The sequence below is a fragment of the Alnus glutinosa genome, chromosome 2, assembly GCF_958979055.1.
Source record: "Alnus glutinosa chromosome 2, dhAlnGlut1.1, whole genome shotgun sequence".
Taxonomy (NCBI): Eukaryota; Viridiplantae; Streptophyta; class Magnoliopsida; order Fagales; family Betulaceae; genus Alnus; species Alnus glutinosa.
This window is the reverse complement of record NC_084887.1, coordinates 34,493,717-34,617,416: the sequence shown is the minus strand read 5'-3', so window position 1 is coordinate 34,617,416 and position 123,700 is coordinate 34,493,717. Positions and strand designations below refer to the sequence as shown.

At 36.2% G+C, this 123,700-nt stretch overlaps 10 protein-coding genes and 1 long non-coding RNA gene across 13 annotated transcripts; 7 read left to right on the top strand and 4 right to left on the bottom strand.

Annotated features, from left to right (window-relative positions):
- Positions 1 to 2,254: 2,254 nt before the first annotated feature.
- LOC133859706 (DExH-box ATP-dependent RNA helicase DExH18, mitochondrial) lies at positions 2,255 to 9,348 on the bottom strand. 2 transcript variants are annotated; one of them, XM_062295219.1, is made up of 5 exons: positions 6,675 to 9,348; positions 5,234 to 5,299; positions 4,916 to 4,965; positions 4,546 to 4,585; positions 2,255 to 2,618 (listed from the first exon to the last, which is right to left on the bottom strand). In XM_062295219.1, exons 1-2 carry the CDS (start codon positions 9,068 to 9,070, stop codon positions 5,245 to 5,247), a joined length of 2,451 nt encoding a protein of 816 aa, XP_062151203.1. In that variant the 5' UTR covers positions 9,071 to 9,348; the 3' UTR covers positions 2,255 to 2,618; positions 4,546 to 4,585; positions 4,916 to 4,965; positions 5,234 to 5,244. The 2 variants fall into 2 exon arrangements, with proteins under 2 accessions (XP_062151203.1, XP_062151202.1); XM_062295218.1 differs by lacking the exon at positions 4,546 to 4,585.
- An 843-nt stretch (positions 9,349 to 10,191) lies between these two features.
- On the top strand, positions 10,192 to 17,553 carry LOC133860938 (protease Do-like 8, chloroplastic). The gene is made up of 13 exons (XM_062296613.1): positions 10,192 to 10,522; positions 10,955 to 11,085; positions 11,993 to 12,075; positions 12,234 to 12,332; positions 12,567 to 12,633; positions 13,224 to 13,299; positions 13,389 to 13,455; positions 15,229 to 15,446; positions 15,673 to 15,740; positions 16,085 to 16,164; positions 16,457 to 16,543; positions 16,684 to 16,791; positions 17,246 to 17,553. Exons 1-13 carry the CDS (start codon positions 10,338 to 10,340, stop codon positions 17,372 to 17,374), a joined length of 1,398 nt encoding a protein of 465 aa, XP_062152597.1. The 5' UTR covers positions 10,192 to 10,337; the 3' UTR covers positions 17,375 to 17,553.
- A 9,655-nt stretch (positions 17,554 to 27,208) lies between these two features.
- LOC133859705 (protein FEZ-like) lies at positions 27,209 to 29,536 on the top strand. The gene is made up of 3 exons (XM_062295217.1): positions 27,209 to 27,774; positions 28,262 to 28,563; positions 28,673 to 29,536. The coding sequence occupies exons 1-3, from the start codon at positions 27,594 to 27,596 to the stop codon at positions 29,384 to 29,386; spliced, it is 1,197 nt and encodes a 398-aa protein (XP_062151201.1). The 5' UTR covers positions 27,209 to 27,593; the 3' UTR covers positions 29,387 to 29,536.
- Positions 29,537 to 31,716: 2,180 nt separating this feature from the next.
- On the bottom strand, positions 31,717 to 33,952 carry LOC133859704 (large ribosomal subunit protein eL34). Its single transcript, XM_062295216.1, has 4 exons — positions 33,800 to 33,952; positions 33,611 to 33,690; positions 32,088 to 32,197; positions 31,717 to 32,005 (listed from the first exon to the last, which is right to left on the bottom strand). The coding sequence occupies exons 1-4, from the start codon at positions 33,876 to 33,878 to the stop codon at positions 31,912 to 31,914; spliced, it is 363 nt and encodes a 120-aa protein (XP_062151200.1). The 5' UTR covers positions 33,879 to 33,952; the 3' UTR covers positions 31,717 to 31,911.
- A 6,872-nt stretch (positions 33,953 to 40,824) lies between these two features.
- On the top strand, positions 40,825 to 41,625 carry LOC133860561 (uncharacterized mitochondrial protein AtMg00810-like). Its single transcript, XM_062296143.1, has one exon. It carries the CDS (start codon positions 40,825 to 40,827, stop codon positions 41,623 to 41,625), a length of 801 nt encoding a protein of 266 aa, XP_062152127.1.
- A 2,532-nt stretch (positions 41,626 to 44,157) lies between these two features.
- On the bottom strand, positions 44,158 to 48,591 carry LOC133859703 (uncharacterized). 2 transcript variants are annotated; one of them, XM_062295214.1, is made up of 5 exons: positions 47,849 to 48,584; positions 46,297 to 47,741; positions 45,091 to 45,504; positions 44,735 to 44,955; positions 44,158 to 44,642 (listed from the first exon to the last, which is right to left on the bottom strand). In XM_062295214.1, the coding sequence occupies exons 1-5, from the start codon at positions 47,965 to 47,967 to the stop codon at positions 44,391 to 44,393; spliced, it is 2,451 nt and encodes an 816-aa protein (XP_062151198.1). In that variant the 5' UTR covers positions 47,968 to 48,584; the 3' UTR covers positions 44,158 to 44,390. The 2 variants fall into 2 exon arrangements, with proteins under 2 accessions (XP_062151198.1, XP_062151199.1); XM_062295215.1 differs by lacking the exon at positions 44,158 to 44,642 and having other exon boundaries at positions 44,837 to 44,968; positions 47,849 to 48,591.
- Positions 48,592 to 77,396: 28,805 nt separating this feature from the next.
- Positions 77,397 to 78,686, top strand: LOC133860560 (uncharacterized mitochondrial protein AtMg00810-like). The gene is made up of 2 exons (XM_062296142.1): positions 77,397 to 78,249; positions 78,337 to 78,686. Exons 1-2 carry the CDS (start codon positions 77,397 to 77,399, stop codon positions 78,684 to 78,686), a joined length of 1,203 nt encoding a protein of 400 aa, XP_062152126.1.
- A 3,831-nt stretch (positions 78,687 to 82,517) lies between these two features.
- LOC133860865 (myb-related protein 306) lies at positions 82,518 to 84,218 on the top strand. The gene is made up of 3 exons (XM_062296498.1): positions 82,518 to 82,924; positions 83,114 to 83,243; positions 83,337 to 84,218. The coding sequence occupies exons 1-3, from the start codon at positions 82,792 to 82,794 to the stop codon at positions 84,001 to 84,003; spliced, it is 930 nt and encodes a 309-aa protein (XP_062152482.1). The 5' UTR covers positions 82,518 to 82,791; the 3' UTR covers positions 84,004 to 84,218.
- Positions 84,219 to 109,336: 25,118 nt separating this feature from the next.
- LOC133860559 (VAMP-like protein YKT61) lies at positions 109,337 to 110,573 on the bottom strand. The gene is made up of 3 exons (XM_062296141.1): positions 110,380 to 110,573; positions 109,574 to 109,673; positions 109,337 to 109,471 (listed from the first exon to the last, which is right to left on the bottom strand). The coding sequence occupies exons 1-3, from the start codon at positions 110,571 to 110,573 to the stop codon at positions 109,337 to 109,339; spliced, it is 429 nt and encodes a 142-aa protein (XP_062152125.1).
- Positions 110,574 to 118,840: 8,267 nt separating this feature from the next.
- On the top strand, positions 118,841 to 119,624 carry LOC133861399 (mini zinc finger protein 2-like). Its single transcript, XM_062297186.1, has one exon. It carries the CDS (start codon positions 118,981 to 118,983, stop codon positions 119,254 to 119,256), a length of 276 nt encoding a protein of 91 aa, XP_062153170.1. The 5' UTR covers positions 118,841 to 118,980; the 3' UTR covers positions 119,257 to 119,624.
- Positions 119,625 to 120,032: 408 nt separating this feature from the next.
- Positions 120,033 to 121,910, top strand: LOC133860645 (uncharacterized). Its single transcript, XR_009898897.1, has 3 exons — positions 120,033 to 120,132; positions 121,605 to 121,748; positions 121,892 to 121,910. It is a non-coding gene; the product is annotated as an uncharacterized LOC133860645 (long non-coding RNA).
- The last annotated feature ends 1,790 nt before the right edge of the window (positions 121,911 to 123,700 follow it).

Below are 123,700 nucleotides of genomic sequence, written 5' to 3'. Positions count from 1 at the left end.
CCCTAATATTTTCCAAAGGACCAAATAGAACCAGAGACTACATAAACCTTTTTCAATCAACGTGAACAAGTCTTTCCTGGAGATGAAAAAGTGCATAGTGGGTCTGGAGAAGCTTTTAGAGAGAGAGTTCAGTGTGAGATGAGTTCACCGGAGGGGGAGGCCTCATGCTTCCCCCTCCCCACGCTGGTTTTCCCCTAGCCTCCGTGGGCTAGGGTGGCTTTTTGTCCCCCCAAAGTTAGATCCCTCCGAAGGTGGTTGTTGGTTTTTCTTTGCTTTTGTTGTTGTGTGTTGGTGCAAATAGGAGATTTTCTGGTCTAGGTCCGTGATGAACGGTGGGTGTTGGTGGTTTCTGACAGAGATGTTGTCAAAGCTAGATCTACAAGACTCGGCTGAAATTTTTTCAACAACGACCTTTCTGTTGTGGACACCGCCCTTCTCCGGTCATGGTGGTCATTCAACGAGTCCATGTGGTTCGCTCCTGTACGGCGCGTGACCAGCACGCGCTGGAGGTTTTCTTTCATTGGTCTTGCACATGTGGGTCACCGTTTGCTTCTTCGGTCTCAGACGATGACGATCTGAACTTCAGAAGGTCGTCCGACGCAAGGGGGGTTCCCAAAGAAGGTGTGTGCTCTACATGTGCCGGCTCCGGCAGTGATTCTTACGGTTCTTGTTTCCGAAGGTTTTCTATTTATATTTGGTTGTATATTCTTGTCTTTAATCATAGTCTACCATAATGGTAGCTGCTTTAAGCTAGGTTTTCTAGCTTTGTGAGTAGAGAATATTTTTCTCTAATCACTCCTATGGCCTTTGGGCTTTATTGTTCTTCGTCTTTGGGCGTTTGTAGCTTTGTATTTGGTGCATTGTTTCTCTGTATGAGTTTCCTGATTGTATTACCCCTTTGGAGGTGGTTTCTCAATAATGAAGACGGCACTTTGTTCAAAAAAAAAAAAAAAAAAAAAAATTTCAAGCATCAAAACGCATGTTGAGAAAAATATACGGAGTAAACGAAGACTCATAGCAAAGAAAAAACTAAGAAGTAGAAATATCCAGGAAAAGAAAAACATAACACAGAGCCTATGTACAAAATCTAACTCTTGTATTCAGGTGCTGAGAAAATGTCGAAAATGAAAAGAGAACCAAGCATGTGTTCTACCACGGAATAATAATAATAAAAAAAATGAAATAATATTTAAATGATACAGAGAACATTAAGGAAAATTATTGTGCAATGTCTTTGAATCAGAAAGCACAAAGTAGCTTAATTTTCTAAATCTAGACTGAAACTTAGGAAAGCTGATGTGGTTTTCTAAATTTGGATTTTGGCCTTTATTTTGTTGGGATATCTCATTGTGTTTAATTGCATCAATGGGGTTTCTGCCTTTTGTGTACCAACGGAGTGGAAGAGAAAGGAAGAGGGGAAGAAATAAAAAAAGGCTTAATAAAAAATAGAAAGACAAGGGAGAGAAATAGATTTTGTGAATAATGAAAGGATGAGGAAGTTATAATGTCGAAAACACTAGCTGAAATGCTGAATGGTAGTTTAGAGAATATGTAGAGAAGGAAGTTTTGGAAAACGAAGGAGAATACAGAGAAACTGCTGAAAATGGTCTTTACATATACATTCAGGAGATGCATCTTGTATCCATGCTTCAAACGGCATCTGTTCTAGGGATTGACAGGTAAAAAGTGAACACGCCTACTACATCGTTTACAAGTCCAACACCCTGCTTCTTGTCGACAATTGACAGTGAAAACGCAATAAAATTCATTTTTCCCGTCGGAACACTAGATAAAAGTAGCCAATATCAAACAATTGAGAACTGCGCCTAGCTAGTAAGCCCAAATCAAGCTCAAGTAAACAGAAGCCACGCAAACAGATTAAGCCCCAATTTGACTATTTATTTCTCATTTTTATCTGTAATTAGTAACCTAATTATATGCTACCCATCTCAAACTATTATGAAAATCTTGATCTACCAAAGTTTCCCCCATTTCTTGTCTAGCTTCTAAATGGCAAAAAGAGGCAAAAGTAAAGGTCTTCACGCATTAAGAGTATAGCACAGCCATCTTCTTGTCTATATTTTCAATGATAAAACAAGAATATCTAATTTTCTATCCATGTCTTGTCATGAAACGAGCAATAAATAGAACAATAATACAAAACATGCATCCTACAGAAGGTGTAAGCTGGCTAATCACATGATTCCCAGTACTTTAGCACTCTTGCTTCTCAATGAATAACCGAAACGAAATCTTAAAAGGGTAGCGCAAATTTGAATGCAGAATTCCATTACTAAACTTTTTTTCTTAATGAATATAATTTAGTTGTAAAATGCAGAACTCAATTAAGTATCAGCATGCTTAATTTTCTGTACCTCCCTAAACGCTACAAAATTCTCAATTGACACAACCAGCAGACCAACAGGTGCCAAATGTTTTACTTTGCATGCTCAGGTCTAACTACATGGTTGCATATCATCGACAAACATGGCAATTGTAAAAGTTATATGAGGAAATCGGCAGGCACCAAGCACAAGGAGATGATACCCAGCGAACGCAATAATAGTTCCCTCCATCAAAACCCAGAACTTCACCAGCAGATTTCAACAATTCCCATTCTGCCAGAGCAATGAAAACTTACATGAAAATAGTGAAAGATCATAACCGAGACACTAATCCATACAATTAGCTCAATTTTCAGAAAAATTATTCTCCAACCAGCATCTGTGGCAAAAGTGATTGTGATGAACAAGAAAAATGATTCAATGTATTTTCTTGAATCAAATTAATCTAGCCTAATGCAATTTTAAAGATGGTAACAGAAATGAAGCCATAATCATTACAGGGAATCGTATCTGCGTTGCTTAGGAAAGAATCAATACAAACAATAAGAAACCTGCCACTACACAAAATTCCAAGTCATAAAATTGTGATACGTAATGATGCGAGAATTGGAGTATCAGTCAAGCTTTCACCTAAAAGGGCACATTTAGAGTGGTCATCCCATAGTGTGTTAAATCTACTCCATCACCATCACCATAACCTTACAAATTAGTCTTACAATAGGAACAGAATTGAAAATATCAATATTATTATGATTCAATATATTCTAATTGAAATAATTGGTGCTCTCTAAATTACTGTAAGGTATCATCTTCCACATAATTTTCCTTCATGGGACGTATGGTGTGGGGCTTTAAAAAATTATCAGGAGGGGCCAAGGAAGTCTTTAGTCATACTAGAACTGAGGTGAGTGACGGCTCCAAAATTAGACTCTGGCATGATGTGTGGTGTGGGGATCAAGCCCTCAAGAATCAAGATAGCTTTTCCGAACTTGTTCAGTATTGCACATTTTAAGGAAGCTGCCGTGTCAGACTATTTGGAGCTTTCTAGTGCTTTTCATCAGTGGAATGTTAACTCTCTGAGAGCGGCTTACGATTGGGAGGTGGATCTCTTTACCTCGTTTTTCAATTTGTTGCATTCCTTCATATTGAGACGGGGTGGTAAAGACAAGCTTTATTATATTCCTTCCAAGAGAGAGCTATTCAACGTCAAATCATACTGCAATGTCCTTTTTCCCCAAGATAATACTCCATCCCCTTAAAGGGGTATTTGGCGGAATCAGGTTTCCTTGCAAGTGGCATTTTTGCTTGGTCGGCCGTATTAAGGAAGATCCTTACCATGGATAATCTAAGAAAATGGCATATCATTATAGTTGATTGGTGTTGCATGTTTAAGAAGAGTGGAGAGTCAAAGGATCATCTTCTACTCCAACGTAAGATTGCCAATGATCTTTGAAATACTATCTTAAGCAGTGTAAGGCTAGCTTGGGTCATGCCTAGTCGGGTGGGTACCGTTCTTCGCTTGCTGGAGAGCACAAGGTGGTAAGCCTAAGTTTGCAAGATGACACCGTCCTGCCTTATGTGGTATCTTTGGAGGAAAAGAAATGATCGGAGCTTTGTGGATTGTGAGAGGACATTGGTGGAATTAAATGCTTTATTTTTCAAGACACTTTACCATGGGGTTGCTGCCTTTGACTTTAATACTTCTGGCTTTCATATTTTTCTAGATCTTTTTTTTTTTTTTTTTTTTTTTCTACTTAGGTGTCTCTCTTATATACATCATGTGTGCTTGGGTTGCGTCTCTGCGTTCTTTAATGAATTTGCGATTGCTTATCAAAACAAAAAAATTCCCTCCATTCTTGTTTGAAAGAAAGAAAAGATAGGAGGTATGAAAAAATGGAAGTGCAGGGTACTGGTTTTCCATCCTTACATTTGATAGGAGAGATTTTTTTATCAGTAATTGGCCCAATTTAATAGGAGAGATAAAAAAAAGTGGAAGGAAATCAATTCAAAAAGAATTTGAGGGATCAGAGGGTCACAAACTTGTAAAAAGCCAAGACAATCCTCTTGCCTCTGGACTCTCTCTCTCTCTCTCTCTCCCCCCCCCCCCCCACACACACACACACACAAACAAACAATCTTCAGTGATGAAATGAAATGAAAAAGAGAAAAAAAGGTTTCCCTTGTACGAAAAGAATGATACCTATGCATCCTTCCCCTTCCATGCCCACTTGCTTTCCCTCCTACCAAATGGACCTTAAAGTTATGTTTGTTACAGAAATAACCGGAAGAATGAAAAAGAAGGGAGGGAATTTGTGGGGAGGGTTGGGCGGAGGGAAGATAAGCTCCATTTGTTAATGCTTTTTAGAAGGATCTCTGTTTGAAAAAGTAATCTAATGTGACATAAAATTTATGAAAGTAGTTTTGAGTATTTTGTGTTTTTGGTTGTTTGTTAATGTTTTTGTTTTGAAAAGAGAAAACAAAAGGGAGAAAGAAAGAGTGTTATCAAACAAAGTCTGGCCTCACAATAAACCATCAAAACCAGGGTACAATGGTAAAAAAATGCCTTTTACCTGTGCTTCCTTTATGCTTTGCCCCTTTTTCCCTCTACCAGCTTCCCCTCCTACCAAACATAATGTAACATGTATTAGAATAATAACAAACCTCTCTCTCTCTGCTATTTGTGCGTATATTACCTTCACAGATTCCTGTGAAAACTAAGCAGAAGAACCAGATGTTAGAAATAAGAAAAATTAATGTGCACGTTTTAACAACCAAATAGATGAGGAAAGAATATATGAAGAAAAGGAAAAAAGGCTCCCATGTTGGCAATGTATTAAGCAGATAAGGCAGCCAATATATGGAGTGGGGCAACATAACAGCATCATTACCTGCAATTTAACTATGCAACTACCTTCTCTGAGCGCTTATGTTGTAAAGACTTTTCAAGTCTTTTCCTGCAAGGCAGAAAAGGAAATTGGCACTCAGATAAAAAAATTAGCAAATAACTACATTTTTCTATTAATTCCCTGTGGGGTAAAGAATAAAAATGGGCATCAATATCTATACTTGTACATGGAAGAAGAAAGGTGAATCAGTTCATTATACACATGCATTTTATAGTTAATACAAACATGCATAATACATATGACATGACATGGCAATATATACTACAGACATTCTTTTTTTACCTGGGCATACGTACAGACATTCATGTATACATAAATACATGCACATTCCGGATATTATGAATTTCATATTGTAGTCTTTAAGAGAGCCTTTGTATACATGCCATGTACATTAAGGGGCTACATTCTTTCAATTTCAAATAATGTACATGTGTATGTGCTTCCGAGACTTAAAATAGTTGCATTCACCATTGGCTATCTGCAAACAGGGGCTACATACGTAATTCATCATGCAGCACCCAAAGATGTCTAGAATTAAATCCATTTCCATTGGAATCGATTTATCATCACACAGTTATTCTTTGCAACCCTTCCCCCCCCTTTTTCTCCAACTTCTCTTCTTCTTCACCCCAAATGAGAGTATGCATTTCAAATATTATATCCACTGCCATCCACCACTAACCACCACCTGACAACCATTAAACCACCATATTCGTTGTGCCATTACCACATTCTTTACACACACAACTTCCTCCTTCAGGAAAAACTACACTCAAAAACCTAACTCTCAGAAATACCATCGATAAATATCTAAACATGACCTATAATTAAATATTTCATTAAATTTTGCCCAAAAAAAAAGATGATCAAGACAACCGCCACAATCCAGCGGCAACCAACACTATCATATCCAAGCAGATACCACCCACAACCTGACTAGTATCATCCCTTATGCCACGACCAACTACTATCATCCTTATGCTGCCGCCACCACCAGCGGCACAACATCAGGGCACCTGCATATGTGACAAATGCCACACCATCATTCCCATTTCACCAAAATTATATCAACTCTGCCATCAGGCCACCCACTACCCTATTACAGCTGCCACTAGAGGCATTCTACAGAGATGAATGCATGTGTGCCAACCCACAAGTTGATAAAGAGAAGCAACCTCAAAAAACTTATAAGGTTCTAATTGAAATTTAATAACGTATAGCCATATAAATCAAGTACCAGAGTAATATAAATATAGAACCACAGGCTAGATCAAAACCAAAAAAAAAATAGGACTTATTTAAGAAGAAACATGAAAACTGTCCCCTGTATTTAAAAGAAGAAAAAAAAAACTAAGAATATAAAAACAAAAAAACTCTGCCAGTTCAAGATGAACCCAAACAGATCATTATTTGAGGTACTTACTTCTCATATAATTTGACAAGTGACCTTGGCCTCTCATTTCCATCTTCCTTCTGTCGAGGCTTTGGTTGCCCTGCCTGCCTTGATTCTGGTTTCCAATTGGCTTTGGAGAGAGACTGACCCAACAAGTCAGCAATGTCCGTCGCCATTGCCTCAGCCTTCTTCACATAAGGAAAAGTTTCCTCCTTGAAGTGGTGTGATAACCACAAATACATAGACAACACTTGATGCTTAGTCTCGAGGTCTAAGAGCTCTGCATCATTTCGAGCAGAACCCTTCGGCATGCCCATTGCAATATTGACAGGAACCTTCTGACTGTATGCTGAAGCAAACCTTAGGAGATGGAACATTGCCTTTGGGTCTCTAATATTAACTGGGGCAAAACAAAAGTTAAAACGATCCTCCAGGGATAATCCCTGCACCTTCTCCAACATATTCGCAACCTTCTTTATGTGATCATGTCGACACAAAAAGTAAGAACCATCCAGACGGCAATTTTCACCAAATTTTTCAAGTAGGTGGCAGAATGTAACATTATTGAGTTGCCCAGCAAAAAGCTCAACCTGCTCAAAGAAAGGAAAGAGACCGACTTTCTTTACTTCTTCAAAAGGTTGCTTCAAGCACTCAATCAAGTAATCTAAATCTTCTAACTGCAAGGTTGTTGTGAGCCCATCTGGATAGCGGCTTCCTCTACGACCAGCTCTTCCAGCAATTTGTTTAACCTGTGATGCTGGAACTGGAACAATCTTGTCTCCATTGTATTTTGAAAGGCTATTAAAAACAACCCTTCTAATATTGAGATTCAGACCCATTCCCACAGCATCACTAGCAACAAGCACATCAAATTCATTATCTTGATCATTGAATAGACTAGCTTGCTGTCTACGAGTTTCTGGTGGTAAGGCACCATAAATTACACAACAGCGGTGATTGGTGTGCTTCTCAATTGCCATTTTAACCTCAAATATCTCTCTCCTCGAAAAAGCAACCACACAGTCCCCAGAACGAACATTTTTAAGATCTCCCAACAGGGTCTTGGCTTCAACCACCAATGGCTTAAATCTCTCATAATGATGTTCATGCAACTCGTCCCCAGTGCCCGCACAGATATTTCGAACAATATTTAAAACACTTGGATCCCCACACAAATGTATCTCATCGGCCTTCAATCCAAGCAATGCCCGTGTCCATGCATAACCTCTACATGTATCTGACATCATCTGAATTTCATCAATAACGGCCACATCATACAAATCGTCTGTAGATACCATTTCCACGGTACAAGCAATATGGTTCGAAAAAGGGACATATTTCTTTTCTTGACCTGTAAGTAGACTACAGTAAACCCCATGCGCATTCACCTTGTCAAAGACTTCCATAGCTAACAACCTGAGAGGACTACAATAGATACCCTTCTTCGCTTCCATATACCGTTGCAGAGCATTGTACGTTTTACCACTGTTGGTCGGTCCACAATGATATATTATCTTCCGCTTCATAGCACGTGCAAATGGAAACCAAGTGTGGGGCTTTGTGAGATCCGCCGACTCAATCATACCCTGAAACCGCTTAATCTCATCAGGAAACTCCTCCAAACAATACTCCACAAATATAGGAAACAGGAACTTGATGGCATCATCCGAGGGACCAAGCGACGCCACATACTTAAAAACATCAGCTGGGCACTTCTTGAAGAAAAAGTTCCGGAACTTGTGCACAGCAGTAGGAAAGAATGACAGGCCAATGTAAATGGCAAGAGCCTGATTGGACGCCCAACCGGATTTCCCAAAGTAACAGAATATTTCTTGCATTGTCTCCCAATCATGCCGTGTCTGCTTTGCAGCCTTCACAGCATCTCTTAGCTCACGATACAACTCAACAGGATTCTGCAATGCAACATGCATGTAACCCCCACTTGTCTCCAAACCCACGTCGTTATTTCCATCATCCAATTCAACCACCATAGAATCACTAACACTACCATCTTCTACACCATCCCCTTCATCAGCACTCGCTGAACCACTAACACTAACACAACCCTCAACTACATTATCTAATTCAACACTTTTCCCTACGTCCGCGTCAAAGTCACATTCTGATTCCACAATTGTTGAATTGCATACACCATTATCATTCTTCTCTAAGAACGACGAAAATGGCTTCGCATAAAGGGTGTCAGAGCCCACGAATTTCACGCTTTGTGAGGGTAATTTACAAAAACATAGGTTGATCAAACCCGTCGAAAATGGACGGTTTGGGACATCTAAAACTGGACTAAACTCGTGATTCTGGGAAACTAAACGGTCATATTGTCCAAAAGAAGAGAAATATTGGTTCAATAACAAAACCCTAACCCTAGAAGCATATTTCTTAGGTTTACAACTACGAAGCAGAGACATCGTTTAAGCCCAAATAAGCAATTACCCGAATCGCAGAGCGGCGGTGATGGCGATTGGCATCAATTTCAATGTAGCTATGTGTATTACGAACAAAAAAACAGGAACTGAAAAGGAAGGTTTCGATCGTATCTTACCTCTGTGACAATAATGTTGGGTCTGATTTTTCTGAGAAATTTTTGTCTGGGTATTGCTTTGAGCACTCGACCGATCATCACATGCACCCGAATTCTCCAAAGTCCAAAACCAAAACCGGGCTCGGGTGCGCAAAACCCGAATGGATTGATTTGTGCCCAATAAATTGACCTATTTGGCTCGTGGGCTGTGACAGCAAGCTACAGAGCTAGCAGTGAGAAATGTCGGGTTAGGGTTGCAATTCTTTGATTTGACCCGGATTAAACCGGGCTGGTATCATGGCTTGTTTGAAATTCAGGTTGTTCAAATCTTTAGGTGAATTAGGATTCTCTATAAAGATTATATCATGTATAGAGCAATGTTGTTAGCTATACTATTCCACAATAGTGATAGTTTAAATTAATATTTAATTTTTCTTTTAATATAAAGATTGTTGAAACTGTCACGTCAACATTGTAAGATAGTAATAAGATAAAAATGCATTTTCTAGCATTACTTATCCTATATAATTGAGTGATGTTATATACTATACCTTCATAGATTTTGTTAAAAAAATAAAAGAAAAAGTGATTGGAATTATTTATTTAAAATACAATTAAAAGGCATATATAGAGTTGATTGCAAAAACTAAAATCCTAGGATTGATTTGGTAATACCCAAAATTCAAAGGAAATAATACCCACACCCCATTCTTAGTGGATGGACAAGAATTTTTGTTTATTTTAAGTGAAATGGAAAGAAATTATTTTTTGTTTATAATTATAACTTTATTTTGTTACATTTATATGTGTGCCTATGGTTGATAACTTGATATATCAGTCATGTGATTTTAAAACAAGTTATTTAGAAATGCATTTTACATTGAAACAAACAAGCAAATGGGAGCACCCTTGCCCCAGTGGTAAACTCGAGAATTCGTATTTGCACGGGAGTACTCTTGTAATTTCGACTTAGAACAGTGGCAACCAGAACAGCGAGGATCTCCAAGCCTCCAACCATCTCTTATCTATCTCTGTGATTCTTAAACTTACACACTACACAGCCAAGTAGTACATATTAACACTAATAATCACCAGCAATAAACTTCTGTTTTTTATTGGGTTTTAAGCTTTTGAAAAATTATCGTAATTTAGAGATGCAAGTGTTAGCATTCAATCCTTGGCCTCTCCAATCTCATGCAATCAGTGTTTTAAGCCGCCTCTTGGGTCGGCGCCAGCTCTGCTTCGACGGCATATCCTCCTCCGTTTGCTCCCACTCTCAGCCTCACCACAATGATTCCTCCAACGCCGACGTTCCTTCCCAACCCATTTCCATTCAAAGGTTTGCACTTCCACTAGCTTTTTCTTTAGTCCAAATAACTTATCATGTGGTAAATTTGATTTTTCTTTCTAATTTTGTTACTGGGTTGTGATTGAAATTCTTGTATTCGCATTTAAATGTTTATTTGCAATTGTATATAGCAAACGTGAGGAACTCATAATGCACACATGCCCAAAGGGTTATATGTACTAATCAATGAACCCCATTTTCATTTTTGATTCAAGCTGGTTATAAAAATGTTTTCTTTTTTACTTTTTCAATTTTTTTTTTTGTTTGGTTTTGTTGCCATCTTTCTGCAATATTGTTAACATCGGTGTTATTTGACCAAGGTGGATATTTTGTATGATGTCACTGAAGCTACATTACAATTTTAATGTTGGTTCCGATAATATGTTTTGAGGATTTTGATTTTTGTCCCTTTGATGGTTTTAGGAGTGTTAGGGGTCACTCAAAGAATTTGGACAGAGTAATGTGCAACAGTATTCCAGTCACAACTCGGCGGATTCTGTTTGCAAGTTTATTCATGTACTCCTGTTATCATCCTTCTTCAAGGTACTTATCAGGTCCGCACGGTTCACCTTTGCGATCACTGTTAGACTGGCAATTTGTTCAAGGCCTCGAATTGTATGCTTTAATTGTTTTTGTCATTAATGTTGTTCAACCGGTGTATTCCTATTGGGTGTCATTAGAATTTCAAACAGACGTACACCAAATGTATTGGGTGTCAATAGAAGGATGGCGAGCTCTATGGCTAGAATTGTATCTAGTGCTGAGTCCGAACTCCATCCTCTACATCGTATGTCATCAAATCTGACATTTGTGTATTGAGATTCTGGAAGGAAAAATGAAAATTTTGATCAGTATAGAACATAACTTAGGGTGGTGGTCCTTCTGTTATAACTAATCCGAAGTTTGTGAATGTCAGAGATGGAGGCTCATATTCTGAAGTAGCACTGCTCTCTAGTATAAAGGTCACACGAGCGGAGTAGATCCCATGTGGCCCCTTGTGGCTTAATTTTAGTTTCTTATGCCAGGGTCGAATTATAGGTAAAGGGGTGTGGGGCTTGACCCCGTGGTATGGTAAGGGTATATTGGGAATTTCAATGTATTACATTAGGGCTTTAACTGAAGACTGTATATATATGTTGTAACTCTATTATTTTTCAACATAGTGAAATTAGCCACTCGCTCCTGTGGACATAGAAATATTGCCGAATCACGTAAATTCTATGTGTTTTATTTTCTCTCCCATTTCTCTTTACTTTTCGCAAAGTTGCATAGTCCACGACAATCCTAACAGAGAACATAACACATTTTCTCCCTTTATTAGATAATGGGTCTACTTGAAGACAAGACCTTCCTTCATTAGAATGGTCAATGGGTCAGCGAAGTATTTGGTTTCAATTTTCAGAGGAAAACTTCCTTACTTATTAACTTGCTCTGATAATGCAATTAACTGTGGATATACAGCACAGGCTGCAGGGGATCCATCTGTGACAGTTGAAGAAGTCACTCCTCCAGTATTTCCTTCTGCCCCACTCTTCCCTGTTGAGGTGTTCATCTTTAGCTATTTCTTGTTGTTCTTAGTCTTGTTTTTGAGGATTCATGTATCACCAAGTTAAAAAAAAAAAAGAAATGTGATTTTTTATGAGCTACATTGCACTGATCTTCATGGCAGGTTAATTGATGTATCTTATTTGCAATTTTGCAGGAAAGAATTGTCCAACTCTTTGAGAGGAACACATACTCTGTTGTCAATATTTTTGATGTGACATTGCGTCCTCAACTTAATGTAACTGGTGTGGTTGAGGTATTTTAGAAGTTGAAGAATTGCTTCATTTACTTACAAAGAAAAGAAGAAAGATGGATTGCTTTGTGCCAGTTATCTTGTATCAAGAAGGAAACTTATAAAACTAGACAGCTTGCTCAAGAATTTTTCTGCTAAATTAAGCATAAAGCTCTCCGAGTAATACAACATCTTCGCATTCTTATAAGCATAAAACAAGGTGGTAGTACATGTAATTTGTGTTATCCATATTGGCAGGTTCCTGAAGGAAATGGTTCTGGTGTAGTTTGGGACAGACAAGGGCACATTGTAACAAATTATCATGGTAAAAGCTAGTGAGTGAATTTGCAAGCACTAAACAAATGAATTTACAATGATCCTTTTCATGAATGATGATTGCTATATATTTAGGGCTTTCCATAATAGTAGTGAGCTCAAGCATAAAACAAAAGAGTTTATTTCCAATGATCCTTTTCATTGAATGATGTTAGCTATATACATAGGGCTTTCCATAATAGTAGTGAGCTCATACTTGATTTAACCAGAACATCACACTGCATTAATTTGTAAATTGTTATTAATCTACATTTACTAGAATTCCTGCTAGTAGGATATCTATTTGCTTTTATTCTTCCCATATTGTTAAATCTTATAATTGATCAAGAAACTGCTATCAGGTTCTTCATGAGTAGCATAACGCATTCTTCAGTATGCTTTCCATTTCAAGCTTCTGTTAAAAAATTTGAGTTCATTCTCTGAAGGTCTGATTTTTTGGAATAAAATATGCTCTTAATGTACCATTATGTGGACTTTATGCAAATATTAATCTGAATCTAATCTCTTAGTTAATCATATTAAGTTCATACACTGACTGTGAAATCTCAAGTTAACCATTCTGTTCTTCTATTGCCCCAGTAATTGGTAATGCCCTTTCCAAAAATCCAAGCCCCGGGCAGGTTGTTGCACGAGTTAATATTCTAGCATCGCAAGGGTGAGATTTACAAAATCCTTTAGTATTTACTACTAAGTTGAATTATATTTGTTTGTATCTATTGACTCATTTTCTATAACTTCTCGAAGGGTCCAAAAGAATTTTGAGGGTAAATTAATTGGTGCTGATCGTGCGAAGGATCTTGCTGTCTTGAAGGTAGTTTTTTCTGATGAACCTACTTTTCATAAAGTTCACTTATGTTATATCCTAGTGTCAATTTTTTTTTTTTCCTGCACTTGCAAGACCTAAACCTCAATAAAGGAGGGTTGTGTTCAGTTGACTGCCAGTGTAAACTGCATATAAATTGTATTCAAAAATTGAACCTCTGTGCATTTGGCTTATCTATAGGTATATAAATTGCATGTTTGAAACCATATATATGACATGAAATAGTTAATACCTATCCATTAGAATAGGTGTTCTCAACCAATCACAACAAATATCAGCAATTTAAAAATTAATTATCGCACACAATGCCACCAAAATTAATCAAAGCACAAAATAAATCAAGCACGCAAATTTTGGTGACGAAGTGGAAATTTTTTTAAGAACTCTTCGAAAGTAAAACCACTTCGAAGCAGCCAAACCCAAAAAACTTATCGACTATAGAAGAATCAAATTACAAATAGATTATACTTACAAAACCTCATGTGTAGCCCAACAAAGGACCCGTTAATCTCTATTGCAGTAGCTCTAGAACTATGACCAATTCTTCTATCAAGTCTCCTCTTTCAACCCGGTACTCCGGTGGCTGAAGTTTTTTTTTTTTTTTTTTTTTTTTTTTTTTTTTTTTTTTTTTTTTTATAATTTGTGTGGTTTAAACAAAGTCAAAGAGATATGAAATTGAAGACATAAAGATGCACAAGGTTTCTTGTAGGTCACAAAATAATGGCCTCAAGCACTTATGAAAATCATGCATAATGATGCTTATATAGACCCTAATAAGCAAACCTTGTTTTGGTGCAATTAAAACTCTAAAACGGCAATATTTAAGGCGGCGTTTGGACAGGTAAGTGATCTCATTCTGATGCGGCTAGGGTTTTGCAACTTACAACCCGACGGTGTTCGGGCGTGGTCCGACCTAGCTTCCAATTGAATGTCTTGGCTTAATTGCGATCTTTAACCCATTCAGACGTGGTCCAACCTAGATGTTCAGCCAGCCTTTATTGTTTCTTCATTCCATAACCTGTGTGGATGATGTCCAACCGAGGATGCAACTGAGCAACTCTGTGGCTTCTTATATCTCTATATCAAACATCTTCGTTCGGTCGAGATCCGAACAACCCTTCCAACTGAGTGGATTTGGAATACTTGAAAGAGATCACTTAAGTACTTTGTCCGGGTCCTTTGCGAACGCCAATTCCAACCGAGTGGCTCGGCTACAAAATCTTGATCTCTTGTAACATATCTCGTTTGGATGCCCACCAAATGATCTTCCAACCAAGCATTTCTGTTTCTCAAAATTGTCCAAGTTTCTGATTTCCAGTCTAAGTACCAACTGAAACTGACAAATTTAGACTTGCACCAAACTTAGTTTTGACACCGAATTAGCCGGCATAAAACTTAACATTGTAGGCCATTTTTTTCTTTTCTTTTTTCTTTTTGTAGAACTCCTGGAAATTGCTCTGCACTCCTTCAATGTATAAAATATAAATCCAGTGTAGATATGTTATCACTAGAAAGCTAGATTTATGATGTACCAATGAGTAGCGTTTATCGATTGCGACTTAGGACGTTAGTGTAGTTTGCCAATTAGTTCCTTACTTTTTGTCTGGAAGAGGCTCAGAAATAGCAGTGTCAAGGTTAAGTAATCCACTCATCAGTAAAAATATAAAAGAGCAGAACTGAGAAAGAAAAATAAAATATTACAATTCGATTGCTACTAGCATTGCAATTATTAGTGAAGTATTAATATCTTAAAAATGTTAGATAGAAGCCTCTGAAGATCTGTTGAGGCCAATTAACGTGGGGCAGTCATCTTCTCTAAGAGTTGGGCAGCAGTGTTTAGCAATTGGGAATCCATTTGGTTTTGATCATACCCTTACTGTTGGAGTTATTAGTGGACTGGATCGAGACATTTTTAGTCAAACTGGAGTCACAATTGGCGGAGGAGTTCAAACAGATGCAGCCATTAATCCCGGGAACAGGTCAGTCAGGGAACATTCTCCTCTAAATATCTTCATTAAAAAGATCAATCCTCCTTAGCCTCTGTGCCTCAAGGAGTATCTCATTGGATGCATTTCTCCCCTCATTGGAATTGAAGGTGCTAGAACTTAAAACTAGTGAAAAATAAATATTTCTTTGCATCAGCGAGATATTCGTATTCATTGTAAGTAGTGCACTTCCTGATGCTTCTTATTATGACCATGGCAGTGGGGGTCCTCTACTGGATTCCAGAGGAAATTTGATTGGAATTAATACTGCAATATTCACTCAGACAGGTAAGTTTTTCATTTTTTTTATTAATAATCTGACAGGTAATTTTCCTTATATATGCAGTAATTTCATGTCAAAATATGAAAACAAAGAGTATTAAGCAACAGCCTAAGATATGTTGAGATTTAATATTAAGTAAAGTTTTTGGAATTCTGTATATTGATTTCACCAATATTTGAGGTGCATTCCACTTTGTTAACTTCTAGGTATATGCAAGTTATCTTTTAATGGAGTGACTATGTGACCACTATTTGGTGTCAATGAACTCCATCTATGCACTACATATATCTTTGGAGGAACTGCTTCCTGTAATTTTTAGAGTTTTTCACTTTTGTTCTTGGTATGGCAGGGACATCAGCAGGTGTAGGTTTTGCCATCCCTTCCTCCACTGTACTCAAGATTGTACCTCAGTTGATCCAATTTGGCAAAGTAAGTGTCCTTGCTAATTATGTTTTGCTAGAAAATATGTGAACCTAAGACCAACCAACCCCCACCTGTGTGAAACTTTATTGAAATATTATTTTCTTGTAAATTTATATTATTCTCTTGGTGGTCTACACTTTTACAATTTAGTTTTGTTTATTCAGCATGAACTATTGCCTTTATGAACAAAGGATCACAACAACATGGCAAATAGTGAAGCTTTTGGTTTCTGTTTCATCAGAAATGCTCTAAAATTCCCATACCTTATCATTTCCATCTCATTGTTTCTCCATCTTAGGTTGTCCGAGCTGGTTTGAATGTGGAGATTGCTCCAGACCTAGTTGCAAATCAACTTAACATTCGGAATGGAGCCCTCGTTCTTCTGGTATCCTCTCAGAGTATTGAATTTGCATAATGATAGAATTTCCCTATGTGCTACTCTGTTATCCTATTATTAACAATTATCATCTGATAGTTGATCCCCGATCATTTATAATTTCCGAAGCTAACAATACGCCGCTGTAGGTTCCTGGAAGCAGTCTTGCAGCAAAGGCTGGGCTATTACCAACCACAAGAGGTTTTGCTGGTAATATAGTACTTGGGGATATCATTGTTGCAGTTGACAACAAATCTGTGAGCTCTCTCTTGCTGAAACTGTTCTCTTTTCGATTTATGCATTCTATGCTGCTTTTATTATTAAGATGCAAGATTAACTTTCTGCATATTATTAAAGTTAAGCTATCCTTCAAAAATGTTTTATACATATAGTGCTATTGTAGAAATGTTTGGACCAAAATCAATTTATAGCTTGTTTAAAGTTCGTAGGTTTTTCCTTGGTACTATGCACTAAGATTTTTTTTATTTTTTATTTTTTTTCTCACTTTTCTTGGTTCATATATGGAAGTTTAAAAAGCTTAAGTTCAATCAAACCTAGTTTAAACTCTTGTGAGTTTGCCAGCCTGAAGAGCAGAACTCATTTGAAACATAAGTGGAACTGCTTTCTGCTAAGATGCAATTGGTACTCATGTGAGATATGGCATAAGGTGTAGTGTATTTTTTTAATCACTCTTATGCATACTATAATCAGGTTAAAAGCAAAGCGGAGCTGTACAAAGTGTGGGATGACTATAATGTGGGAGATAAAGTAGTCTTGAAGATTCTGAGAGGCAATGAAAATGTGGAGTTGCCTATAGTATTAGAGGAAAAGAGTTCGTGACAGGGAGATTGATATTGATATTGATATTACAAGATATTATGATTTCATTTTCTTTTCTGTATATTAGGAAAAGAATTGTGCTATATATATATTAAATGAGGAACTGCTGTACACATTGTCATTTTGGTTGTGAAGTTGGTTGATTCGGAATTTCTAAAAAAATTCCAATTATTGAACAAGACCTGAGCATTTTTATTATTATTATTATTATTATGTTAACTTTTGGCTTGGGAGTGTTTGGATCGGGATCCCTTACAATTGGAGTGCTCAAATTGCAGTGTAATTTGGGCAGCCTCCTCTTTGTGAGGTGCCCGAACTGCAGTAATTGTTAGGAATCCTAATTTGGAGTGTTCCAAGGGCATGCTCTTCCAAAGGAAATCAAATTATTCTATTACTTTGGTGTGCTTTGGGCTACAATTCAGACACCCCAATTGTCCAGGTTTCTAATTCAATTCTAATTTGGACTATTTATACTTTAAAGGTATGTTCTTCCAAAGGAAATCAAATAATTCTAATACCCTAATTCTATTCATCTTTTTTTTTTTTTTTTGGCTTTACTAACTGCTGCTTAACTGAGACCTCAGCCGTGATTCATCTTGAAATACTTATGAGTAGGAACCTGCAAGTTAAATTGTTATCTATAAATAGTTGCTGCCTGTTGAAATTGGAATTTTACTAACCCTTGATATTCAATTCATGCTTATAATTTCATTTATCCAAAAAAAAAACATGCTTAACCTTTGCATCTTTCTAAATAAAGCTAGTTACTTTAATGGTACAAGCACAAGTTCAGTTAGGAGCTCAACATAATCTGAACCAGGTTTGGGGAAGGATAGAGAGAAGAGCCTTGGTCTAAGATGAAGGCAAGAGGGTTTTTTCACGTTCATTTTCTTAATTATTTTTAATTTATTTTTATTCTTAGGCCTTAATTGGATGAAGATTATTTCTTTCCGTCCATGCCTTAACAACGTTTTTTTATTGGTCCTTACCAACATAATCCGTTAAGGCAACTACATGAGAAAATTTATTAAACTGATTTGCTTCTATCTCTTCTTACCATTGTTGTTACTTTGATGAAACTTCGATCAAATTATGCTTTATCATATCATAAGCTTCGAAGTTGCCTACTAATCTAAAACTATCCGCCCTTTCCTTCAATTTACAATATTAAGTACGGGTACCAAACATGTATCAGTAAGGCTAAGACATAATTGGACACATTAGGATATGAACATGTGTCTTATAATAAGAGACAAGAGACACGTGTTTCAATCTCAATAGATCAAGTTCCAACTGAAACTAGACTTAAGCCAAATCGTTGCTACATTATCCGTATGGAGTTTTTTATACCAAAAGGAAATTAAGCATTTTTCTCTTGAAAATGGCTTGCTAAGCCATCTAGGGTTTAAGCATTTTCTGATTTGCTAATTAATGTTTGCAACCATTTGGTGTCATTTAATAGTCCAACCCAACTTTGAGTATGAATTGATGCAAACATGGGGTTTTGTTTGATGGTGAAGATGATGTTTATGTTACTGTCTTGGTGCGGTTCTTCTACTTCTATTATATATTTTTTGCTTTGTTCTTACCCAGAGATTATGCATATATTTAACTAAGATGTGATTAGACTACTAATTAGTAGGACAGATGTCCAGGGAAACTTCATCATCAAGTGACACGTGTTGAAAAAAGAAATAAGATTTAGTTTACGTTTTCTAACAATGAGAATCTGTGACTACGTGCATTTTACATTAAAACTAAATGTTTTTCAAAATTAATATAAATATATATCTATAGTTTTATCTTGGGGGTGTTTCTTTATGATAACCATTCATTTTTGAGGAATATGAAAAGCATTAATAAGTATGATAGTCCAACATGGAAAAGTGATAAGAAAAAGAAGGAATTTATTCATGTCATTTCACATCAAGCTAATTGCTCAAGAGCAATGCTAGATCATGTCATTTTATAGTTCAAATTTTATTTTGTTGCATCTAACGGTACATGTAACATATATATAATGTTACGTTATTTAAAATTTTAAGTTACTTGACGACGCATACATAGTTAAATCTATGAAATCCAATCTAAACTATAAAATAGATTTTTTTTAATTTCACTTAAAATAAAGAGGATCCTAGTTAGTCCGGCCGGGAATACTTGGATGTATAATATCCTTGGGTTGAGTGTATGCTTGGCACTTATATGCACGAAGCTTAAAATAAAAATAATTATGCTCTCATTTCAGATTTTGAAGATATTGCACCAACGAACTCATCTCTTAAGGACAAGCAAGAGAAACCAATAAAAGCACATCCTCCCTAAATTGAAACGAAAATTGTTAAATTATCAATTATTCTAAAAGTTTAAGCTGCCGATAAGAAATTATATATGAATTTAATCATTGAATCAATATTCTAATTCTATCTCTCATGTGTGAGCTTAAACGTTCATTCTATAAGCAAGACCAAATGTGTGAAATATTTAACTAAAATAAAGATAAATTTAGAGTAAGAGTTTGAACTCAAGACATCTTTGTTGATCGATATCATGTTAAATCATCAATTATTTTAAAAACTTGATCTAATAAAATAGGATGACAAAAGTTAAACAGGGCTCAAAACACATAATGAAATAAATAGAATTTTAATTTTCAACGTGTAAGTGTGAAAAAAAACATATTTCATGTGTATATAACCATTATTGAAAAATAACATAGCCTACAATGTTCCTAAATCATGTTTTTGCCAGAAATATATATATATATATTAATTACATATCATCTTCAATATTTCATCATCATGATTTATCCTAATATTAAGAATAATTTATTACTAATTAATTACTATATATGTAAATTGATAGCATTTGACTCCAACATGCATCCCGTCTTGTTATTCTTTTTGGCTGGTTAATTAATTCTCCCATCAACTCATTCCAGCACGTAGTTTTTCTAAACGGGGTCTCTAGTAGTGAACCAGATCACAAAAATAATATTTTTTTATTTTTATTTTTGGTGAAGAAGGAATAATTTATTAATATTTCATTGATCATATTATTGTCGAGTCCACTAGTTTTGTTTCCGTGTTGTCTTTTCTTTCGCTTGCTTCCCATCCCTAAACACAATATTAGAATGTTAAACTTCACAATCAAAGCGAAATTATAATAATGTCCCAATAATCTGGCAATTAAATCCAAATTCCCCTATCCTTTTCTATGTATTTGGATTTGGACCCCTTATCTCAACCTCCATCATTTTAAAAAAGAAACTCGCTTTGTAATTTTTCATTGACAGTACTTTTCAAACCAGAAAAAGGAAAAATTATATATTTATTTGTTCAGATAAGCTTTATTATCTGTTAAGCAATTACGTTTAAAATTCGTTTAAGTTTGCAATTTAAAAATATAATTAAGAAAATTACAGTTTGACCTTTAAAATTATAATTTTTTTAAAAACGTAATTCTAAACGATTTATCTTCTGCAATTTATTTTAAAATCACACATTTTATTTATATATATATATATATATATATGATGACATGGAAGGAGGGCTGCTTTCAAGAGATCGCCCTCAGCCTTTCTATCAGATAGTCCCAATATATGATTCAAAACTAAAAGCGTGACTGTAAAAACCTTTTAATTAAGCTATAATGATCCTCTTTAATTATAACAGTTGAATTTCAAATGCTAGTTGATAATTCAGCTAATATATTATCATTGTTGTAATTGTTGACCACTACCTTGAAAAATTTATTCTTTTTTGGGTAATGTATAAAAATGCTTAAAATTCGCAGTTTAATTTTAACAAAATACAAAAATTATTAAAAATTCAAACCTCGAGGTTAGAGTAATTTTTCCTTTAAAAAAACTTCATCAATATGTAAAACGTTGCATTGATAATGGAATTACACAGAATTCAAAGCATAATAATTTAAGTGATAATGGAATTTCGGGATATATAGCCTATAAAACCTATTTTATAATTATATACACCTAATTTTTTATGGTAAGTTATTGAAACCATTCAATTAGTCAATAAACAATAGATTAAAATTGATAATTTTTTATACAATTCGCAAACTCAATATGTTAGAAGGTTAGAATTGATGAGTTTGATCCGTTTAATTAAATAGGTCTAGTTAAGGTTGACATAAATAGTATTACTCTCATGCTACGACACGACCCGAACCCGATACACAATATATTGATTGACAATTTTTGACATGACTCACGAACCCAATAAGAATCCAATACAAAATTAGAAGGTTATAATTAAAGAGAAATTAATCGAATTAAAATTGACTTAAATAATTTTATATTCATAAATCAATACGACATGAGCCCGATTCAGGAATTCGAATGGTCTGCCCTGTATTGGACCATGTGGTTTTGCTTAATTAGGAGGTTAATGCTCACAAAGAAAGTGGTTAGAAGAGTTTGACTTCAAGCTTGTGTTGTATGCAGGGGTTTCAAACCCTAGGTTAATGAACAGACAAGAAAGGCTTCACACGAGGCCTTTGATTCAAAGATCTTCACCCGTTTATTAATTCTAATTGTCTGTCGTCCCTGTAGCAGACATGGTTAGGAAACTGAAGCAATTATCATTTTGTTTATATTGTGCACAGTGATTTGAGCTTTCCCGTTTGTCTTCAGTGGGGAATTCTTCTTAATTAGTTCTTAGCTTAGTCATGCAAATACGAAAATGCCCATGGCTATTGGAAAGCAAAATACTAGTTGGCATGTGCAAATACGTCTTTGTCGACCTTCCATTTACTTCGAGAAATTTTTTGAAATTGAGAAATTTCATTTTCCAATGTCCATAAAATCAAAGGGATTGACTTGTGCCTTCTCTTTTCTTGAGACTATAATGGCACGTACGCTATTAGAAAATTAAGGTGGATTGTCTTCATGGTTCGATGTGAATGAATATATTGAGCCGGGAAGATAGACTTTGGAAGCCTAGGATTACGGTCAGGATAATTAAGGTGGAACTGCAAGTCTTGAACCAAACTACAAAGGTCGAGATACAAACAGACCCTCTCTATTCTAGTTGAAAGGGAGATGATCTGTTTTCAAAACAAAGGAACTAAATAGAATAACAGATACGACTCAACGGAAAAACTTAGATAACTTGACAAATCATGTAAGTTAGCATTAACGGAACTTAAATAAAGACATAATTCCTGTTAAAAGAATGTTAGGATTGTAGCACTGAAGATAACTACGTGTGAGTTCAGTTCGACTTAAATTCAAATAGTTCAAAATTTGGCTAAGGCCAAACTCATAAATAGTCCCACTTATTTTGCTGTATCCGTTGACTAAATTTAACCATGCGATCAACTATATAATTACAGTTCAAATTACTCTAATAAATTCCAAGTTGAGAATCCAACCTCATGGAAATTGGGGCCAGGGTTGTCCATTGTTTCCGTTTTGTCTAATTTATTTTTCTCTTATTTGGATTCAAGCAAAGTGTAGAGATTTAGAGAACAAAATGTTAGTATAGATTGCTTGTTATATTTGACTTCTAAAGATTTTGTTCTAATAAGAATAGTTATATTGTGAATTTGAAGAAATATTTTACACTCAAATCATTTCAAGTCTACCTATTAATAAGGCTTAAATCTATCCATGAATTTCATCAATAAAAGAACGTTTATATGTATATTTTATTTATGTTTTAAAAAAAAAAAAAAAAAAAAATCTCAAATTATTTCAAATCCTTCCCCTCAAATATGTTTGTCCAAGTGAACCGTATGTGAATTACGTCTAACACTCAAAAACTCATAAACAATGGCATATCCAGAAAAGGGTAAAAAAATACCAATAATGATGTCAGAGGCATCATTAGTCAAACCAAAAACCTGAGTGGTTGAACTGCCGTATTCTTACTGTTTGGTAAACTGCCAATTTTACCCCAAACAGTGCAATTTATAAAACATTTAATAATTATTGGTGAATGTAAAAGATTAGAAGGGGGAAGAACAAGAAAAAGACACTTATAACCGATAAACTAGTATTATGCTAGTATATTCTACACAGTAAAAATAATATTATGTTAGTCTATTCTACACAGCAAGATTAAAAAATAAGAAATAAGTATGTCTTTTTCTTGTCCCCATTTTCTGCTCAAAGTTCATGTACGTGTTATATGTTAGTAACGTTAGGAATTATATTTTTATTTTATAATAATTTTATAATGTTGATGAAAAATAAAGATTCATAATTTAACGTATGTGTGATCAATTGGACAACAAAATATTTAAATGCAGAATTTAAAAGAGATAAATATTTTGTTGACGAAGTAGAAACTCTTATCAAGAGAAAAACTACTCCGAGGCAGCCAAATTTAAGAAATTCACTATTCAGAAGACAGAGCTAGTTACAAAGCACTCGTACTCACATTCCTCTGATGAAATAGTCATACATTTAACTCTTACACGTACTTATACTTTAACGCTTCCCAACCAAACCTTCTGTCTAAAGAGGTTTTCAATAGACTCATTTAGCTTAGGGCTCCTCTCTAAACTAGACTTCAATGATCAAATCACACTCAAAGAAACTTTAAGAGAGCTAACAAATCTAACAATCTCTACCTAAACACCCTCTCTTAGTACAATGAAATTCAATATTGAATTCTTAAAAAATATATGCTTAGAGACCTCTATATATAAGTTCTAGAATACCTAATACAAGTCTGATTCGGAGTTCTCTGGGCAGCGTCCGGACCTAGACAATGGGCATCTGGACGACAAGCAGCAACCGACTTCTTTTCACACGGTCTCACAAGTTTCTACATTAATCTTTAGTCATCGAGTCCGGATGGCTTCGCCCTAGTGTTTGGACGGTTGCATGCTGTCTTCACTATTCGCAGCCTTCAATTTGCTATTCGGACACCTGTGCAAACAGGCGTTCTCTGGAGTTGCTGTCCGCTAGGTTGTCTGGACATCTGTGCGAACATGAGTTCCCTGTGGTTGGTGTCTGCTGAGGTGTTCGGACATTTCTTCAAACACTGATGGGTCCGGAAGCTTTCTTTGGGCCATCCGAACGGTAACAAGGGAACCGCCTTAGGTGAGCTATACCACACGCAAAATCTTCTGGCAATTAGAAAATTGTCTTTTTGAAGTTGATGACACTGATATTGCCATTTTAAGATCCTTTCCAAGTTGGAGAATTAATCTTTGAATATTTTGAAAGACACTGAATAATTACGGCATCCCTGTTATAGCAACACTCTAATATGGTAGTAATTTTGTCAACATAATGTAGCCAATAAAATAACAGTTGATATGACAGTTCCAATGAATTTTTAAATAAATTTTTGTTAAAAAAAATTAAAAAATAAAAGATTGATCGAGAGTCGAGACTATCATGGTATATTGTATTACAATGTATGTAAATAATACTTAGGAAGATCTTCATTTATAACTCGTTATATTTTATCACTTTTGAAATACGGTACCCAAATTTTAAAAAGTGTCAATTTAGGGTATCAATCTTTCAATTTTTTTTCAATTTCAACTCTCCATTAGAATTTCCGTTAACTCCTATATAAAAAAAAATATCCCCATTTTTTTTTTAAGAAAAAAATTTACTTGGATTTAGGTTTTGGTCAGAAATTAACAGAACTTGCAAAAATACTCATGTCTGGATCTTTGATAGGATTAACAGAAATTTCTAACGGAGTGTTGAAATTGAAAAAAATTGAAACATGAATATCCTAAATTAACATGTTTTAAAGTTTGAGTACTTTTTTAAAATCTAGATAGAGAAGCTCTCACTTCTCTCTAAGGCAATTTTAGCACGACCGACTTCCCCCTTTTGCTGATGTTTCCTCCATGGGAGGGAAGCTTCACTCCCCTTTGCCCCTTCACCCTTATCTCCCTCTCCCCATCCATCCACCCACCCGCCCTTCTTCCCCATCAACCAATAAATCTGAGAGTTTTCTCTCATAATCCAAAGTTGGCTTTGCACCGGATGTTCCATTCCCGAGCTGGCTTTGCACCAGTTTTATCTTCCCCTTTTTCCAGTTTTTTACTTGCTTTCCTCTAACCAACAACGTCTCTTTGGCCTATCCCCCATCACACACCATGTTTTGAGGATTTTAACATTTGGTATTTGGTTTTGGTTTTTTGGACTTAGATCATCTCACCTTTGTCCTCTCTCTCAAGATATGCTCCTCAGCAACGGGTTCTCTGGAGTCTCAGTAGTCCGCCGGTGGTCTCCTCCATCTCCATCACCGCCTGGATGTCGGCGCGTGCTTCCCACGCGCCCGATTGCTCTTCCTTTCAACCGGCGCGTGGAGCTCATGCCTGCGTCCTCCTCCACCTTCCGTTTCAGCCCCCGGCAGCTCCAAAGGATTCCGTTTCTCCCTATTGCTGAGAGGCCGCCCTTGGGCGGCGCCTATTTCTCATGCGCCTCTAGGAACGGCTCCCACCCAACTTCACACCCAACCAGTTTAGTTGCAACTATTTGTGATTTTTTTTATTGTATTTCTGAGTTTTTTTGTTGTACCCATCTCTCACTATTCACCCATGTTTTTGTAATTGGGTCTTTGTGACTTAATATACTTGTTAAATCACATTTACTGGTGACCTTGACTTTTCATGCCTCGAGTCAAAGGGCTCGCATCTTCCGAAGCATTGTCTCAACGTACTTTTATTTGTAGTTTAATTTTTGGGTTGCTCAAGTCCTACTGTGTTTGTATTTTTTATTTCCTGTTGTAATTGGTTTCTCATGTATCTAAAAAAAAAAAAAGAGTTTGGATACTTTATTTCAAAAATGATGAAAAACCATGGATTATAAGTAAAATTTTTCCCAATATTTATCTACCATGAAGGTACTTATTGAAGAAATGAAATAATTAGAACGAAACAAATTGTTAAGATTTTTTTTTTTTTAAAAAAAAAAAAAAATGGAAATACAAGGCTGCCTTTCCTGAAAAATGGATCAATCACGATACTCGAATTAATTAGTTGTGCAGATAATGAATCAAAACGAAACTATTAAGGGGAAAATAGTCATTCTGAAATTGCAGGTGGCTCCTGTTTAAAATATTATATAGGCAGGTAGATTTTTTTGTTTAGTTATTTTTTTTTTTTGGGAGGTGTTTGTGAGGAGCTAGTGATTTTTATTTTTCTTTTTCTTTTTCTTTTTGCACAGAGAGAGAGAGAGAGGATTTGTGGACTTTGGCTCAGCTTGCCAAGTAGATGAATAAACTAGAGGTAGGTTGAGATTAGCTACCTTAAGAAAGAAGTTTGAGGAATGCCCTTTCAAAGGGTCAAATGGTTTTCTACTCTATTTTCAAACGTCTGAAGTGGCCCCAGTTTGGCCCCACTTTCCCTGATTATCACACTTAATTAATCACTCATTTGAGGAATCCTCAATAATCCAAAATATATATATGCTCTCTGACATGTCACGTACGTGTTCATATATGGCAGTAAGAATGAAATTAAGGAATAGAAGCTCTGAGAAGAATGGAATAGAAATAGCATTTTTAATTTGGATCCGGCCGAGACACCAAATTTTATGTCTTCCTCAATGGAACTTGCAGAGAATCTTTTAAGAGCGAGTATAAATTGAAGCTTTTTATATTGGAAGTTGTTCCATCCCATAATTTACAAAACACAGTTCTATCAAACATTATTAAAAAGGAAAAATATATAATATTAGTGTATGACATAGGAAACCTGCCTTGTCATCTTGTCTTTGTTTTTTGTAGATAAAATGGAGACATTTCTATGACAAATGAAGACGAGGAAGTGTGAAAACAATTTGGTTTTTTTAAATCCTTGAAAGCTGCTGATTTTGTAGTCCATGAGAATGAGAACCATAATTTGGATATAAAACAACCCCATCCCCATAAATGGAGTTCAAGAGGGCCAAGTCATTGAGAACTTCCATTAGACTTGGTGATTTTCGCGCAAACACTCTCCATTAGACTCACCCTGAAAGGGTGGCCGAAGCTTCGGAAGCAGACCCCTTCTTAGGAGGCATAAATGTCTTTGAACCAAGTGAACTGGTTCTCCTTTCAGCTCACGATTTAGTACTGCTGCTTAAATATTGATCATTAATAGTCCTTGAGATTATCGCTTGAGGGGTCTGTCTGCTTTGGCTTCCAAAAGTTTCTTCTCTTGTTAGCGGAGGCGATAAGTCCGGTGCATATATATTTCACCTTTTCAACTCCGTCAAGATTTTATTTTCACAGGGGAGGAAATGGATGAGAAGTACGATGTTGACAAGGTTGATGATGTGATGTTGCCGGGTTTTCGGTTTCATCCCACCGACGAGGAGCTTGTTGGGTTTTATCTCAAGAGAAAGATTCATCAGCGAACTCTTCCTATTGAGCTAATTAAGCAAGTGGATATTTATAAGTACGATCCATGGGATCTTCCAAGTAAGATAGTCATGATTTTTTTCTTTAATTTGAATAACTATACTCGCTTTTATCTTTATCTGACTTGTTTTGTGTAGGTTGAACTAGGCTGCTTGCATGGAGAAAGTTTCCTCTCTGTTCACTGATTTTTTTAATTTTATTATTTTTTCATCATGAGCAATTTCTCTAGGTTTTCTTTCTGTAGTATCGATTGCAATCACAGTTAAGCTGTACATGTAGCTAGGAAGTCCCTCTAGTTTGGTGTAGAGTTTCATGTCATGTTCAGAAAAGCATACAAAAAGTTTTGACATTAATTGTCACTTTACTTCCCATATCTTTACGATTATAGTTTAGACAAATATGTTTAGAGTGCTGCGATTTATCTTTCTTCCTGAAACCATTGAGGGTGTTCAACTTTTTCAAGAAGCTTAGCAGCTAATCTTGATGCTTATTGGTGAAGTTCATGAGTTGTTACTTATCATGCCATTTTTTGTTTTTTTGGTGAAAGAGCTGGCGGCTTCTGGGGAGAAAGAGTGGTATTTCTACTGCCCAAGGGACCGAAAATACAGGAACAGTGCACGGCCAAACCGAGTGACCGGAGCTGGGTTTTGGAAAGCCACTGGAACTGACAGGCCTATTTACTCCTCTGATGGCACCAAATGCATCGGTTTGAAGAAGTCACTTGTCTTCTACAGGGGCAGAGCTGCCAAAGGTATCAAAACTGATTGGATGATGCATGAATTTCGCCTACCTTCTCTCTCAGACTCAGCAACACCCAAGAAGTTCTCGGATAAAAACATTCCTGCAAATGTAATTGAGTTTTATGTACACATCTCCTGTTATTTCTGTACTGAAAATTTGGATTCTAATACACTATTCATGTACACTAAATCATTGACTTCTTATTGGAGCCGTACAGGATTCATGGGCAATTTGCAGGATATTCAAGAAAACAAACTCAATGGCACAAAGAGCTCTTTCTCACTCTTGGGTTTCTTCACTACCGGAAACTTTGGCATCTGATATGTTCAGTACTCAAGGCACGCACTGCCCTCAGTTCAGTTCAGAGAACATCTCTTGCACAACTGAAATTGGGTCGGCCATCCAGTTTTGCAGTAACAATGACTTACAACAGGCCTCTACTGCATGTTTCTCTGCTTTCGACATTCCTTCTTACAAGCCCATTAATCTTCCTATAGTCTCCAAGCCTTCCATGTTCCCTCTTTCTAATGAAGACATTCCCAATGGTTTCACCTTCTCCCCACTGGAAGTATCAGGACCCAACAAGTGTACGGTTGATACTGGTTCCATGTTTCTGAACCCTGCCTTAATTGCTCACATGATTAACGCCTCTGAGAGCATAGACTCTGAAGGGCCACAGCAGCAGTTCAGTGGCTTCTCAATCAGTTTGCCGCAGGAGATCCAAGAGAACATGGGCACCGGAGAAGATGAGGGAGGCCTCAGGAAGAATTCAGGTGCAGCCCCAAATGACGAGTGGGGAACCATACGATCAATCGGATTTCCCTTCAGTTTGCCATCAAACGATGTTTGGAAGCCTAATCTGCCATGGGATTCACCCCCTTGTCCTAGTGAGATGTCCACCAGCTATTCCACAAATAAATGCTATACTTGACAGAATGAGAAATTGGGAAAAGTAGCCATGTTCATGTTCTAGCTCTGGGGGATTTATGTTGGAGCTAAAAGAAAATTATTGTGTTTAATGAGTCATTGTACAGTTCCATATATTCCATTTATACATGTCAAGTAAAATATTTTCTTTTTATCTCTTTTTCTATTTTCCTTTCCTTTTTCTTTTTGTTTTTTTTGCCAAGTCGGCTTCCCACCAATCCCAATCCTCTCTTATTCTCAATTTCTCACCCAATCGACGCCGCTTTCAAGGTGGTCAATTCCGCCTCTTCCGATGCTGGAGGCTCAAAACAGTTCGTATTATCGCAGTCCATTCCCAATTCGAAGACCTTTTCCACAACCTAATCATCCAATTCCATTCCCTCAATTCCTTTGGAATTTGTCGCTCCTCTGATGCTCGGTTTCGCCACCGGCGTGGCTCTTTACCTCTCGCGGTCGACAAAGCCAAAGACGCCGGGAGTCTTGGACAACATCGAAGAGTGGATCCAAAAAAATTTAAACCTTAGATGTAATTGAAATTCTACCAAAACCAAAGCTTTTACCACTTGAGCCAACCCTTTGACTCGCATCAACGTGTAGCTTTTCTTTGTCTTGTTGTACCCTAGCATTTTTCTGTGCCATTTCGGTTGCACCAAGCCCAACTAAGCCCGCCAATGTTATGCCCGTTTCACCAACTCTGTCCACATAAGAAAAGTGCACGTAAAGATCACCAACTCAGCCCTACACATTAGCAATTACTAATCTAATCAACGATTAACACGTTGCCCCAAACTGGCCTCCAACTTCTCATTGTACCTTTTTTATTCATTATGCAGAGAAGACATACAACCTTTTTTTTTTTTTTTAAAAAAAAGTTCTAATTTCTTGTTGAGGTTCTAAATAGTTCGAGCGACATGGTTTTTGGGGGTTGAAGCAAAGTCAATTTGATCATCTGAGCACTCTTTAGTTGGTGCTATTCAAGATAACCATCATTAGGTCATGCTAGGACAAGCTTGAGATATTTCACATGCATTTCTGTTTTGAGAACAAACCAGTTACTCTTCTTAATTGTAGCAGTTCTAAAAGTTCTAGGGTTTTGTTGGTTTATATTTATGTTGGATATGGCTTTGAGGCCAACGATGCTTTGGTTTTGGTTTTATAACTAAATATTACATCAGTTTTTCCGAAAATTGATATGATGTTGGTCTCCCTTGTTCTTGCCGTGAAACGAAATCACAGGCTTGAGATTTTTTTAAACGCGAGTATAATCCAAACATAAAGAAGATGGCATGCTGCAACAATTAAGCATGTGCACTCTATTCGCATTTGGACTCATTCATCTTCCTCTGTTTGGTTCTCTCTTACAGGTTTTTATTTATTTATTTGTTGTTGCATGTTTTGCAGCTAGTTTCGCTAGGTTTGTTAGTGTGTTTTAGAGAATGATTTTTGTTTCTTGTTTGAAAAAATCTGTGATGTAAAGGTAAAAATTATTTTTGTATTTTGAGTCGGTTGATAAAAACAAAAGTAGACGATAAAAATACAATCAACAACGAAACAGAAGAAAACATTACAAGCAAACAAGGGGTGAATGTTTTCCACTACAAATAGGGTAAGAAGGGAAAAAATAAAAATAAGTAGGAATGCAGTCAAAGTGAAATCTGATCACGGCCCAATATATCACATGGACGCGACACTTTTGTTAATCTTTCTAACTTCCCATAAAGAGAAAGCTGGAAGCCTGGAATGGAATAGATGGAATCCGAGATAAGTTCAGCAATTTTCCAATCATGCTCAATGGACAAGAGATGGAATCCGAGATGAGTTCCAATCTTGCTCAATAGAAGAGATGGAATCCGAGATTAGTTCGTCAATTTTCCAATTTGCACAATAGACGGGTTGAAGAGCCATGACTAACACAAGAGAATTGCCTTCCAAAATGAAGTCGAGACTGAGAGACACAGCAAGAGACTGCCAAGCGGACAGCAAGGGTTTCTCCATGCTTTTAGACTAAACTCAACTTCGAACTAATTCTACCTCAGAGGAAGCCCAGGCGGCGACTCTCATGGTTGTACACTAGAAAAGAATGTCACATCTCTTGGTTTGGATAATTTAATCCTTGAAGAGGATTCACTTTATGCAATTTTAGGGAAGATGAAAAAGGCATTTAAATTTGAAAGACCCTGGCTCACCCACGTCAATCACGCAGTGGAGCTTACAAATTTTCAAGCTGTGCGTGCACGGCCAGTTTTAATTGCCAACTAAAAGAAATTAAAAAATTGGAAGGAAATAGAAACAAACAGAAACCCTAAGCCAATGTCATTAAAAAAGAAATTATCATAAAACAAAACCATGTAAATGATTTGCCATAAGAATGCAAAAGAGGTACTTCAGTAATCAAGTAGCAAACAAAATACTAGTTAAAACATTACAATACCATCCAACATTTCATCAACACCGACCTAAATCCAAAATTTCACTCAACTCTAAAGCACGTCATAACTCGAATTACTTTTGCTTTATCACCCACTCAGTCTAGCTCTTTCCGGCTAGCTTTTCCTTTGCCTTCTGGATCTTCAACACCTTTTTCACAATCTTCTGCTCCTCCACCAAGAAGGCTCGGATTATCCTACAAAAACCAAGAAATTAACTTTGACCATGCTCTAATCACATGAAAAATAAGCCGACCCTTTAATTTCATGGTAAAATACCTCTCCCTAACAGCACTTCCCGACAGCACACCGCCATAGGCCCGATTCACAGTCCTTCGGTTCCTAGACAATCTAGACCTCTTGTATTCAGTAGGTCTCAAGTGAGGAATCTGCATGACACCGAAATCACACCACAATTATTTTAATCACAGATAATATTGAGATCATAAAATTCAAAATTTGCCCAAAGAAATGTGATATAAATTTGCCCTTGCCCAGGGAGGGAGGGAGGGAGGGAGACGGTTCATAATTTTTCATAAAACTATACAAATTGAGGTCCATACATGCTCAGTACTCAGAGAGCAACTCTTTCTCATATACACAAGTAAATAAGCACAAAAGCACCATTCAAATGCTTCTTGGACAAGCATGCCCGCCATTTCTCACTCCAAACCACATCCAGCAAGACAAAATGCTTCTATAATCTTCCCTATATCTAATAGTACTCAACTTCACTACATTAAAAAGTATATAAATGTTTTGATCACGATTTCACAAAATTAAGAAACTCAACTTTTAGAGCCAAAAAAACTCATCAAAAACCGACCTATGTAACATATAGTCTCAAAAATTATTGAAACACCATGCGATAGCTTGAGACAGTCGCTGCATCTCCAGCGCAAAAGGTAATAAAATAAGAGCAACAATCTAGCCAAACACAAACAGATATTTCAGCACTCATCAGCTGAATTCACCTTCACCTTATATGACAATTAAATAATTTTTTTTCTACCTATGGTAAAAATCAATTTCTAGCACCAGCATTCAATTCAATAATTACTCATTGCAGTGCCAAAATGAATTTCAAAATGGGGAACAGTTTTGTAACGATACTAAGGACACAATATTACTCATATCAACTGCTATGCAAAAGTAAAACTCTGATATTATGGTTATATAACGAAATAGGCAAGAAGAAAGTACACAAAATTGCAATAGTCATGAAAAAATTTCCATAAATAAAAACGAAAGTCAGTCCCTTTTAATTGGGATTTTCACTTCTCTTCTCATGCAACATGTCATCAGAGTACAAAAAATAACCACCACATATATTCACATTTCCATTCAGAGTCATCATCACAAAAATGGACTCGTGCCTTTCTCCTATCCAATACTAAGACACTAACACGTATTAGTTTCTGATTATGAGACAAAACAACGAAGTAACCATGACCACGTTCACAGTTCTACATTCAACGATTATCACATCCATCTGGACACTCTATAAATCCAAACCAAACTCATTTTCAAATAGCAGAAACATACCTAATATCCAGACTCCCAATTACATATGTAACAATCTAAGATTAACTCATTCACAAAATAGCAAGACATCCGTACTATCTACATCGAATTCATCAAAAACTAACAAGTTAGGCCAAATTTACGTTCACTTCTTTATAAGAAAAAAATGCAAAAACAATCTCAATATTCACCTACTGCATAAACCCAATGCTCCAAAATGAAGTTCAACAAGCTCAATCAAAAACATTATAGCAAAATCAAACGTAAATGTAACATACCCCTTGGATTCTCTTCCCAGTGACAGGGCACTTGGGTCCGCTTGCCCTCTTCTTGGTGCTCTGATACACCAACTTCCCACCTTAAATCCACACATAAACACAAGCCCATATCAACCACAGAACACTATTTTCAAAACAAAATAAAATAAAATAAAATAAAATAAAATCAGAGAAGAGTTAAAGTTTTACCAGGGGTCTTCACGATCCGGTGCTGGTTGGACTTGGTGGCATAACTGTGGCGCGTGCGATATGTGAGCCGCTGCACCATTTTCAGGTTTTCAAGCTCTTTCCTTGAGTTATGCGTTCGTGCGAGAGGGTGTTCTTTCACTGAATAAAGTGTATAAATAGCGTTTTGGTTCTACGAAGCCCTAGATCTGACGGTTCTCGTGAGTTTGGATCATTGACGGTTGGGATTAAATGAAATGTTAGGGCTGTGCAAAAAGTTTCTAAATTTGCGAAATGGGCCACACTGTTTATTTCAGTTTTGGTCGAGGAAACAAATTGTGACAATTGTCTCCGATTGAAGTGAGATCGAAATCAATTGTTTCATTTTAAAGGATCTAATAGTCTTTATAGTGCTATTTTATTTAAGAAAAAAATTAAATGACATGGTAATGTAGTCGATATATACACTATTAGATGTTGTAAAATTTAATTTAGACCGTGACGTGATTTTTATAACAAACATGTCCTTCATTTTTAGGATTTTGCTTAGATTATTATTTCTATTTTTCTTTTTCTTTTTTTTGTTTAGAATTTGCATAGGCTGCGGTGAAGGCTCTTAACAAAGGAATTTCCGGAGAAGTATAGTATGACAATATTATTTTAGATACGAGCAGGATTCTAGAAGATTTTTATTATTAGTCTGTCCCTCATGTTAGAAGATAAGGGAACAAAATGGCTCATCTCCTTGCTAAATATGTTGTTTCTCGGTAGTTATGTAAGGTGTGGGTGGACTCTTATCCTAACCGTCTCTTTGAAATCGTAAATATTGAACAACTTTTATTATCTGATAATTAATGAAAATACAATTTTTCCTTTAAAAAAAGAAAAAGAAAAAGAAAAAGAAAAAGGTTGGTTAAACATCTCTCATTTTTGGGATTGCTGATCAGAATCTTTGCAAAAGTATTGACATAAGTCCAAATTTTACCAATTTCCTTCGGTGTTACTTCCTATAATATAAATTTTACCCCAAATTTAAATAACTAAAGTAATACCAGATATTGCAATATTAGGTGATAGCTTATTTTATAAGATCATCAAAGTAACGTCGTTTTACTTACCTTATTTATTTTGAAACTCTTTTATCATAAATCATAAGGAATTTAAAATACTACTAACATGAAATGTTTTTTATTCAACTTTGGATACCATATTTTGTAACTACCTATGGCAAAGTGTTAGCCATATCTGTGTTATTACTCCAATAGGATTAGGGTTCATTTGGGTTTGTGATTTCACAAAATGCGATTTAAAAATATACGATTTGAAAATTTGATTTTTAAAAACGCAATTAAGCGTTTGGCAAAATCGCAGTTTGACATTTAAAATTGCAGGTTAGCCTTTTAAAATCTTGTGTTTTCAAAAAAGTATCACATTGTCTGCGATTTGAAAAAGTAGTTTTTTGCGTTTTCAAATCCCAATTTTTTAAAAACGCAGTTCCCACATAGTTTATTTTCTGTGATTTGGTTTAAAATCACACTTTTTCTTTACGAAATCACAATCCCAAATGCGCCCTTAGTCAATTTTAAATATTCCCTAGAATCCCTTATAAAGCACAATTTCCCATAATAACTAGACAATATGGGAAATAGCACTCATGGTTATCTCTATAAATCACATACTTTCTGCAGGTTACTCTTCATCTTCTCAATGTGCGACATGGGTGTTACAAACCCCCCCTCTTAAAGCCCTGACGTCTTTGTAAGGGTCATGTTATGCGGTATTCCAATACCACATGGCCTAGCGTTACTAAGTGGCTTTGATACCATTTGTAACGTACAACAACAAAAAATATTAACCACATCTGCACTATCATTCCAAAATAACTAATCAATTTTGGAAATTCCTTAAAATCCCTATAAACTCCAATTTGTCCTAATAAATCGGTAATGTAGGACATAGTATTCATGACTATTTTTATAAATCACCTACTATATGTGGGCTATTCTTTGTCTTTTCAATATAGAACGGGGGTGTTACATATTTAGTTGAGAATATAATGCTCAATAATATTTAAATCTTAGGTCCGATAAAATATTAACCTTATTTATTAGGAATAAAGACTTGAATATTGAATCGAATTGTATAAAGAAGCTGTAAATAGTTCATTTGGTAAAGTTTTAAGTATGTGTGTGAATTCTTTAACTATGCTTTATTTGTCTCTGAAACTTCTGTCGTTTAGTTAAAAAAGAAAAAAGAAAAAAAAAAATCATTACTTATAGTTTTACTACAAGTTGTATATTTAAAGTATATACAAGTTAAATAGAAATAAAAAAGTATATACAAGTTGTACATACGAAATATAAGTTATTTTATCCACATATTAATTGAAAAGGAATTAGCCCTTTTTATGGTTCAGTAATAAAGCTTATTAGTTATTGTCAAGCATCTTTATGATTATCCCTATAAATTAGATCCTCCCAACATTTGTTATAAAAATCAAGTTTTTTTCAAACTTTTTCCTATTAGTTGAGAAACACCTAAAGATCAATGTTTTGAGACTCCTATCTTTATTTTCCAACTATCTCAAACCGATAAAAATAATTATTAATGCTTTAAAATGTAGCCTATCTGTTAGTTGAAATAAAAAATGCAGCCTATCTCTTTCTTTCTTTTTTTCCTTTTTTGTTTTTAATTCAATGCAAGGAAAACAAAAGGAAAACAAGGAAGAGGGAAAACTAATTATGAAGGGGGGGTCTTTGTCATTCTTAATTTTTAAAAGATAAAGAAAAGAAAAAATTGTATGTCAGAAATGCTTCCAAAAACCATGTGAGAAGCAGCTCATTTAGCAACCATGTGCTCAAAAGTTGGCACATGACGATCGAAACACTGAAAAGGCTAAGCTGCTAGCGGCAATTGGCAATAAATGGAGCACTCGACCAGTAAAAAAAATGTGGCCTTCGTTGATGGCCAAAAATGGAGCGGAGGGAGTCAACTTCAAAAAGGATGGAGAAGCAGCCGAAAAGGCCATGCAAATAGCTAAAAGGGCAGCCAAGGCCTCCCCAAAAGAAGCTTCAGAATGAGCCAGCTGCTGGATACGAGCGGCCATGATCCAACCGTTATGGTTGCTGAGCACTGTAGAGGCAACACTAAAAAGAAGACAGACCGCCACATCAAAATTGACTTTAAAAGACCTTGGGTGGAGGAGAGGAGACCAGTGAAGCCACATTTTACACGTGTTTATTTGTATAGCCACGTGCCTTTTTCTGTTAGTTTGTTAAACATATATTATTATTGTTAATTGTTTATTAGCTAGTCTCTGACTTCCAATGTAAGTTTTGTAGTACAGTATATATACTGCAAGTCTTGTAAAGTTCGATCATTCAGATTAATAGAATTTTCATTCTTTCCAAATTCTCTCTTCTCTAAACTTGACATGGTATCAGTGCATACAACCATGGAGTTTGAAATTCCTCTTTCATCTTCTCAAACTTCACCTGCTGATAATCCTTCATCACACATCGAAAATCCACCTCTTCAATTCACAATTTCACCCTCTGTTTTCACCAATCTTGCAAGTCCTTTCTATCTTCCTCAAGGCAAAAGTCCGAGAGCGATTCTCGTCTCTCAACAACTCGTCGGTGAAAACTAGAATACCTGGAGTCGTTCCATGACAATGGCTCTCACTGCGAAGAATAAGTTGGCGTTTGTCGACAGATCTCTTCCTTAACTTGCGATTGACGCCGGCGCTGAATTTCAAGCTTGGGTGCGTTGCAACAACATGATTCTGTCCTGGATTCTAAATTCAGTCTCCAAGGAAATCTCCACCAGCGTCATCTACATTGATAATTGTCACGGTATGTGGCTTGATCTCAAAGAGCGTTTTTCTCATAAAAACGAACCTAGGGTTTTCCAGCTCCAGAAATCAATTTCGATTCTTTCTCAAAGGAATTTTTCTGTGAGTTCCTATTTTACTCAACTTAAGTCACTTTGGGACGAACTCAGTAACTGTCGTTCCATTCCTCCTTGCTCCTGTGGTGGTATGAAAGTTATTGCTGAATTCTTTCATTAAGAGTACATTTACCAATTCCTTATGGGTTTAAATGAGTCATTTGCTTCTATTCAAGGCCAGATTTTGTTGATGGAGCCTCTGCCTTCCGAAAATAAGGTCTTCTCTTTGGTGACACAAGAAGAGAAGCAACAAGAAATTTATGTTAAATCACAGATTTTTGCTTAGGAGTCTACAACTCTTTTGGCAAATTCCTCTGTTCCTGTTTCTCGTTTCACAAAGCAACCATATCGCAAACAGAAGCCCATTTGTTCTCATTGTGTTATCGCCTACATGGATTCCCACCGGGATTCAAATTCACTAAGAACATCAAAAGGTCTTCACCTAGTCACTCTGCCAATGTTCAAGAGGCAATACCAATTCTGTTTCTTCAACTGATTCTCATCATGTTGTACCTCAACTGACCATCACTCCAGACCAGTGTCAAAGAGCTTCTATCTCTTCTTCAACAACAATCAATTGTCCAGCAACATTATGCACACATGGCAGGTAGCATGCGTGCTTCTTCCTGTGCTCCAGCCTCCACTTCTTCTCAAGTGTCAAGTTACACTTCTATTTTTTTCAATCTTGATTTCAAGTATTCTGTTTTCTCAGCCACTTGTTTAGTTAAATCTCCTCATATTAATCCAAATTGCACTCCCTAGATTATTGATACAGTGGCAACTGATCACATGATCAATTGCCATCTCTTTTCACCACCATTACTGCGATAGTTTTCACCTTTGTTAAATTGCCTAATGGCTCTGTTGTTCCTGTTACACACATCGGTATTGTTGTTATTTTAGAAAGTCTTACACTAACTGAAGTCCTTTGTGTGCCTTCGTTTACTTTCAACCTTATTTCTGCTAGTAAACTCACAAACTTTCTAAAAGTTTGCTTAATTTTTTTGGCTGGTTTTTGCTTTATCTAGACTTTGTGCCCTTGGAGGATGATTGGAGTGGGTAAGGAAGAAGGGGGCCTATTCTATCTGTAACAATCGAACGTTTCATCCATTTCTTCTTCAATTTCATCTGCTGTTAGTACTGTTGCTAGTTCGTTTTCTGCTTGCCTTAATTCAATAAAGACTTCCATTTTTGATGTATGGCATCATAGGTTAGGTCATCCATCTGCATCTCGAATGCAATTTCTTCATAATAATGTTCCAGATATTTCCTGTAATTCTAAAGACATATGTTTTATATGTCCTTTTGCTAGGCAGTACCGTTTATCTTTCCCTATACATACAACTACTTCTTGTATGCCTTTTGAATTGGTCCATTGTGACATTTGGGGGCCTATGGCTCATACTTCAATAAATGGTTCTATTTTTTTCTTAACCATTGTGGATGACTATACTCGTTTCACTTGGGTGCATTTGATGAAACATAAATCTCAAACACGCTATCTTGTTCAATCTTTCTTTACTTTTGTTCAAACTCAGTTTAATCTCACCATCAAATCCATCCGCATTGATAATGGTCCTGAATTCAAAACGGACAATTTTTTTTTTCCACACATGGTATTATTCATCAACTCTCTTGTGTTGAAACTCCACAACAAAATGCAGTTGTGGAGAGAAAACACCAACATTTGCTAAATGTAGCTCGGACTTTAAAATTCCAATCTCAAGTTCCCATTTCTTTTTGGGGTGATTGTATTCTTACCGTTGCTCACATTATAAACCGACTTCCTACATCTATTCTTTCCCACAAAACTCCCCATGAACTTCTCTATAAATTCCCTCCTTATACACATCTTCAGGTTTTTGGGTGTCTAGCTTATATTTCCACTTTATCTAGACATCGCACCAAATTTGATACTCGAGCCTTACCTTGTGTTTTTATTCGATATCCCTTTGGCACAAAAGGTTATCGGTTCTATAATCTACATACACAATCTGTTATCACCTCTAGAGATGTCGTTTTCATGAGAATATCTTCCCTTTTGCCTTAAATCTCACACATACATTTACTGATGGTTCTTTTCTAAATCCCGTTTCTTCCTCTCTAGAATTTCCTGTTTCTTGACTTGTTCCAATTTCTGATATGTCATTCAGTTTTCCTTCTACTTGGTCTTCATCTCCCACTACACCTTCTTCTCCTATCATTCCTTCTTCTTCTTCCCCTTCCCAACCGAATCGGTCTTCTTCTTCTTTTTCCGATCAACCTTTATCTCAGCCTCCTATTCGTAAATCATTTAGACTTAAAACCAAACCTCGGTACCTGCAGAACTATCACTGTCAACTGGCTTCTTCCCTACCTTCTATGATGTCCTCCACTGCACAAAAGTCAAGTATTCCCTATTCTTTCTCTAGTTCTATTTCATATGATAAATTGTCCCCTGCTTATAAACATTTTTGTCTCTCTATCACTTCTCAACTTAAACCCAAGTTCTATCATGAGGCTGTTGCTTTTGGTCATCGGCGTGATGCCATGTCAGCTGAGATTTCAGCTCTTGAGGCTAATAAAACATGGGTAGTTTGTGACCTTCCTTCCAACAAACGTTCAATAGGATGTAAGTGAGTTTATAAAGTCAAGTTTAAGGCTGATGGGAGCATTGAAAGATGTAAGGTTCGGTTAGTAGCAAATGGATACACCTAATGTGAGGGTTTAGATTATCATGATATTTTTTTTCCCAATTGCTAAGATGACTACTGTGAGATGTTTCTTAGCCCTTGCTGTTGCCAATAATTGGTTTTTGCACCAATTAGATGCATGGAGATTTGCATGAGGAAGTTTATATAAAAATGCCCCCAGGTTTTGGTGTTAAGGGGGAGTCAAAGGTGTGTAGATTAACCAAGTCCCTATATGGTTTGAAGCAAGTTTCAAGACAATAGTTTTCTAAATTTTCATCCTTTCTCATTAGTCTTGGCTTTGTCCAATCTAAAGCATATTATTCCTTGTTCACCCGCTTACAAGGCTCTTCCTTTATTGCTTTACTCATTTATGTGGATGACGTGGCTATTGCTAGCAATGATTCTATTGTTGTATCCTCTTTTATTACTATGCTGAATGCCAAGTTCAACCTCAAAGATTTGGGCTCTTTACAATACTTTCTTGGCTTGGAGATTGCTCGATCATCCAGTAGAATTTTTGTCTGTCAACGGAAATATGCATTAGAAATTTTGGAAGATTCCGGTCTGTTGGCTTCCAAACCAGTTCAATTTCCCATGAAGCAAAACTTGAAGCTTTCCCGGGATGATGATGCTCTTCTCTCGGATGCTTCTGAGTACAGGAGATTGATTGGTCGTTTATTGTACTTGACCATCACTCGTCCTGATTTAGCCTATTTAGTCCAAACCCTTAGCCAATTTATGGCTCAACCAAGGCAGCCTCACCTTGATGCTGCTTATCGCGTGCTCAGATATATTAAATATGCTCCAGCTCAAGGTCTTTTCTTCCCTGCCAATGGTGATCTTCGTCTCAAGGCCTTTTGCGATTCAGACTGGGTAGGGTGTGTGGATAGTAGGCGATCTATTACTGGTTATTGTGTGTTTCTTGGTGGTTCTCTCATTTCCTGGAAGTCCAAGAAACAACAAACCGTCTCTCATTCTTCAGCTGAAGCCGAGTATAGATCTATGGCTTCTACTTGTGAAATAATGTGGCTGCTTTCCTTACTCAAGGACTTACTTGTTCCTCATCCACAAGCTGATTTCCTTTACTGTGACAGCCAAGCAGCCCTCCATATAGTTGCTAATCATGTGTACCACGAACGAACAAAACACATTGAACTCGACAGCCACCTGATTCGAGAGAAAATTCAGCTTGGTATTATCAAGACGTTTCATGTTTCTTCTCACAATTAGCTCGCTGATCTCCTTACTAAGCCCCTTTGGCTGTGCTGTTTTCCATTCTCTGTTGTCCAAGATGTATGTTCGTGATATCTACCATCCATCTTGAGGGGGAGTATCGGGTTTAGATCACATTTTACACATGTGTTTATTTGTATAGCCACGTTCCCCTTTTTTGTCAGTTTGTTAAACAGATATTATTATTGTAAATTATTTGTTAGCTAGTCTCTGACTTCCAATGTAAGTTTTGTAACAATATATATACTGCAAGTCTTGTAAAGTTCGATCATTCAGATTAATAGAATTTTCATTCTTCCCAAATTCTCTATTCTCTAAACTTGACAGTAGGGTCTTCTGTCCAAGCCTTCAAATGTTTTTGGATTGAGGCATTGATGGCTTTGTGACAAGACTGGGAATCTGGACGAGCACCACCTTGGATAAAATTGTTTCGAGCCATCCATATATGGTCCATTGCAATTAATGCAGGAAGCTGAAACTCATGAGTTTTTCTTTTGGGGACGCCTAAAAGAGACCAAGGGTTGACCAGAACCTTAGCCCAATCCTGCATGGGAAGGTTAGCAAAAACAAAGGTGTTAATGGGCCAATGGCAGCTTCTCCAAAATGCTCTAACAAAAGTGCAATCCAAAAAGAGATGATAAAGAGTCTCAACAGGCCCCTCACACAAACTATATTATGGTGAGTTTGACAAACATTGACCTTATGACAAATTATATGTTGGGTTTTTAATGTTGGCAAATTCGATATCAAAACATAATTGTTTTATTCAAGAAAAAGAAAGAGCTAAGTGAGAAAGAATATTGCAGAATATTATTCAAGAAAATGAAATAGCTAGGTGAGAAAGAATATTGCAGAATATTAATCAAAAAATAAAAGATCTGTGATTTGAAAAATATTTTGCATAATTATTTGTTCCCATATTAGGGACTCCGTATTTCCAAAAGACTTCACAAAATAATATTGTAGGAATATTGATCAAGAAATGAAATGGCTGAATAAGGCAAGTTGTGCAATGTGCTTCTCAAAGAAGGAAAGAATGTGGTGAAAGAAATATTCTGAAGAATTTATAGAATCAGAAAAGTCGGTTTCCCTACAGCCCGTCCAGACGGCCAGAAGCAGAGTCCGGACGTCAGCCACAGAAAGTCAGTGTTCGATACCTGTTTGAACGGCTCCTCGGACGTGAACCGCAGAGAGCTCATGTTTGCTACTTGTCTGGACGGCCCAGCGGATGCAAACCACAAAGAGCATCCATTTTCAAGGATGTCTAGAAGCAAAAGTGTAGATTGCGGACGGAAAAGCTTTTCTCTGCAACCGTCCAGACGTTAGGTCAAGCCATCCGGACGCCCTTCAACAAAATATGAAGATTGTTGTTGCCTGTCCAGAAGCTCAAAGTCCTGTCCAGATGCCACTGCCTAGAAATTCAAATTTATATAGAATTAGGATTTCTGAAGCCTATTTAAAGGGGTTTCTAAGTATTGTTTCTAGAAGAATTCATGAGTAGAATTCCATTGTGCTAAAAGAAGGTTTTTAGGCATAAAAGTTTTATGTATCTCTCTTAGTCCTGTTTATTGTGTTGTAACCGTTCAACCGTTTGAAGTCTAACTAGAGAAGAACTCTAGTTAAGGGATCAATTGAAGAACTCTCTAGACTGGTCTAGGAGAGAGGCGTTCAAGTATGGGTATTTGTTAGAATTCAAGGTATGACTACTGTAAAGGTATTGTGAGTACGAATGTCTTGTAACTAGCTATTTCTTCTGATAGTTGATTTCCTAGAATTGGGCCGTTGGTTGCCCTGAAGTGGTTTTTTTCTTTGGTGCAAAGAGTTTTCACTTCGTAACTAAATATATGTGTCATTTCTCTTTACTGCTTTTATATTTGGTTATCTGTTTGGTTGCAATAATTTAGGAGTTTAAATTTATTTTCATTATAAAATGATAATAACATTGTCAAAGAATTAGACCATATGTAATTTGAATCTAACATCATAATGTTACATAGATGCTCATGAAAAGTTAAGTTCCAAAACTGGTTATAATTAGACTTCCCCCAATTGTATAAGGAGAAACACAGGCATATATATATATATATATTGGCTTTTGAACAGCTTCGAAGATGTGAAGAATTGATAACTGTTTTTGGTAGATGTTACATTCGAAAAGGTATTGTCCGGAAAGTTGAATAAAAAATTAGTTGGTAAACTGAAAAACTGAGAAGGTTTGCTTAGAGGAAAGAGGGGCAACAAAAGGTAGTAACGTTATGATTAACTTTAGCAATGACGGGCAAAAGACGCGTAACTGGTAGGTCATAGTGGGCGGCCTTAGTTTTGCAGGACTAATATTCGTGTAATACACGCAGGGCTGAATGTTTATCCCACCGAATCAACCATCTTTTTTCTGTTGCCGTGGTTTGAAATCTGTCTACACCTACAATTACTGTGAAATGAATCATATCATACAGTGTTGCACCAATTCCTCTTTTTGTTTCAGAAGGAAAACTTTCCATCAGAAGAAAAATTTCATGGAAAAAAGTCTTGTCTGAGGTTAACAATTGTCTTCACAGAAATTTGAGCTATAAAGCTAGTATGTCCTGCTGAAGCTGTGCGGGTCAACGCATCACTTTTTACATGGTTATAATGGAAGCAAGAGCAAATCTAGCAACTAGACAGATTAGCTGCATAGTAGCCAAAATTTTCGAAATTTGTTACTTTGAGATCTCTATCTAATATCTATTATGTACATTTGTGCCGTGACAAAGCTAATGCTGTCAACATGGAAAAAGCAAGAAGGATGGTTCTACATGCATCTTTTTGTTCACAAAACCAATCTGACTTAATTTACTGCGACACCAAACTAGTTGGTCGGATGTAATCCTAGACATGTTTAAGACCCTCGACACTAATTTCACGTCGACTTGAGAGAAGAAGAAACGGTGATCTATGCCGTCTTCTTGACACTTTTGGAACCTCTTTAACATGCAGCTTCCACTCCTCAAGATGTCTCTCAGCTTCTTCTCTTTCTAAATTCCAAAACAATATCCATCAGAAACGACAGCTAAAAGCACAAGAAGAAAATGGGAGTTTTTGTAAATGGGAAATTAAAGAAGCTAACCTTTTGAAGATCTGCTCGAACCTGCAACAAAAGCACTGAATCTGCAGGGTCTTGGAGTTCAACCCGAGTATCCCTTCGACGCGTCGGAATCATGGTACTCGCATCTTTGTCAGCTCGGATGAATTGCCAAATCATTCTAATCGATTCTTCCAAGATCTCTATCAGTATATCAACTGTAATTGCTCCATCATCTCTCCCTCTTCTTCCTTTCCTTTTGTCCCCTGCAAGTTTATGCTGGTTTAAGTTTGTCACTAAATCAAGAAATGAGCACTAGTTCACTTAAAGGTGCTTATGGCCCCCATTTAGCTAGAATAAACACAACTTATACAATTTTCATTGTTTCCAATAATTCTCACCTCTTATTACTGGCACTTGAAGAAGATTGCGCATAATGCATCGATTCTTGACATAATTTTCAACCCTTGGCCCTTGAAACGGTTCATTTTCTATAAATCTTTGCAAGAGCACTTGAAACTGTTGAAATTCATCTGCAACTTCATTGTATGGACGTAGTCCACATGGGTCAGACTCATATAATTCTAATGCCTTCTCATATTGCCAGTAAAGGATTTCCCAGGAAAGGCACAGCTGCCCAACGTAAACCACTTCCAAATCACCATGCAAGTCTCTAATGAACTTCTTCATTGGGTCCAATTCAGACTTCTTGCGTTTGCTTAGCCGAAAGCTTTGCGAAAGAATGGATGTGATTGCTGGAGCTGAGGGTTTGCTGCTCGAAAACGATTTTAGTGGGTCCTTTGACTCAAGAAAACCTATAAAATCATCATGAAACACATGATATGTGGATCCTTCTCATAAGACTTAAGAATAATTAATCTGATAATAGGACAACTATGCAGCAAGCAAAACCCAAAAGTCACTTTGATTAGTAATACAAACAATAATATTAAACATTCCGTAGACATAACTTTACCCACTTTCTCAGGTAATTATTAGTTTATTCACAAAAGAAATTAGCTCTTAAGAAGTTTTGGTGGAGCATTACCATCAATACTAAACTATTATAGGGCAAGGAAAAAACCTCAATTTAGGGAAAAGTCCTTCCAGAACAAGATAGACATTTAAATTAAATGGTGGTGGACTGGTGGTGCTGACTTGAAAGTTCAGGCTGGCTGGATGGCATTAAAGACCGTGGATGTGAACCTTTAACTAACCATTGTTTTTGGACTCGAGCAACGTGAAAAAAGATTTCCCAAGAAAATAAGATAAATTATAGTTGAATATTACATAAATATCTCCTCCAACCATCTTTAATGTGATAATGGCTCTTAATGCTTGGTTGGGATCTGAGGAAGTTCATGCTTCCACCATGCCCATTTAACCAGATTTAGTGGGTCCTAAACCAAGAGAGGTGGGTTGCATTAATCATGCCAATATACTCGAATGTTTTTTTATTGTGGATATGCTTAATCAAGTTCAACAAACCTGATGTGAAAAATTTTCTTTGAAAAATTAAACAAAAATCTCTAAAATTCATGAAAAAAAAAAAAAAAAAAAAAAAAAAACAGAAATTAAACTACTAGATACGGTAATAAGTGACTGACCTACTGCATACTTCTTCTGGTAATTCAAGATATCGAATTTCCGCATTCGTTCTCTGTAACTCTTGTAGAACTTGTGAAGCTCACCCATTCGATCTCCATGCTGGAACTTCTCGTCAATCTTCCAAGGCTTCAAATCTTCAATTATCTTTGGACACTCGGATTCCTCAAGAATGGTGGGAAGGCCTGTGGCTCTGACCTTTTTCAGCTCCATCTTCAGCTGCTCAATCAAATCTTGATGTTCCCACAGCGTTTCCAATCCGTTTGAATCCTCAGTATCCCACTCCGATGAATTCTTTGAATTGGGTTTTCCATCCATTTGTTTTTCATCTTTTCCACCAAATTCTTCCTCTTTGGAATTGCTTTTATCATGAAAAACATCCTCATAAAACTTCTCTGAGTTTCGATTATCTGAATTCTTCATATCAGACTCTTCTTCTAGTTTTCGAAGTTGTTCCAAAATATCACTATCTTCTCCTTCAAAATCTTCTGGCTCATACCCAATACTCAAGTTCTCAGAATCCATGTCCTCCAAGTCCAAGTCTTCCTCAGTTAATTCCACATTACCCCCATCCTCTGTACCTTCAAAATCTTTGTCTGACAAAAATCCATCGCTGGTCGAAGCAACTAATTGACTCGCATATGAAATTGAAATAATTGAGTCCGAGTCAGAATTTGAAGCCGTGAAATCCTTTTCTGAAAGAAACTTCCTTTCAACAGCACCATTTTCTTCACCGGACAAATCATTCTCTGACTTCTCCAATTGTTCACTCCCAGAATGTGCACCTTCGGCAGATGCCTTAGCTTCTATCTTCTCTGGCACCTCAGCAGTCTCAGAAACTTCTTCACGAACAGCTTCTTCTACTGAATTTCGCTGCATAGAATCTCCTTCAGACAAGGCGGAATAATCGAGAATCTGGCTTCTGCCGATCGAATGATCATTATCAGCATAAAATTCTTTGACTGTAAAGCTCGCAGCTTCTGGCTCCTCCAAGAAGTGGCTAAAACTCTTCCCAGATAAGAACTCATACTTATTGGTGCTTGTAGGGGGACCGGTGCTATCGGAGCTGACAGAGTCATCGTTCCCTTTCTTGTATCTAATAATTTCTTCATAACCCGGAAACCGAAATTTGAACTCAAATTTTGGTGTTTCTGACTCTATTTCATCCAAAGCATCGTGCCCCGCGTCCTTATTTGCAGAAATTTCAGAATTTGCTACCTTAGCCTCTCCATCTGATTCAATATGATTCGAATCAATTTGATTGCTTTCTTGGAAACCAATGCTAGAACAACCTGAACTGGCGGATGCAAAAGAATCATACCCTGTATCCCCATGTCTAGAATTTTCTGAACATGCTACCTCTGACTCTGGTTCTCTCTCCATGAGATTTGAATTAGTTTGATTGTTTTCTTGCGAAAGAATTTCAGAACTACTACTTTTTTTATGTCTGCAAAGAAAAAGGCAGGCAAATTGAAAATCAGTTGTTGAATAATATGATGCATAAACCTACGTTTGAAGTAAAAATAAAAAAATAAAAAAATAGTATTTAAATACCTGAGGACGGCTCTGTTTAGAAAACCGAACAGAGTGAGCAACAGGCTGGAAACAGAGGCCAAGAAAAAGCCGGCAAAAAGAACCATCTTTGGGTAGAAAACTCCTTTCACAGAACCCATGTTTTGATGTTTAGCAATTAAAGTGGGGTTTCCGCAAAAGCTTCGAAAGGGAACCCGTGAAATAAATCCATCAATCTCTTTATTCAGTTTGAAGCAAAAACAGAGGAAGTCATGCAAACTCTGATTCTGCCTTTGAAAATTTCACGCAGGAAAAAGGACCTTCTACCCGTGAAACCACCAATTTAGCCCAAACATTCAGTTTTGCATGGATACCCGACGCAAACGGAGGTTGAAGTCCGACCTAATTCGAGAATCAGAGGGGCTTGAAAGCGAAATCGAGGGCAGAAAAGAACATGTCAGCGACTAGGGTTGAGCTAATCTTTTGGTTGCTTCGATCCTAGGATTTCTGATGACCGTTATGCGATAGACATACAGAGGATTCATCCGTTGGAGAGAGAGAGAGAGAGAATAGGGTTTAATTGAAAGTTTACGCCTTATATTTTTCTTGGGGCTTGAAGATTCAAGTCGGTTTATATTTATTAGGTTTGAAGAATTTCCAATGGGACAGTTTTGGAGATGTGATAACAAATTGCGGCAGGTCGGTGGGAAATTATCCATGAATCGGCATGCAGAATGAGAAATAACAATAAATGGTTAAATTTCAGGAATAAGAAAAAAATAAATATACGGCACACAAACGAAGACAAGAAGAGAAAGGGGGACCTTCTTAATTATAATTTTTATATTCTTTTGTTATTAGTAAACAAAATTTATATATATATATTTGTTTGTATTTCTTGCTTTTAAATATTTTTCAAAAAAAATATTTTTTAAATATTTTTCAAAAAGAATTGCACACCCGAATCAACCCTAAAAGATGAAAACTTTTTATTTTTTAATTATTTTTGTAAAAAGATTAAATCTTAGTCCTTAAGTTCTTGTAAATTACATGGAAAAGCTAGCCTAAGATAGCGAGTGCATGGACTCCCAAAACTTGACTGCTTTTGGACCACCCAAATCCAAGCAAGATAGGAAACGGTAATGAAGCTTCCAATCAACGCGGAGAACGTTACGAGTGGTTTACCCCGATCTCCTAGGGCTCCATTTCGTGCTTGAGAAGTATACGAATTTAACAAGGAATTTATTTATTTTTTGGGTTTTTTTACAATTTTTAAAAATTACAGATTTTGCACAATATTAAAAGACAAGTGACAAATAATATCTGGCAATCAGTTTAAGTGGCTATGGCACCAGTCTCAGTGCTTTAGAGCCACCTAATTTTCTACTTTTTTTAAAAAAAAAATTATTAAATTCCGAATTTCTGCTTTTCCCCACGTTCGTTTAATTCTTTTTTTTTTTTTCTTTTCTTTTTGAAATGCTGAAAAGTGGATATTTTAATAATGGTTTCCTTAAATTGCTCATCCAGTATGTAAAACCACCGGCCATTAAGATTAAAGTAATATTTTTTGTACGACTGTAACAATTTTTTTTTTAGATCAACCATTGAATGTTTAAGGCTCACATATAAGAAAACAAATCCAACGGTTAATCATAAAAAATAAAAAAAAGTAATTAGAGTTGTGTAAGAATTGTACAAAAAAATTACTCTTAAGGTTATGTAATATCCCAAGCAGGGGCGGACTCAAGTGTATGCGTCGGGGCATCAGTCAACAGCGGAGCTAAGATTTTGTTCAACTTAAATAAAAATTGATTAAAATTATTAAAAAGTATAACTAACAAAATAAATAAATAATTTAATAAAATTTAATTATTGTTTAAAACAATAAATATAACATGCAATATATTTTTTCATGTCGATCGGAGCATTTTTTTTTTTTTTTTTTGCATGTTTTCGTCGGATAATCAAGCCCATTTAGTGGGATTGCAGCCTCTTTTTTTTTTTTTTTTTTTTTTTTTTTTTTTTTTTTTTTTTTTTTTTTTTTTTAAAGCTTAAAACTCACTACAAGGATGTATATGTGGAACCCACATGAAATGGTAAATTTGTTAAAAAGACGTATAAGTTTATAAGAGAATGATATGTAACATATCTCAACAGTATATGTTCGAAAGGAAGAGAGACAGAAAGAGCGAAAAATAAATTACTTTTGATTCATTTGGCTATGTATTGCAAAGTAAATTATCCCTTTTTTGTTCATTGACAAATAAGTACTACATACAAGGTTCAAGTGCACATCTATTGACGTAATAGTGAAAATTATGATTATGTTAAAGAGTGTGCACTTGAAAGTATGTGGTAAGTTATTAAATTCCTTTCATATTACTCGATTACCATTTAATTTTGAATTTAATAATAATTTTCAGTGTTACGTTATAAAATGTACACTTGAGCATTTTTCTTGACTAATTTATCAATGATGTAATACGGATAATGTTTTCTAGTTGTAATGGCAACGAATAAAAATCCTCTATAATTAAGTTGTTAGAATCTTATAAAAATTTGAACAATTTAATAAAACAACTTATAGGCTTATTTGTTTAAAAAATTTAGGGTGTTGAGTTCCCTAACCTAAATAAGTGACAATGAATGAGAATCCCCTATAATTAAGTTGTTAGAATCTTACTTGTCTAAAACATTTAGGGTGTTGAGTTTCCCTAGCCTAAATAAGTGACAATGAATGAGAATTCCCTATAATTAAGTTGTTAGAATCTTATAAAAATTTGAACAATTTAATAAAACAACTTATAGGCTTATTTGTCTAAAACATTTAATAGTGGTTAGGTGAGGATAACTCAATAGAAAAAATAAAAAACTCATTTATAATATGTTTAGTATGCAGAGAAAATAACTATTCTATTAAAAAAAATTGAATAGCCTTATTAAAAATAAAAGAAAGTTAGATTTACATATACTCTAAACAAAAAAAAAAAGAATAGTTATATTTATGGCCGACTATGAAATGACTATTCTAAGGCTATTCTATTTCCTTTTCTTCAATTTATAATAATAATAATTTTTTAATAAAATAACTATTTCGCGCATCCTTAAAGTTTGAATTCCGAGAAAGATCACTGTTTAGCCTTTGGAAGGCTATTCGACTGCCCGGAAGCAAAGATATGAAAAACTGCTGTATGAATAATTATAAAGCTGGTAGCTAGCTAATAATGAGGACATTATTTAACTTGCTCTTTATTCTTCAATCATGGCCTCAACTGCTAAGATATTTCATCTCATGTCAAAAAGTAGAGATTTTTTTGTTTATCCGAGTCTTTTGGACTTTGGAGTTTGTTTTGTGTTTGTTTTTTCTTTTCTTCCTTCTTGTTCTCTGGCAGGAGGTCCTTCCCGAGAGGTCCGGCGGGGGTTATTGTCTCTGTTTTGTCTCGTCGGTGGAGCGTATTGTGCATTAAACGTCTTCAATTTTCGAAGTTAGATCTACGGCTATCCATCGGCTTTCTAGAGACACGCGCCACTCAGATGGGCTTACCGGCGCTTTCTTGTTCCGGCGCTGCTGTTTCCGGCTGTCGGGATCAATGGTGGCCGGCGCGTGATTGTCACGCGCCAATGAAGTCTTCTCTTCTACCGGCGCGTGGTGTCTCGCTCTGGCGTTCGCTCGCCGGAAAAGGCGACGGACGGGGCTCTGGGTGGCTGATCTGTCGGCTAGCGGTTTTCGGGGGAGGCGCGTGTTGTACACGCGCCAGCCTCCGGCGAAGACAGTGCCTCCCTCAGACTTTTTTGGATTGTATTTTCTGCTAGTTTCTGTGTATATTCTCATGTGTCTACTGTTGATCACAATTTGTCTATATGTAATGCACAAATGTTCTTGGGCTTATTTGGTGTCTGCTAGATTAGGCCAATCCTCTTATGTTGATTGTTTGGGCTTTATTTGTAAAGAGGTGTTTTATTTGGGGTCCTTGTAATATTTGTGAATTGTATTTAGGCAACTGCTTCAAGTCAGACTTGTTTCTGACTTAAGGTTTAGGGAAGTCTTGTTCCTCTTTCCTTGTACTCGCCCTTGGGGCCTTCAGTAATATATGATAGCAAATGCTATCCTGTTCCAAAAAAAAAAGAAAAAAAGTTGAGATTTTAACGATATTCGTCACAGTAACCTTTCATTTTAACAAATAAATGAGCACCGTGACCTCTATTCCACATTAACTTTTTATTTTTTACTACTATCTGTACGTGTTTTTATTTATTTTTAGTATATCTTACAAAATAAATAACGTACACATTCCTTTTTTCGTTTTTTCTTTTTTAATCCAGAGTTTGAAACCAGATGATTACAACTTTTATTTTCTTTTTTTTTTTTTCTTTTTTTTTTAATAGAATGCGAAATGACTTTAGACCCCAAAGGCCACAACCATTTTTTTTGAAAAAAAAGAAGAAAAAGGAGGAGGAAAGAACAACGTTCTCCCAACATTTTTCTAGTCAATTAACGTGCCCCAACAATTCATGTCTTAGAGATACATTTTCTATTCAAGCTGCACTTTGTAGATATTTCAAAGGTTTTATTATCAAGTGCTTCTTCCTTATCAGTTTTTCTTGTTCTTCCATTTGTGGCAAAGTTCTTGTAACTCTCTTGGCAACTCGACTAGTGATCTCTTTAGACTTATCTAACTTCATTTTGGAAGGTGATCATTTACTTATAGTTACTCTAACTTTTCAATTGCTCGCCATTACTCAAGACTGGAGAATTGTTTTAACTATTTCCGTTATTCATTCCATAATTCCATCATCTATTAACTGGACAGCTCGTAAAATTAACCGAAGTGCAAACTTCTATGCCCATTATTTGGCAAATTGGGCCGCAACCAAAAAAATTTCTGGCTGCATTCCCATCCTTTCTCATTTATCTAGTTCTTTTCCTCCTAGTGTCGGAAAAGATTCTCCCTCTTCCTTCTATGTTCCTTAGCTTTGTTCTCTTTTTCTAATCGTACTTATTAAAAAGAAAAAAAAAAGAAAAAAAAAAAGAAAAAAAAAAAAAAGAAGACCCACTGATTATTCTGGTTATTTTGCAAACTAAAATCAAGATTGCAAAATTGAGACAACCAAAACTTCTTTTTCTTGTTCATTACCGTTCAGGTAAACCACCCAAGACTTTCTTTATTTTTGTTAGAATATCTATCATAGAGAATATTTCGTGGATCACAGTTCATATAAAAATTATGGACGACCGTGATTTTCTACCATACCGTCTATAAAAGTGATTTAACTATTGTCATATTTCTTTGTACATAATCTATATTTATCTATCTTGCACTACACAAAAATTCAATTAAATATAATTGTTTTGTTAAAATATATATATATATATATATATATATATATATATAAAAGGTCATAGAAAATCATCAATCTCAAGGGAAGGGGAGAGCCTCTATTGATTAATCCAGTATGATATTTTTAGAGAGAGATAACGGAATAGAGAGAGTGTGGGAGAATGTGTTACCTAATTTTTGGGGATACATGACTCTTTTAGAGTTATTTATTGTACCAAACGTAGCCCCTCATTCCCACAGCCAACCTACCCAATAAGATCAAATTGAAATTCGAGATTTATTTTCTAGGAATTTTAAATAATAAATTCGGGCTCGTTTGAGCGTGGGATTTTTTCAACAAAAAAAAGTTTTAATTATGAATATCGAGAGAATTTATTTTTAAAATTGTGTTTGGATAGTTTAAAAATTATGTTTGAATAGTTTAAAAAACTTGAGCTAAAGTAAAAAAAAAAAAATAGATAAAATCTGAATAAAATTTAAATTTTAAAAATCGGTATTTGAAAAACATTTGAAAAACAAAAATCACCCAAACATGCCCTAAGTATTGTCCCCTTGTCTATTTGTTCTCTTATCCATTACCTTCTTTAAATTTTTGTAGCAATTTTAAATCAAAAAATTAATTGCTTACACAAAGAAATACGAAATAGTTTTTGGTTATGATGATTTTTTATTATTATTTAATCTCATATATATATATATATATATATATATATATATATATATATATATATATATATATATATATATATATTAACCCCTCTTTATTTTTATTTGTAAGACTTGGGAGAGGATCCTACTCCTCGTACTCCTCCTTTCTTAACACAGACAGAGCACAGAAGGAAATATTCTTCTACGGTTTGCTTTTGCTAAACCCTAAAAGACTTTCAAGATTCAACTATGTCAGACCCCCTCACAATCACATCTATCATTTTCATGGAGATGGATGTAGAAGATGGGCGATGATTTTGGCGAGGGGTCATGGCTTGTTTCCTATCCGCCGAGGTCATAATTGGTGGGTCAGTTCCCACAAATATTAATTGGCCTCATTCTCCAGCAGCTGCTAACTCGGGAAAGAGAATTTTGAAGTCGGAAGGTAAGAATATAAGACTCATAAGAAACCACCATTTTTATTTTTATTATTTTTTTCCGGGCAAACCTTAGAAAAACGAATGATATTGACCTCTTTGTGGGCGGAGCCAGCTTTTTAGACTTTGAGGGATTAAATTGAAAAAAAAATAAAAATAAAAATTTGAGGGTGTCAAAACTAAAAAAATAAAAGAAAAAAAAATTATAAAAAAAAATTATTATTATTATTATTATTTTTTTAAAAAAGTTTGGGGCTTGAGGGGCATGGACCCAAGGCCCTACCTAGCTGGGCCTCTGCGTGCGTCGCTTTCTTCTAGATAAAGACATTAGGAACGTGACCTTTTAGCCAACACGCTTTTAGAGAGTCTAGCTGGGATATGATGTTTCCAAATCACTTTAACGTATGCGACATGCCACGAGATTGGCTTAGACTTAGAGGAGGCAGGGTCCAGTGATGGGCAGCTTAGATTCTATTCAGTTTTGATTTAATAATAAATTAGTTCTTTATGAACGTAATAATATTTTTAAATATTAAATAAAACGTATTCATATAAATTCAATTTGGTTTGAATAAGCTTGTATAACTTTATTTTTACAATTTTTATTTTAAGGAAAAGGTTATTCTCTTCCTAAAATGATAAATATAACTTGAATTATTATTATTGTAAGTTTAATTTTTAAGAGATTTGTATGTACATGAATGTGTTTGTGAATATGTATTTATATTTGTATATGTGCATAATGAATTTATATACATACATATAAACTCAAGCAGTGACGGAGGGAGGGAGGGCCGGCAGGGGCATGCGCCCCCCCCCCCCCCCCCCCACCACAATTTCTTAAAAAAGAAATTAGCAGGTTGAAAAAAAGAAAAAAGGTAAAAAACAAAAAATTTAGCCTATTGACCCTTACATATAAAAGTTGCTGGCTCCGTCCCTGAACTCAAGATTAGATTATTTAAGATTCAAGTTAATTTATTTAATTAACTCAAATGATAAAATTTTAATAATAATTAGTATGAATTTATGAAAATATAAACAAACATGATATTTACTTTATATAATTAAGAAATGAATAAGTTAATTGAGCAACTCGTGAACAAGTTTAAACTCGTTCAAAAATTAAATGAATCAAGTTTGAACATTCAATAATCGACTTCATTCGGATCGAATGTAGCCCTACTTAGAGGAAAGAAAATTGTTCGAATTTCAAATAAGAAAAATAGAAGGTGCATGGTAAAATCAATCTTAAAAGCTTATGTAAACTATTTATAATAATACCCAATAAACTACATTTCTATCGTGTTTACTTTAACTGTTATGCACTACCTAAAACTAGTATTAAAAATCAAGGGAGCTTATAACTTTGTGTAAATAGTGATCTATACAATATTCTTCATAAATTGAAGATGAAAGCTTGAGTTGGGTTGGATTGGATTGATTGATTGTGATGGGCCTAAATGAGTGAAAAATTTCCAAAGTGAAGGTGGGATCAAATCAGTTGGAAGATCCCAAACCTAAATCAAAACAATCTCCAATCGCGTATGTGCGAGTTGGGCTCAAATTCAGGTCAATCCAAATTGTGCACACAGAGTGAACTGTGAAGCCGCGTTAGCTCTGGACGCGCGATGGCACGTGGCTGTCTAAGGTGGCCTTGCACTTGGCCATGTCAATGCGGGGCACATCACATGTATTGTCGCAGGACATGGGAAAGTGGTGGTCATGGACTCACCGGATAGGAATTGATCTTTTTTTTTTTTATTTTTTTTTTGGTATTTTATAGGTATTTTGAATAATGAAGTATTGTCCCTAATAATTGTAACAGTTTTTCAATATTCAAGCATGATTATTCTCTGCGTTACAATATTTTTGATGGGATTAATATGAAAAGCAGAAGGGAGCATAAGTGAAAGAGAGAAACCGATAAAGCGTTAAAGGCTACGTCTTGAATATATTGAAATGTATTAATTGTATTACAATGATATTTATTTATAGAAAGGCTAGGAAGGGAATAAACCCAAGAAGAAAACATAATATTGAAGATATTCGAACCCTATATACATATATAAAAGAAAAAGAAAAAGACGTGAATTAAAAAATGTATGGGATGGACATTCTTGTCTTTTTCTTCTTCTTTTTTTTAAAAAAAAAAAGAAAAAAAGACCACATTTCTTCTTCTTCTTCTTTTAGGATTTTCAAGAATCTTTAAAGATTACCGTCATCCAAACGCCTCATTAGATGGGTGAGTATTAGCACTACCACTGCCAGAAGTTGCCGCAGGCCTTGGTGGGCCTTGGATGGCTTGGCTTTCATCTTTCTGCAGCCCAAATCAATGAGATTTTGGAATTTGGAGTGCTGAATTTCAAACACCCATTTCGCCTCCAAAATAGGATTTCCTGATTACAGATAAACCCCAATTGTCAGCCCAAGAGTTGGCTTGGGCCAGTGACCAGAGCCCTTCTGGGCTTTCAATGGCTTGGATTTCCTGATGACAATAAGCCTGGAATATCATCTCTTGGGTTGCAACAACTGGCTGGAGCCTGGAGCTAAAGGGTTTGTGGATATTGCACTTTCGTGATTATACAAACTTTTGATATTATAAGAAGATTAGGAAAGCAAATAAACAAACCCATTAATTCATCGTTTTCGGTTTGAGTCAAGGTTGCATGGGTTTAGGCTCAAACATAGCTGGACTAGGAATTCTAAAAAAATCATATATGCCTTGCTTTTCGCCATGGCTTTCTTTTGTCTTATATTTTGAATAAAATGATAGGTATCTTGGCCTAATACTCATGTACAATCATATTAAATTCAAATCTTACTGCTTGAAATACAAAAAGAAGAAATATTTTCTCCTAATTTTTAGGCTGTGCTATACACCCCTACTCCAACAAGTAGGTACAATTCTCTTCCAATTTATAGTCAAATTGATATAAAAATCGTAAGTTATTAACAGGACCAAACATTAAAATTGATCTAACAATTATAAGTTAGTGATAATTAAATGGCTCTTCCTGCTACATCCATTCAAGGAGGAAGTGGGAGATGGGATTGTGCTTGGGACAACCTAATTAAATGGCCAGAAAATCTTAAAATTGGTGGTTACTTAATTTGATTCACTAGTACGTAGATCGCTAATTTTTTTCACCATTAAAAACAAGCATATTAAATTAATAAAAGAACCAAAGTGCGATATGTAGGGGCGTGCAAAAACACACCGGCCCAACATCCAACCCATTCAACCCGATTATGACTTGGATGGGTTGAATTTCACAAAGCCGGATTGGAAGTCGAAATGAGGTAAGGAGTTTCGATGAACGAATGTGTTACAAAAGCACCCAAATTTACACTCTTTACACACCTCCTCAAATGCGGTGGGGCCTACCACCACATAAACCCCACCCCATGGGAGGGAGTGTAAATTTGAGTATTTTTTTGACATTACCCTTTAATGAGTTATGATCCAACCGACTTAATAAACGATTTGTAGTAAATACTATCAAAGGATGTGTTTGGCTTGAAGAGTGTCCTACTTTTATTTTGAATGCTGTACTTAGGGAGACTTTGTCTTCCTAGATCCCCTCTTGTTGGGATCAATTTGCTTACTTTAATGAAGATTGGCTACTTTGTTAAAAAAAAAAAAAAAAAAAGAAAAAAAAAAAAAAGCTCTAGCCTTTCAAATCTTTTCATTCTCATTGACAGCGCACGCTTAGAAAAAAAAACTCTAGCCTTTCAAATCTTTTCATTCTCATTGACAGCGCACGCTTAGAAACTCGAGCCTTTTGGTTATTTTTATTTTCATTGACAATGCATGCTTTTCAAATCTTTTTCATTTTTATTTAAAACAAAGATTTTTTCAGTAGTGTAATGCTATTTTTAACATCCATTTTATACTGATTGACATGACGTGTTTTCAGTAACTTTTTTTTTTTTTTTTTTTTTTTTTTTTTTTTTTTCGTTTATTTATTTATTTATTTTAGCGGTAAACTTGAACATTGCTTAATAATTTGAGCTTTACTTTACATTAACCATTGTTTAAAGATTTTCGACTTCAGCTTGATTTCACCTATCACATTTCAAGAGTGTAGGTGGCAAAATCACCTTGTTGGAAAGAAGTGGAAGATGCTTTTAACTTTTTTGTTAAAGTATTGATTAAATAATTAAATTTATTTCTTCTTATTAGTTTAAGTTTTTAGATAAGTTGTGATTTAATATAGTATCACTACAAAAAAAAGGGCATTTATGGACGGTTTTAACTAAACCGTTTGAAAATTTTCATTTCTAGATGGTTTTATAAAAACCGTCTATAATCACCTTGTTGGAAAGAAGTGGAAGATGCTTTTAACTTTTTTGTTAAAGTATTGATTAAATAATTAAATTTATTTCTTCTTATTAGTTTAAGTTTTTAGATAAGTTGTGATTTAATATAGTATCACTACAAAAAAAAGGGCATTTATGGACGGTTTTAACTAAACCGTTTGAAAATTTTCATTTCTAGATGGTTTTATAAAAACCGTCTATAAATTTATAGACGGTTTTTTTTTTTTTCAAAACCATCCACCAACTTTCACCGACGACCAGAGGTTGCTTTAACTCGTCTTCGGCCGGCGATTGAACTTTGAAGACAGGCAACAGGATCTGGACGGTTGGCGAGATTGGGACAACGAGAACGGGACGACGGCTTGGCTGACCTTGAAGCTGCCCTGGCTTGACAACGGGAACGAGATGACGGCTTGGACAACGGGAACGAGACAACGGCTTCTCTCTCTCTCTCTCTCTCTCTCTCTCTCATTTGATAGATCCAGCCGGATTGGGCCGAAACCCAAGCCAGCCGAATCTCTGGCCGGAATACAGAGTGATCGGTGGTGGCGAGGATGGGTATTAATATATATAAGAAAATTAAATTAAATTAAATAAAAAAAAATCGCATGGAGAAGTGGAACACAAATATATATATAGAAATTGTGGACGGTTTTGGGGGAAAATCATCCAGAATTTTTTTGACGGTTTGGGCCAAACCGTCTACAATTGTGGATGGTTTGGCCCAAACCGTCTGTAACCCGAATTAGCGACCCATTGAAACCGTCCAGAAAAAACTATCTGGACCCCTTTCCAAACGGTTTTTTTTTTTTCAATTTCTGGAAGATTTGAAACTGTCCAGAATTTAAGATTTTTTTGTAGTGTATCAGAGTCAAAGCTCTTGAATTCGAACATTGACTCTGTCATTTATCGCATTTTCAATTAAATATTTTACGTGTTGGGCCTCACCTATTAAAAAGTAGTTTGAGCCCAAATGTGATGAAGAGTTTTAAAGTATTGATTAAGTGATTAAATTTATCTCTTCCTATTAGCTTAAGCTTTTTGAATAAGTGTTGTTCAATCCCCCCCTAGTATTACTGCGGACAATTCTACCATGGATTCACTGATGGATAGAGACCTTACAGGCTAGAATGTGGACCTGATTAGGTACATATTTTCTGTAGAAGAAGCTCAAGTAATTACTAGCATCCATATTTGCCCTTCTTTCCCACCTGATCGTCTGGTCAGCTGGCAGGGCACCACAAATGGGATTTTCTCAATCCGTAGTGCATACCACCTTGGGAAGGAAATCTATTAGCGTAGCCTTGGTGGGTGCTCATCCCCAATCACTAAGAGTGAGGTATGGAAGGTTATTTGGTCTCTCAAGGTCCCAAATCCGGTGAAGGTCTTCATGTGGAAAGCCTGCCACATTCTTCTTTCAACAAAAGAGAACTTGTTTAAAAGGATAGTTGTGCAAAATAAATTGTGCCCTTGCTGTGCCAAGGAGGAGAAATCCATTCTTCATGCACTTTGGGGATGCCCAAGTGCTCAGGACGTGTGGGGATACACGATGGGGGTCTGGGGGAGAATTTTATCTTGCTGTTTGAATATCTTTTGACCCGGTTGAGCTCGAGAAATTTGGACGTACCTGTTGGCAATAGTGGCTCGGAAAATTTGGCTTAGACGGAATTCTCTGGTCTTTGACGGCAAGTTCATTCATCCGAACATCCTTTTCTCAGAGGCAGTCTCTGCTTGTTATGACTTTTGTCGATGCAACATGCTGTCTCTACCTACTGTTAGTGTTCTTAAGGTGGAGGACCCGTTCCTAACTATTCATGGCAAGCCCCCTCTTCAGGTGTGACAAAAATCAATTGGGATGCTTCTCTAAATAAGAGTATGAGGTGCATATCGCCATATCGGTTTTGGCTGTGTCGCTCAAGACTGGACGTACGGAAAAATTCCTGGGAGCTAAATGTTTCTATCAACGGATCATGGTGGAGCCCAAAATGCACACTACAAAAAACTTCTTATTTAGCCGCGGGGAGTTAGCCACGTGGATGAGGGTCATCCACGTCGCTAACTGCTAGCCACGTGTAGTTAGCCATGTGGGTCCCGCGTGGCTAGTCAAGTTGTTGCTAAATGTCACTTAGCAACGTGAATTTTTAGCTATGTGCCACTCACATGGTTACTTAGCGACGTGGCTTTTAGCTATGTGCCACTCACACGTGGCTAAATGCATATATATATATATATATATATATATATATATATATATATATATATATATTAAAAAAAAAGGCACTTTTAGCCACTTGGAACTAACCCACGTCACTAAAATCATATATGTTTTTTTGTTTTTTTTTTTTTTCGTGCCAGTATTTTCTTTCTGGCCCTCGCCAAAAACTTCTTCAAGGCTGGCAATATCTTCCCCTTCCTTCCTCATAAAATCCAATCCAAAAAATCCCCCAAAAATCACCGAAAATCTTCTGTCGACCGCATCACCAACAAAACACCAAAAAATCACCAACAAAAACCAAAAGTCACCACGTCATCATTTCTGTTTTACCGGTGGAGATGCATGTTTACCAGAGACGAAGCGAAATGAAACTACAAAAAAAAAAAAAAAAAGACGAAAAACACCCCCTTGGCTTCACCGGTGTCGGGCCGTGACCCTCCGGACTCCAGCATCGTCGTCAACCACTCTATCTCAGAATCGCTCCAGTTCTCTCTCTCCAACTCTCTAGGTCTCCCTTTTCCATCTCTCTCTCTCTCTGTGAAGAAAAGGAAAAAAAAAAAAAAAAAAGGATAAGAACGAAAGGCCTGCGTGGGAAAAAGGGGAAGAATGAAAAAAAGAAGAAGAGGAAAATGAAAAGAATAGTTAAAAAGGGGGGGGGGGGTGGGAAATTAGAAAAAAGTAAGAACGAAAGAGATAATTAAAGAGGAGGGAAATTAGAAATGGGTTGGAGGGAAGCTTCAGAAATTAATGGTAATTAGCCATGTGGTTGATGTGCCATGTGGCCAATAAATCTTGTGGCTAAAATTTTAAATCTTAAAATAAATTAAAATAATTTTAATAAATTAGCCACGTGGCCAATTGGTGATGTGAGCAATAAACCACATGGCTAAAGTTTTAAATATAAAAAAAAAATGTTTAAATAATTTTAATAAACTAGCCACGTGGCCAATCGGTGACGTAGGCAAAAAATCACGTGGCTAAAATTTCAAATATTAAAAAAGAAAAAAAGTTAAAATAATTTTAATAAATAGCCACACGGTTTATGTGCCACGTGGCCAATTGGCGACGTGGGCAATAAACCGCGTGGCTAACATTTCAAACCTAAAAAACAAATTAGAAAAAAATTCAATCCCTGAAAAAATTAGAAAAAATATGAATATTTTAGCCACGTGGCTTATCTGTCATATGGCTAATTAGCAACATTATAAAAATCCACGTGGCTAATTATATACGTAAAGCATTTCGCTACGTGGTGGATTACCCATGGGGTGAAATCGCGACGTGGATAATCTACCGCATAGCGAAATCGCCATGTGGCTACCACGTGACTAAAATAAAGTTTTTTGTAGTGATGGTGGAGATTATGTCAGCACTACATGCAGTAAACTTTGGCTTAGAGGCAGGTTTTTAATTTGGATGTCCCTTTTAAAGGGGATGCTCTTCAGGTTGTTCATGATCTCTACATGGCTTCCCCGCTCTCTTTAACAGTACTAGGCATTATGTGATAATTAGTATAAAACAAGTGCTGAGTTCTTTTAGCGCTTCCTACTTTGCTCACTGCAATCGAGAGGTTAATGGCGTGGCACACTCTTTGGCGAAGGAAGCTGCTGTTAAATGTTTAGATGAAGTTTGGCTTGCGAATCCTCCTAATATGATCTGTAAACTTATTTGTAGGGAATGTGTTTTTCCCTAGACCTTGCCATTGAGGTCGTTGTTTTGCTTTTCAATGAATGGAGATATCCTGATTGTTTAAAAATAAAATAAAAATAAAAATAAAAAATCGACACGGGCGAAAACAAAAAGAGAAAAATTCATTTTTTTGTTCTTCCGACATATATAGACAAATATAGAAAGGATATTTGGTTTTGTATCCACGAAAAGGTCTTCCTGAGGGGCTGGTGGGTGGTGGAATTATCCGTGATCATGTATTGTTTGCGACTTTCGCTTCACGAGTGGGTCATTCAACTAGCTTCTTTGTTGCATTATGGGCACCCCCGTGAGGGTCTTTAGTGTTGTTACTTGTTAGCATGGCAAATGAGGTTTTATAATATTATAAATAATATTATTCAGTAGACTACGACTATAGCAGTAAAAATTAACTACTCTTTAATTAGTACTTGTAGAAATAAATTAGTGGCTAATTTTTATAATCACATTATTTCAGTTGTGTAATACAATTTACTAAATAGGATTTCTCTAATATTATACTTGAATTAGTCTCTCAATTGTTTTTTTTCCTTTCTTTTGGACATCTCGTGATCGAATAGTTCTTTTCCTTGTTTCTTTTTGTTATTTTTATTTTTTTGTTAATTGTAGGAACCTCCTGGCTAGGTAGTGGCCCGTAGATGTCCCCCCACTTGTTTCATGAAGTTTGTGCTGACCTAAAACTAGCTGGAAAGGGGGCGATCTTAGGGTTGTCATGCAAATTATCGGGTTGTGATTGTTTACAATTATTTATTTGAATCGTAAAAAATTCTGACAGGTAATTATTGAAAGATTATTTGTGTGATTTATCTGACTAAATAAAAATTAAACTGTTCGATCACTTAGCCGGTCAGATAGGTTTAATAAGTAGTCTCTTATAATTATCTGTCTAAATTCTTTATAATTCAAACAAATAATTGTAGACCATCTTGATCTCAAATTATCACCCAAGTGTTAATAAATTAAGCTTCCTGTTTTGGATAGAAAGGTCTTCTTTTTTGGGCTGATTAATTCTCACGTTATATTTTGTATACATTTCGGAACTTTCAACCTAATTCGACGCCCTCCAATTTGCATGTTTTCTTTTTCCTTTTCTTATTCGTCCTCCTCCTCTTCTTCTTTTACGAATTTGAATAGGCCCAATAGGGTGTTGAACAAAATGTCAGTTGGGAAATGGGACATGGATTTTCTTTTGGAAAAAATTATATTTACTTCTTAGATTTTTATTTTATTTGAATTTAGTCATTGAATTTCTAATTTCAATATAGTCCTTAAGTTTTTCTCAGATTTTAAATAGGTAACTCTATCACTTTTTCATCAAAATGAATCGTTTATTATATGTCACGTGTGTTTTAATTGCTACGCTAGCGTTTATATCAACACCTAATATTAATGTCATATCATTAAGCGTCAAATCATCCATAACAAAAAAGACCCAAACTCAAAAAACAAGAAACATATTCTCTGTCATTTTAATTTTCTAGATTTGAAGCTTTAGAGAAAAAAAAAAAAAAAACATTAATTTTAACACTAAGATAGCCCCTTGCGCACGTGACAAATAGAAAATTATTAATTTTGATGGTAAAGTGATAGATAGGCCAATTTAAAAATTAAGTAAAACTTAAGATCTTTATTCTTAAAATTGAAAATTCAAAAACAAAATTCAAATAAAATAAAAACTTTAGAGTTAAATACAATTTTTCCCTTTTTCTTTTTTGGGAATCTCACGAAAGTCAAATCTATGGCAGTACTCAGCTATTTGGCCAGGAATTTACAGAATAATTGCAAATTTGTAAGTCTAATTATATTCTCAAGATTGCTAGCACTTGGTAACTTGATTTTTTTGGCCAAGAACTACATGAATTGTACACATAACGTGGAATAGGAATATAGGATCATATGTGCCGTGCCGTGCCGACCTGAGCTGTCTTCTTGGCCGGCCAGCTAATTACAGTATGAATTTGGGTCCTTTTTTGTTTCATACTGTCAACAAAGTCCTAACCATTGAATTTATTGTCAGCGGATGAAACATATGGCCGAAACATAAAAGAACATTTAAAAAGAAAAGAGAGAGGAAGGAAGGAAGGAAGGAAGAACAACGCTACGATTTTTATGGGGACATTAAAAGCCACATGGGATGGCCGGGTTAGAAGATATGAATGATGTTAATGAATGATCTGCTGGGGGCCTGTCCAATCATCGATAATTCCCCGGCCAATAAATAAAGATACAGCTATTCACCTTTTAAAAAACATATAAGCCTATATATCAACCTCAAAATAATGCACTAAACCAAAACATGTACCTTTTATACGTTGGAATTGTGAGAATACTACGTAAAGCGCGTACTCAATCGCGTACCGCGTCATACGTTGTAACGTTCGGATTCGGAATAATACCTCTTACCTTTTTCTTTTTTTACTGATTTGTATCCAAATCATTGTTAGATTCCTTACACATATACGTACATCTATATACACTAATCATTACCCAACAATTACACATACACCCTGATATGTTTAGGATTGATAATTCGTATTAGTGTGTTGAATTTGAGTTGAGTCAACTTATGAATCAATTCGAAAATGATTCATTTAGTTAAACGTGCTAAATTCCTTAATCTTAATACGATCTATTTAAATAAGCGGGTGACGTGACATAACATTTAATAAACATGACGGATTGAGTTAACCCAACCTTAGAGGCGGAACCACCCCTAACATTGGGGTCTCGACCACCCCAAAATTTAAAAAAAAATGTCATAAATTTTGAAAATTTCTTATGAATTTTAAGTATTTTTATGAAATTGACCTCCCAAAATAATTTATTGTTTTCAAAAATTTTATTTTGTCTCCCCTCCTAAAATTCTAGTTTTGCTTTTGCCCCAACCCTCATAAAACATTTAATAAATGATAATTTTTTTTTTTTTGACATGTCCACACAAGAGGGAGAGGGAGAGGGAGAGGGAGATTCGAATTAATGACCTCAGACGAAGCTCTAGCATTCCTCTTAATAAATAGGACGTATTGAGTTGGCCCAAATACAATCCATTTGAATTGCTTTCACTTGTATATGACTTTAAATAAAAAAATTAATAATTCAATTTATAAGTTATTCGGGTCACTCATAAGTTCAACAGCTTAACTAGAAATTGACCCATTTATTAAATTGGTTAATTTGAGCTGGCTCGAATTAATCCGATCTCAATTATACAAAATCATTATAACTTTTGAAGTTTCGAGGAATCCAATCCATAGAGTTAATGCGACCGAGTGTTACACATGTTGATTTATTTGTAAGAAAAGCTTTTCTGTGTACATGCATGGAGGACATATGAGAAGAGTATATTTGATCATTTACAGCAGTCATGTGTTTTTATTGCAGAAGTCACGGTCCCGACCAAGGTTTTGATTCCTTATCACGTTATCAAATTTTCAACCTTATTTATTATTATTTTTTTCTCCCAATTAAAAATACACTAAATTAGATCAAGCCAACTTGTGCGTTAAAAGTCAGGTCGACCCATGTTCGAGAAAATTAGGCACGGCATGAAAATTACAGTTTTTTGGGCTAATTACCTTAATAATAATCCCCACAAACCGACATTCATTTACAAGTTAATTAATTACCTCCGTGCATAGAAAATTACGTTAAATTCGAGGAATATTCATTTTTAGAGGTAAAATGATGGAAATACCTTCAAATAAAAAAAAAATAAAATTAAAACTAAGAAAAATACAAAGATTAAAAAATACATTGAAGAAAAAGGAGTAACATAGCCATGTTTGGAATCGATTGGCTACCCTCAAAACACATAGGAGGTGGCTGAGCTATTCTAAAAAAGTTTTTGAAGGTAAATCAACCACCCCAAAAACAAATAAGCAATGATCGAGCCACCCTCAAACGTTGTTCTGTCACCCCCCAAATCAAAATTTTTTTGGTTTTTTTTTTTTTTTTTTTTTTTTTTTTTTTTTTTTTTTTTTTAACGATTTTGATAAATGAATGGTAGTTCAAGCGGGCTAAGTGTGACAAGTTCATGAGAGCAATTTGTAAATGAGTGTCAGTTTGTGAAGTAAATATAATTAACCCCAATTTTTCTTTATAAATCAAATTTAAAAAATATATTAAAATTTCTACCTTGAGTTTTGAATCAAGTAATTCTAAATATCATATAAGTGTCCATAAAAAAATGAGGTGGCTTTTAAAATCACCATTGGGGTGTGATTGATCAAATAATAATTTTGATCAATTGGTCATTTTAAAAGCCACCTCATTTTAAATCTTGGTTGAGGGGGGGAGGGTTTTGTTTTCGGCTCGGCACTGAGCCATGGGCAGTTGGTTTTTTTTTTTTCCCTCTAGGTGGCTCTCTGCAAACCCAAGAGATGAAGGTGTTTTCCTCTAATCCTTTTGAGGATTTGGAGTTTGTGGGTTTCGCTCTACGATTGAGATATTTAAAGTTAAGAGCAAAGATCGATTTTTTGTTTTTGGCGAGGCTCAGGCTGGTGCAAGGAGCATGGGTGATGTAGAGGGTTTTCTCTTTTGGATCTGCACTTTCTGTGCAATTTTAGGGGTCGTCAACAACGTTTGAGAATGAAGGAATGATGATGGGTTGCACAACCTGGAGTATTTATTTTCCAAGGCGCCGGCAACGTTTTGATGAAGAAGAAGAAGAAGATTGATGTTTGGCTGCACAATTGGGTTACTTCTATTTCAGCACTGGAATAAGCATATTCTTGAGCAGGTTTTGGTGGGGTTTTATTCCAGTACGCGGATAAGTTTATTTCAGAGCAAGTTTTTTTTTCTTTTTCTTCTTCTTCTTCGGTTTAGAATGAGCCTTATACGGATTTACTGGTGGCTCCCTACGCTCTATGCCAACCAATGTTCTTTAGTTTATGTTTTTTTGGCATTTTTAGATTGTGTTCTGTTGTTAAATTTTTGCAGCATGCCATTGTATACTTTAAATCTAGTTTTTAAATCAAATATTTCTCTCTTATCTTCTCATAGTGGAACTTATTGTAAAATAAATGTATTTTTTTGTGCCAAGAATTAGTCTAATACTTTGTTTTAGGAGTTTTTGTACCCCTAATTACAGCTTTTGGCCATTTGGCAACCCCCTCTCTTCTCCCTTCTCTCATTTTCACTTGCCAAAAAAAAATCAATTTCAAAACATTCTGACCCTCTTTTTCTTCTTCTTTTTTTTTTTTTTTTTTTTTTTTTTTTTTTTTCACTTTTTATATCGAAATAATTGCATCATTGGTCCATGTGGTATGCCATAATTATTTTTCACTCCCTATAGTGTAAAAAGTTTATGGGAGGTCCTTGTAGTAAGCAATAATTACAAATCGATCCCTAGCGTCAAATTCCATTAAATTTTTTGACAGATTCTGTTAAATGTCACGTTAACGCCACATCAAACCAATAAGAATGCGACATGTGAACATCTTAATAATAAAAAAATTATTAAAATATAAATAAATAAACATTTTTTTTAAACAACTAAAATTAAAATTTAAAAAAAAAAAACAAAAAAGCAAGGGATGGCCTGGCCACGCCCAGCCTATGGGGGTGGCCGGGGGTGGCCTAGTTGGTCTATAGGGGTGGCCGCGCGCGCGTCATCCTTAACGGCCACCCCTTGGTTAACGGAATTTGACGCTAGTTATTAATTTGTAATTATTGCTTACCACAAGGACTTCTTATGAACTTTTTAAATCATAGGGAGTGAAAAATTATTATGACATACTACAGGACCAATGATGCAATTATTCCTTTTATATCACATCAACAATATTCTTATGCATATTTCTCTTTCTTTTAATTTATACTTTATTTTTGACCTGATATCAAAACGGATCGATCTGATAACTTTTTTCTTCTTCTTATTAGTAAATTTTATGATCATTACCTTTTCAAAGCAAGATCAATCCAACTTTACTCAAGCTCTTCGGTTGCGGATCATAGGTGATTAGGTCTCAATATGTACTTTTATTGGAGACCAGACAACAACAAATTCGACCGCGCATGTGTCATAATGTGGAAATTCCCACTCATGTCTGTAAGCTACACAGTTTTATCATGATTTCACGTTCAAATATGATTCAATTTTTATATCAGAAAGAAACGAGTAAATCAAACGATTTATTGTTGGAAGAAAATCATGCAGGGTTGTGCAGGTGTCGGAGGCTAGGTTCCGACAGCCGACCCACCTCCAACCCATTTTCAACTCGCATGGGTTGAGTTTGACGTACGGTTGGCAAACGCAAAGGCAATGGCAATGGCAATGGCAGTGTCCTATTTTAGTTTTCGACGAAAGTTGGAGGTGAGGATGGAGGTTGGTTTAGAATTTGATGGAATTCCAATGAAATTTTCATAGGGTTAAGAATACGTAAGTCCGTATCATTCATTTGGTGTATTTTTTTTTTTTTTGGCACTGTTCTGATTGTATTGTTAAGCTGCCCATTCTTTTTTATGTGTTTTTATTTGTTTTAATCTTTTCCTCCCTCTTCCATGGTTGCTCAAGGGAAAAAAAGAAAAAAATAAAGAAAAGAAAAAAAATAAGTATCAACCACTGCAATTTGGAGAGATGCTCTTCATTTTTTGTATTATTTTTATTAAATAAGGCAGGTGAGGAAAGTTAACTGTAGCTATTCTACCTGAACGTGATCATAGTAGTACTCGTATACTGAGAGCCGCATAAAAAAGGCTTAGACGGTGAAAATTATAAGCGTTCTTAAGTCCGACTGGCCATAGGTTGATCTAGCTCCAGTAGGACATCAATGGGACCTAATGCGATTAATATATACTAGTGAGGATTCCTATTTCGAAAATCGAACTCCTACCCTAACGCTAACTTGCTCAACCACTTTAAATTTTTTATTCAAACTACTTAACCACCGCCGCTTATAATTCCCCTTCACATAAGTAACATAGACACCTGAATATTGATATATAGCTAGGTTGATCAAGATCGATGTACATGGTGGAAAAGAATCTGTTTAATGAAGAGCTAGCGGGCTTATGGTATGAAATTAAAGGTGCGTCCTTAGTTGCTTCACAGCTTGGCTACGCCCATATGTCTCAAGTACGCTCCAACACCGTCTAATTCTCCTCCGAACGAGGATTGCTTCTGCCAAAATAAATAAATAAATAATCTAAAAAAATTTCTTTAACAAATTTATAGGCTAATAAATTTTTTTTTTTGGTGGAGGGGTCCCTCGATCTAGTCACCCCTCCCCCGGTTCAGTCACTAGGAGCCTATCTACAACTCAAAGAAAGGAATTTATAAAACAATAAAATATTAATTATATTATTAAATTATTATTATTATTTTTTAAAAAATAGTAATTTAGCATGGTATAAAATACTTAAATAGTGACTCTTGAATTCTAATCCCAACTTTTCAATTTACCTTTTCTTTCGTTAAAATATTTCATCTGATGATCTAACAGTTGCGTTTAATCCCATAAAATTTGATATCAGCTACACTACGCCACAGGATGAGTGTAGTGGAATTTGAATCCAAAAATAAACATTTTTCAGCTTTTAGTCCTCTCAAATGGAAGGACAAATGGTAGGGGCCGGGATGAGGGATGATTATTTTTAAAACAGCAATGCTATGCATCGTACTTTTATTTTACTTAGTTTTTTTTTTTTTTTTTTTTTTTTGAAACAAGGAAAAACTTTTATTATAATATGAGACTTAAAGGGCCAGAGACAGTAATTAGAGGTACAAAGATTTCTAAAAACAAAATTCAGGACCGAATCCTAACTTGGAGAGCAGCTGCCTACGCAGATGGACAAACAATATAAGTCTCTCTTTATACATGAGTTCCACTAGAGGAGATAAGAAAGTGAAGATTCTAATCTAAAAACAGCTATTACAGTGTAGTTTAGATCTAAAATTTACTATGGCAGGCTGCAAGGGTAACAAGATTATACAAAACTAGAACAATAACAAAACAACACTAGCCGACTAAAATGAGTACAGGGAGTCGCCAGTGACAGCGTATATATTCCATGCGCCCGCACCAGAAGACCGCCCACCATCAAAACAACCACGATCTGGAGGAGATGATGGAGCTAACAAGCGCTGGCAAGTGAGGAGTGCTTACTTACATGTGCACACCACGCTCTGTTGTACTAGCGGCTAGGAAAAACATGCCTGGGTGTGAGAGGGGGGGGGGGGGGTGACAACGAACACCCTAAAGGAGCGCATGACATGCATATATTGACTGGAAATCATAGATTTGGTTTCAAAAATAATCGGATTGTAAACCGAGCTAAAATACTTTCCTTTCACTGGGGGCCGCTGGCACCTTACCCAAATCAATCCACCAATAAATTGAAACTCCCAACCTTCCAAATCCTTGGAAGGATTGTAGAAAATTACCTTTCATCTCTTGGTTTCATAGAGTGACACCGAGAGAGAAGAAACAACAGCAACCAACGGCTCAGTGCCGGGCTGAAACAGTAAGGACAGAAAGCAGAAACAAATCAAAGAAACAAACAAAAGGTTGGGGAGCAAGCCCTCTTCCCCCTCAAACCAGAAAACGAAGAGAATACCCTACCAGCTAGGGTTTCTCGAGAGCACAATGGAAACTACTTACCATTTGTAAATTGTTGAGATGTCGTTGTTTATTTTACTTTGTTGATGTGATATTATTAATTAGCTCATATATATATATATATATTAACAATAATTAATTTTCAATGTCACATCAATAAAGTACGTATTAAAGTATGATAAAAAAAAAAGTGTGGTGCATAATATTTTTCTTCTAATAAGTATATCATTCACCTATATTCCACTATGCTAACGTGGCAATGTGTAGTACTTATATTGAAAAGAAAAAAAAAAAAATCCAATAGATACTATACACCAACACATAAGCATAGTAAGATAAAAATAGAATATTAGTGAAGTAATGTTATTTTTCATATTCATTTATCACATTCATTTTATATCCGTTGATGTAACGAGTTTTAAGTTGCTTCTTATGCTAATTACTTAAAAAAAATAAATACTTAAACTACGCTATGTCGGTGAACGTAAAATAAGTATAATAAATGAATATTAACAATAGGACTATTGATTTTAGTTTGTTATTCAATAGTACTATTCTTCTTAACTGTATCCAGCCTTTTATTTATTTATTTATTTATTATTATTATTTAAATAGTACACATCTTAATTACTTTTGCCCCTTTTGCGTTATCTCTATTCTCTACATCTTTCTCATTAATTGATTTCAAATCCCACCGACGGCGACCATTGGGGGCCTGGGGCTATTAATAAGCCGGTTCCTTTGGTGGAACTTGGGAAACCAAGCTTTCGCCTTTAGCCTATCATTTTTCATAATTGACTAAAGAAGTAAATGATGTATCAAATTAACCCCTAGCTAGACGCTGGCCCTAGCTAGAGAGTCCAAAAGATGTGCTCCATACTATTTCTCCTCACGCGCGCTGCAAATGCCCAGCACCTACATTAAATGGTAAATGTTATGGTTTGACAAACTTTTTACCCTGTTCGCAAATCCGATAGAAATCTAATACAAAATTAATGGGTTAGAACGGAAGGCTTTGACTAGTTTAATTAAATTAGTTTGGTTATGATTGACTTATTTAATCTTATACCCATATCTCGATACGATTTGAACCCGACACGAAATATTTAGGGTTGACAAATTTTAACACGATCCGTGAATCTAACACGAACTTAATATAAAATTAACAGCTTAGAGTTAAGGGAGTTGACCTGTTTAATTAAATGGATCGGGATACTCATACCTCTACACGACTTGAACTTGATACACGAATACAAATTGTCGCCCCTAAAAAATTCAAGATATATACACTCCCATTTTATTACCATTCTCCTACTCACTTATGCAAAAAAAAGAAAAAAAATTTCTCAACCACTCCCGAGGGTGGCCGACCACCCCTAAGAGTGGTCTCACAATCTCCGATGTCTTATTTGGTAGCACTCACAACAACCAAATATTTTGAATTTGGTGGTCGTGAGATGGTCTTGATCATTTCGGTGTAATGGTTGGAAGTGGGACCAGCCAAGGGAGTACAATTTTTTTTTTTCCTGACGTGACAGCCACATCAAAGAGTAGGGGCATAAGTAATCGTTTGGCAACCATGACTTTAAAAACAAATATAATTTTAATTTTAATTTTTTAAAAAATAAATCATATTTTATTCAACATTTTCTAAACAAATTATATTTTATTCAATTTTTTATTTTAATTTTATCTCATAAAATTAAACATCAAAATTCGCACCCCAAATAAAAATTGAACTCTATTTTTAAAAATCGAACATGAAAATGTACAAAGCGAAAGTATGACTATTATTGACTATTATTACTCAAATTGAATTCCAGTGAGATGTTCTCCGCTGTCTGCCATCTCACAGCTGAGTTAGTAAAGTGAGAGTAAAATGGGAGAATAGCAAGCATTACTCCAATTGAACCCCGGCCAGATGTACGTCCTCCAGTACTGTCCCATGTGTCCAGTTCACCTTCAGTCGCTACATCTTCTATTAAAGAGAGAAAAAAGCGTTTGACATTAGCTGGAAGTAGTACTTGCGTTGCGTGTTATATACTGAGACACTTCTGGGTGCTCTGAATTTCCTTAACAATGTTTGTCATACACAGCATCATGCCATGCATGCTAAAGGCAGCGTTTCTATTCAACACCCGACAAGATCAAGAGCACAGAACTAAGAACATCTTTTCTTTTAAACTGCATCATATACAGTAGTCAAAGGTTGCAACTTGCAATGGCAGTATATATAAGATTACAGTGTTAAATGATCACCACCACAGTGACCACACCATTATTTTAATAGCTTAAATTATTCTACCACTTTCCTCACGTGTGGGCTTAAACACTTCATTAATTAATAAAGCCCATCACGTGACATGCATGGTTCGAGTCCAGGACCTTTGGTTCTAATATTATGTTAATTCACCACTTATCTTAAAAGTTTAAACGAATCAGAAGTTGTTAAGTTAATCATTTTATTTATATTATAACATTTCATAGTGAAATAACTAAATGCTTTTTTAAAAGCAAAATTTGGTCAAAACCATAAAACCGCCCCACATTGGACTCATCAATGTTATAATATTATTTGGAGTAATTAATTACTACATTAGCGGAGCAAGCGCGAAGGTGACGAACAGGGTGGGACTAGTTTCTTGGCTTCACGAGGTGGTCTAGACTATTATCAACCTATCAAGCAACAGCCAGATCAACATAGCACGTCCAAGATAGAATACAGCAAGGAGCAAGACATAAGTCAATTTGAAGATACAGATCAACATACTTTTATCCAGGCTGTCATTGAATAAGAGCACATGCTCTATTGTAATTAAGTTAACTCTAGTTAGTTAGAAGATAGTTAGAGTTAATCATTGCAGTTTCAGTAGAGTAGCTTGGTTCTCACGCTGTATAAAACAATACACCTGATTATTCTTCAATATAGTTTTTCACACAATTTTTCCATTCCCAATTTTCTCTGTTATCTCTGTTTTTCCTAGACTCTTTGGTTCGTGATATGGTATCAGAGCTTTTCTGAAGTTACTTCCATGGTGACTGTTTTGCAAGATTCTTCTTCTTCTTCTTCTTCTCCTCACATTGACAATTTCTCAAATCCTTTATTTCTCCATAATGGCGATAGTCCTGGAGCGGTTCTAGTTTCTCAACCATTGATCGGTGAGAATTACAATACTTGGAGTAGGTCTATGACCATGGCTTTGAGAGCCAAAAACAAGCTTAAGTTCGTTGATGGAACTTTGACCAAGCCGAATGATCCGGATGGAGCAGAAGCTTGGACTCGATGTAATGACATGATCCTGTCATGGATTCTGAATTCTCTTTCAAAGGAGATTGCTGCAAGTGTTATCTATATTAACACTTGTTCGGAAATGTGGATGGATTTGAAGGAGCGATTTTCCAAGAAGAACGGACCTAGATTGTTTCAATTGCAGAAATTAATTTCGGCTCTCGTTCAGGATAATCTCTCGGTAAGTGCTTATTTCACCCGTCTGAAGTCACTTTGGGATGAATTAAGCAATTACAGGCCGATTCCGACTTGTACCTGCTCTCCATCTTGTTCTTGTGGTGCTCTGAGTTCCGTAGTGGCTAACTACAATCAAGAATACATCTTTCAATTCTTGATGGGTCTCAATGACTCTTATTCTAATATCAGAGGCCAAATTCTGTTAATTGATCCTTTACCTTCGATCAACAAGGTATTTTCCTTGGTTGTTCAAGAAGAAAGCCAAAGAGAAGTGTTTCTTGGCTCTTTAACTCATGATACAGCAGCCTTGATGAGTAAGGTTGTGCCTGAGCAGCAGAATAGGGCTATGCCTACGCAACAAAATAAGTTTACCAAATCTTTCAATAATTGGAAAGAGAAACCGATCTGTTCTCATTGCGGTATTGCTGGACATACCGTGGATAAGTGCTATAAATTGCACGGATATCCCCCTGGATTCAAGTTCACAAAGCGGTCATCTCCCGGTGGGTATGCTAATAAACCGATTGCTCATTCGGTTATTCATTCTCAAGAGGAAATTTCTAATAATTCCTCTCAACCAATGCCTCAAGTGCCATTCACTGCAAAACAGTGCCATCAGCTTTTGGCTCTTCTCAAGCCACAAGCCGAATCTTCTAATGCTTCCGCTAATCAAGTAGGTATGCTACCTACAAACCAAGACCACCTATTTTCCAAACTGACAGGTACTTTTGCTTTCAATTCTGTTATTCATTCCAAATATTCTGTTATTCATTCTGAGTTTATCAAGCCTACTTATCCTCATAATCCAAAGGATTCTCCTTGGATTATTGACACTGGAGCTACTGACCATATGGTCAATAGCATCTCTTCCTTTACCACCATTACAACCATTGTTTCCACATCTGTTGCTTTGCCCAATGGCGAGCATGTTACTGTCACTCATATAGGTACCATCAAAATTTCAGAACACCTTGTTTTGACCAATGTGCTTTGTGTCCCTTCCTTCTCCTTTAATCTCATATCTGCAAGCAAATTGATTAAACATCTTGCTTGTTGTCTTATCTTCATTACTAATTACTGTTTCATACAGAATTTGGTCACCTGGAAAACGATTGGAGTGGGTGAAGAAAGAGGAGGCTTATTTTACTTGATGCAAGCACCAAAAGCAAATGCTACTTCTTCTCGGGTTCTTACTGCATCTCTTAAGAATCCTTCTTCTGATCTGTGGCATTTTCGCTTAGGCCATTTGTCTACTTCTAGGCTGAATTTGTTACATACTCTAGTTCCTTCTATTTCAGCTGATTCTAATAATGTTTGTAATGTTTGTCCAATGGCCAAACAACAACATTTGCCTTTTCCTATTTGCAATACTGTATCTCACAGACCTTTTGATCTTGTACATGTTGACATTTGGGGTCCTTTTTCTGTTCAATCAATAAATGGATCACGTTTCTTTTTTACCATTGTTGATGATTTTAGTAGATATACTTGGATATACCTTATGCACAGTAAATCTCAAACTCGATCCATTGTTCAGTCTTTCTTTACCATGGTTACAACTCAATTTAACCTCAAAATTAAATCTTTGCGTTCTGATCGTGAGATTGAATTCCAAATGACTGATTTTTTTTTCTCACTAAGGCACTTTACATCAACTCAGTTGTGTAGAGACTCCTCAACAGAATTCTGTTGTTGAACGAAAGCATCAGCATCTATTGGATGTAGCTCGGGCTTTGAGATTCCAAGCTCATCTTCCTTTGAGTTTTTGGGGTGATTGTGTCTTGACTGCCACTCACCTTATCAACCGCATTCCTTCCCCTTTATTGTCAAATAAATCTCCCTTTGAGCTTCGTTACTCAATTCCTCCCATTTATTCTCATCTTCGAGTTTTTGGTTGTCTAGTTTTTGCTTCTACTCTTACTCGTGATAGAAGTAAATTTGATTCTAGGTCTATTCCCTCCATTTTCATTGGTTATCCTCATGGTACTAAGGGTTACAAACTTTTTAGCCTAACCACCAAATCTGTTTTCATCTCTCGTAATGTGATTTTTCATGAACATATCTTCCCATATGCCTCTAATATGCTGCCTACTCTTTCTCAAGGAGCCATCCTCCTTTCATCATCTTCTTTAAATCTTCCTCCACACACTTCATTTCCTTCTCCTATTCCAGATTGTGCTCCTGTTCCTGTTTCTTTGCAGCAGCCAGATCCTTGTGATTCTTCATCCTCTTCTGATTGTGTTCCTATCTCTTCTTGTGATGTTCCTATTTCTTCTCTTGATGTTTCATCTCAACCTTCATATGCCCATTTACCTCTTAGACATTCCACTCGTCCCAAACATGCTCCTAGGTACTTGCAGCACTATTATTGCCATCTCGCTTCTCTTCCTAACTCACTCAAGTCTTCTCCAATGATCAATACTGGTACTGAGACAGATATTTCTTATAGTTTATCCTCTGTTATTTCTAATGACCGTTTATCTCCCTCTCATAAGCATTACTGTTTGTCTATTTCTTCTCATTATGAACCAAAGTTTTTCCATCAAGCTGTCAAATTTCCACATTGGCGTGAAGCCATGACTGCAGAAATTTCTGCTTTACAGCAGAACAATACTTGCTCTTTGACTTCTCTTCCACCAGGCAAACGGGCAATTGGTTGTAAATGGGTTTATAAAGTAAAACTCAAGGCTGATGGCAGTGTCAAACGTTACAAAGCTCGCCTTGTTGCTAAAGGTTACACTCAGTCCGAAGGATTGGACTACCATGAAACCTTCTCACCCGTAGCTAAGCTTACTACGGTTAGATGTTTGCTAGCTCTTGCTGCAGCTAAGAATTGATTCCTTCACCAATTAGATGTTAATAATGTCTTTTTGCATAGGGAGTTGGATGAAGAGGTTTACATGACTCCACCTCCAGGTTTTGTTGCCAATGGGGAGTCTCAAGTATGTAAACTAGTAAAATCTCTTTATGGATTGAAGCAGGCTTCTAGACAGTGGTTTTCAAAATTCTCCACTACTTTGCTCAGTCATGGTTTCACTCAGTCTAAAGCCGACTACTCTCTCTTTACTCGTACTCAAGGATCATCTTTTATTGCTCTCTTAGTTTATGTTGATGACATAATACTAGCAAGTAATGATCCGGCTGCAATTTCTGATTTGACAGTGTTTCTTAATAAACAATTCAAACTCAAGGACTTGGGTTCCTTAAAATATTTTTTGGGATTGGAGGTTGCCCGTTCTGATAAAGGCATTTCTATTTGCCAACGGAAACATGCACTTGAAATACTTGAAGATGCTGGTTTATTAGCTTGCAAACCTGCCAAGTTTCCAATGGAACAGAATCTCAAACTTTCAAGCAAGGATGGTGTTTCTTTGGATGATCCTTCCAGTTATAGACGTCTTGTGGGTAGATTAATCTACCTCACCATCACACGTCCTGATTTGGCTTTTGCAGTTCAACATCTTAGTCAGTTTATGCAGGACCCTCATCAACCACATTTAGATGCTGTTCATCGGTTGCTGAGATACATCAAACACTCTCCAGGTCAAGGAATTTTATTTCCTTCTGATTTTAATCTTCGTCTTAAAGCATTTTGTGATGCTGATTGGGCAGGGTGTGTAGATACCCGGCGATCCGTAACTGGTTACTGTGTTTTTCTAGGTGATTCTTTAATCTCTTGGAAGTCCAAGAAGCAACAAACAGTCTCCCGGTCCTCTGCTGAATCTGAATATAGGGCCATGGCTTCCACATGTTGTGAGTTGATGTGGTTGTTTTCCCTCCTCTAGGATTTTCACATTTCTCATGCCCAATCTGCTCTTCTTTTTTGTGACAGTAAAGCAGCTTTGCATATTGCTGCTAACCCAGTCTTCCATGAGAGGACCAAGCACATTGAGCTTGACTGCCATTTTGTTCGGGAAAAAATTCAACTTGGTCTTATTCGCACTCTTCATGTTAAATCTCATCTACAATTGGCAGACATCTTTACTAAGCCTCTTGGCTGTGTTCTCTTTCATAATCTACTGTCCAAGATGAATATCATAGATATCTTTCATCTTGAGGGGGAGTATCAACCTATCAAGCATCAGCCAGATCAACGTAGCACGTCCAAAATAGAATACAGCAAGGAGCAAGACATAAATCAACTTGAAGATACAAATCAACATACTGTTATCCAGGCTGTCATTGAATAAGAGCACATGCTCTATTGTAATTAAGTTAACTCTAGTTAGTTAGAAGATAGTTAGAGTTAATCATTGCAGTTTCAGTAGAGTAGCTTGGTTCTCACGTTGTATAAAACAATACACCTGATTATTCTTCAATATAGTTTTTCACACAATTTTTCCATTCCCAATTTTCTCTGTTATCTCTGTTTTTCCTAGACTCTTTGGTTCGTGATAACTATCAACGTTCCTTAATAGCGTGGGTTGAGTCTGGACAGAGCATAGTTGAGTTTCAAAGAGGGATGGTGGAGAGAGAGAGATATTAGTTAAAATAAAAATATAAAGTTATTAAAAAGATTATTTTAATATAATAGAAAAGGATCTAGAGAGTGAGATGCATGGTCTTTTTGAAACATATGTAGCTAAAATAAAAGTGTTTTTAGCCAAATTTTGACTAAACTTTTGGCTAGTCCAATGCTAGTGCTCTTAACATTTAAATTTAACTTCGGCCAAGTTTTCCAGTCTCCAAAATATCGGCCATGTTGGGATTTTCTTCTATTTATCTCTGAAATATCATTTCTAGCTAGTTTGAAAACAATAGCTTCAAACTATATTAAGGTGAAATTTTTTGAGAGATCCCAAGACTGAGATAGCACGAGAGAAACTCGGTCGACTGATCCAATTGTTTCAGGTGCGAATTGAAAGAAAATTTCTTTTGCCTTTTCTGATGTGTCTGGTGTTGTTTCCTTTGTTGGGAAATCTGCACAGATAGGATCGCAAACTTGGTCACCTGATGCTATTGAGGATCCCATTCTAGTATCCGCTTTGATTCATGCAGCTAATATGGTAATAGTTAGCGTTTTCATGAATGTGTTTTAGCCGTTAGAAGGGTTTAATATGCTATTTAAGGTGTTTCTTAAATTGGTTTTGGTTTTGGTGGTTACGGTTTGCGACCATTAGATCAAATGATTTTGGAACGTTAGATTTGTCCAAAGATCACTATAAATATAACCATTTGGTCATATGCAAAGACACAAAATTCCTTAACTTCTTTCTATGGATCTCTTACATATCTCTTTTGTGATATTCTCTCCATAATGGTGTTTTCTTGTTATTCTAGAAAGTGCTATATATTCTAAAGTAACATTTTGGACTTTATTGTATCTTGGGAAGTATTTTGTCAAATCCCTAAGTACTATACTTAAAAATTGGGACAAAGTACATTCTAAAGATATTGTCGTTGAGATTGAGCCTTGAAGTCTTAATTTTATTTTGCCTTCATATTTTTCCTTTTAATTCCTTAATTTTTCCAATTGGTCATTGAATTGGGATTTTCCTTATCACTCTCCTCAAGCTAAAGGGCGGCAGAGGCAAGTCTACAAGCTTTGTTCGATCCGGGAGTCTGAAATGGGCTTTGAAGAGAGCTTGGTAAAGATATCAGCCACAGCCACATGGACAGCATACAGAACATAACGGGTAACAAGAGTGCATGCCAACAACATTAATTGTTTTCCAAACAAAGTGAAATTCGAGTTTGATATTTTTGATGTGATCGAGCATGGAAAATTGGTTAAAGGTCATATGAAGAGTAATGTTATTGTCACAAAATAAAACGGGAGGACCCATCAAGTGAATGAAGTGATCCAAGTGAGATTAGTAGCAGTGGAGGCCATAGCCCGATATTGAGCTTTGGCGCTTAAGCATGAAATTAATAGTGGGGTGTTTCTTGAAAGACCAAGAAATACAAGTTGCTCCTAAATAAATAGAATAACTAGTACTAGTTGTAACACTCTCTTCTCAACGATACAATATTGTCCGCTTTTAGCTCTCCCGAACCATATTTTTCATGAGATTACCCATCATGATATTACTATCACAAAAGCACGCTTAACTGCGAAATTTTGATAGGTTCTTGACCATCACGATTTTAAAACGTGTTATATCAAGAAGGATGTGAATATACATATAAACACATCTCCATTCCTAGGTGATATAGGAGGGCACACTAGTGAAGCGCTAAGTATCAGGACAACCAGCCTAATTCGCATGGCTATCTTATGCGACCGCCCACCTTAATTAAACACCCTTACCCCGGCCAGCGACCTTAGATGTCCTTGAGCTTTGTCTCAATCTTTTCCTTTGTTTTGTTGTACTTGCTCAGGCGCCCCCCCCCCCCCCCCCCCCCCCCCCCCCCCCCAAAAAAAAAAAAAAAAAAAAAAAAATTCTCCTCAAGAAAAATGACTCTAATTAGCAATATTATTTGTGCCGTGGGTGCTCAAGCGTAAGGCTAGGATCTCTTTTCTCCTTATCTATTTCATAAATCCTTCAAGCTTCCATTTCCAGGAAAATCTCATCAATAAATACTTTTACTTTAATTTCTTAGGAAAAGTGATATATATATAATCATAGGCCTTTTTCACAAATCGGAAATCTAGTGACTCAGTAGTGAGCGTACCGCACCATTCCGGAATCGGCAATTAATTGCTTCTGATCAGCTCATCATGTAGTCATGTAGAATAGAATTGACATATATATGACAAACAAACACAATTGTTGAGCATCACTTTAGGCTCAACTCAAGCTACGTACCATGATACTCCAAATTATTTGAGAAGAAGTTCCCCATATCATATGCTAGTGGGCCTAGAAGCTTTACGTACGTGCTGCTTCAAATGGCATTAATCTTTCTTCTTCTTCTTCTCTTTTTATTTATTTATATTATTATTTTTTAATAACAATGGGAATTTGATACGTACAACTAACCACAAATAAACTCCAAACATTTTAAATTGTTACACACCTAATCATTAGGTCGATCAATCAAAAGATTTAAACAGAACATATATACTCACTTACCAGTTGAAAACGATCGGACGACCATATTTAAATCTTTACTCGACCTCTCAACTCATTTTTTTTTTTTTTTAATCGACGGTCAAGACAACAGATCATGTGCATCATCATTAATGATCATTCACCTATTGCCATGCAATCATGCATGACTGAAGAATAGCATTAAATTCAATTTTGTTTCTTCTTTTCTTTCACATATTTCATTGTGAAGTGCGAAGACTTTTTTTTAGTACCGACATTGGGCTGCCAAAATATTTAAAGGTTATTTTGGCTACTTCTATAACAAAAAATTTATAAGAGAGCTTGACATCCTACAGGCTAGTCAAAATCGCTAAAGGATTTGCTGAACTGCTACCGTACTCATCTAATTTACTGAGCATATTCTACCTCAACAAATTTACATAGCATTGTAGCTCAACAATGCATAATTTATATTAGAGAAATCAGAAATGTTTGTTTCTATTTTATTGCAGATCTTTTGTCCATCTCCATATAAGATGATGTATAAATTTACCATTGAATCTGTAAGACCCACATGTGACTGGGTATCACAAATTCAATGATAATTTTTTTTTTTTTTTTTTTTTTTTTTTTTTTTTTTAGAAAAAAAGAACAAGAGTAGTGTAGAAAAAAGACACTAAACACTTATCTTTATATTAATACAAAAAAATTTTGATTCTCTCACTTCTTTAGGAATACTGAAAGTAGATAAAAAGAAGAAGAATATTTTAAATGAAAAATTTAAAGTAAATAACTAAAATGTTGTCAATGTAAGTGCTTTGAAAAAATAATACTTAATTTTTTTTTTTTTTTAAAAAAATGTTATTTAACAAAATATTTACTAGCAAGATGTGAATGCTCTATAAGTTCCGAGAGGTTTTGGTTTTCACTAGCCAGCTTTAACTCATTATTCTTGACGTGGAGTTTAGAGAGTTAAAGCAGATTTTAGGGTTTCCCCTCTGTGCAGCCACATTGAATGCCACGCGGTTTTGTGAGGCAGAAGAGGTATTGTCACAGCTGACTTTGGCTAGCCGTCGAGTTAATGCTCTTGCTGTCACCTTTTGACTCCTTGGCTACCTTTTTGCTTCTTTTAGGTCAGCGTCTTCCTCACCTCTTCCTAGCCTCATTTTCTATTTATTCAGACCAAGAAACCTTGGCCTTGGACGCTTGTCTTAGCTCTTCCAAGAAAGACGCCAAAGAACTTCTGGAGACAAAGAAGACCTATTAGTTTAGCATCTGAAGAAATTTACAAGACTTTCAACGAGAAGGAAACGAAGGTGAAATGGGTAGGCCTCCTTGTTGTGACAAAGAGGGGATCAAGAAAGGACCATGGACTCCTGAAGAAGATATCTTATTAGTCTCTTATATTCAAGAACATGGCCCCGGCAATTGGAGGGCTGTTCCTACCAATACAGGTTATATTTCTTTCTTTTCTATTTTTCAGCAACAAACATATATTGGCCGTGTACTGTTTTGTTTGGTTTATCATTCGGGAAAATGCACATAAAAGATGCATTTTTTTTGTTTGTTTTTTTTTTTTTTTTTTTCTTGGCTTCTTCAACGAAGTTTATGGTTAATTTCTTATTTCTTCTGTGGGTTTTCAGGGTTGCTTAGATGTAGTAAGAGTTGCAGACTTAGATGGACTAATTACCTGAGGCCAGGGATCAAACGTGGTAACTTTACAGACCATGAGGAGAAGATGATAATCCACCTTCAAGCTCTTTTGGGCAATAGGTAACAACCTCTCTCCCACAAAATCATGTTTTGCTTAAGAACTAATTATATTAGTTCTTTATTATATACGAAAGTGTTTTGATTATTGTGCAGATGGGCTGCCATAGCTTCATACCTCCCGCAAAGAACAGATAATGATATTAAAAACTATTGGAACACCCATTTGAAGAAGAAGCTGAAGAAGCTTCAAACAGGCTCAGAAGGCCATTCCAGAGATGGGTTCTCAGCTTCACAACCAATGGCCAGAGGTCAGTGGGAGAGAAGGCTCCAAACTGACATCCACATGGCCAAGCAAGCTCTTTGCGAGGCTCTCTCCCCAGAGAAACCAAGCTGCTTCCCTAACACAATACCAGCTCAATCATCAACCTATGCATCGAGCACTGAAAACATTGCCCGCTTGCTCAAAGGTTGGAAGAGAAATTCCCCAAACCCAGCGATGACTCAAAACTCATTGAACAACATGAGCGGGACTGATTCTGTATCCAGTGAGGGAACTCCAAGCAAGGCAAACGACAACGGTTTTGAACTGTCCGAGGCATTTGAATCTCTGTTCGGTTTTGAGTCCTTCGACTCTTCATATTCTGATACATCACAGTCCGTGTCACCTGAGGCAAGCCTTTTCCAAGATGAAAGCAAGCCGGAATCTGGTGCCCAGCTGCCGTTGTCATCGCTTGAGAAGTGGTTGTTTGATGAAGGTGCCAATCAGGGGAAAGATTTCCTTGGTGATATCACAATAGATGACCAAGCTAATTTTTTCTAAGATGATTGTTGTTTTGGGGCTTTTTGGGGCTCCTTTTTGTTCTAGGTATTGAACTACTTGAATTTCACAGTTGCCTTGGCAGAGGTAGTCTGTTTCCCACTCTAGTGCTAGAACAGAAGTGTAAATTTCGAATTATTGTGTTAAATGTCTTGATCGAGAATAAATTTCTAGTCTTGTATCGGTTCCCAGTGAAATGATTTATATGTGAAATCTAATTAGGAGTTGCAAACTAAAGCTTAATTCATGAATATATCCAAAGTTCATTACAATTAATAATTAGAAGGTGTAGCAGATTGGACTTTCTATCTATCTTCCATTATTTCTACCATGTCATGCTTGTTTTTATGAGGACCTCAGTATTATGGACATTGGACAGGCGACTTTTCTTCATTGGATACAATAATAATAATAAAAAGAAATAAATTTTGACTCGTGAACTTAATTTGTGCATGCCAAAAGGGAAGAAAGTGAGCTGCTATATATGCAGCTTGCTTAAGTAATTAAAGGTTTATTGGAGTAGATATAACATTAGTAATGCCTGACTTTGACTTCTGTATGAAGTTATTGAAAAATAAATATCTAGCTCTACTTAATTGGGGAGGGTTTTATAGCTTTCCATAAATATAAATATTTAACATAATTTTAGTAAATAGGAAATTATAGTGTAAGCCTTTCCATGTTATGAAATGGATCACAAGGTGATTAGAGATTTATTATTCCTTTGGTTTTTTGTTCAATTTTTGGCTGGACGACTTGATTAAGATATGCTACCCATTAAACAAAATGTGCAACTACTGGAGTTGATTTATGATTTCAATAGTAAGAAATCAATCATCATAACTTAGATCACAGGATACTCTTGGCATTCTTGAGAATCTCTCTCTCTCTCTCTATAAATTGTTTACCAATTGTAAGAGACTGAGAAGCTCTATAGCCAGAAATTGCCTTGGAAATGTGGAGATTGGCCTTAACTGCACATGTGAAAGTGTTTGATATTCACTTGCTTGTTTTTGCAAGCTGTAGGAATTTTTTTTTGTCCAATTAAGCAACTAGTCCAAACTGTAAAGGCATTGGAAGAAACATAAGCCCCTCATGAATACCAGTACCAAATGGCAATTAAATATTAAAATGGGAAGAAAAAAAAAGAAGAGAAAAAAGCAACCTTTCACCAACTGTGGTATTGAAAGGTCTATTAAATACTTGCCCCCCCCCCTGCTTGTATCATACGTTAATGGCATAAAGGGTCTAACCAAAATAGCCTACCAAAGAGATGGAAAAAGTCAAGATCCCACTTTGAAAGGAACCTTACTCGTAGACATCATTTAGTGCAATTACATGGTGAAGACAGCGAAGTTATGGGTGTGAAGCTGTCTTGGCTCAGAGGTGCATGAAAGCAAATTTATTTTTTTCCTTTCAATAAGAGAGCCATCTAATAATTTTACAATAATTTTGCTAAAGCTACTCATTTAAAATGAAAATTAAATAAAAAAGTAGAAGGAGAGAAAACATAAACAAAGATTTACGGGTGGTTGGATATCATATACTTATATTATCTCCTACCAGATACAAGTTTTATATTCTGATATACTGATTGAATTCTGGGTTATGTTATTGCAAGTCCTGCCAACAGTGATTAATTAACCTTTAAAGACAGTACCATACTACCATGTGCCCCTCAGACATGAGCTTAATTGTGACTGCCCTTCATGCAGCATACATGCATACATGATACATATGTATGTATGTACTTGTTGGCTCAATTGTCAAAACAATAATTAATATCGTCAGTTGGGACATCTTGAGCAAATACACAAGATAAAAACTACTGAGGCATGACATTTCCCTTTAGTACTCTATGACAACTAATTTTAACCCAAAAAAAAAAAAATCGGGAATTGCCTTCGATCTGCATCTGCCCGTACGTAGAAAATGACAATTCTGGTCCGCCCGCCATGAAAAATCAAAGTAAATATATGTTGACTCCAACTTGTTTGAATTTGAAGGTATTTATAAACCGAGAGTCAGCCCATTGCCCAAACTTTTAGAATAATACTGGTTCTAAACTGGAAGACGAGGACCTGGGAATTAATGTACGTGTGTTTCGTTAATTGCTGAATGCTGAGGTATTTCTATGGTACAAAAATTAGGACGTTTATGAGGTTCTTAAGTTATTTACTATGTTAATTTCTTGAGAAATTAAATATAGAGAGAACTTCATTTATAATTTTTGATCTTTTATTACTTTTTAAAAAAGGTCGTCAAACTTTAAAAAGTGTCAATTTAGGGTATCTATCATTCATTTATTTATTTTATTTATTTTTTTTTTTTTCAATTTCAACCGTCCGTTAAAATTTTCTATTAAATTTTATCAAAATTTTCAAAATTTTCATGTGTTTATTTTTCTTTAAAAAAAATTATAAATTTTTTCAAAGATTCAGGCATTGGTATTTTTGTAAATTCCGTTAAATTCTGACCAACACCTAAATCCTAACAATTCTGACCACGGTTGCTTCATATAATAAGAGCCATTGCAATAGTAACATATCACTAAAATTACATTATCTACATTTTTTTACACCAATTAGATTCCTTGGTACAATTGTGAAGATTGAAACTTTTTAGTTCTTCCATCGTTTGGTGCATGTCAAATAGAAGGATAAGAGTAAGATTAATGTTAGAAATTATATTTTTATCATAGAATTATAATGTGATACTCTTAATTAACCAACCCTTGGATTACTCATAGCTAAGGAAAAAAAAATGATTGGTTAGGATTGACACATCAACATTGTAAGATAAAAATGTGGTTTCTAGCATCATTTTTAGAGTAATGCTACATACCACATTTTATTACCTAATTATCCCAAAATGTTGACGTAAATGATAATCCCAACCAATCCTTAGATCGGTCATTGTTAAATATATTGGATCAGTTATTGTTATATATATATATAAATTCAAGGATATAGTGGATTTGGGTAAGCGTTTTTTGTTTCTTGTTTGAAAAAATGTTTTTGGTGGAGTCCACATTTGAGACACTTGCTTATTTTGCAAAAACACAAACAAATGTGATTGTGTAACCATATATCCTTGGTCACTTAAACTTCCATTTTGGTTCTTACTGTTGCGTATCGTCCTATTATTGCGTTCAATCTATTGAAAATCCTTTTGAAGTCTTTACACAAAATCTTACAATTGCATCAACTACCAAAAAAAAAAAAAAAAACACGCATTTCTTGCATTTATTATGTGTCAAGAAGTAGATATTAAATGTCAAGAAACAATTCCTAACCTTTAATTCCTCACATATGTCTAATGTCACAGCTTTGAAGTCGAGAAAGTTTATTTCTTGGCACATAACTTATGTGTCAGTAAAATTGGTTTTCTGACACATGATATTGGTGCAGGGAATTAATTTTGCTGGCACATAAATCATGTGCCAAGAAACTCAATTTTTTGGCACATATATATGTGCCACGAAACACAATTTTCGCACACAAATATGTACCAGCAAACTGTGTTTCATGGCACATATATAGGTGCCAACAAACTATGTCTCATGGCACATGATTTATGTGCCAGCAATTTTAATTTCCTTGATCGTGTTTCATTGCACATGATTTATGTGCCACTAAACTTTAGATTTCATTGGTTTATTGGCACATGAAAGTTGATTTCTAATTTAAAAAATTTGATTATACTAGAATTATTCCAGTATAATCAATTTTTTTAAAACCTTATAAAATATATAATCAAAATTGACAAATAACCAAAAAAAAACATATTATATATTTAATTAATATAACAAAATAGCATCAAACAATCCGAACTATTAATTAAGAAACATCCAAATACTATACAAGCTGCAACAAAAAAATAATATGATCAATCCCATAGTCAGCAACAAGCTACAAAAGTATTTAGTTAGATTTTTAATCAATCCGGACTGTGTCTCCCCATTCTTGAATGTGTATATCCCAAGTCCTTGCATTTTGTCTGCAAAATATTCCTCAGCATGTATCCTCATTCCTGCATTTTCATATGAAGCACATTAGTCTGAGATAGTAGAAAGTAGCAAGTAAAATGAATGTCAATTATAAATTAGTCCAACATACACATATTGAACAAATTGTCCTATACACCCATGACCCATCAATCCAACATATGCAAATCAGACTCTAAATGGCCGTATTAGTAGCCATCAAAACCCCACACACTCAGGACAAAAGTCATGGTGGTTCAAACCATGTTCAAGCAAAAATTGCCACCTCCAGGCCATCAAAATACAATATGGACGGTCCACATACATTGTCGAGAGAAGTAGCATAAGTAGGACTATCAAACACAAAACTCGGACAAAATTGAGATAACATCGCAAGCATGTTACGTTAGAACATCAACTTTTACAAGCTGATGTCAACATCGACATAAAAGGAGAAATATCAACAACAGAGATCAAACTAAGTCTCCGTGACATTGATCATATACAAAATTATTTTAGACACTTGACAAACTTAAGAAGCATTTGAAATGTGTCCCTTGACTCACAGAAGCCTATATATGTCCACTGACCCCTACGAATATTGCATTTGTCACCATTCAACAATTAACCCATCTAACACTACAATTATAGTCATTGGCCCTCTATCATGTACCTTTTCCTAATTCAAATAATGTTTATGATTCTGCATATTCATTTCAACATCTCAAAACGGGAGGACAAAAAAGATGTTTCTGCATATTCATATTCATGGGCAAGCACATCAATGTTTATAAGACAATTTCCATTTTAGGAAGGTTCTCCCCTTACCAATGCTTTTTCTATGTATATATGAAAACATGGAAGGTAACAAGGGCCAAACATCCAATTAGATTCTCTGTCCCTTTCTTCAATAAATATTTTTGACCAAACAAAGTGGAAACATACACTAATTTCTTTTCCAGATTCCTAGCTACTTACTCCCGTGGGGTCCCATTCTTAACAAGGTGAAACCTTACAATATCATAACAATATTTCCCAATTTTCAACCTCTAAGAGCAATTAATGAAATAAGCTTAAATCAAAAATAGAAAAAAGTATACCTAATCATTAGTCTTCCGTCTCATCATCATCATGGTCCAGATCTTTGTCCCTGTCAGAGTTAACATTCGACGCACTTCCATTCTACATAAACCAGAATATTGGATAATAAGAGGAAAATTTATTTCATTGTATATGCTAAAAGCCATCTTTTGAATTTACTTGCGACAAGCCAGCCGCATGCAACTACTGAAATACCTTCTCAAAATCCAAGGCCACTTCTTTTCTAAATGCATCAAAATGCGAATGTGCAGGATCATTGCAGGTACCTTTTGGCATCAATGACGAAGTCCATGCCGATGACTTAAGTGGAATACCTTTTCCCAGACCACGTACACGACCGGGCTTTTCCTTGCCAAAAACCTTGGAGTATGCATCATTTGGATCCCAAGAAATTGTCCCATGTGTGGACCCTCAAGTTGATTGCGGTTGTTGTGCCATCAACTCCTCCATCTGCGACTGCAACGTTCATGACAAAAGTGTTAGCAATTCACCATCATTCATTTAATGTTGTGCCAAAAAGCAAATGGAAAAATATCATCAATAAACCTATTAATATTAAAACAACAACGACACATACAATTTTGGCCGCTGCCTCTCTAGAAACCAGGGTACCATCCTTGTGCTTGTGAGTTTTTATGAATAGCTCGCCTCTATCGGGACCCCTCCTTGATTTCGACTCCTACATATTATTAAGCTCAAAAAATAATTATCACACATTGCATTAAGAAAACCATGTAATGAATATATATATATATATATAAGCTCTTTGACCCACAAGCGTGGACTAATGTCTATTTGCTCCGGCTTTCCTTATTTTTCTTGGCTTTGGCCTAAATATTCTCAACAAGATAGTGAGAAATAGATGGATAAAAAATGGAAAACGGTACAAACTATGCATTGTTAATTACCTGCACTTTGGGATCTGTCCAATATTTAGCAATAGTTTCGAACTCCTCAAGGTCTTCCATGGATGCGGGCGCTATAGACGCAATGAGACTTTGAGTAGTCTCACCCGGTTGGATGTTCAACGAATTCTTTAGTTCGTATTTATGCTCCTTCCTTCTTGTTCCCAACCCCTAGATGATTATCTTTTTGATCGCTTTTGGCGGCAAGCTCGTATCAAAATAGAATTTTCTCTACAATCCAAGTAAGAATCAAAATAATGTTAGTACTACATGATCCGCATGAAATATCTTAAATATACTTACAAAAATATATCTTACTCGCATTATTTCCCACATAGGATTTGTTTGTTCATCGGGCACTGTCCTCCAGTCTAGGTTACCCATGGGGCAAAAACCCCATTTTTTAACAAGTAAAGCACCAAAGCTGGCTAACTTCTCACTATCCACTCCTACTGCCTGGCCATTATTATTCAATTGAATAACCACTTGCAGCCCGTCACGCAACCCCCATATGTCTCCAGGTGAGGGCATGCCAATCGTCTGGCGAAATCCATTTTCATCTATAATTCAAAAAAAAAAAAAACTATCACATGGTTATAATGTGTAAAATATAATTAAAACAAATTGTAATTAGCATACCTCTAGTGATTATGTCTCCCGGTCGATAGTGATGTGGTGGTGCCTGTGTTGTAGGGTTGGACTCTACCTCAAGACCATGCACTGGTGGAGGAGGGATGTATCTGGGCATCATCATCTGAGTCATGTTGGTGGCCAAAAGGAGGTATGTATATCCTGAGAAATGAAAGCTTTTGTGCATGGATCTTGCGTCTCCTCGTCCTCTATGGGTATTGCAGACATACCCGGTACATATATTGATTCAATTCTTATACGTTTGTAATTCCTTGGTGCCATTTATACTTGCATAATTCAAAAAACTTGTTATCAATATAACTCAAATTTTAGGGGTAATTACCTTTTCCCCCCATGAACTACCGGCCTGTGTCATTTTGCCCCCACAAACTACCACTTTGACCAAAAGAGAACATCAAACTACCATTTTTACACTTTGCCCCCTTCCGTCAGTCTAATTCATGCAAAGACTTAAATGCCCTAACTCAATTTCAAAAATGACCTAAATACCCTCATCTTAAAAAAAAAATGAAGGAAAAGGGGGTGGCGGCAGCCACCCCCTGAAGTGGCCCGGTGGCTCGCGGCCCACCCCGGCCTAAGGGGTGGCCGCACAGCCTCCCCAGAACCTGGGGTGGCCGCACGGCCACCCTAGGTCTTTTCTAGGGTGGCCGCGCGGCCACCCCAGAGGCCGTGGGTGGCCTGCGAGCCACCCCTAAAGGTGGCTCCGACCACCTCTGGGGTGGTTCGCGGCCACCCGTTAGGCTGGGGTGGGCCGCGAGCCACCCCAGAGGTGGCCGGAGACACCTTTGGGGGTGGCTCGCGGCCACCCTGGAAGCTGGGTGGCCGCGCGGCCATCCTAGAAATGACCTAGGGCTGCCGCCACCCCTTTTCCTTCAGGTTTTTTATTTTATTTTATTTTATTTTTTATTAAATATATTAATTTTAATATTTTTTTATTAATTACTATAGAGGGCATTTTGGTCTTTAAATCAAAATTAACGGTAAAAAATGGCATATTCCATCCAAGTTAACAGGATTCCTGACGGAAGGGGCCAAAGTGTATAAAAATGGTAGTTTGATGCTCTCTTTTGGTCGAAGTGGTAGTTCGTGGGGGCAAAATGACATAGGCCGGTAGTTCATGGGGGAAAAAGGTAATTACCCCAAAATTTTATAAACAATATATTAATATAGGAAGTGTGGAAAGTTTTGAAATATAGCATAACAATACATCATCTTCGTTCGCTTCCCCTTCGTCAACGTCGTATATGTCTCTTCGTTTTGTCGTAACGACGACAACCCAGTTCGGGTTCCTTTCATCCGCAACATAATATACTTGTGATGCTTTTGAAGACAATATAAAGGGATCATCCTAATCCGTTCACCCATGTGTATTAGGTGATTGAAATTCACAAGAACGAATCCATATTCATCCTTCTTGTATCCCTTGTTTGGGGTGATATTCGTCCAATCACACTTAAACATCACATAACGAGATCCATCGTAATATTGCAACTCAAACAGACGAGTTAGCAAGCGTAGTAGGTCGGGCCATGTTCAGCCAATACACTTACTCCACTATTTTGAGTCGTCTTTCCTAGATCGTTATCTCTAGTGCAAAACAATGTACCATTACTGACATATCGCTTAAATTCTAAGGCAGATCCAACCGGCCCTACCGCATGCCACCTTAGCTTTTTTCCTAGTTCATTTTTGCAGATCTCATCCATGTTTCGAACCTGATTGATGTTTAAACTTCATTATAATGAGTATAATTTCACAACAAGGCAACCATTAAATTAACCATGTCTCCCAAGTGTGGCATAACACTTACATAATCCTGGTACCAGTCAGGAAATTCAAGTCTATGTGATGTGAACCCGCAGGATGAAATCCCCTTTGAACCCACAAACAAATTGAAATCTACCCGAGAAAGCCAAGAATCAAGTCCAAAGAATCTAGACCCGTTGAAATCTTGTTTCAAGAACCTAGATTTGGTGAGAACGCCACAAAGGGTTTGCCTTTGATAAGTTCTTAGTTCAATCAAGAACAAGTAAAGAAAACTGAAAAAGTTTTCTATGAAGAACAAAACTTCATTCACAATCAACTTGTCTAGCATATGCGGCTACAAGTCTTTTTAAAACCTCTCCATGAAACTCTAACCCTACTAAGGCCTACATCAATTAAAAGACATGTGCTGAACATCTTCAAGCCCAAAATATCCTAAACTACACTTCTATAGCTAATAAAAGAAGTCCACTTAATAAAACAAATAGGCTTAAAGGCCTATAACCATAAAAACATAAAAATAGGCCCACATGCCTATACTTAGTGAAATAAAGAGTTTGCAAGAAACCACTAGGCTATGCCGCCCCCATCTGTTGCTTATATCACATGAATTAAAGTTGGTTCTTCTTCTTTCAAGCCCATCTTGAATGTTGGAGTCTTACTCGATAAATTTGCGAACTCGGCCCAAGTGGATTGTACCAATCCTTGCATTGCCTCCTTGATCTTCTTCGCCCTTGACTTTGTGATTGGCCCATCTGGAACTTGTAATGGATCTTTAAGATTCGGCCTACCATGGGGCCCATCACTATGCTTCTTATATAATCCATTGTCCGAAAGTCTGTCCCTATTATTAGTTAGACGTAACGCCTCCATGTGCATTCTACATATTACATATGTATACATCTCAATGTTATGATGGCCTTACAATATAAATATATATACATCTAATCCTACTACGTATAATACAACTCACGTTCGGAATGGAGCAAACATTTCGAGGTTTAGGAGGATATATCAATGTGCCTGTCTCAATGTTGTATCGTCAAGTTCGACTGTATGGACCGCCCCTTTAGAGTCATCAACACTTCTGCACGACCTATTGTGAATCGTTGGTGCCTTTTCCAAATACCATGAACAAAAGGTTAGTAATTTATCCATTATGTACCCTTCCACAATAGACCATTCTGGTGTAGCTTTGTTACGAATGTTTATCTTATATCGATGTAGGCACCTATATATATTACGGAAAAGAGTATAAGTAACATCCTAGTTAAGCAAACCACAAAATTTAATGACTGAATGATATATGGCGTACCTCTCAATAAGATACATCCACCGATAGTGAATCGGTCCACCTAACTTACATTCGCAAACTAGATGTACAACAAGGTGAACCATCACTGTGAAAAATCCTAGTGGGAAGATTTGTTCCAAATCGCACAATATGGAGGAGATCTGATTCTCTTGTCGATCCAAATCTTCTACATGCAGTGTTTTCAAGCATATATCTCTAAAGAAGCAAGACAACTGTATTAAAGGTTTAACAACCATATTTGGCAATGATTTTCTCAGTGCAATTGGTATGAGGTGTTGCATGAGAGTATGACTGTCATGGCTTTTCATACCCTTAATACAACGTTCCTTAATTTTGACACAACGTGACACATTTGAAGCATACCCGTCTGACATTTTCACATTCGCCAATATTGCCAAGAAGTCATCTTTCTGTTTGTTTGACATTATGAAGCAAGCTGGGGGCAAAAGATGTTTATTTGGATTGGAGCGAACTAGGTGAAGATCACTCCTCAAACCCATTTCTTCTAAGTCCAAACGTGCATTGATGTTATCTTTCGTCTTCCCTTTTATGTCCAATATCGTGCCAATAATATTGTCAACTACATTTTTCTCAATGTGCATCACATCAAGATTGTGGCGCAACAAATTATCTTTCCAATATGGCAATGCGAAAAACAAAAAAATACTCTTTTTTCTTCCAAAATACTGGCATTTCAACACCTGTCCCAACAATATTCTGCTTCCTCGCAATATAAGGTTGGTCTGCAACCCAATCAACTTCCTCTAACTGTGACATGATCTCATCGCCATTTGGCACAATAGGCGAAGGATCCATTTCTTGCGTACCATCAAACGGCTGATTATCCATTCTGAAAACTATGATCCATTGGCAACCATCTTCTATGGCCCATAAAGCAAAAAAATTTCTCATTTCTTAACCGATTAGACCATGTATTACCCATACAACAAGGACACGCAGCACGCCCTTTCGTACTCCACCCAGACAAATCACCATATGCAGGAAAATCATTTATCCACATCAAGGCCGCACGCATCGTGAAGTTACTTTTGGAGGATGCATCATAAGTCGAAAGTCCGACATCCCATAATTCCTTCAATTCAGAAATGAGGTGTTCTAAGTAGATATCAATCTTCATTCCAAGTGAACATGGGCCTGGGATAATCAAGGATAACATTTGTGAAGGTTGTTTCATACACATCCAAGGAGGCAAGTTGTACGGTACTAACATTACTGGCCAAGTACTGTAAGAAGTGCTCATGTTGCCAAAAGGATTAAATCCATCTGATGATAAGCCAAGCCTTCCATTGTGTGGGTCAGAGGCAAATTCCGAGTACCACTCATCAAATTCCTTCCATGCTAGTCCATTGGCAGGATGCCTTAGCACCCCATCCTTTGTGCACTTATCAGCGTGCCATTTCATGTGCGAAGGCATCTTCTATGACATAAACAACCTTTGCAATCTTGGTTTCAAAGGAAATCACCGGAAAACTTTCTTTGGTTTTCTTTCTGATATTTGCGACGAATCATCAGCCCCATTCTTGGTTTGCTTCCACTTCAAAGTATCGCATTTAGTACATCTTTCTAGCTTCTTGCTGTCCTTCCAAAACAGCATACAACCATTGAGACATGTTGGGATCTTCTCGTAACCCAATCCCAAGTCCTTCATGAATTTTTTAGCCTCATATATGTCATTAGGCAGCTTTGCATTTGAGGAGACAATATCTTTGAGAAATCCAAGCAATTTTGTAAATGAGGCGTTGCTCCATTCACCTTCACACTTCAGATTAAAAAGACCAACAATTGCACTAAAAATGCTGTGTTTTGTGCACGCTAACCATAATGGCTCCTCTGTTTGTTTCAACAAGTCAAAGAATCTTGGCATCCTCAGTAGGACCTTGTTCCTCTTGCTGTACAACTCCAGCTTCCCCACCCATCTAAGACCCAACTTCATCTTCTCGATTATCGTGCATGGCAAAAATGTCATGCAATAGTTCTTGCATTTCACTAGAACCTTCAAGCATTGGCACGAGAGCCATACTAGTGCAAGCTTCATGTATTGGCTCGTTGATAACAAGAGTGTTAGTAGCGGGAGCAACGCTTGGATATTGTTCCCCATGCATGACCCATGTTGTGTAACCCTGCAAAAATCCTCCCTTTCCAGACAGCAAATGATCGTATACATCACGGGGAATCAATGCATTGCGAAAACAACACTTCTTACACGGGCACTTAATTTTTCCAGGTGTTTTTGTGTTTGGAAGTGCAAAGTCAATAAAGTCCAAATTACCATTCCTAAACTCTTTAGAGTTCCTAGGCATTGAGATCCAACTCTTGTCCATAGCTTAACTACATTAGAAGGAAAAAAAAAAAAAAACATATTATATATGTTGAAGTCTAGAATGATCCTAAATGAGTAATTTTGAAAAATTAAAATTTGACTTCTAAATGTGTGTGTGTACAAAGTGTAAACAAAATAATAACAGTGCGGAATTTAAATAACACAAGAATTTTTGTTAACGAAGTGGAAACTCAATTAAGAGAAAAACCACTCTGGGGCATCCAAACCCAGGATATCCACTATTCAGAAGACAAAGCTAGTTACAAAGTAGTAGCACTCACATACTCCTGATGTAGTGGTCGTACTTTGAACTCTAACGTGTAACCCAACATGAACACCTCCCAACCATGTCTCCTACCTGAAGGGGTCTTCAATGGAATCCTTTACCTTAGGGCTAACCCCTAAGATAGACTTCAAATAAGTGCAGCAACAGCACACACAGCAACGACTTCAGAGAGATCAACTCAGCTCAATAATCTCACAATATAGCTCTCTAAGCACTAATGGAATTCAATACCGAATTCTTGCTGTTCTCAAGCCTAGCGAACTCTATTTATAGGCTGACGGTTCAAATGAGCATCTGGCTTGATAAAAATTGGGCACCGTCTGGACGGAAGTCATAGGCCATCCGGACAGACAACTGTGCGACTGAAATTATGAAAATTTTGCTGAAAATCTTTCCTGAGATAAGTCGCGTCCGGATGGTGGTGCTCTGTCGTCCGGAAGGTCGCACGTCAGGACCAGGAGGATGGTCGTCCGGACGGCTGATCTAATGCACGAAATTTTCATATCTGATGCTTGCGCGTCTGGACTATGATGACTGGCGTCCGGACGTCTAGGTATGAATTGCGATACTTGCCTTATGGATGAGCGCGTCCGGATGAAAATCCACGTTGTTCGGACGGTGGCAGCAATCTTCCCATATCTGTGTTTTGGAAAGAAATCCTGAAGCTTTAGTCGAACAATGAGTGTCGTCCGGACGTGCTACTGAATTGTCCTGAAGGATATAAGCTAGAGCAGTTCAAAGCTTCTCGAAACAGAGGATGGTCTGGATGGAAAGTTGTTGTCGGCCAGACTGATGATGCTGTAGACAGAAGAGCGTCCAAACGGTATGGCATGTCGTCCGGACAGCTGGCACTTTGGACAGATGGGTGTCCGAACGGTATGATTCGTCGTTCGGACGGCTGACAGGGAACCAGAATTTTCTGACTTATAAATTGTACAGAATCTTCTGGAAGTACTCTGAATAGCGGAATCCCTGTTAAAAGGCATAATTACATAGAAGTGATTTTGTCCAACAGAATGTGGCCAATTACAAACTAACAAATTTGTGTTGACGAACAACTGTACAAACACTCTAGTACACAGAAGGAGCAGATAGAAATTGTAGTCTAGAGCAGAATAAGCACTAAACTATATCTATCTATAAACAAAATAGCATAACATAAATCCAAAAGATAAGAGTAAAAAATAAAAAACATACAAGAACCACTAATATTCTTGACAATTGCCTTAGTTGTATGGCTCAGATGAACTATATATATGAGAACCAAATTAAATGCCAGCAAGCTTTCTCGTTGGCATAAGGCGATAGAAAATATATATAGTTTGAAGGATCTTCCTCCGATATATGAACAATAATCCAGCAAGTCTATAGCCACTTCCTATACTTACAACAACGTTTTCTGTACTCAGAATATCCAACCACGTGACATTTCCTTCAAATGGAGAATAATCAATATATTTAATTGCAATTCTATTGGCATGAACTATCTTAATTACATGCAATGGATTATAAACTTGCGATTCAGTAGTGCTTAATAAAGTGGGATTATCATATTTTATTAGAAAGGTCGTACCAGATTTTTCCAAATCCATAGTATAGAAATTGGAGTCAAATGGGGTTAGATCAGTTGGGAGCATCCAAGGGACACAATGTAACGACCCACCCCCAATGACACAATATTGTCCGCTTTTGGCTCTCCATACCAGACTTCCCAGGAGGTCACCCATCCTGGGATTGTTCTCGCAGCGGCTCGCTTAACTGCGGAGATTTGATAGGTTCATTGCCATCACGGCTTTAAAACGCGTTGTGTCATATAGGGTGCATTTATACATATAAGCACATCCTCATTTCCAGGCGATGTGGGACGTCACAATCACCCCCCCTTGGGACCCAGCGTCCTCGCTGGCGACCCTCATGGGATCACCCCATTCTTGGCATCCCAGCGAGTGCCCGCCGGCAACCCTCTTGGGCTTGTGCATGCTCCCACCATCTCAGGCTGGGCAATAGCTCTGATACCATTTGTAACGACCCACCCCCAATGATACAATATTGTCCGCTTTTGGCTCCCCATACCATACTTCCCAGGAAGTCACCCATCCTAGGATTGCTCTCGCAGCGGCTCGCTTAACTGCGGAGTTCTGATAGGTTCATTGTCATCACGGCTTTAAAACGCGTTGTGTCATATAGGGTGCATTTATACATATAAGCACATCATCATTCCCAGGCGATGTGGGACGTCACACACAGCGCATGTGTGTAGGTACAATCATCCTCCATTTGAAAGGATAATAAGAAATATAAATCTGAATCCCACCAAACACGTATGGTGGCACCATGTGCAGTAAGTCGTGCATTGGGTGGTCGGTAATATGGGCATAAAAAACCCTCATTATTTTTATTTAATTGGGAGCCACTTGTTTTGGGGTTTCATCAATGTGAGGTTAATGGAGTATCGTATTTCTTTAAGAAATTTTGGTATGCATATTTTCTTTTCCCTTCAAATCCAAAATTGTTCACTACTAGGGCATGATAAACCTGTAATGGTTAAAAAAGCTTATGGTACATGATTTTACCAATGTTTTTCTTTTTCTAGTATTCATTTTCAGGGATGAATATTATGCTTACTATGACAACTCAAGTTCTTAGTGAAAGATTGATTATTGATGTGATCAAATAAATCCAATTTTCCTTAATGGCCTAGGAAAGTTAATGTGCTGGGTTCATTTACAGTATGTATACGAAGTCTCAATTAGGTTCATTGAAATATCAATTGACTGGAATAAGCTTTGCAATTTGACTTTGTGCTACTGTAAAAGATTTACCTTATAAGCGTGTTCTTTTGAATTTTGTTCTTATGACCTTTATGTATGATGTTCATGATCTTCCATCGGTGCCTACTTTCTTTACATGATGACTTGATTATCATCTGTAAGATTTTCTTTTTTGGGATTTATCATTTATTACATTGTCGCTCTTCTTGCGAATTTGATTTTGTTATTTTGTTGATGATAGCTACAAATGGGTAACCCATGAAGCTGATTGATCTGAAAAGGTAAATCCATACCGAATCTTCCTAATCAATCCTAATTAAGGAAAAGGTTTAGAGCCTAAGGATTCAGAAGTACACTCAACTTATAGCTAAATTAAATCTACATGGAAGTAAATAATTGCTAGCAAAACACATTGAACTCTGGGTCAGTGTTTTTTAGGAAAACTTTCACCTACCCATATTCTTTTTAAAAAGCTACAATTATACTAGAGATAAGAGAACAACCACCATTATACCTCCCCAATAGATGAATCCCATGTCCAAGCCACTATGATTCGCACCAAAACAGACCATCATATAGAAAATAGTTCGAGGGAACATCACAAAGGCTACAGACCATCAAAACAGAGATTCAAACATGCATATGAACAGAGCATATTTTAATTTACTCTAAAAATCCTAAAACGTAAGAGAGATAGGGGTAACATACCGATGGAGTTTGAGGGAGGAGATCGAGTTGGCGAAGTGGGCTGGAGTCGGTGGCGTCATGAAGCGGTAAGGCAACGCCGGCGGCGATATCAATGAGGGCAGCGCTGCGTCCAGAGAGAGAGAGAGAGAGAGAGAGAGAGAGAGAGATCAGTACTGAGAGGGAGAGATATGAGGGGAAAAAGATTGAAAAAAAAAATAAAAAAATAAAAAAATAATGCTATGTATGGGAGATGAGGGCAAAAAGATAGGAAGAGAGAGAGAGAGATCAGTACTGAAAGGGAGAGATATGAGTGGAAAAAGATTGAAAAAAAAAAAAAAAACCAATAATGCTACGTATGGGAGATAAGGGCAAAAAGATAGGAAAAAAATAATACTAATGCATACGTGTGCATCAGTTAGTAAAGGAAAACTGACTGAATCGATCATATCACGCGCGAAAGCAGAATTAGTGTTAGGCGAGATTTTGATATTGACAAAAAAATTTCTGGCATATGTCTAAATGTCAGGAATTTAAAATTATATGACATTAAATTATAATATTCTGGCACATATTTAAACGCCATAAATTTTTTTACAATTTTCTTGACCAATAAAATTATGTGTCAAGAAAGTTCAACATTCCTGGCACATTGTGAAATGTTAGGAATTTTTTTCCTTTTTCTTGACATTTTTTGACAATGTGCCACAAAAAAAAAAAAAAATATATTAACCTGACATTTATATAAATGTCAAGATTAAAACATCAAGAAAGGCCTTTTTTTGTAGTGATCACACTATTTCCTTAATTACGAAGGTCCCATCTAAAAACCCAATTATAGTGCCAAAACCCCAAAAATTGCACCCTGCCCTGGCACCATTCAATTGTTGCTAGGACTAATCGATCATTATAGGGACCGATTAATCATTCACTGGGCATAAAGTCTAAAACTTCAAAAGGTCTTACCTCTAACCCATCTAACACATTCTAAGGCTTAAAGATGATTCCTTACACTATTCTAAGCTCAAATCACTCCTCAAAGTAGCATCCAAACATCAAAGTCCACATATTTTTACCAAAGGTCCAACCTTTCTTTCAAAAGATAAGGCTTTTCATTTACCACACTCCAAAGATACAATGGATCTAGGCATCAAGACCTGAAAAAGTAGTAGATCTACTCTTAAACAATGTGGAAAATGAAATTGTTATGGTTGGTTTGGATACAGAGAAGAAAACTTATTCTTCTCTGAATCCAATTCTACCTTCAATGATGACTGGGACCCACGTACAGTGCGTAGGTCCCGCATTTACTTAATAAAATAATAATAATTTTTAAAAAAAAAATAATAATAATAAGCCACCCCCGACACTTGGGGAAGGCCGCGCGGCCTTCCCCGACCACTGGGGGTGGCCGCGCGGCCTCCCCCGACCTCGGAGGTGGCCGCACGGCCACCTTTAAATCTAGGGGTTGGCCTCGCGCCACCCCCTGAGGTTGCCGAGGGTGGCAGCACGCCACCCCCAACCACTTGGGGAAGGCCGCGCGGCCTCCCCCGACCACTGGGGGTGGCCACACGGCCTCCCCCGACAACTGGGGGTGGCCGCGCGACCACCTTTGGGTGGCAGCGCGCCTTCCCCAACCACTTGGGGAAGGCTGCACGGCCTCCCCGACCACTGGGGGTGGCCGCGCGGCCACCTTTAAATCTAGGGGTTGGCCTCGCGCCACCCCCTGAGGTTGCCGGGGGTGGCAACGCGCCACCCCCAACCACTTGGGGAAGGCGGCGCGGCCTCCCCCGACCACTGGGGCTGGCCGCGCGACCACCTTTGGGTGGCAGCGCGCCTTCCCCAACCACTTGGGGAAGGCCGTGCGGCCTCCCCGACCACTGGGGGTGGCCGCGTGGCCACCCCCAAAGGGGTGGCTGCCAACCGGCAACCACACCTTGCTTCTATTTTTTTTTTTTAATTTTAATTTTAATTTTAATTTTGTTTTATCTTTTAAAAAGAAAAATTATTCATTTTTTAATTAAATAATTATTATTTAAATCATTATTTCACATAACTTTTCACAATACCAATCATTATACACAACTTTTCAAACTTCCAATCATTTTTTACCATTAAAAATGATATTTTCTAATCTAAAATTTCAACACCTAAACACAACTTTTTGCCTCGAAATTCGCAATTAGAATAAGAATTCAATTCTAATTCTAAAAATTCAATACCCAAACGAACCAGTATTTTGGCCTTATTCTGTGTTTGGACAAAATCACTTATATGTAAGGATGCTGCAAACAGGGATTTCACTGTTCAGAGTGAAGTTAGAAGAAATTCAAGTTCCCTGTCAGCCGTCCGGACGATGTGTCATCCCGTTCGGACGCCTTCTGTTCCTGCTCCATCCGTCCAGACAACGTGCCATACCGTCCGGATACAGACAGTCCAGCATCATCCGTCCAGACGACGTGCTCCTTCCGTCCAGACACCTACACAGTATCGAGAAACTTCTGTGTCAGCTTGCTTCCGTCCGAACGTTTCAGCAGCACGTCCGGACGCTACTCAGTTCCCGAACGATTCTCTGATTCTTTCCAAGTTCCAAGAAAGGGAAGATCAATAAACCGTCCAGACAATGTGGTATACCGTCCGGACGCGTATCTCCATAAGGCAAGAATCGCAGTTTAAATTTGACCGTCCGGACATCTGACAGCTGTGGTCCGGATGTTGGTGCATCGTATATGGAAACTGCCGATTCGACTTCAACCATCCGGACGTCTCCCCCTCATGGTCCGGACGCACACGTATCAGATATGGAAATTGCGTGTTGAAGTTTAGCCGTCCAGACCCGCAAACCCTGTTATGAAAATTACTTGCAACGGACGTGCGTCCGTCCGGACGATCGAGCCATCCCGTCCGAACGATGTTCTTATACCGGAAAGATTTCTCCGCGAATATTTCAGAAAATCCTGTCGCACAGTTGTCCGTCCGGACGGCCTTGGTTCACCGTCCGGACGACTCACAGGCTTATTTTGCCTGACGCCCATTCTGACCCCCAGCCTATAAATAGGGGCCTCTAGGCACTTAGAGCTGCAAGAATTCGGTGTGAATTCCATTAGAGCTCAGGGGCGTTATATTTCCTCTAAAGCCATTCTTCAAGTGTGCTGTTGCTGTGCTACAACTGAAGTCTATCTTAGAGGTCGGCTCTAAGATAAAAGATTCCATTGAAGACCCCTTCAGGTAGGTGAACCTGGTTAGGAAGCATTCGTGTTGGGTTAAACGTTAGAGAGCAAGGTACGACCACTGCATCGGTACATGTGAGTGTTACTATCTTGTATCTGGCTTTGTCTTCTGAATAGTGGAATTCCTGGGTTTGGCTGCCCCAGAGTGGTTTTTTTCTTAACTGAGTTTCCACTTCGTCAACAAAAATATCTGTATCATTTACTTTCCGCTGTGTTTTAATTTTTGTTAACACTTATGCACACACTTTATTTTTAGAAGTCATTTCAATTTTTTAGAAATATATAGCTCAAAGCATCCATAAAACCCTAATTCTCTAACTCTAAAATCGTCATTAACCCACAATAAATCACTTCTCTAATCTTTTTTTTCATCCTCCTACAACCCATCCTTCACCATACATTTCCAAAGTTTCAAGCTTTTCGGTCTTTTCATGGAGGAGACTTTATCCTCTACCATTCTTACTCAATACACAAATCCATTAACCAAATACACACACTATATAAATATCGAAATAATAAGTCAATGTACCATACATCATTGGAAACTTCAAAAAATATAAAAGATAAAAGTGTTAGGAGTCTTATCATTGATGCCTGCTCTAAGCTCTCTTGCTCCAAGCACGCTCCATTCTCTTATTCCTTTCTCAAATATCTCAACTTTTCTTCAATTTCTCCTATTCTCTCTCTATTTTCTCTCTCTTAGGGTTGCAGGGTCATGTATGAACTTTAGTGGCACTCAAAATGAAACCCTAACCCCAAAATTTCATTTTTATAGCTCAAAAAATGACATTTCAGCGTTCCAGTTCACACTAATCGATCATTTTTCAAACCGATCGATCGTTTTGACTTTTGACTGATCGATTGCTACTTTTGACCGATTGATCTTTTTCCGAACAACATCGTGCAAGTTTTTAGTAAAGCGGGCATAACTTCTATTACTGGTCTAAGAATTATGCATGTGACCCAATTTCGGAAAGCTCTTTTCGAGACCCACATCGAGGTAACCATTCAAAGCTTGGCAAGTATAACGACCTACCCCCTGACACAATATTGCCTGCTTTTTGCTCCCCCGAACTAGAATTCCCAGAAGGTCACGCTTAACTACGAAGTTCTAATAGGTTCATGTCTTTGATTACTTTAAATCGTGTTGTTTCATGAAATGTGCGAATATACGAATAAGCACATACCCATTCTCATATTCAGGCGATGTGGGACGTCGCAATCACCCTTTCTTGGGACCCATCATCCCTGCTGGCGACCCTTATGAGATCACCACATTCTTGGTGTCCAAACGAGTGCCCGCTAACGACCCTCATGGGCTTGTGCACACCCCCCATCTTAGGCTGGATATGACTATGATACCATTTGTAACGACTTACACCCAACGACACAATATTGTCCGCTTTTAGCTCCCCTGAACCAGACTTCTTATATCTAGGCAATATGGGACATCACAGCAAGTGTCTTATTGGGGTCCAAAAATCTAATGTTTTTCCTCTTGATATAATGTACGTTTCTCATTGTTGCTTCGTTGTGGGTGTTAAAGTATTGATTAAGGTTTTGTTTGGTTTGCAGAATGACTATTCCATTATGAAAAATAATAACTATTCCTAAGAATGGAAGGTGGTGGAATGAAATGGTTATTCTATATATATATATATATATTAAAAAAAAAAAACCTTAAATTATTAAAAAAAAAAAATGAAAACTATAGGGTGGCCGACCACCGTAGCCAAGGGGTGGCCGCAACCACCCCCGGAGCGCGGCCACCCCCAAATAGCAGTGACCACCCCCGGAACGCCTCGTGGTCCCCCGGAGCCATATGTGGCTGGCCGACTACCCATTGGGGTGGTCGGCCAGCCACTATTAAGGGAGGGTTGGGGCTTTGTTTGTTTTTTTTTTTTTTTTGAAAAAAAAAATGAAAGAAAAAAAAAATGATAGTTTTTTTTTTTTTTTTTTTTTTTTTTTTTAAATCAAGTCTATTCCCATTGGAATAGCTATTCCTCTAATTTTTTAAAGGAATAGGTATTCTAATGGGAATAACTATTCCTATGAAATAGTCATTCTATTCTAGAGGTCTATTTCACAAACCAAATGAGGCCTAGTTAAGTGATTAAATTTACCTCTTCCTATCAGTTTAAGTTTTTGAGAGAAGTAGTGATTTAACATGGTATCAAAGCCAAAGGTCTTGATCGAGTTCGAAACTTGACTCCGTCATTCACCCAATTTTCAATTATATACAACGTGTTGGACCTCACCTATTAAAAGGTTGTTGGATCCCACATGTGAGGAGAAGTGTTAAAGTATTGATTAAGTGATTAAATTTATCTCTTCCTATCGGCTTAAACTTTTGGAATAAGTGGTGATTTAACCGTAGATAGGCAAAGAGAAATGAGGAGCTTCGTGAGGCTCGAAGCGGGACTAGTTTTGGGTAGGAAGAGGAGAAGAGCTCCTATGAGGGGTTGTAGAGTGGGTTTTCCCCGCTGTCTCCAGAGCAAGTATGGCTACGAGAGAGTCCATTAACTCAACAGTGTGTGGCCCCTGACGACGACGCATCATGCTTGGTGCAAAAGAGGAGAAAGCTGACATTCATGAACATGGTGGTCCTTAAGCTGTTAGATTTGTATTAAGGGAGAGGTGTGTACGTGTGACGTTGCTAATTTTTAGCCATTAAATTTATTCTTTGCCATGTGTCTAAAATCTGACAGTAAAAGGGAGGAGATAGCTAGATCCGGTCCCGAGCTAAGAACAACCCCATGATAGTCAATGACAAAACTCAACAGGATGGAGGCCAGATATAAGGCCAAAAACAGAAGATATATAATAGATTCCCAATTGAAGAGGTACGCTTCCATTTATCTATCTACAGCATACTTAATTAGTACATATATAGAATTAAAATCTTTCTTCACTTCCAATTATTAAAGTTTAATAAGCTCCCCAGCTCATCTAAATATGTTCTTAGCCTACAAATTAAGGATAAGCGCGCACCGAGAGACTTCGATCAATTCAGTTGAAAAATATAGGAGCTTGAAACTCCTTGGTGTTTATAAGTACAATTGGTTGGTGCTATGGATAAGGAACAATCTTGAATTCGCTGTCAAAATTTTAGAAAATTTGAGCAGGAAATAAAAAAGAGGTGCGGATCCCAAAGTGCTCGATGAGCCCCGCACTCCAGGCGGCCCGAAGACTTGTTTAGGCACCATGGGACCCACCCCCCTCCTAAATCGGGAGCTCATTTGTTTGGAGTACTATAGGGTTTCTATCCTTAATTAAGTCTGTAAATTGTAGAGGAAGCATGATGAAAAGTTGTGAAAAAAGGGGATTCGGTTCTATCCTTCTGTAAGGCATTATTATATATATATATATAGTGCCATACTTACCCCCAAAAAGAATGGAAAGAAAAAGGTGAAAATTAAATAAATATATATTTGTCCTCTTTAGATCCATTGGATCCTTTTCTTTTCTATGTTACTTTGAACTTGTTCTGGATGGGAGGGGGGAAAAGGAGGCCATTCCAACGTCACTGATGTATAATTGTATATACAGAGAATATATTGGAGAATCTCTAGTTTTGAGGTCCAATGAGGCGTGATTGATAGATAGAAAAGTAATGAATGTGCTGTGTGCATTGTTTTTATAATTCTATATATGCAAGTATTTAAAGCGTGCGTTCAATTAACTACCCTTATATGATTTGACTCATTTTTCATAATCTATCAACGCCATATTCAATTTACACCTTTCGAATTTTATGACCAACTCAGTGAGAGATAAGGTGGTCCCTGAGGTCATCATGGATTAGTACTGATCATGAATCATGATACTCTAATTTTGTCACGCAAACAAGAGATATGACTCATCTCATTTATAATTAAGTCTGATTATATCATTTAATTTAATTACATGGATAACTTTTACGCCAACTTTTTAAAGTTGTACGCTACTATAATATCTATATATAACAGGGCAGCACCCTCAATGTACTCAAGTTAATCTGTAACCCTAGCTACTACGTAATACTCTAAGTGTAGTTGTGCAATTGTTATTTGTGAGAAAACCCATGCGAGTTCAATTTACCTCTAAAAATATTAGGGTTTAGGCTCAGGTCGAAGTTTTTTGAAGTGAGGTCAGCCCATATATAAAGTTGTAATGGTCATAATATATACCTAGCTAGGCACGTACGTAGGATGGGAAATATACCAAAAAGTATGACTTATGAAGAGAGAGAGAGAGAGAGAGATCTCATTTAGCTTCCTCCAACATGCAAATTTGGTTAATTATATATAGTTACAAGCCTATATGCTATATATTATGTGTCTCTCCACTACAAACAAATTAAGCAATATTAAAAAGGCTGAAACTCTTATATATATATAATTAGCCGGAGCAGAAGTTATATCGTTGACAAAGGAAAAGGTAATGAGAATATATATAGAGAGAGAAGAGATTGACTCTCTTGATAATAAAAAAGAAAAAAATATTTGAACGATGAACTCTGATATTAGCTAAGGGCCAAATATGGACGCAGTATTAATTACTAAGGGCTGAAAAAGTAAGTTAAGTTTGGATGAACTCTGCTAATCAATCCACCACATATATTTGGTGGTCCAAGCTCAAAAGGTATTTTCTTTTGATGGAGGAGATAGACAAGTGCTAAATATATATATACGTGGGCAATATAATTTGTATGACAAGTTGCATCAGTCAGCATCAACTTTCCTTATTGAACATGACAGTCCCATTTTAATCATCATTATTGATCGTCTTGATCAGTAGTGACTAGATTAATTTGGTGATTTTTACTTTCAGTGTCCATCACAATTAGAAAAGGAATTAAATGCTTAATTCAGAAGTCTAATTAAGATGCTTTTATCTAAGGACCCCAAAAGCCATAATCATTTGGCCTTTTACTGTTGGCATCTCAAATGGGTTGGGTTGTTGAGAAGCAGACGATCTCATCTTTCTTTATCTTTGCAGCAAGCAATCATACTAAAGTCCCCGGCAACTCTCAAATCTATCCTGTCCTTTCGGTACCCATAATTTCCTGATAGATAAATGATGTACATCACACAAATATTTCACAAATATAAAGTAGATTGGACAAGAATAGTCATTGAATAACTAATTTTTTTTTAACAGAATCTGATCTAATTAGGGTTACTAGAGACTCTACCACATTAATTTAATGAGATATTTGTTTAGTACGTAGCATTACTCTTTTCCATAATCTTCTCTTTCCATAGATCGAGCATATTCCTACAGTGATCTCATTCTCAATTTTGTTAATTTGACATAAAGCCACGACCTCCCAGCCCCAGAGCAAACCTCGGATGCATGTTGAAGGTACCAACCTGGCTCCAATTAAGCTTGGTATTTGGAATAATTTTAATACCGGCACCTTTTGTGCTGGAACACAGTATGTCATATTATTCGATTCAATTAGCTAGGGCACTTACGGTTCCCTGTTATTATCAAAATCTTTACATGTAAACAATGAAGAGAAAATTAGAATTCAAAGAGAGAGAGAGAGAGAGAGAGAGAGAGAGAGAGAGAGAGTGTATTACTTGATTAGTCCAAAGGGTTTGTAGTTCCAAAATTATCTCCGAGGTATCTAAAGTATCTTAAAGATATTTGGAATACACTCTGTCCAAAATGATATTTATGTCAGCTTTTTGACATATATAGATGCACGTGTGGATCCACACAAACAATTCAAAAACAAAATACTAAATTTTCAAACGTGAGTAAAGTCGAACATTGAAAAGATTAATTGACACTATTTCTATTTTTTAATTATTTATGGAGAATCTTTCTAAACAAATCTCTCTGACAAATCACAACCCGTCGAAGGATAAAAAATAAAGAAGAGAAAGAAAGGAATTTATTATTATTATTATTTTGTCTTTCTTTTAATCCAAATAAGAGAATAAAGAAACCACTAAAATATTAAAGTTACAAAAAAAAAAAAAAAAAAAATTCACAAAAGGGTATCGAACTATACCGCATTTTGACAGAAGGATACTGAATTATTATTTCTCTCGAACCCGAGATTATAACTATTAAAATGAGTTTCAGAAGGGCATTCCATCTGTTCTCGGCGTTAAAACGTGACGGAAATCGATTCACGTGACTTCCACGTGACTTTTTTAATGCGTTCTACCCGTTTGCCCCCACTTAAACAAATAAATTACGTCTCTTCCCACCTTCCCCGTTTACTCTCTCTCTCTCTCTCTCTCTCTCTCTCACAGTTACACGCGCGTAAACCACAAATAACTCAGATAAAAGGAACAAATGGTGAGCTCAAGGATCAAGAGCTCGCAGGCCTTGGCAAAGAGGATGGGCACCTCGGCAGAGATCATGCGCACGTCTGTGTCCTGCATGACAAGCATACGTGACTGGCCTAGGCACTTTTGACAATTCAACTATTGCCGGCATCTTAGAATATCAGTCTTCAATATCCATTAAAAGCTTCCACTCTTCCAGCCGTTCTCCCCCCTCTCAACGACGCTTCCTTCGTCACAAATTTCAGAGCCTAACTCTGTAGCTTAGCAAGTGCTCAATTCCCGGAACAAGCACTTTTTCTTCACAATAGGCCTTGGAACAAGCTCCTACCACCAAAACCAAACCTGCCAGGGGCCTAATAGAACAAATTTTGCAGCTTCTGTGAATAATATATCTTTTGCAATCCCGACCACTGCCCTCCTCCAAGCCTTTGGGCAATCCAAATGGAGTTTATCGGCCTGACTTCCCAACCAGTCCGATATTTCCTTTTAACTACACAGGCAACCCGCCGAACAACATGATGGTCGGAAATGGGACAAAGCTAGTGGTTCTGCCTTTTGACGCTAGCTAGTGTGGAGCTTGTCATGCAGAACACAAGCATTTTTACTCGGCTTCTCGCTGTGGTTAAGAAAATAGAAATATGGTGCAGTTTCATATACTCCATCCGGTGATAATCAATGATGAGAATTTGTTTATAGTAAACCACCTTTATCGGATCCAAACACAATAGACTTGTCAGTTATAGAATTCAGTAGTACTAGTACTACCACTTTGTTGTCATATATATATATATATGAATTAATCTCTACCGACTCTTAGTTGCCATTTACATATAATGTTACTTTTCATATTTATTTACATTGGGCGAGAGATCAGAGGTGTCGAAGCTCATTGTTAAGCAGTGCATTTTTCACCTTTTGGGGTGCGTTGATGATGCTTTATCATGTTACATCAATCTTTTTTTCCTATGGAGATGGTGCATCCAAAGACAAAACCTCAACAACTCACATGGCTCTGTTACACTCTGTTTTAGGAAGCTAAAACAGAGGAAATTCCATTACTCTTCGTGCTGGATGGATTGACGCTGGGAGGGAGGGGTGCGCCTGGCGATGGTGCCAGGGATGAAGACGATGAACTCCTTCACGCTCGACCTCTGGAAGTACTCGAAGTGGCTCACGTCCAACGCCTGCGCCAGTATCACCGGATCCAACCCCTCCGGACTGCACTTCAGCACTGCCAACGCCGTGATCTTCATATCTCTCTCTCTCTCTCTGTGTTACGGGTTTGGATGTTGATTGCTGTTAAAGCATCATATCTTGACTGGCTGTCATGGTATGCGGTTAACTCGGTCAGCTACGAGGTGTTCTTGTTTTAATCTGGCCGGACTTTAATCTAGCCGGATTTGAGTTTTCAGGCCATTGAGTTTTCCAAACTCTCTTTCTTGAAAACGACGTAGTATGGTGAGTTGTTTGTTTGGACAGGATGGGTATTCTGGCTTAAATAAATCACGTGCATGCACATGACTCAACTTCCATCACGTTTTAACGTCGAGAACAGACGGAATGCCCTTCTGGGACTCATTTTGATAGTTAAAACCCCGGGTTCGAGAGAAATGATAATTCAGTATCCTTCTGTCAAAACGCGGTATAGTTCGATACCCTTTTGTGAAGTTATCCCAAAAAACAAATATTCAGTAAGAACAAGCACTTAGGTGGGCAAAGGTCGTTCAAAGGACAGGTAGCCGGAAGTAAGCAGAATCTTGAAATGAAAAGAATAAGTAGGAAAAGTAGTTACATGTTGACCATGCCTACTGATTGCATGTTTTCATTCTTTATTGTTCTGTCTAACCCTACTTTGTTGTGGTCTACCAGTTTATTGAGCAATTTCTTATCTTACCTCCTTGCCAGAGAAGAACAAGCCGGATCTCCAAAACTTATCAAAATAGTTTAGGAGAAATGGTACACTTACATTTTCTATACATTTTTTTGTACATCTAAATACAACCAAATTTTAAATTTACCATTAAAATAGACTTAAAAATGAGATGTACAAGAGATGTAAAAATATCATTTCTTATAACCTAGGGTGCTATCTAGAAACTTCATGTACAGACTTACCCCTAAAATATCTCTTTCTGGTTGATATAGAAAGGCAACTTGCTTTAACTTTACTGTTTGTTCCCCAACAAGCTCCAGATTGAGCTACCAACGTACGAAACGCATTGGCTAACATAACGAACAAGTAAGGGGCTCATAAAAAAAACACTTATCACATTTATATCACATAAAAACACTTTTTTTTTAGGCAAAATACAAACAATTTTCAAAATTATTATCAAACAACAATGAGTTGAGTAATCAGCTATATCATATGTCAATTGATGATAGGCTGTAATATGGATCCATATGTATACCTAACGGTTTCTATCAAACAATTAATGGTAGAGATCATTTTGGACAGATAGCTTACCCAAAGAATCCTTAAGATACTTTTGATATCATAAGAATTTGTTTGGTACAACTGCAAGCCTCGGTGATTAAATAAGTAATTTTCTCAAAAATTAAACACAAAGTAGAATTTAATTATTATTATTATTATTATTATTATTATTATTATTATTATTATTATGATATTCTCTAATTAAGCGGGACCAACACATTAATTTTTCTTTTTTATTTTGAAAAAGGTAGGTAGAGTGGAGCCAATAGATTGCCTCTCAATAAAGGGGACCAACACATAAGATTTTAAGCTTTTACATAAAAGTTAAAGTGGAGATAAGGTTTGAATTTATGATTCCTTACTTTGATACCATGTTAAATTATCAATTATCTCAAAATTAATTAAATAATAACTTTAACCGTTTGACTAAAATTCCAAGTTGTAAACTTCCCTGAAGAGTTAGCCGTGACCCTAACGGAACTAAGATAAATGATTCAATATTTCATCCATTGGTCTTTTTCTCAACCTTCTACTTTTTCAAAATCATCATTGGATCTGTGAGATCCATATGAGTCTCACGCACGAAATTAAACTTACAGATCTAATAGTAATTTTGAAAAGTGAGAAGATGAGAAAAGCACTGGGAGAAAGGATGTATAACACGTCTTCTTAACTAAATAGCTTAGGTTGAATCCAAATGGTGACGAAGATATGCATCGCTAGAACATGAAAAGAAAAAAGAAATAAAAAGGAGATGAAACTGTTACTAACAGCTTTATTATCTATTGGTTTTTCTCTCTTTCATGGGGTAGACATGAGTATATATTAAAATGGATATATTAAAAAAGGAAAACATGCAAGGATTTTATGAGAGCAAAACATCTTCCACCTGTATTAAACAGTCAAAAGCTGTCAATCCAAAAGATGAATGAATTTTTTATTTTATGATTCACCAGTTCACCTGTTTATTGGTCTAAATAAAATAATAATAAAAAAGGCATCAAGAACCTTCCCCAGGAGCTAAAGAGCGAAGCCTTTACCAGTTCATCACCTGTATCCTAACCATTAAAGGCCACTGCGTGAAATTGGGAAAAGAAGCTGGTTTTTCTCTTTGAGTTCATTTGTTGCAAGTCGATCAACGAGGAGGTAAAAGAATTACTGCCTAACCAATTGAGCAGGGGAAAAGTTCTTTTTATTTTTCACACGTTCCTGTGATTCTTTTAAGCTAGTTGATAGAAGTCGAATTAAAGTTCATTACACTGGTATAAAGCATAAAGTACAGGACATGCATTAACCAGACATGCAACCTAAATGTGAACAACTGGGGCTTGTCTCCTAATATTCTGTGATCCTACCTTGAATGGCTGTCTCCCTTGATCTCGTTGAATTGTTTTGTATTGGGTTTCCCGTGTTTGTTTTAGCTTTAATATCCTGAGGTATGTTCAAATGATTTTTGTGTCACAGATATTTGACATCTTAGGAAATGTTTTAGTAAGACAATATAACATGACGGGACATCATTTATCCCAAAAGTTTAAAATTATAAATTTGAACTAAACTGTACTATCTTTTCTAATGTAGTACTCATCTTTTTTACACCACGTCCACGTGTATGCTTAATAATCTCTTTCTCATATGTGAGCGCGTAGAACCGGCTCAATAGTATAGGCAAGTGAGGTCCCACAAAAAAAAAATGGCCTTTATATTAAACTTGCCATAAAAAAATAATAACAAAAAAAAAGGAAGAGAATGTGAAAGGCCTTGAAAAAAAAAAAGGTGACATGAGATTTTTAAAGACTATAAATTTTCTACACTACAAACCAATTTCTAAAAGCGACATGTGTACTTTATGTTATTAAAAAAGGACACATCACTTTTAAAGGCTGATTTCCAATTTAAAGAAAAGAAGTTTGTCCATGTTTAAAACCCAAAAGTATGTATCGCTTTAGTTTTGTTTTTGTTTTTCCTCTTCTTTTCTTTCATCACCCTTGATCTTGTGCCTATTGGTTTATCATTCTTTGTTTCTTTCATATTTTATATTTTATACTTGCTATCAAACGCCTTAAATTTTAGTTGGTCGTTGTTACAAGTTTCGTCTGCTTATTATTATCATGTCAAGATCCATTGTTCTAAAGTTTATATTTCAATTTATTTTGATTTTAGTATACAATTATTCGTTGTAAAGTATATTTACACTATTTTGAGTATTTTCTAATATTAAATATGTTTGGTAGAAAATATAAATGTGAATATGAATATGAAAAACTTAAGAAAAATAAAAATTTATTCAATCTCAAGGAGCTGATCTTGATAAATTTATTGCTAATAATAGACAAAATCCTACATCAAGTTCGACTATAGAATCAACAATTAACGGCTAATCTTTTTTTAAGGAACTTAAAAATGTTGGTCACCCAATATTATCAGGCAAAATGCAAGTCACGAGCATACTCAATAGCCATCTTGTCTCATGGGAACATGTTGTGACATGCTCAACACAATGAAAACGAAACTTCTTGAGCATACTCAATAGGTTTTGATGCATACGACGGAGACCTGCCTTGAGTGTTTTAAACTTAATCGACTTTGACCTAAAACCTTGATTTTGCACCTTTCTATATATATATATAAAAGGATATCATCCCATGACTTCTAGAGAAAAAGATAGGCAGTTTCTCAGTTGTTTAAGAAATGTTTATTCTTGTTATATTGAGCCTAAACAAATCAGAATCTTCTACTAATTTTTTCTTAGCCTCTCAAACAACAGAAAAGTTTTTAGCCATCAAAGTTATGATTTGACGCAGACAAGGTTTGTTCGTATATGTGATCCATATGAAAGAATGCCAGAGGTTCTAGAACCACTACATTGAGAGTTGAATATGACATTTATTGGAGTTACGAAATTGATTCTTCAAGTTTACAAAGGTTTTGTAATAAAAACAAATCGTAAGAGTCTTCTATAATATATACTTTTGGAGTTGACGGGCACTCTGAGTGGTTTTAATTTTTTAAGAATTTTTCAAAAATATTTTTACTCAGCCACTAAATTTATATTAATTTTTAGGAATGCACGTTAGGCATCCAAACACTTATTTTTAGAATTTAGTTTCAAATTTATGCGTCACAATTTCATGAGATTTATCATTTTAAGAAGTGTGCCACAATCTCATAAATTGTAACGCATTAATTTTAAACTAAATTCTGAAAAAAAAATATTAAAATATCTGACATTTCTCATTATTTTTTGTTCATTCCGATCATTGCAGTGATCGATATTATGATATTATCTGTCGTGATTGATTTGATATGTGATTGTTTAGTTAATTATGATATTTTATAATTCGTAAATCAGATTTTTCTAGTAAAAAAAGTATTCAATGAAATGAAGCCCACCACATGATTCCACTTCAGTCTCCTACATTGTGTTATTACTGCAATACAAAATGACAATAAAAAAAATTATTCAAAATCAAATCGCTTTAAAAAAAGAAATTATCTATTAAAAGCAAATATAAGTTCAAGAAAATGTTTTATTAATGATTCATAAGTCGAGCATGTATACAAAGAAAGCAAGCTAGACACGTGTCAATGATTTATCATGTCTTTATTAATTTCTTATCGTTATCAGTACGTACAGCCCCAGTAAGAGATCAAATCATAAAAAAGAAGCATATTCTCACATTAATTGCTCACTATTTCTATAATCTTTTTTTATTATCATAGTCACATCATCCATATCTCATATCAACTTAATAACTATAGCTACAACCAGACAAGCTAGCTAGCTAGCATCTCACATCCCACATCATTTATTTCCGGGAGCTACAAATAAGTCATAATTTTTTTTTAAAAAAAAAAATCACCTCATAAAACGATAATCCAGAAAATGAAGCAATCAACATCATAATGTAAATCAAATATCCTAGACAAGAAACACTCCAATACCATCGTAAATTATCCTTGTAACCCTATATATGCAAAAAGCCACCCGTTTGTTCCAATTTCACAGTAGCTTTCCCATTATAATTTTAAGCACATCAAAAGACAAAGTAGAAACCCTATGGTAGGAGATAGAGGTTTCAGAAGCTAGCTTGAATATGATCATCTTTTTATCTTTAGGTGACTATTGGAAGTCCAATACTCAAAATCAAAAACATAATTTTAAGACATTTTAATCCGGTCAATAAATCACTCATTTCTCCACCCCCTAACTCAAATACATGACATGGTGGCTTTATCTTATATCAAATGTAACAAGCCTTTAGTTGAAATAAAGCCAAGTCAATAAATTTTGAGACGCAAAGTAACAAGTGGGCATTTTATTATATTTAAATATTAATTAAATAATATTTATTTTAATTTTTTATATCACATTTTTATTTATAAATTATTCTACTATCTTTTTGGGATGCAAAATTACTAATCAAGTTTTTATATTCAAATTATTATAACATCTCATTTTCAATTGATAATATGATTAATTTACTTGATATTTCTTTTGAAATTATCGATTTTAAGTATGATTTTATCAATTTTAATTTTAAAAAATTTAGTTCTATATAAGTAACTGTAACAAGTATTATCAATATAATTTTGTAAGTAATACATGCATTTGGAAAAGAATTGTATATAGTGTGTTTATATAATTTAGTACCACTTCGATTTGAGTACTTAATTTCCTCTTTTAAATTTGTAGAACTTCTTTTAAAACTTGTGTCTGAAAATAAATCCAAACCATCAAATAAATTTTCATATTTGAGAAAACTTTCAAGATTAATTAGGACACCCTTTTCTTTTCTTTTTTTCAACCATCATCGTTTAATGATTTTAATATTTTAAAGCTAAATGATTTTACCATAATTGGGTCATTAATTAAAGAGCTCATTAACTAACATTTTTATTATAATTGGGGCCTTTTACTCTAAATTTAATTTTCTTTATTCTCTCTCCTTTCTCCCTTTAAAGTCTCAATATCTTGCGTGTTAAATTCTTTTTTTCTTTCAACATAACAATTTTTTTTTTTTTATCATAATTGGAGCTTTAATTAGAGAACATTGACTAACTTCGTACCATGATTGGGACATTTTTGTTTTTTCTTTGTGACTCCATCTTTCTTCATTTCTTTCCCTAAAGTCTCAATATCTTGCACGTTGAATTTTTTCCATCTTTCAATTGGTAGTATTTTTTTTAATCATAATTGGAGACTTAATTAGATATATTGACTAATATTTTAACGATAATTGGGGCCTTAACTTTTTTTTTTTTTTTTTAAAGAAGGGATCTTACTGACCGCTATGTACTATCTATTGAGGGCCTTATTTCATTGGAGGCCATAAGCCACAGCCTAAGTAACCTAATGAAAAAGCCGGTTATGGATAGAATTTGCTCTTGAAAGTTAGCTTACAAAAAGAGGGTACAAAAAAGTTTATATATATATATATGATTAAAATTGTACTTAACACATATAAGACATTTAATTAGGATTGTTAGAGGTTGTGAGAAAACCCGTTGCAGAAAAATTTCTATAGAAGCAGTGAATTGAAAACCATGGCTGTAATATAGATGGTCAGAAAACCACAGAATTAGCAGCTTTTAATTCGTGTAGCTAGTTCCATTCTCGTAGCTTTCAATATTTCCCAGAAATATGTGAATAAATTATTAAACATCCGTTTGAATTTGTAATTTTAAAAATAGCGATTTTAAAATATATAATTTGTAAAAATAATTTTTAAAAACTCAATTAAGCATTTTACCAAATTGCATATTGGCCTTTAAAATTTTACGTTTTCAAAAAAACACGTCATTAATTTTCATGCGATTTGAAAAATTAATTTTTTGCATTTCTAAATCATAATTTTTTAAAAATTCAGTTCCCAATCGATTAATTTTTTATAATTTGTGTATTTTTTATCTATAAAATCGCAATATCAATAGCACCCTACATACCATTGATTAAATTTGATTTTCTTTAAAAAGTTCTCTTTGATAAACGTACGTATAAGGAAACTCACACCTGCACCTGGGTCCATAAAGGTTATGTACGTATGTATATATTGACTTATGAATAATCTCGTTGGGTCCATAAAGGTTCAACCTCGTATTAGAAGTACTTGTAACTGATAAAGACTATTCTTTTTCTACACAAGCAACAGAGAGTTTCATGCAATCTCACTGATCGATGACCCGGATCGATCATCCGCAATATTAACTTCATCTAGAAATTAACCATTGAGCAATTTTCTTCGATTGCAATTGGTAATCAAAGGATGATATCGCAAAAGACGATCCTTTTTTCTGTAGATCGATGGAGCTTGGTTTGAGGGAGAAATTTTTCTTGATCGAACATTTTTTGCTTTCTGGAATATGTATAATCAGATCGTAAGATTATTGGCCCAGTTCAGGATGAAGTCAGCAGTAAAAACTTTTAAGCGTCTAAAGAAGTGCTCTACTCCTACGTACCCTCTACGACATAGGGTTTAGGCCGTAGGTTCTTGTCTGTCTTGTCTGTATATGAAGAACCAGTAGTTGCACGATTTTCATATTTGAGTTCATTTGACAAAAGCGGCAATGCAAAGTTGTGTCTATGACATTGAGTTCTCTTACATGTGAAGGAAGATGCAGGGTAATGGGTTTTCCCGTACAGGTTAGGCAAGCTTACCTATCACACTCACGTTTTCAGGTCAAGCTAAACCAAGGCACCACCCACAAAACCTGCCCTTTAACATCGGTCAGGGGCCACACCACATTTTAGGTTTAAAAGCCTCTTAGCTGGTTCATTCTAAAACAAACCAAACACTGTTTTGGTGGAAAGTAAAGCATTTTCTTCATTTTTAGGGTTTTTCTTATCTGTGCGGGAATCATTCTTATTTTACACTAATGAGTTGTAAGGTGGTTGGACAATCAATTTACGACTGACCATTTTATGGTTTACTAGTAAAAACGAATTAGAAAAATACAATACTCAAGTAAAAACTCAATTTATCCCAGAAAAACAACAGTAACTAATGGACTGTTTAATTGTAGCAAAGGTCAATTAAGTCCATAGAAAAGATTTTACACGCTATATATATAGCAGAGTTAGGACTTGGGAAGAACCACCACCAAGTAAGCTCTCTCTCTCTCTCTCTCTCTCTCTCTCTCTCTCTCTCTGCTATATATCATGTAATTCTGGTTCAGTAAATCAGTCAAAGAAGGCAGAGATCGAAGAAGAACGATCTTGCAAAATGAGGAAGTGCCAAGTTGTGGTGAGAAGAGAAGAACCTTCGAGAAGTTCAATTAGGACTGTGAAATATAGGGAGTGCCAAAAGAATCATGCGGCTGGCATTGGAGGTTACGCGGTTGATGGCTGCAGGGAATTCATGGCTTGTGGGGAGGAGGGCACAAGCGGTGCACTCAATTGTGCTGCCTGTGGCTGCCACAGGAACTTCCACAGAAAGCAAGTGGAGACTGAAGGAGGGTACGACCGTACTTCATCTTCTTCATCTGGGACATCAAAATAGTACTATTATAAATTATATATAAATGGATTTTCATGTAATGAATTGGTGTGTATTTTCCTTTTTGGGTTTTTGGGTTTGTGATTGTTCTTGATGCTTTTATGGTTGATGTAGAAGACTATGCCTCCTGTACTATAATTTTGTATTAAGGGAAAAAAAATGAAAAAAAAAAAAAAAAAAAGACTTGGTTTCTTGAATATTATATATGATGAACAACTCTCCCTCCTTTCCCCCTCGAGGGTTGAAGGCAGTAGCAACCTGGTTGTAGGCGGAGGAAGCCAATCCCGGTGTTGAATATGCCGCCATGCATGGTAGCAAATTTGTAAGAACTCCTATAATTAATTGAGAATTTCTATTTCTATTCAAGAGTTGATCCAGTTCTGTGTTGATATCTTTCTTCTTAATTTTTTTTTTCTCTATAAGCGATCGAACTCTAAGCTATATATGTTGATTAATTAATCAAACGTAGTGTCACTCACATGTCTTCTATTTTTTTTTTCCGTTGGTTTTTTAATTTCTTTTTGTAGTTGAGGAAGCCTCATATTAATTGTAGTAGAATTAAGTACAGCATAAATTGATGAATTATGCTCACTGATCTTAGCAGATAATCATCTTTAATTTTGGGCAAAAACGCATGGAATATATTCAAATGAAGGAGTCTAATCTTTGCACTAAAGGCCCACAAATCTAATCATGCTGGTTGTTATAATGGAGAGTTTCTTTAGCAATGTACTTAAAAGGCGATTAAAGCCTAACATGGAAACCCACTTATACTGCAGGGATTTGTATCAGCTCTTTTGGTAGGTAAATGCAATCGATTGGTCGAGAACCAACTCAAGAAAGAGTAAGCCCAAGATTGAACAAGTTGTATTGCGGTAGGTAAGCTTTATCAACTGCCAATGTTGGTTAGAATTATTTGATTGATTCTGAATCTTTTCTAAAAGCTAAGTCAGATTGCAATGGTTATTTGAAACCCTAGGTTGCTAGAAGACGTACATTTTGTACTGCACTAGCATGAGACCGCACCATGTGTAGAAATGGGCTGATAAAGAAAAAAATTATCATTACATTTTTAAACATGATAGCTAGGCAACACGTAATGGAATACCTGGAATTGGAGAATATTAAATTTTGAGGTGTTCGAAATTAATTAACTTGTATATATATAGTTGATAGCAAAAATTGTTCTCATAATAAATCAAAATCATTTGATTGCCAGAAGTTTTGAAAGGAAGTTCTTCTATCCACAGAGGAAGAAGAAAATCATAGCTATCATGTACATGTAATTGAAAATACTTTATCATCCAATCCAATAATATCTAAATTACACAACAAAGCAATAAACAATTATGGAGAAAATACACTTAGCCCTTCAAACTTACACCAATTTGACATTTATACCTCCAAACTTTAGAAAGTGAAACTCGGCCTCTTCCAACTACCGTTCGTAACAATTAACATCCTCACTCAACATTTTTCGTCAAACTGGAAGAAAATTAAGTCACGTGATTAAACTTTTCAAAATGTCCTTTGCTGAAGTTTATTTGAAGTTTCGTGGAAATACATTTACCCCTCCCCCCAAGCTTAATTTCAGCATTTTAGCACTTATACCCTCCAACTTACATCCCTTTAACACTCATTTATACCTCCAAATAATCAATTTGGTTTATGTTAACCAAATATTAATAAAAATAAGAGAATTGATTAAACAAAAAAAAAAAACCAAACATACCATATAGTTATAGAAGAATTGCTAAATTAGTCCGTGAGGTTTGAGTTTTGACAAATTGCACCCTAAGATCGAATTGAATATGGGGTGGCTGAACTACTCAAGGCCAGCCAAAGGGGTTGTTCGCCTGTCCAGGGCAGCCCCTTGTCTTTTCTCTTCTTCTTCTTCTTTTTTTTTTCAATTCATTTTCATTTCTTTAATTTTTTAAGATAAATTTGTAATTGCATAATGATTCAGGGGGGAAAATAGCAAAAAATTGGAGGTAAAATACCAAAAGAGTATAAGTTTGTAGGGACTGATACAACTTCAGAATAATATGCAGCGAAGGACACGTTATTTTATTTGGAAATCTTCCATTTTATATGGTATATCACAAAGTTTCAAAACCATGCATATACGTTTCTGCCAGCACACTCTTTTTTCCCCAGAGTCTATGAGCCAATATGTTTACATGGGAGTAAGGCAGTTTTTGGGCCAAATATGGCAGCTATATATGCCCTTAGACAATACTACTCTACTTCTACTATACCATCAGCTTCAAAGGGGATGAATATATATATATATATACTCGAGCTCAAAATTTGAATCAAGTAAGTTCCTTGCATTTAGAGCTTCTTTGCAGGAGTTGGCCGGCCATATACAACCCCTGTATAGCAGGACTGACGTCCGTTGGTAGCTAGGGTTGGGGGCATCATGCAGTTCTTTTTTTAGACCGGATCTAGACCGGCCCACAGGCTTTCCCTTATTCTGATCAGTCGAGTAGAAGGTTACAACGAATCCAAAGTTTGCATTCTAGCTTGTCTTTTCCTATTTATGTCTACTACTGCGATATTATATAACCGTGCTTTGGTTAAGGTTAGAGTTAATTCTTTTTAATTAATTATCTATCTTTTTTATGTTTATTGCCAGATTGGGTTTTGGGTTAGGGATATCTAGAGTTAATTCTTTGCGTTGACTCCTCTTCTCCGCTGGAAGATATATAGCTGCAGATTCCTTTGCTTTTGGGACATTTCTCCTGGCATTTTGCACTCTTAGCTTATGTTTGTATTTCTTCTCCCAATGTAACTGTTGTTTCTTTGTTGTTTGTTTTTTTGTCTGGGGTTTGTCCAAGTGCATTTGTATTTTCTTCTCATTTAATTCATGATTACTTACCCAGGGAAAAAAAAAACGAAAAGACACTCTTTTTCTACAAGAATGAAACTTATTGTGGGACATACAATTCATTATACAATATTATATAGACTAGCTAGCTAGTAGCACTTGGAGCTAGCTAGGTATAGACTTCTAGTTTTTGGTCCTCAGAAAAAGGTAATAAACATTCAACAAAAAGTTGAAGCTGCTGATGATATATCAACTCAGCTCGATCCTATATAACTTTTATTCTTTTTTGCCCTGAAAAAATCAACCCAAGTATGACAATATTGTGACAAGAAATTAAGTTTCCATGTGAGGTGTAAGCAAAAGTGATCAAGTTAGGCCTTAAGTAATAATGAGTATGGAGGGGAACAAACGTTCAGGTATACGTTGTATTCAATCGGGTAGGTGTCAATTCCGAAAAGTTCGAAAAATTTAGAACTCCATGCATAATCTTGGGCTATGAATGCTTGTAAGTGTCTAAATAAGCTCTGTGAGGCCAGCCACGGGACCCTGCTGCACCAAAGGGGTAAATGATTAATTGACCAGGGCTAGAATTTCTTTCCAAATGTTGCCTTTTTCGGAAATGTTATGTAACAGGTACTTGTCTTAATTAATAGGTGGATTTGCTTCCCTTTTGCGCATGGCTTGATTTTATTAGGAGAAAAATACACTTTTATCCCTCACACTATGATTTTTCTTCACTTAAACCATCAAACTTCAAAAAGTTGCACTATTTTATGTCTCTTCAAAAATGATATGATTTTTAAAATCATAATTGAATTTGTAATTAATCACTATTAAATTTTGTTACTTTTATGTCCCTCAAAGCCGTACTACTCTGCCTTACTAACATAATTGCAACAAAAATTGGCTATATATATATCTAACATCATCCAAAACATTTTTACAGAGCATCAAGGATAATTACCATACATAATTGTCTTTTTCTTTTCTTTTTTTGATGGAAGAGATCATTCTCATTAATTTCAAAAATCTTGCTCAGTAGCTACATCATGCTGGATAGCACTCCCCTATCCATACTTGATCAACAAGACTACTACATAAAGCATATTTTGCCAATGAGTGGGCACCTTGGTGACATGCAAGCCGCGCAAAACGCACCTCAGAAGGTTGGACTTCCGGGAAGCAATGACGGGTATCCTCAATAATTTGGCCAAAACTACTCCAACACTGATTGTTCTTCTGCAATGCTGAAACCACCATCTGGGAATCCCCTTCAAAAATAACTCTAGTAAAACCCTGCTGACAGCACAGAGTAAGAGCATGCCACGGCCCTTCAGCCATGGTTGGATCTGTGATGAAGGGAACGATCGCCATTGAAGCTGCCACCACCAGACCATCCTCATCACGTATGATCACCACCCCTGTGCTCATCCTTTTGTGGGCCAGATCAAGAGCCGCATCCCAACTCGCTTTCTTCCATTCTAGAGGAGGCTTCTCCCAAAGATTCAATGAATAGGGTTGAGGAAGGCCCTCATCAGAGAGCTTAGTATTAAGAGCACTAGCAGCAGACACCCAACCATTTTCTTTAATTTAGGGAACCAAACCATTTTTTCTTTT

Coding starts and splice junctions, on each gene's coding strand:
- LOC133861399 (XM_062297186.1), top strand. CDS start 118,981: ATGAGGAAGTGCCAAGTTGTGGTGAGAAGAGAAGAACCTTCGAGAAGT.
- LOC133859705 (XM_062295217.1), top strand. CDS start 27,594: ATGGATGAGAAGTACGATGTTGACAAGGTTGATGATGTGATGTTGCCG. Junction 27,775..28,261: donor CGATCCATGGGATCTTCCAA/GTAAGATAGTCA, acceptor TTTTGGTGAAAG/AGCTGGCGGCTTCTGGGGAG. Junction 28,564..28,672: donor ATAAAAACATTCCTGCAAAT/GTAATTGAGTTT, acceptor GGAGCCGTACAG/GATTCATGGGCAATTTGCAG.
- LOC133860561 (XM_062296143.1), top strand. CDS start 40,825: ATGCTGAATGCCAAGTTCAACCTCAAAGATTTGGGCTCTTTACAATAC.
- LOC133859706 (XM_062295219.1), bottom strand. CDS start 9,070: ATGTCTCTGCTTCGTAGTTGTAAACCTAAGAAATATGCTTCTAGGGTT. Junction 5,300..6,674: donor CTTGTCAAATTATATGAGAA/GTAAGTACCTCA, acceptor TCTGCCTTGCAG/GAAAAGACTTGAAAAGTCTT.
- LOC133860938 (XM_062296613.1), top strand. CDS start 10,338: ATGCAAGTGTTAGCATTCAATCCTTGGCCTCTCCAATCTCATGCAATC. Junction 10,523..10,954: donor CAACCCATTTCCATTCAAAG/GTTTGCACTTCC, acceptor TGATGGTTTTAG/GAGTGTTAGGGGTCACTCAA. Junction 16,165..16,456: donor AGTTGATCCAATTTGGCAAA/GTAAGTGTCCTT, acceptor TCTCCATCTTAG/GTTGTCCGAGCTGGTTTGAA.
- LOC133860865 (XM_062296498.1), top strand. CDS start 82,792: ATGGGTAGGCCTCCTTGTTGTGACAAAGAGGGGATCAAGAAAGGACCA. Junction 82,925..83,113: donor GGCTGTTCCTACCAATACAG/GTTATATTTCTT, acceptor GTGGGTTTTCAG/GGTTGCTTAGATGTAGTAAG. Junction 83,244..83,336: donor CAAGCTCTTTTGGGCAATAG/GTAACAACCTCT, acceptor ATTATTGTGCAG/ATGGGCTGCCATAGCTTCAT.
- LOC133860560 (XM_062296142.1), top strand. CDS start 77,397: ATGACTCCACCTCCAGGTTTTGTTGCCAATGGGGAGTCTCAAGTATGT. Junction 78,250..78,336: donor GGCCATGGCTTCCACATGTT/GTGAGTTGATGT, acceptor ACAGTAAAGCAG/CTTTGCATATTGCTGCTAAC.
- LOC133859703 (XM_062295214.1), bottom strand. CDS start 47,967: ATGGGTTCTGTGAAAGGAGTTTTCTACCCAAAGATGGTTCTTTTTGCC. Junction 45,505..46,296: donor CCAGAAGAAGTATGCAGTAG/GTCAGTCACTTA, acceptor ATGATTTTATAG/GTTTTCTTGAGTCAAAGGAC. Junction 44,643..44,734: donor TTCGAGCAGATCTTCAAAAG/GTTAGCTTCTTT, acceptor TTTGGAATTTAG/AAAGAGAAGAAGCTGAGAGA.
- LOC133860559 (XM_062296141.1), bottom strand. CDS start 110,573: ATGAAGATCACGGCGTTGGCAGTGCTGAAGTGCAGTCCGGAGGGGTTG. Junction 109,674..110,379: donor CAATCCATCCAGCACGAAGA/GTAATGGAATTT, acceptor TTGTTCTATTAG/GCCCCTGGCAGGTTTGGTTT. Junction 109,472..109,573: donor AGCACTTGCTAAGCTACAGA/GTTAGGCTCTGA, acceptor TGATATTCTAAG/ATGCCGGCAATAGTTGAATT.
- LOC133859704 (XM_062295216.1), bottom strand. CDS start 33,878: ATGGTGCAGCGGCTCACATATCGCACGCGCCACAGTTATGCCACCAAG. Junction 33,691..33,799: donor CCGGATCGTGAAGACCCCTG/GTAAAACTTTAA, acceptor TGTGGATTTAAG/GTGGGAAGTTGGTGTATCAG. Junction 32,198..33,610: donor CTGGGAAGAGAATCCAAGGG/GTATGTTACATT, acceptor GGTGTCATGCAG/ATTCCTCACTTGAGACCTAC.